General features: G+C 39.6%; 3 protein-coding genes and 1 long non-coding RNA gene across 6 annotated transcripts in view; 1 reads left to right on the forward strand and 3 right to left on the reverse strand.

Moving 5' to 3' along the window:
• Positions 1 to 7,976, reverse strand: part of upf3a (UPF3A regulator of nonsense mediated mRNA decay) — a 19,572-nt gene extending 11,596 nt beyond the window's left edge. For both annotated transcript variants that reach the window (XM_061970742.1, XM_061970740.1), the window contains exons 1-2: positions 7,790 to 7,976; positions 612 to 718 (exon numbers count right to left, since the gene is read on the reverse strand). In XM_061970742.1, coding sequence (XP_061826726.1) covers positions 612 to 718; positions 7,790 to 7,921 — 239 coding nt within the window. In that variant the 5' untranslated portion in view covers positions 7,922 to 7,976. The remainder of the gene's footprint in view (positions 1 to 611; positions 719 to 7,789) is intronic.
• A 5,017-nt stretch (positions 7,977 to 12,993) lies between these two features.
• On the reverse strand, positions 12,994 to 46,943 carry cdc16 (cell division cycle 16 homolog (S. cerevisiae)). Of its 2 annotated transcripts, none has more exons than XM_061970756.1 (18): positions 46,750 to 46,943; positions 46,549 to 46,603; positions 41,700 to 41,797; positions 41,541 to 41,579; positions 40,382 to 40,519; positions 34,467 to 34,626; positions 34,277 to 34,371; positions 28,889 to 29,022; positions 28,740 to 28,819; positions 28,605 to 28,654; positions 28,459 to 28,532; positions 28,262 to 28,387; positions 24,616 to 24,768; positions 24,471 to 24,534; positions 24,337 to 24,398; positions 22,850 to 22,985; positions 22,659 to 22,749; positions 12,994 to 13,619 (listed from the first exon to the last, which is right to left on the reverse strand). In XM_061970756.1, the coding sequence occupies exons 1-18, from the start codon at positions 46,795 to 46,797 to the stop codon at positions 13,366 to 13,368; spliced, it is 1,857 nt and encodes a 618-aa protein (XP_061826740.1). In that variant the 5' UTR covers positions 46,798 to 46,943; the 3' UTR covers positions 12,994 to 13,365. The 2 variants fall into 2 exon arrangements, with proteins under 2 accessions (XP_061826740.1, XP_061826741.1); XM_061970757.2 differs by having other exon boundaries at positions 13,409 to 13,619; positions 22,663 to 22,749.
• Positions 46,944 to 61,681: 14,738 nt separating this feature from the next.
• On the reverse strand, positions 61,682 to 68,139 carry LOC133613130 (uncharacterized). The gene is made up of 3 exons (XR_009816414.1): positions 68,053 to 68,139; positions 61,843 to 61,928; positions 61,682 to 61,770 (listed from the first exon to the last, which is right to left on the reverse strand). It is a non-coding gene; the product is annotated as an uncharacterized lncRNA (long non-coding RNA).
• Positions 68,140 to 122,233: 54,094 nt separating this feature from the next.
• The window catches only part of fgf14 (fibroblast growth factor 14), a 366,219-nt gene continuing 344,273 nt past the window's right edge, over positions 122,234 to 144,179 (forward strand). The window contains exon 1 of the mRNA XM_061970760.2: positions 122,234 to 122,769. Coding sequence (XP_061826744.2) covers positions 122,679 to 122,769 — 91 coding nt within the window. The 5' untranslated portion in view covers positions 122,234 to 122,678. The remainder of the gene's footprint in view (positions 122,770 to 144,179) is intronic.

Below are 144,179 nucleotides of genomic sequence, written 5' to 3' on the forward strand. Positions count from 1 at the left end.
CAGTTAAATAAAAGAGGAGTGAGCATCCCAGTCAACAAAGTAAAGACTTTATAAACAAGTTGTGACAACGTTCACGACACATCGCCTGCTGCAAAACATCAAATAGATTTCTCCTTCGCTGTTTACTTTTAGTGTGGGGACAAGTGTCTCCAATATTGTCCACACCTGTCTCCATCTAAACACAGCAGTACGGTCTTAACCGCACGGAGGGAAAATTACGTTAAACCAAGCGCTTGGCTCCTTTTACTCCGAGGGGAAATCTCCGGAGCAAAGTCCGTGTAGTTAGTCCACCATGATTATCAAGCCAAACGACGCTATTGTGCATGCGCCTGACTTCCTGTTGCCTAAAATGCATTAATAAATGAAGTTTTTTTCTGTAATTAAAAAATTAGACTGTATTACTAACCGTCTGGAATTTTATCGCAAATTATCATTATACCGTTTATTGTTACATCCCTCGTCCATTAACAAGTAAAAAGTCAAGGGCAGTCACAGATGTTGGTCAATTATTTAGGGCGTTACGGCAAATGATGAGGGCGGTCGCCGTGGTTAAATTCGAACACTGGAGTAAAAAAAAGGGGTTGTTATTGTACAAAGGATGAGAAAAATACCTCTGATCGGCCGGGAAGAACTCAAAGTAGTCGTAGGACGGCAGCGGGCTGAGTTGTTCTTCCAGCTGCTCCTTAGACAGGTGAGGGGGGAGTCTTCGAATGACCACCTGCAATCAGGCAGTTACAGAAGATACATGACCCCCCACTAGGGTTGTTCGGTATACCGGTACTAATAAAGTACCGCGATACTAATTGATTGAAATCGGTACTATACTGCCTTTGAAAAATACCGGTACCGTTCTTTCTTGTGAATGCAGCTGTGTTGCGGTGACTACAGAGCCCTTCAGTAGAAGCATTTAAGTCCCATCTTAAAACTCATTTGTATACTCTAGCCTTTAAATAGACCCCCCTTCTTAGACCAGTTGATCTGCCGTCTCTTTTCTGCTCTGCCCCCCTCTCCTGCGTGGAGAGGTTATCAGATGACGCGCTAGCTGTTTAAAGTCGGGACCCAGGGTGGACCACTCATCTGTGCATCAGTTGGGGAGGTTTCTGCGCTGCTGACTTGTCTCCACTCAAGATGATCCCCTGCTGGCCCCACTATGGACTGGACTCTCACTATTATGTTAGATCCACTATGGACTGGACTCTCACTATTATGTTGGATCCACTATGGACTGGACTCTCACTATTATGTTGGATCCACTATGGACTGGACTCTCACTATTATGTTGGATCCACTATGGACCGGACTCTCACTATTATGTTAGATTCACTATGGACTGGACTCTCACACTATTATGTTAGATCCACTATGGACTGGACTCTCACACTATTATGTTAGATCCACTATGGACTGGACTCTCACTATTATGTTAGATCCACTATGGACTGGACTCTCACAATATTATGTTAGATCCACTATGGACTGGACTCTCACTATTATGTTAGATCCACTATGGACTGGACTCTCACAATGTTATGTTAGATCCACTATGGACTGGACTCTCACTATTATGTTAGATCCACTATGGACTGGACTCTCACACTATTATGTTAGATCCACTATGGACTGGACTCTCACACTATTATGTTAGATCCACTATGGACTGGACTCTCACTATTATGTTAGATCCACTATGGACTGGACTCTCACACTCTTATGTTAGATCCACTGTGGACTGGACTCTCACTATTATGTTAGATCCACTGTGGACTGGACTCTCACACTATTATGTTAGATCCACTACGGACTGGACTCTCATTATTATGTTAGATCCACTATAGACTGGACTCTCACTATTATGTTAGATCCACTATGGATTGGATTCTCACTATTATGTTAGATCCACTATGGACTGGACTCTCACACTATTATGTTAGATCCACTAAGGACTGGACTCTCACACTATTATGTTAGATCCACTATGGTCTGGACTCTTACTATTATGTTAGATCCACTATGGACTGGACTTTCACTATTATGTTAGATCCACTATGGTCTGGACTCTCACACTATTATGTTAGATCCACTATGGACTGGACTCTCAGACTATTATGTTAGCTCCACTATGGACTTGACTCTCCCTATTATGTTAGATCCACTATGAACTGGACTCTCACACTATTATGTTAGATCCACTATGGACTGGACTCTCACTATTATGTTGGATCCACTATGGACTGGACTCTCACACTAGGGTTGTTCGGTATACCGGTACTAATAAAGTACCGCGATACTAATTGATTGAAATCGGTACTATACTGCCTTTGAAAAGTACCGGTACCGTTCTTTCTTGTGAATGCAGCTGTGTTGCGGTGACTACAGAGCCCTTCAGTAGAAGCATTTAAGTCCCATCTTAAAACTCATTTGTATACTCTAGCCTTTAAATAGACCCCCCTTCTTAGACCAGTTGATCTGCCGTCTCTTTTCTGCTCTGCCCCCCTCTCGCGCTAGCTGTTTAAAGTCGGGACCCAGGGTGGACCACTCATCTGTGCATCAGTTGGGGAGGTTTCTGCGCTGCTGACTTGTCTCCACTCAAGATGATCCCCTGCTGGCCCCACTATGGACTGGACTCTCACTATTATGTTAGATCCACTATGGACCGGACTCTCACTATTATGTTAGATTCGCTATGGACTGGACTCTCACTATTATGTTAGATCCACTATGGACCGGACTCTCACTATTATGTTAGATTCGCTATGGACTGGACTCTCACTATTATGTTAGATCCACTATGGACTGTACTCTCAAACTATTATGCTAGATCCACTATGGACCGGACTCTCACTATTATGTTAGATTCACTATGGACTGGACTCTCACTATTATGTTAGATCCACTATGGACTGGACTCTCACTATTATGTTAGATCCACTATGGACTGGACTCTCATTATTATGTTAGATCCACTATGGACTGGACTCTCACACTATTATGTTAGCTCCACTATGGACTGGACTCTCACACTATTATGTTAGATCCACTATGGACTGGACTCTCAGACTATTATGTTAGCTCCACTATGGACTGGACTCTCACACTATTATGTTAGATCCACTATGGACTGGACTCTCACACTATTATGTTAGATCCACTATGGACTGGACTCTCACACTATTATGTTAGATCCACTATGGACTGGACTCTCACACTATTATGTTAGATCCACTATGGACTGGACTCTCACACTATTATGTTAGATCCACTATGGACTGGACTCTCACACTGTTATGTTAGATCCCTTATGAACTGGACTCTCACACTATTATGTTAGATCCACTATGGACTGGACTCTCACACTAATATGTTAGACCCACTATGGACTGGACTCTCACACTAATATGTTAGATCCACTATGGACTGGACTCTCACACTAATATGTTAGATCCACTATGGACTGGACTCTCACACTATTATATTAGATCCACTATGGACTGGACTCTCACAATATTATGTTAGATCCACTATGGACTGGACTCTCACACTATTATGTTAGATCCACTATGGACTGGACTCTCACACTATTATGTTAGATCCACTATGGACTGGACTCTCACACTATTATGTTAGATCCACTATGGACTGGACTCTCACACTATTATGTTAGATCCACTATGGACTGGACTCTCACAATATTATGTTAGATCCACTATGGACTGGACTCTCACACTATTATGTTAGATCCACTATGGACTGGACTCTCACAATATTATGTTAGATCCACTATGGACTGGACTCTCACACTATAATATAAAAGTAGATTCCATGAAATGCTCAGTCATTCACAAACACAGATGGGGCGAGAGTCACCACTTTGTCAACAAATGCGTGAGCAAATTGTTGAACAGTTTAAGAAAAACCTTTCTCAACCAGCTATTGCAAGGAATTTAGGGATTTCACCATCTACGCTCCGTAATATCATCAAAGGGTTCAGAGAATCTGGAGAAATCACTGCACGTAAGCAGCTAAGCCCGTGACCTTCGATCCCTCAGGCTGTACTGCATCAACAAGCGACATCAGTGTGTAAAGGATATCACCACATGGGCTCAGGAACAAATCAGAAACCTACTGTCAGTAACTACAGTTAGTCGCTACATCTGTAAGTGCAAGTTAAAACTCTCCTATGCAAGGCGAAAACCGTTTATCAACAACACCCAGAAACGCCGTCGGCTTGGCTAGGCCTGAGCTCATCTAAGATGGACTGATACAAAGTGGAAAAGTCTTCTGTGGTCTGACGAGTCCACATTTCAAATTGTTTTTTGAAACTGTGGACGTCGTGTCCTCCGGACCAAAGAGGAAAAGAACCATCCGGATTGTTATAGGCGCAAAGTGTAAAAGCCAGCATGTGTGATGGTATGGGGGTGTATTAGTGCCCAAGACATGGGTAACTTACACATCTGTGAAGGCTCCATTAATGCTGAAAGGTACATACAGGTTTTGGAGCAACATCCAAGCAACGTTACCATGGACGCCCCTGCTTATTTCAGCAAGACAATGCCAAGCCACGTGTTACATCAACGTGGCTTCATAGTAAAAGAGTGCGGGTACTAGACCGGCCTGCCTGTAGTCCAGACCTGTCTCTCATTGAAAATGTGTGGCGCATTATGAAGCCTAAAATAGCACAACGGAGACCCCCGCATACCTGCCAACTTTTGAAATCAGAAAAACCTAGTAGCCAGGGTCCAGGGGCCGCAGGCCCCGGTAGGTCCAGGACAAAGTCCTGGTGGGGGGTTCAGGTTTCGCCCCCCTGACGCAAAATGATTATTAGCATTCAGACAGGTTAAAATGTTGCTAAAACCATCACTTTTCTATCAGTCACAGTGACTTTTCAAAACAAAAATATGACAGCAAAAATCATATGGGTTGATTGACATGTTTATTCTGTAAGCTAACTTCAATAGTTTGAAATTATTTTGACAGTTAATGCCAGTTATCCTGTCAACCTTTCACAAGACTTCAATTTGTTAATTGAAAGTATAAACAGTATAAACACTTTTTACAGTAAACAAATGGTAAAACAGTACTAAACAATTCCATTGGTGTCATTATTAACTTTCTGTCCAAGCTTGTATAATCTACTGCCTTGTTCAATTGTAAAAAATATTCTGTGCCTAAAATTCACATTTCTATCACAATTATCATACTGTAAACATGGTAAGCTAACTTCATTAAAATTAATAGTCCTGTCAATAGCATGGAATTACAATTCTAATGTAGTTTTTTTGTAAGCCTTTCAAAAGAATTCAAAATATGAAAAATGAATGAAAATTAATTGAAGCCATCAGACACTTGAAAAGTGGCACATCACATCTCTAATGTAATCATTTGAACTTTTCAACAGAAATAGCACTGCAAAAATATTAAGGACATACTTCTGTATTTTGGTAGTTATGCTGTCAACATTTAACAAGATTTCTTCAACTTGGACTTGAAAGCATAAATAGTATAAACACTTTGAACAGTATAACAGTACTAAACAATTCCAATAGATAACATTGGTGTCATTACCTTTTTGTTTGCTCAATTATTGCCTCCGTAAATAAAACTTCGGCATTTATCACATCCAAAGAATCTGGGCGACGAAAAACGTTGAAAGTTTTCCACTTGTATCGCTAGCAACGGCATTAGACTTGTGTTTTTTTGTCCCAACGTGGTCTTTTACATCGCTAATTCCTCCGTGTCCGATCGAAAAATCTTGTCTGCACAAGGTGCAATTCGCGTAGTTTTCACCCTTTTTGGAACGGATAATTATTCCCGGATAGGCTTTTGAATATTCTTCACGGAATGACTGCAGTTTTCTTTTCGGTTTAAGACTCGTATGCGATTTTTCTCCGGCTGATTCCATGATCGTTCGCTCGTTTGGAAACAATGGCAACTGGTGCCTCGTGCTTGGCAGCGGTGCTATAAATAGCCTCGCGCATGGCATTCGGAATGGCTCGATAGGAAGTTACGGGAAGCAGTGTCGATTGTCATTGTTGTTACGCGATTTCGTGAATAAAACTTAAAAAAACTTAAAAAAAATTTAATTAATGAAAAACCGTATTTTTTATCACTGCAACCGTAACCCGGAATAGGTTGATGAAAACCGTACTAATTACGGGGAAACCGGAGTAGTTGGCAGGTATGCCCCCGGACTGTTGAACAACTTAAGCTGTACATCAAGCAAGAATGGGAAAGAATTCCACCTGAGAAGCTTCAAAAATGTGTCTCCTCAGTTCCCAAACGTTTACTGAGTGTTGTTAAAAGGAAAGGCCATGTAACACAGTGGTGAACATGCCCTTTCCCAACTACTTTGGCACGTGTTGCAGCCATGAAATACTAAGTTAATTATTATTTCCCAAAAAAATAAAGTTTATGAGTTTGAACATCAAATATGTTGTCTTTGTCGTGCATTCAATTGAATATGGGTTGAAAAGGATTTGCAAATCATTGTATTCCGTTTATATTTAACGTATTTTCCGCACTATAAGGCGCACCTAAAAACCACAAATTTTCTCAAACGCTGACAGTGCGCCTTATAACCCGGTGCGCTTTATATATGGATAAATATTAAGATTCATTTTCATAAAGTTTCGGTCTCGCAACTTCGGTAAACAGCCGCCATCTTTTTTCCCGGTAGAACAGGAAGCGCTTCTTCTTCTACGCAAGCAACCGCCAAGGTAAGCACCCGCCCCCATAGAACAGGAAGCGCTTCTTCTTCTACTGTAAGCAACCACCCGCCCGCGTAGAAGAAGAAAAAGCGCGCGGATATTACCGTACCGGTACGTTTCATTTCCTTTGTGTGTTTACATCTGTAAAGACCACAAAATGGCTCCTACTAAGCGACAGGGATCCGGTTCATGAAAAGACGCAATCTCTCCATCCGCACACGGATTACTATTTCACAGCAACTGATATTCCTGTGAACCGCACTGTGGATACAACGGGAGCACGTACGGTGAATATTCGCACCACAGGGAATGAGAAGTCATCCTTCACTGTGGTTCTAGCTTGCCATGCTAATGGCCAGAAACTTCCACCCATGGTGGTATTCAAAAGGAAGACCTTGCCAAAAGAGAACTTTCCATCATAAAAGCTAACTCGAAGGGATGGATGAAGAAAAGATGAGCGAGTGGTTAAGGTAAGTTTAAGTTTACGCGAAGAGGCCGGGTGGCTTTTTTCACGCAGCTCTGTCCATGTTGATATACGTATGTTTGTGATTGCACATTTGCGTACATTTTGGGAGTGAACAGAGTTGTTAGAACGCTGGTTTTTAATATATTATTAAAGTTTGACTGACCTATCTGACTGTTTTTTTTGACATTCCTTTAGCGCAGTTAGATGCGGCTTACAACACGGGGCGGCTTATAGGTGGACAAAGTTTTGAAATATGCCGTTCATTGAAGGCGCGGCTTTTAACCCAGGGCGCCTTATGGTGCGGAAAATACGGTACATCTAACACAATTTCCCAACTCATATGGAAACGGGGTTAGTATTTGTATTGGAATGCAAGGATGTACCTAATGAAGTGTCCGCGAAAGATAACTGTTAAACGCGTTCGTGTACTTTCTCAACTAAAGTCATTTAGGTGCCAATATCGGCCAAAAAGAAAGATGAAATAAGGTAAAATTCAGGTGAAAATAGACGTTTCTGGAAGCGAGTCTCTGTCCGTGGTGCTGAATGCTTCCCGCCGTCCGCCATGTTTGTTTCCCCCCGCAACATAAACAATAACAAGAGAAGGAAGCTTCCGTCGTACCTTGGTAAAAACCTCCTTCTTTTCTTCTTTCTGCTTGGGAATGTTGTCCAGCTCCCCCGAATTGTCCCTGAACTTGATCTCAACGACGCCCTTGTCCTTGCTCGCCGTCATTTGCTCTTTTTCAGACCTCATCTCGATCCATTTCTCGACTTGTTTTCTCCCCCCCCCCCCCTGCGTCTGCCTTTGTGCTGTGTTCTCGCGAGATGAAGCAAATCTCGTTCGTTTTATGAAGGCGTGTTAAATAGTTGCTTTGTGACGGGAAAACGTATTAAAAAAAAACAAGTTGAAACATGCATCACTTACTTTTTTATTATCAAAGACAGCAAAATAGAAAATATATTATTAATACAACTATTAGTCACAAAAATGGCTTACTTAAAATTATACCCAAATTCTCACATTGGTTGAATGATGTCAAGTTATTAATAAAAAGTAGAAAAGCCTTCAAATTATGTTTATTGGAGGGATTTAAATATGTTTGAATAAGTGAAGTTTTTATGTATTTGTATCCATTTTATTTTAATCTCATTTGTATTTACTTTAACATGTTTTGTTTATATGCGTATTTTATTTTATTTGTTTTATATTTCTATGTAAATTGTTCAACCTGGGGTAAAATTTTGAATAATATTGTATTGAAATTGGCTTAATGTGTTCAATTAAAAAAAAAAAAATTACATTTTTTTTTAATAATTTGTAATTATTGGTGAACCAAACCCTGTTCTTATGGGTTTTGCAGCTAACAGGTTACTTACAAAAACGTTTTTATTGAACATTAGAAAACCTACTTTATTTAAAAAGTATATTTTTGGATGTTATTCGTATTTGTACAAATGCACATTTAAGATTAAAATGAATATTTAAAATCAAATATGCTATTTTAGAATATTTGTGCATACTATTGAAATTTGTTTGCACTCCTACACATACAGTGGGGCAAAAAAGTATTTAGTCAGCAACCGATTGTGCAAGTTCTCCCACTTAAAATGATGACAGAGGTCTGTAAATTTCATCATAGGTACACTTCAACTGTGAGAGACAGAATGTGAAAAAAAAATCCAGGAATTCACATTGTAGGATTTTTAAAGAATTTATTTGTAAATTATGGTGGAAAATAAGTATTTGGTCACTTCAAACAAGGAAGATCTCTGGCTCTCACAGACCTGTAACTTCTTCTTTAAGAAGCTCTTCTGTCCTCCACTCGTTACCTGTATTAATGGCACCTGTTTGAACTTGTTATCTGTATAAAAGACACCTGTCCACAGCCTCAAACAGTCAGACTCCAAACTCCACTATGGCCAAGACCAAAGAGCTGTCGAAGGACACCAGGAAAAGAATTGTAGACCTGCACCAGACTGTGAAGAGTGAATCTACAATAGGCAAGCAGCTTGGTGTGAAAAAATCAACTGTGGGAGCAATTATCAGAAAATGAAAGACATACAAAACCACTGATAATCTCCCGCGATCTGGGGCTCCACGCAAGATCTCATCCCGTGGGTTCAAAATGATCATGAGAACGGTGAGCAAAAATCCCAGAACCACACGGGGGGACCTGGTGAATGACCTGCAGAGAGCTGGGACCAAAGTAACAAAGGTTACCATCAGTAACACACTACGCCGACAGGGAATCAAATCCTGCAGTGCCAGACGTGTCCCCCTGCTTAAGGCAGTGCATGTCCAGGGCCGTCTGAAGTTTGCCAGAGAGCACATGGATGATACAGCAAAGATTGGGAGAATGTCATGTGGTCAGATGAAACCAAAATAGAACTTTTTGGTATAAACTCAACTCGTCGTGTTTGGAGGAAGAAGAATACTGAGTTGCATCCCAAGAACACCATACCTACTGTGAAGCATGGGGGTGGAAACATCATGCTTTGGGGCTGTTTTTCTGCGAAGGGGACAGGCCGACTGATCCGTGTTAAGGAAAGAATGAATGGGGCCATGTATCGTGAGATTTTGAGCCAAAACCTCCTTCCATCAGTGAGAGCTTTGAAGATGAAACGTGGCTGGGTCTTCCAGCATGACAATGATCCCAAACACACCGCCCGGGCAACAAAGGAGTGGCTCCTTAAGAAGCATTTGAAAGTCCTGGAGTGGCCTAGCCAGTCTCCAGACCTCAACCCCATAAAAAATCTGTGGAGGGAGTTGAAAATCCGTGTTGCTCGGCGACAGCCCCAAAACATCACTGCTCTCGAGAAGATCTGCATGGAGGAATGGGCCAAAATACCAGCTACTGTGTGCGCAAACCTGGTAAAGACCTATAGTAATCGTTTGACCTCTGTTATTGCCAACAAAGGTTATATTACAAAGTATTGAGTTGAATTTTTGTTATTGACCAAATACTTATTTTCCACCATAATTTACAAATAAATTCTTTAAAAATCCTACAATGTGAATTCCTGGATTTTTTTTTCCACATTCTGTCTCTCACAGTTGAAGTGTACCTATGATGAAAATTACAGACCTCTGTCATCATTTTAAGTGGGAGAACTTGCACAATTGGTGGCTGACTAAATACTTTTTTGCCCCACTGTATATATATATATATTTTTTTTCTTCTTCCTTACAAATAATCAAAAACATCACCAATCTTCAGGTGTACAGATGCCATGTTGCCTGTGAAGATGGTGACACCTGGTCTGCTATCATTTATAGCAGAGGTCCCCAAACTACGGCCCGCCAGCGTCCAAAATCCAGCCCGTGATAAGTCCCACGTTAGAAATTTTTGTTTTGTTTTTTATTATTATTTTTTAATAATGTCCTTTCTAATCCATTTTCTACCGCTTGTTACTCTCGGTGTCTCCTAGCCGCTCAGGCAAATCATATAGTCTAAAAATGCATTTTCCCATCGATAACGTGACATCATCGAAAGAATATACTTTTTATATATATAAAAAAAATCAAAATTATATATATATATATATATATATATATATATATATATATATATAAAAACACCAGTGACGCACAGTCACTAGAGGCAGGGCCTCACCTGCCATCATGGAAAGAAAACAAATATAAAAAGAAAAAAAAAAATTAAATTGTTATATGTATCCAGTGATTATATTATAGAGTTATTTTCCATTTAACTTCACCAGTTTTAGATTATTTCTATTCAAAATCGCTGAATTTTCACATTTGCCGTTCAAGTACAGAGAAGAGACGGTGCGGTGAACAGCAGCCAGTTGAGGCACGTCACTCAGTGCCTCAACATGGATTCCGGACTCGGCTAACTGCTGGCCTGCTGTGCAGTGAGACTGTATTGCTATATGAACTATATTATACATTTCCATAGTTTAGTTAGCTGAGGTATATAATGTACAGTGTATTTTGTCAACAACTGTATGTGTGTAACGTATTTCTTGTGCTGAGCGATCATAAAACGGCTGCAAAAGACGCACTGGCTGAGGCTCGCGTAACCCCGCCTCCTGGTGCCGGTTAAGGCACCTCCGCCGCAGACTGCACCTCCCGACGAGAGCGCCACATCAACCAAAGCCCACACCCAAACCCTCCACGTGCAAGACCGAATCCACCCAAAAAAAGTCACCTAACAAGAAGCCAAAAAGTGCAAAAACAACAATGCTTGCACCGGAGGAGCCGTGAACGACTGCAGGGACACAACATTAGGTACACCTGCAGACTGCAGCACGGATTTCATATTTCATTCATTCACAACTCCTCCAACACGAACACCACTGTTCCCGCACTTATAAGTAAAGGTAAGACCATAATAACGTTTTTTTTTATTAAATGTGCTTTTTTGTGTGCTCCAGTTTGTATGTGTAAAGTTAAAGCAGGGGCGTCACTAGCTTTTAAGGACAGGGGGGGCTTTGCCCCCAGGAGATGCACAGGATGCGAGCGAATGTTACGCCAGAGTACAAAACTTCACAAACGGCTAACAAAGACTTAGAAATTATTCATTGTTATTTTTTTTAAATGCACGGGACGAAATTAAATGCCCCCCGGGACGATGGCTTTTAACCATATATTTTCTTTTTCTTTTTATGTATTTATTCATTTTACATTAAATGTCTTGGTTTTTCCTCCCTCTGAAAATCCTATTAAATGTTTAACAAGCCATCCTACAATAATAAAACAGCTATTAATGTAACAATACAATAAAACAAATATATTTAATGATGTTTTTTCATTATTTTAACAATAGACTTATGTATATTACTTTATATAGATTCTACAAGAAACACAAAACTTAAAAAATAAATGATTTACAATTGCACACACAATGTTTTGTGCAGCTTCACTCATTGTAAAGGAAGATAATGTGCTTCGTACACCTGCAGGACCGCAAGCAAGGTCGCAGAGAAAATGCGGGCTGGAATTTGAGTGATGTGGGCATTTTCTATATGAACAAGTGGAATGGATTGGATACCGACGCACTAAAGGGGCTCTCTACCTTACCCTACGAAGTGAGGGGAAACTGAGTGAATAATAACAGGTTATATGATTATTTATTTAAACTCATATTTGGGCCACTTTATAATGAATATGTCGGCATTTATTTGTAAAAAAACCCCAAAAAACACCAAATTATTTAGGGGGGCTTAAGAATATTTTGTTAGGCCTATTTTAGGGGGGGCTTGAGTCCCCCTAAAATAGGCCTAACAACGCCAATAAGTTAAAGTACCAATGATTGTCACACACACACTAGGTGTGGTGAAATTTGTCCTCTGCATTTGACCCATCCCCTTGTTCACCCCCTGGGATGTGAGGGGAGCAGTGGGCAGCAGCAGCGCCGCGCCCGGGAATAATTTTTGGTGATTTAACCCCCAATTCCAACCCTTGATGCTGAGTGCCAAGCAGGGAAGAATGCTGGTATGAGCTTTTAAACATAATCCGTTAACTGCTGCCAATCAAATGGTGAATAAGATACTCTTTAGGGTTCATATGTTTGTAAATCTGACTGTGATGAAGTCAGTGCCTCACCAGCCATCAACCTCACCACACGTCACTGATATATACATACATACATACAGTCTGTTTTAACCCAATGCGGCCCCCGGAGTCAAAACGTTTGGGGACCCCTCATTTTTTATAGCAATACCTATCAGTATTCTTATTTTGTACTGGACTACCTACCGTACTACTACTTACTCAATACACTGGAATAAACATATTTAAATATTGTGATTGCTATGCAATTAAAAAAAATCATCCAGTTATGACACATACACAAATCTATGTGCTAAAATCCTTAAAGGTATGCATGATTTATTGAAATGGGAGTTGCTTGCAGCTTGTTTTCACCGACACTTCTCTTCTACTTTTTTGGCTCTTGATGCCACAATCCACAGGTCTTGTCAAAGAGGAGGAGCATTAAAAAGTGACTTTAAGATGCGAGGTTAGCTTGTGTCCTTCCAGAGTCCAAGGCACACGCTGACTTGCCTTCAAGCTTCTTGGCTTTTGCATTGCTGTATCTTCAAAGTGGTAAGCACACGATCCACTCACGGCACAACACAAGAAAACCAGTCTTGTCCTCCGGCATGCGTCGCCGTGGCAACGTGTTGCTATGACAGTTCTGCCTCCGGGTCGAGTGTGCGGGTAAAAAAAAACGACAATCATGTGCTGGTGTCCGACAAGGTGTCCAACATCACGTCGCTTTCGTACATGTCGCACTCCAGCGTCAACGAGAGCCGCAGGGGCATGTCCAGCACCATCTTGTCCTGGGTGGACAGCGGCGTCTCCACGGACATGGCGCTGGAGTCTTCCAGCCTCGGCGATGCCAGCGGGTCGCTGGGCTTCGTGGTGTTGAGCACCTTGATCAGGGCCGGCGTGTCCATGCTGCCTCGGACCTTGTCCTCGATGTCGGAGCCTGCTTGGTGAAAGACAGTAGATAGATATGTCTTTATTGTCATCAAGATTAGACAAACAAACAGTGTACAGGGTTACAGAACAGGAACGCTGATGGGTCGCCACAAGGCGCCCCGTAAAAGATGGGGAAAAAGGTAAAACGCTGGGGAAGGATGAGTAAAAAAAATACAATCTAGACTGGGCTCATAAGGGGGCCCAGTCTTGAGTGGGAAAAAACCTCCATAACAACATACAGGTAAAAGCCAGTAAATTAGAATATTTTGAAAAACTTGATTTATTTCAGTAATTGCATTCAAAAGGTGTAACTTGTACATTATATTTATTCATTGCACACAGACTGATGCATTCAAATGTTTATTTCATTTAATTTTGATGATTTGAAGTGGCAACAAATGAAAATCCAAAATTCCGTGTGTCACAAAATTAGAATATTGTGTAAGGCTAATACAAAAAAGGAATTTTTAGAAATGTTGGCCAACTGAAAAGTATGAAAATGAAAAATATGAGCATGTACAATACTCAATACTTGGTTGGAGCTCCTTTTGCCTCAATTACTGCGTTAATGCGGCGTGGCATGGAGTCGATGAGTTTCTGGCACTGCTCAGGTGTTATGAGAGCCCAGGTTGCTCTGATAGTGGCCTTCAACTCTTCTGCGTTTTTGGGTCTGGCATTCTGCATCTTCCTTTTCACAATACCCCACAGATTTTCTATGGGGCTAAGGTCAGGGGAGTTGGCGGGCCAATTTAGAACAGAAATACCATGGTCCGTAAACCAGGCACGGGTAGATTTTGCGCTGTGTGCAGGCGCCAAGTCCTGTTGGAACTTGAAATCTCCATCTCCATAGAGCAGGTCAGCAGCAGGAAGCATGAAGTGCTCTAAAACTTGCTGGTAGACGGCTGCGTTGACCCTGGATCTCAGGAAACAGAGTGGACCGACACCAGCAGATGACATGGCACCCCAAACCATCACCCAACCATGCACATTTTGCATTTCCTTTGGAAATCGAGGTCCCAGAGTCTGGAGGAAGACAGGAGAGGCACAGGATCCACGTTGCCTGAAGTCTAGTGTAAAGTTTCCACCATCAGTGATGGTTTGGGGTGCCATGTCATCTGCTGGTGTCGGTCCACTCTGTTTCCTGAGATCCAGGGTCAACGCAGCCGTCTACCAGCAAGTTTTAGAGCACTTCATGCTTCCTGCTGCTGACCTGCTCTATGGAGATGGAGATTTCAAGTTCCAACAGGACTTGGCGCCTGCACACAGCGCAAAATCTACCCGTGCCTGGTTTACGGACCATGCTATTTCTGTTCTAAATTGGCCCGCCAACTCCCCTGACCTTAGCCCCATAGAAAATCTGTGGGGTATTGTGAAAAGGAAGATGCAGAATGCCAGACCCAAAAACGCAGAAGAGTTGAAGGCCACTATCAGAGCAACCTGGGCTCTCATAACACCTGAGCAGTGCCAGAAACTCATCGACTCCATGCCACGCCGCATTAACGCAGTAATTGAGGCAAAAGGAGCTCCAACCAAGTATTGAGTATTGTACATGCTCATATTTTTCATTTTCATACTTTTCAGTTGGCCAACATTTCTAAAAATCCCTTTTTTGTATTAGCCTTAAGTAATATTCTAATTTTGTGACACACGGAATTTTGGATTTTCATTTGTTGCCACTTCAAATCATCAAAATTAAATGAAATGAACATTTGAATGCATCAGTCTGTGTGCAATGAATAAATATAATGTACAAGTTACACCTTTTGAATGCAATTACTGAAATAAATCAAGTTTTTCAAAATATTCTAATTTACTGGCTTTTACCTGTACATCTCGAGATATCTAGCAACAGAGGGAAGGGAGTGCGGGGTCATGATGGTAGGCCGCAGCTCTCAGCAGTAGATAATGGTACAATAACTAATGGGCAATGGTAATATTTACATTGTGCAGTGAAAGATCACAATTTAAACGCATCATATGGAAAAAGAATAATTAGACACGGAAATGTTGCTGTTAAAGTTAAGGAGTTTTGTGTTTTAAAACTGAGTGCACCACAAGGCTTGTAGTGAGAGTGTGAGTGTGTGTCTCGGCAGGGCAGCTACAAAAGAGGACAGTCCAGCTAGTTTATGTTTTGGCTTTGATTTTAAATAGAAAGTTGATCCATCACCCCGAGTTACTTTTTTTTGTTTTGTTTGTTTGGCACCGACTGAAACCCAGCGATTAACGCAAAATCCAAAAGGTGCCATGTTACGGTACCTGGGTTGCGTTTGACGCCACGCTTTCCGCACTTTGGCAACACTCCAGCAGCACTGAGAGCGGACTACGCCACGCAACCTCGAGGTAACATTGTAACTTTCAATGCCAATAAAAAGAAATGTACTCAAAAAACGACCCAACCTAAGTAAAGTAAGGCTCCACTTCTCCTAAAATGTGCTAGCTTGATGCTAATATACATTGGCTTTGCTATTGACATTGCTACTGATTGGCATTAGCGATTTTACATGGCGATTACAACGCCTTCAGATTTGTTCATAAAAAAACTAAGATGCACGTTACAATCAAACAGCTGGTGCGTAATAAGTACAATACTTACTGTATTAACTACGGATGTCCGATAATGGCCTTTTTGCCGATATTACGATATCGTCCAACTCTTAATTACCGATTCCGATATCAACCGATACCGATATATACAGTGGTGGAATGAACACATTATTATGCCTAATTTTGTTGGATGCATTAAACAATGTAACAAGGTTTTCCAAAATAAATCAACACAAGTTATGGAAAAAAAATGCCAACATGGCACTGCCATATTTATTATTGAAGTCACAAAGTGCATTATTTTTTTTAACGTGCCTCAAAACAGCAGCTTAGAATTTGGGACATGCTCTCCCTGAGAGAGCATGAGGAGGTTGAGGTGGGCAGGGTTGGGGGGTGGGGGGTGGTGTATATTGTAGCGTCTCAGAAGAGTTAGTGCTGCAAGGGGTTCTGGGTATTTGTTCTGTTGTGTTTATGTTGTGTTACGGTGCGGATGTTCTCCCGAAATGTGTTTGTCATTCTTGTTTGGTGTGGGTTCACAGTGTGGCGCATATTTGTAACAGTGTTAAACTTGTTTATACGGCCACCCTCAGTGTGACCTGTATGGCTGTTGACCAAGTATGCATCTCCTTGAGAGAGCATGAGGAGGTTGAGGTGGGCGGGGGTTTACAAAAAGAGACAACAAGAATTATATCAAACTGATTTTTGATTTTGATTGGACGTGTCATTTTCAAAATGCTTAAACGAAAATGAAAAGTATGTTGGAGTTGGGGTGTTGGTGGAGGGAACAGTGATAAAGTCATCTAAAATAATTTGTGTTAAAAAGGGGGCAGATAAATATAAGAATAGTATTCTTCCATCTGCTCCTGGAGGGGGGGGGGGTATATATTGTAGTGTCCCGGAAGAGTTAGTACTGCAAGGGGTTCTGGGTATTTGTTCTGTTGTGTTTATGTTGTGTTACGGTGCGGAGGTTCTCCCAAAATGTGTTTGTCATTCTTGTTTGGTGTGGGTTCACAGTGTGGCGCATATTTGTAACAGTGTTAAAGTTGTTTATACGGCCACCCTCCGTGTGACCTGTATGGCTGTTGACCAAGTATGCCTGGCATTCACTTGTGTGTGTGAAAAGCCGTAGATATTATGTGACTGGGCCGGCATGCAAATGCAGTGCCTTGAAGGCACTTGAATATTGTTGTCTGGGTGGAAATCAGGAGAAATTTGGGAGAATGGTTGCCCCGGGAAATTTTCGGGAAGGGCACTGAAATTCGGGAGTCTCCTCGGAAAATCGGGAGGGCTGGCAAGTATGTACTTCTCCCTACGTCCGTGTACCACTCCGTACAGCGGCGTTTTAAAAAGTCATAAATTTTACTTTTTGAAACCGATACCGATAATTTCCGATATTACATTTTAAAGCATTTATCGGCCGATAATATCGGCAGTCCGATATTATCGGACATCTCTAGTATTAAGACTTCTTTGTTGCAACAACAACAAAAAAAACACACCATAAACAATACACTACTGCCATCTAAAGTTTTGGACTTGCAACTGTAATTTCAACTTAATGTCATACTTGCAAATGATAATATGATGACAAAACAAATAACAACTGGAGAGCAGTTATAAATATCAGCTCATTTTTCAATATTGCACTAAAAAATGAAATTGTATTATCAAAACCAATTCATATATATTGATAAACACAAAAGTACCAAAAATTTACAGTACCGTTAAGTATTGGTATCGATTCCCAGGTACCGTATCAGTTTAAATGTAAACTATCCATCCATCCATCCATTTTCTACCGCTTATTCCCTTTGGGGTCGCTGGAACCTATCTCAGCTACAATCGGGCGGAAGGCGGGGTACACCCTGGACAAGTCGCCACCTCATCGCAGGGCCAACACAGATAGACAGACAACATTCACACTCACATCCACACACTAGGGCCCATTTAGTGTTGCCAATCAACTTATCCCCAGGTGCATGTCTTTGGAGGTGGGAGGAAGCCGGAGTACCCGGAGGGAACCCACGCAGTCACGGGGAGGACATGCAAACTCCACACAGAAAGATCCCGAGCCCGGGATTGAACCCAAGACCACTCAGGACCTTCGTATTGTGAGGCAGACGCACTAACACCTCTTCCACATAGAGGATCTTTGACTAGTGTTTTTGTCACATAGAGGATCTTTGACTAGTGTTTTTGTCATATAGAGTATCTTTGACTAGTGTTTTTGTCACATAGAGGATCTTTGACTAGTGTCTTTGTCATATAGAGCATCTTTGACTAGTGTCTTTGTCTTATAGAGGATCTTTGACTAGTGTTTTTGTCATATAGAGGATCTTTGACTAGTGTTTTTGTCACATAGAGGATATTTGACTAGTGTTTTTGTCACATAGAGGATCTTTGACTAGTGTTTTTGTCACATAGAGGATCTTTGACTAGTGTTTCTGTCATATAGAGGATCTTTGACTAGTGTCTTTGTCACATAGAGGATCTTTGACTCGTGTTTTTGTCACATAGAGGATCTTTGACTCGTGTTTTTGTCACATAGAGGATCTTTGACTAGTGTTTTTGTCACATAGAGGATCTTTGACTAGTGTCTTTGTCTTATAGAGGATCTTTGACTAGTGTCTTTGTCATATAGAGGATCTTTGACTAGTGTTTTTGTCACATAGAGGATATTTGACTAGTGTTTTTGTCACATAGAGGTTCTTTGACTAGTGTTTCTGTCATATAGAGGATCTTTGACTAGTGTTTTTGTCATATAGAGGATCTTTGACTAATGTTTTTGTCATATAGAAGATCTTTGACTCGTGTTTTTGTCACATAGAGGATATTTGACTAGTGTTTTTGTCACATAGAGGATCTTTGACTCGTTTTTGTCACATAGAGGATATTTGACTAATGTTTTTGTCACATAGAGGATCTTTGACTCGTGTTTTTGTCACATAGAGGATCTTTGACTAGTGTCTTTGTCATATAGAGGATCTTTGACTAGTGTCTTTGTCTTATAGAGGATCTTTGACTAGTGTTTTTGTCTTATAGAGGATCTTTGACTAGTGTTTTTGTCATATAGAGGATCTTTGACTAGTGTTTTTGTCACATAGAGGATCTTTGACTAGTGTTTTTGTCACATAGAGGATATTTGACTAGTGTTTTTGTCACATAGAGGTTCTTTGACTAGTGTTTCTGTCATATAGAGGATCTTTGACTAGTGTTTTTGTCATATAGAGGATCTTTGACTAATGTTTTTGTCATATAGAAGATCTTTGACTAGTGTTTTTGTCACATAGAGGATCTTTGACTAGTGTTTTTGTCACATAAAGGATCTTTGACTCGTGTTTTTGTCACATAGAGGATCTTTGACTCGTGTTTTTGTCACATAGAGGACCTTTGACTAATGTTTTTGTGACATAGAGTATCTTTGACTAGTGTTTTTGTCACATAGAGGATCTTTGACTAGTGTTTTTGTCACATAGAGGATCTTTGACTAGTGTCTTTGTCATATAGAGGATCTTTGACTAGTGTCTTTGTCTTATAGAGGATCTTTGACTAGTGTTTTTGTCATATAGAGGATCTTTGACTAGTGTTTTTGTCACATAGAGGATCTTTGACTCGTGTTTTTGTCACATAGAGGACCTTTGACTAATGTTTTTGTCACAGAGTATCTTTGACTAGTGTTTTTGTCACATAGAGGATCTTTGACTAGTGTTTTTGTCACATAGAGGATCTTTGACTAGTGTCTTTGTCATATAGAGGATCTTTGACTAGTGTTTTTGTCATATAGAGGATCTTTGACTAGTGTTTTTGTCACATAGATATTTGACTAGTGTTTTTGTCACATAGAGGATCTTTGACTAGTGTTTCTGTCATATAGAGGATCTTTGACTAGTGTTTTTGTCATATAGAGGTTCTTTGACTAGTGTTTCTGTCATATAGAGGATCTTTGACTAGTGTTTTTGTCATATAGAGGATCTTTGACCCGTGTTTTTGTCACATAGAGGACCTTTGACTAATGTTTTTGTCACATAGAGGATCTTTGACTAGTGTTTTTGTCACATAGAGGATCTTTGACTAGTGTTTTTGTCACATAGAGGATATTTGACTAGTGTTTTTGTCACATAGAGGTTCTTTGACTAGTGTTTCTGTCATATAGAGGATCTTTGACTCGTGTTTTTGTCACATAGAGGATCTTTGACTCGTGTTTTTGTCACATAGAGGACCTTTGACTAATGTTTTTGTCACAGAGGATCTTTGACTAGTGTTTTTGTCACATAGAGGATCTTTGACTAGTGTTTTTGTCACATAGAGGATCTTTGACTAGTGTCTTTGTCATATAGAGGATCTTTGACTAGTGTTTCTGTCATATGGAGGATCTTTGACTAGTGTTTTTGTCACATAGAGGATCTTTGACTAGTGTCTTTGTCATATAGAAGATCTTTGACTAGTGTTTTTGTCACACAGAGGATCTTTGACTAGTGTTTTTGTCACATAGAGGACCTTTGACTAATGTTTTTGTCACATAGAGGATCTTTGACTAGTGTCTTTGTCTTATAGAGGATCTTTGACTAGTGTTTTTGTCACATAGAGGATCTTTGACTAGTGTCTTTGTCATATAGAGGATCTTTGACTAGTGTCTTTGTCTTATAGAGGATCTTTGACTAGTGTTTTTGTCATATAGAGGATCTTTGACTAGTGTTTTTGTCACATAGAGGATATTTGACTAGTGTTTTTGTCACATAGAGGATATTTGACTAGTGTTTTTGTCACATAGAGGTTCTTTGACTAGTGTTTCTGTCATATAGAGGATCTTTGACTAGTGTTTTTGTCATATAGAGGATCTTTGACTAATGTTTTTGTCATATAGAAGATCTTTGACTAGTGTTTTTGTCACATAGAGGATCTTTGACTAGTGTTTTTGTCACATAAAGGATCTTTGACTCGTGTTTTTGTCACATAGAGGATCTTTGACTCGTGTTTTTGTCACATAGAGGACCTTTGACTAATGTTTTTGTCACATAGAGGATCTTTGACTAGTGTTTTTGTCACATAGAGGATCTTTGACTAGTGTTTTTGTCACATAGAGGATCTTTGATAGTGTCTTTGTCATATAGAGGATCTTTGACTAGTGTCTTTGTCTTATAGAGGATCTTTGACTAGTGTTTTTGTCATATAGAAGATCTTTGACTAGTGTTTTTGTCACATAGAGGATCTTTGACTAGTGTTTTTGTCACAGAGGATCTTTGACTAGTGTTTTTGTCACATAGAGGATCTTTGACTCGTGTTTTTGTCACATAGAGGACCTTTGACTCGTGTTTTTGTCACATAGAGGATCTTTGACTACGGTAATGTTTTTGTCACATAGAGGATCTTTGACTAGTGTTTTTGTCACATAGAGGATCTTTGACTAGTGTTTTTGTCACAGAGGATCTTTGACTAGTGTCTTTGTCATATAGAGGATCTTTGACTAGTGTCTTTGTCTTATAGAGGATCTTTGACTAGTGTTTTTGTCACATAGAGGATCTTTGACTAGTGTCTTTGTCATATAGAGGATCTTTGACTAGTGTTTTTGTCACATAGAGGATCTTTGACTAGTGTTTCTGTCATATAGAGGATCTTTGACTAGTGTCTTTGTCACATAGAGGATCTTTGACTCGTGTTTTTGTCACATAGAGGACCTTTGACTAATGTTTTTGTCACATAGAGGATCTTTGACTAATGTTTTTGTCACATAGAGGATCTTTGACTAGTGTTTTTGTCACATAGAGGATCTTTGACTAGTGTTTTTGTCACAGAGGATCTTTGACTAGTGTCTTTGTCATATAGAGGATCTTTGACTAGTGTCTTTGTCTTATAGAGGATCTTTGACTAGTGTTTTTGTCATATAGAGGATCTTTGACTAATGTTTTTGTCATATAGAAGATCTTTGACTAGTGTTTTTGTCACATAGAGGATCTTTGACTAGTGTTTCTGTCATATAGAGGATCTTTGACTAGTGTTTTTGTCATATAGAGGATCTTTGACTAATGTTTTTGTCATATAGAAGATCTTTGACTAGTGTTTTTGTCACATAGAGGATCTTTGACTAGTGTTTTTGTCATATAGAGGATCTTTGACTAGTGTCTTTGTCTTATAGAGGATCTTTGACTAGTGTTTTTGTCATATAGAGGATCTTTGACTAGTGTTTTTGTCACATAGAGGATATTTGACTAGTGTTTTTGTCACATAGAGGATCTTTGACTAGTGTTTCTGTCATATAGAGGATATTTGACTAGTGTCTTTGTCATATAGAGGATTTTTGACTAGTGTCTTTGTCATATAGAGGATCTTTTACTACATCCATTTTCTACCGCTTGTCCCTTTTGGGGTCGCGGGGGGTGCTGGAGCCTATCTCAGCTGCATTCGGGCGGAAGGCGGGCTTTATAGATCGGGCAGCGTCCCATCCTTTAAGGTTCCACTGTAAAAGGTCAATAGAAAAAAAAAAAAAAAGAATAGTGCATCGCACCTACGTAGGCGTCCGTTTCGCCAATGTACATGTTGATGCAGTGGCCGAGCATGGTGACGGAAAATGCGTCGTCTCGTTTCAGTCCAAGCGCCTGCGTAAACAAAATGTAAAATAATTAAAAAAGAAGATATTAGTCTATTTCAATCAAGCCCAAGCAGCGTCGTGCTCTGTAGAACGATTCGTATTGCTACCGTGTGGAAGTAGTCGATGGCGCTCTCAAAGTCGCCCATGAGGCTGTGCACGTAGCCTATAGCGGCGTAGGTGGAGGCGTGCTGGGGGATCAGCACCAGGGCTTGACGGTGGTACTCCAGAGCCTGGTCGTACTTTCTACAGAAATGCATACATACATATTTGAGTTAAAAAAACATTGTAGATTCCTAATGAAGCCTTAGCTTGACGCTCCTCTACTTTCTCCTGCTCCGCTTGCTGCAGCAACAACAAACAAACTCCAGACCCTCCTCTTCGTTTTGTATGGTTTACTTGTGAACTTCCATCCATCCATCCATCTTCTTCCGCTTATCCGAGGTCGGGTCGCGGGGGCAGCAGCTTAAGCAGGGAAGCCCAGACTTCCCTCTCCCCAGCCACTTCGTCCAGCTCCTCCCGGGGGATCCCGAGGCGTTCCCAGGCCAGCCGGGAGACATAGTCTTCCCAGCGTGTCCTAGGTCTTCCCCGGGGCCTCCTACCGGTCGGACGTGCCCGAAACACATTCCTAGGGAGGCGTTCGGGTGGCATCCTGACCAGATGCCCGAACCACCTCATCTGGCTCCTCTCCATGTGGAGGAGCAGCGGCTTTACTTTGAGCTCCCCCCGAATGACAGAGCTTCTCACCCTATCTCTAAGGGAGAGCCCTGCCACTCGGCGGAGGAAACTCATTTCGGCCGCTTGTACCCGTGATCTTGTCCTTTCGGTCATGACCCAAAGCTCATGACCATAGGTGAGGATGGGAATGTAGATCGACCGGTAAATCGAGAGCTTTGCCTTCCGGCTCAGCTCCTTCTACACCACAACGGATCGATACAGCGTCCGCATTACTGAAGACGCCGCACCGATCCGCCTGTCGATCTCACGATCCACCCTTCCCCCACTCGTGAACAAGACTCCGAGGTACTTGAACTCCTCCACTTGGGGCAAGATCTCCTCCCCAACCCGGAGATGGCACTCTACCCTTTTCCGGGAGAGAACCATGGACTCGGACTTGGAGGTGCTGATTCCCATCCCAGTCGCTTCACACTCGGCTGCGAACCGATCCAGTGAGAGCTTGTGAACTTAATCATTCAAAAACGTCAAACAATAACGATGTGGGAACAAATGAATGGAAAAACAAAGCGAGTTTGTTACCGTAAGAAAGAGTAAGAAAAAGTAAGAGTAAGGTCAAAAAACTGTGTGGCTCGATTCCCCATACCTGACTGCCATTACCCACAATACATTGTGTCCAAAACCCCTTTACCACACAGATCCTTCCGCCATATATGCAATTAAACAGTTGCGTCATCAAATTATTTAGACAAATGTAATAACTACAAATAAAGTGTACCTTATAATTATTCTAAGCATGCAAATAAAGTAAATAGTCCCATTTTGGCTGAATTAACGTAAAGCACCTTCCATAAAATATAAGTTAACTTAAACAGCATTTAGGCTGCTACAAACATTATAGGATAGGCCTAAGGTTACTTACTTGAGCTTGCGACACACATGACCCAGGTTGTTTAGCAAAGGCTCCCACTTGTCTACAGTCACCTTAAATCAATAGTAAGAACACACTTTTAATTACTTACTCACAATATCAAAACTTGTTTTGCCAGCACTGACCTCATTCCCGATGGCTTTTATCTTCTCCATGGCATCAAGGAAATATCGCTCAGCCATCTTCCAGCTACGACAGAGTGGAAAAGGTTTTGACACTACTACACATCTCCACAAGAGGGAGCCATCCCAGCGAATGCGTTACACTCACTCTCCATTCTGAAAGGCGACCACCGCCACCTCGTGTATGACAAACGGGTCCTCTGGAGCGATACTCAGCGCCTGGCTGAAGAAGCGCTCGGCCAGTTTGGAGTTGTTGGTCAGGCCGTACTCTAGGCCGATGTACAGCATGGGTAAGTGACATCTGCATGACAAGACATAATTGGTGACCACTACTTTTGGGGAAAAAGTTGCGCATTCTTGGTTAGGAAACTAAACCAGTCACACAGTTTGAACATTGTAAGTGGAAAGGTCTCTTCAGCCAATCAGAAACCCAAGAAAAGGCACAACAACACAGGACTGATGAAAACAAAATGATGAATTTCATCATGTCCTTGCTGGAGGGTGTGGGCATTAATTGTGTACAAACGATGTATTCACACATCACATTTTCAAACATTTGAATATTATTTTTTAAACTGTGTTTTGATAATTATATTCATCATCTTTTCTGGATATTACAGAGAGGCCCGGTGTGGCAAAGACATAAAACAAGCGCACTTTCTTACATATGTCACCTACTGTCACGTCATACGCCCTCGCTGAGCAGAGAGGTAGCAGCATGGGTAACATTAGCTGTGATGCTAGCGGTCCGGTGCGAGTAGTAATACGAGAGAAAGAAGGTGCGAATCTGGTAACAAATGAAGGAAGAATTAATTCCCAAGAAAAACAGCAGGGGGTCCATCGTCTGGCGCTGGTTTGGCTTCAAGCGGGAAGATGTCGAACGGACAACCAGAATATGTCAAGTATGCGGCAAAAGCGTTGCTACAAAAAGTAGCACCTACTGCTAACTTGTAGCATCATTTGAAAAGTCACCCTCGAGAGAATGAAGAGTGCTTGAAACTCCGCATGTCAACTAGGGATGTCCCGATCCGATATTTGGATCGGATCAGCCGCCGATATTTGCCAAAAAATGCGTATCGGCAAGGCATGGGAAAATGCCGATCCAGATCCAGTTTAAAAAAAAAAACTCCGGTCAGTGTTTTCCAACGCACCGATTTAAATAATACATTCCACTTTTCTGCTGCTCCCTAATTTCCGTTCCGTATTTTCCAGCACACCTTCAACACATCCACAGGTCTGTGGATTCTCACGCAGTTGCTTTTAGCTGCTGGCATTACACGACAGGCTCTTCTCACTCTTTCCTGTGTCTCCCTCTCACAGACAGCAAGCGCAACTTCTTACACATGCCACATACTGTCACGTCATACGTCACATACATATACGTCCTCTCCCAGCAGAGAGGTAGCAGCATGGCTAACGTTAGCTGTGATGCTAGCGCAGCCGTGTGACCAACGCTCCCTCTAAGGTGCGCGCCTGTGGAATTGCGCACTGTTTAAGCGTCCTCTGCGCATAGCAATTATATGCCACGCACAAAATCTAATAAAAAAATAAGCGCATAACAATTTTCGACACACGGACACGACAGAGAAAACAGTTTTCGTCATCATTGTTCAAATATTGTGACGTCTGTCGAGACGCTTATCTCCATTCGGTGCCACACGCCCACACCATCAAAATGCCGAGGCAAACATTTCCACATCAACACCATATGAAAAAATTAGTGATTTTTTAGTTGTGATTTCCTTTTCTGCATGAAGGTTTAAAAGTAGCATATATTAATGCAGTATGAAGAAGAATGTTTTAATGTAGACATGCAAGCGTTGAGAGAAAATTTTGAAAATCAAGACTACATTTCCTGCAAATGGGTGCATTTCTACCCTATATTTTAACTTTAGATTTATTCTCAAATCAAACTCTTTTGGCTGTCTTTTTGACACTTACATCCGGCGCCCCCCTCCACACCCTGGATTATAAATAATGTAAATAATTCAATGTGATTATCTTGTGTGATGACTGTATTATGATGATAGTATATATCTGTATTGTGGGCGGCATGGCGTAGTGGGTAGAGCAACCGTGCCAGAAAACCTGAGGGTTGCAGGTTCGCTCCCCGCCTCTTACCATCCAAAAATCGCTGCCGTTGTGTCCTTGGGCGGGACACTTCACCCTTTGCCCCCGGTGCCACTCACACCGGTGAATTGAATGATAGGTGGTGGTCGGAGGGGCCGTTGGCGCAAATTGCAGCCACGCTTCCGTCAGCCTACCCCAGGGCAGCTGTGGCTATGAAAGTAGCTTACCACCACCAGGTGTGAATGATTGATGGGTTCTACATGTAAAGCGACTTTGGGTACTTAGAAAAGCGCTATATAAATCCCAGTTATTATTAGTATTATTATTATCATGAATCAATTTGTGGACCCCGACTTAAACAAGTTGAAAAACTTATTGGGGTGTTACCATTTAGTGGTCAATTGTACGGAATATGTACTTCACTGTGCAACCTACTAATAAAAGTCTCAATCAATCAATCAAAACACATAGAATCATCATACTGCTGTGATTATATGCATCAAGTGTTCATTCAAGGCTAAGGCAAAATATCGAGATATATATTGTGTATCGCAATATGGCCTTAAAATATCGCAATATTAAAAAAAGGCCATATCGCCCAGCCCTAGTTTCAATGATGCCATTTCTGTTTGTCATGTATAATTTTGTCTATTTTGTGTTTATCCTTGAATAAACAGGTCAGTTTCTTGTTACCAACCATTGTGTATTATTCAAACTCACCTAATTCAGCTGGCTAGTTGTTATCAAGAGAACTAAAACCCTTTTCAACATGATTCTGACAACAAAGTAGGCTAAATAACTTTAAACTTTAATACATGCTCGGATAGGCCAATATCGGTATCGGATCGGAAGTGCAAAAACAATATCGGTATCGGATCGGAAGTGCAAAAACCTGGATCGGGACATCCCTAATGTCAACATCTCCGTTCGGTGCCACACCAACAAAATGCCGAAGCAACCATTTCCACATCAACACCATATGAAAAAAATAGTCAACAGAAGAAGATAACGTCCGCAGGAACCTACCACATAGTGAAGGACATACACTATTGGATTTCCTATTATGCAACTCATTTTTATTTGACACTTATTGAAATATCTTGTGACATCATGCACAAAAGTGCATTTTATTTGTTTTTAACTATTGTAGTTGCGTTCTGTACAAAAAGTGCACTTTTATTTAGTGTTGTTTTGATATGTCCTCTTAGTGACATCATACACAAAAGTGCACCAATAGCTTGTTTTAAAATGTGTCTGACAATCTTGCACTTTCTGTTTTGGAAATGACATGAATGTTTGTGCCACTGCTTAATAACTGTTTAATAAATACACTTTTAGTTGTGATTTCCCTCTCTGCATGAAAGTTTAAAAGTAGGATATATCAATGCAGTATGAAGAAGAATGTTTTAATGTAGACACATAGAATCATCATACTGCTGTGATTATATGCATCAAGTGTTCATTCAAGGCTAAGGCAAAATATCCACATATATATTGTGTATCGTGACATGGCTTAAAAATATCGAGATATTAATAAAATGCCATATCGCCCAGCCCTAACGTGACATTACCTTAACAATATGAACGACACAAAAAAAAAATCCTAATTATTGTGAATGTAGTCCAAATTAAAGACAACTAGAGGCTTTTTGAGGTGCTATTAATTGGGCTGCAGCGTCTATAAAAGCAGAAGCCCCTATCTGAGGAAGCTGAATGAAGCTCACCCTTTCATTAGCTGGGCGGCTGTGAAGTAAGCGGCCATGGCCTGGTCGTGCTCGCTCTCCATGGCGAAGGAGTGACCGTAGGCGATCCACGCGGGGCCGTACGTCCTCTCCAGAGTGGTGGCTTTGCTGAGGCACACGGCATCACATTTCTCAATGCCTTCCATGTGCACTTTATTGTGCGTCGGCTAAATAAATACCTGAGGTAGCGACGGGCGTTTTCATTTTTATGGCCAACCATCAGATAGTAGCAGCCCACGGCGAACCAAGACACCTGGAAGTATCTTACTTCTTAGTTCATCTTTCAAATAAACAGAAAGGTGGGCTGTGTGGAGGCGACACTTACTGGGTTGTTGGGATACAAGTCTACAAGTTTGTGCGAGAGGTAAAACAACTCTGCAGGACGAAAACACACACAAAAACGCTTTTTAGTGACATTTCACTGTGTGGTAATGCGGGCCAAGTGTCACGAATACGTTACCGTTTGCTTTTCCGAGTTCTACTAGCGTTCCTATGTGCACTGGTAAACAATTAGCATGGAAGGGGTCTTTAACCATCACCCTAAGAAGACAAAAGCAACGTGAGCTCACACACATACACTCACTATATTGATACGCGACAATGACTTACATTGACGTAAGCTTGTAGCACATCTTAAAGTCACAGTTGTAATAATGCCTCTCCGCCAGAGACACCACCATGTCCAGGTTGTCCTGGAGACCGTTGACAGTGGCCGGCACAACTCGGTCACTGGGCTTGTTGTACTGTGGCGAGCATAAACACAAAATTATTATTATTATTAGGTACACCTGCACTGAGAAATTCAGTTGTTCCAGTCAGTTTAGTCAGGTAGTCTTTGATTAAAAGTAGCATGTTTAATAATGGGGATGGGGATGAATACCGTTCACATCCAGAGGTGGGTAGTAACGCGCTACATTTACTCCGTTACATCTACTTGAGTAACTTTTGGGATAAATTGTACTTCTAAGAGTAGTTTTAATGCAACATACTTTTACTTTTACTTGAGTATATTTATAGAGAAGAAACGCTACTTTTACTCCGCTACTTTTATCTACATTCAGCTCGCTACTCGCTACTAATTTTTATCGATCTGTTAATGCACGCTTTGTTTGTTTTGGTCTGTCAGACAGACCTTCATAGTGCCTGCGTTTCACCAATCACATGCAGTCACTGGTGACGTTCACTCCGTTCCACCAATCAGATGCAGTCACTGGTGACGTTAGACCAATCAAACAGAGGGTCACATGACCTGACTTAAACAAGTTGAAAAACGTATTCGGGTGTTACCATTTAGTGGTCAATTGTACGGAATATGTACTGTACTGTGCAATCTACTAATAAAAGTTCCAATCAATCAATCAAAAGTGTGAAGGAAAAAAGACCCTTTTTTATTTCAACCGTACATCCCGTCAAAAGCCTAAAGACTGACTGCACAGTTCCTGTCTTCACAATAAAAGTGCCGCTCCATCGCGCCTGCGCTTTCAAAATAAGAGTCTCCGAAAGCCAGCGCAAACAAGCTAGCAAGCTACGGAGTTTGCCGCCAATGTATTTCTTGTAAAGTGTATAAAAACGAATATGGAAGCTGGACAAATTAGATGCCAAAAACCAACCACTTTCATGTGGTATTAGACAGAAAGGAGGAACTTTTTTTCTCCTCCATTTAAAAACGTGTACGTTATCAGCACTACTGTTTGATTACAATCAATGCAAGTCATCAGAATCAGGTAATACACCAACTTATATTCTTGTCTTCATGAAAGAAAGGAATCTATATGTGTTAAACATGCATGTATATTCATTAAAACACCTTTAACATGTAAACAAAAACGGCAAAATAAATAAATATAAATTATATACTGTATATATCAATGTATGTACAGGTAAAAGCCAGTAAATTAGAATATTTTGAAAAACTTGATTTATTTCAGTAATTGCATTCAAAAGGTGTAACTTGTACATTATATTTATTCATTGCACACAGACTGATGCATTCAAATGTTTATTTCATTTAATTTTGATGATTTGAAGTGGCAACAAATGAAAATCCAAAATTCCGTGTGTCACAAAATTAGAATATTACTTAAGGCTAATACAAAAAAGGGATTTTTAGAAATGTTGGCCAACTGAAAAGTATGAAAATGAAAAATATGAGCATGTACAATACTCAATACTTGGTTGGAGCTCCTTTTGCCTCAATTACTGCGTCAATGCGGCGTGGCATGGAGTCGATGAGTTTCTGACACTGCTCAGGTGTTATGAGAGCCCAGGTTGCTCTGATAGTGGCCTTCAATTCTTCTGCGTTTTTGGGTCTGGCATTCTGCATCTTCCTTTTCACAATACCCCACAGATTTTCTATGGGGCTAAGGTCAGGGGAGTTGGCGGGCCAATTTAGAACAGAAATACCATGGTCCGTAAACCAGGCACGGGTAGATTTTGCGCTGTGTGCAGGCGCCAAGTCCTGTTGGAACTTGAAATCTCCATCTCCATAGAGCAGGTCAGCAGCAGGAAGCATGAAGTGCTCTAAAACTTGCTGGTAGACGGCTGCGTTGACCCTGGATCTCAGGAAACAGAGTGGACCGACACCAGCAGATGACATGGCACCCCAAACCATCACCCAACCATGCAAATTTTGCATTTCCTTTGGAAATCGAGGTCCCAGAGTCTGGAGGAAGACAGGAGAGGCACAGGATCCACGTTGCCTGAAGTCTAGTGTAAAGTTTCCACCATCAGTGATGGTTTGGGGTGCCATGTCATCTGCTGGTGTCGGTCCACTCTGTTTCCTGAGATCCAGGGTCAACGCAGCCGTCTACCAGCAAGTTTTAGAGCACTTCATGCTTCCTGCTGCTGACCTGCTCTATGGAGATGGAGATTTCAAGTTCCAACAGGACTTGGCGCCTGCACACAGCGCAAAATCTACCCGTGCCTGGTTTACGGACCATGGTATTTCTGTTCTAAATTGGCCCGCCAACTCCCCTGACCTTAGCCCCATAGAAAATCTGTGGGGTATTGTGAAAAGGAAGATGCAGAATGCCAGACCCAAAAACGCAGAAGAGTTGAAGGCCACTATCAGAGCAACCTGGGCTCTCATAACACCTGAGCAGTGCCAGAAACTCATCGACTCCATTCCACGCCGCATTAACGCAGTAATTGAGGCAAAAGGAGCTCCAACCAAGTATTGAGTATTGTACATGCTCATATTTTTCATTTTCATACTTTTCAGTTGGCCAACATTTCTAAAAATCCCTTTTTTGTATTAGCCTTAAGTAATATTCTAATTTTGTGACACACGGAATTTTGGTTCTTCATTTGTTGCCACTTCAAATCATCAAAATTAAATGAAATAAACATTTGAATGCATCAGTCTGTGTGCAATGAATAAATATAATGTACAAGTTACACCTTTTGAATGCAATTACTGAAATAAATCAAGTTTTTCAAAATATTCTAATTTACTGGCTTTTACCTGTATATATATATGTGTATATATATATATATATATATATATATATGTGTGTGTGTGTGTATATATATATATATGTGTGTGTGTGTGTATATATGTATATATATATATATATATATATATGTGCGTGTGTGTGTGTATGTATATATATATATATATATATATATATATATATATATATATATATATATATATATATATATGATATGTGTGTGTATGTTACTCATCAGTTACTCAGTACTTGAGTAGTTTTTTCACAACATACTTTTTACTTTTACTCAAGTAAATATTTGGGTGGCGACTCCTTACTTTTACTTGAGTAATAAATCTCTAAAGTAACAGTACTCTTACTTGAGTACAATTTCTGGCTACTCTACCCACCTCTGTTCACATCTGAAGTGATACGTTACCAAATCCCGGGACCTGGGAATCAGGACCGGTAGTCAACGGTACGTGTGTGTGTGTTAACAAATGTTAATTGTTTTATAATACCATTTTATTCTAATGTAACATTTAAATATGAGCTGATTTTGTTAACTGTGCTGTTCAGTTGTTTTACCTTGTTTTGGTATTACCGTATTTTCCGGACTTTAGAGCGCACTAGTATGTGAGCTGCATTAACTAAATTTTAGAAGAAAAAAATATTTGTCCAAATATCAGCCGCACTGTACTAGAAGCCGAAGATAGATACGTTGTGAAATGAGGTGTTTACACAGAAAGAATGTGTAAATGTTTATTTACAGTGGGTACGGATAATATTTAGACCCCTTTACCTTTTTCACCCTTTGTTTCATTGCAGCCATTTGCGAAAATCAAAAAAGTTAATTTAATTTCTCATTAAAGGGGAACATTATCACCAGACCTATGTAAGCGTCAATATATACCTTGATGTTGCAAAAAAAAAAAGACCATATATTTTTTCAACCGATTTCCGAACTCTGAATGGGTGAATTTTGGCGAATTAAACGCCTTTCTATTATTCGCTCTCGGAAGCAATCCGTCATTTTCTCACTTTCGTCGGTGTGTTGTTGGAGGGTGTAACAACACGAACAGAGACGGATTCAAGTTGCACCAGTGGCCCAAAGATGCAAAAGTGGCAAGAAATTGGACGAAATTTGTTCAAAATACGAGGGTGTGGGGAAAGCCGACGAAATGGTCAGTCGTTTGTTCCGCACACTTTACCGACGAAAGCTATGCTACGACAGAGATGGCAAGAATGTGTGGATATCCTGCGACACTCAAAGCAGATGCATTTCCAACGATAAAGACCCTAGCTTCCCTGGCCTGCTGACATCAACTCCAAAACTGAACAGATCAGCTTTCAGGAAAAGAGAGCGGATGAGGGTATGTCTACAGAATATAGGGAATAAGCGGTAAAAAAATGGATGGATGAATTATACATAAACTGTGTTTACCAATAATTTAGCTTAAAAACATTTATTTTTTTCAATCATTCGAGTACATTCGGGTAGTCTTGTGTTATGCAGTATTTTGTGTCTATTTAGGTATGGTTAACCTGAGTGCTGAAATCGTGGAAAAATATATGTTCTTAGCGCGCCTGAAATGGGCTGTCTGCACTCTCAAAGTGCATGTTGTTGCCAAATGTATTTCATATGCTGTAAACCTAGTTCATAGTTGTTAGTTTCCTTTAATGCCAAACAAACACATACCAATCGTTGGTTAGAAGGCGATCGCCGAATTCGTCCTCGCTTTCTCCCGTGTCGCCGGCTGTCGTGCCGTTTTCGTCGGTTTCGCTTGCATACGGTTCAAACCGATATGGCTCAATAGCTTCAGTTTCTTCTTCAATTTCGTTTTCGCTACCTGCCTCCACACTACAACCATCCGTTTCAATACATGCGTAATCTGTTGAATCGCTTAAGCCGCTGAAATCCGAGTCTGAATCCGAGCTAATGTCGCTATAATTTGCTGTTCTATGCGCCATGTTTGTTTGTATTGGCATCACTGTGTGACGTCACAGGAAAATGGACGGGTGTCTATAACGATGGTTAAAATCAGGCACTTTGAAGCTTTTTTTAGGGATATTGCGTGATGGGTAAAATTCAGAAAAAAACTTCGAAAAATAAAATAAGCCACTGGGAACTGATTTTTAATGGTTTTAACCCTTCTGAAATTGTGATAATGTTCCCCTTTAATGTCCACTCAGCACCCCATATTGACAGAAAAAAAACCCTCCGACCACCATCCATCATTCATTCATCATTCATTCACCAGTGTGAGCGGCACCGGGGGCAAGGGTGAAGTGTCCTGCCCAAGGACACAACAGCAGCGATTTGGATGTCAAGAGGCGGGGAGCGAACCTGCAACCCTCAGGTTTCTGGCACGACCGCTCTACCCACTACCATGCCGCATCATTATTATTATAATTTTTTTGGTTGCCTTATTTAGCTACACTAATGCCAACTAAGTTATTATGACTTCTATAAGACTTACCGAGTGGTCTAAATGTACTTTTTTTTGTTTTTATATCAGCCATGTGAGTGCTTAAAAGTCAACTTTTAAATGGAAAACTCTTTTACCTTCTTTAACTTGTTTTCAAACAGGAAATGAAGAAGCTCCACCTCTTCCTCCGTGCACTGTTGCTTTAGAGGCAGCGAGTCCAGGAAGTCTTTCTCTATTGGAAACAGGATTATATGACAATTATGCACGAGTGACAGGTTTGCAAACGGGGCTAGGCAACAAAAAGTAGGCCTGGAACCCGTCCCTCACCTTCCTGGGCCGTGAGCATGTGGTGCGACGTCAAGAGGTCGAAGGCTTCGAAGCAGTACACGTCCAGTTTCAAGGCCTCTTTGTAGCTGGAGGTGGCCAGCGGCCTGTTGTCCATAGCGTCGTAGATTTTGCCGCGCAGGAGGCAGATGGAGCTGCTGATCTGAAATAGAAAAATGCGTCACTAGAACATTTTTAATGACTGAATATTTTCTCAAGGGACAATGCTATACAAAATAAACTTGAATATACTTTTGTGCAGCTTGTTTAGCAGTATAGATTTACTATCCACTGAAAAGGAGTCAGTTGGGTATTATAGCTGAAAACTGTATCACAGTACAAGTGTTTTGTATTGGTCGATATCAATAATTAATATTTTTTATGACCTATCGAAAACAAAGACCAGGAGGAAAATACATAAAATGTAAACATTTGTATTTCAAACATAACCTTCCTCAAAATATAACCCTCTCAGCTATCAAGGCAGAAAGGAAATGTCAACACAACCATAACAATCAATGTTACAAAATTGTAAAATCCCATTGAACACTTATAGGGGAACTGCACTTCATTTTTTGGAATTTTTCCTATTGTTCACATTGATTAAGAGAGACAATAAGACAACAGTTTTTTCTTCTTCTCTTTTTAACATACAAAAATCATCTCGTGCTAGGTGGCTAGTAATGCAGCTAATAGGAGCAATCAATTCAACCTCTAAATCACTTAAAAAATGCATTCAAAAACTGTCAACAATACTTCATTTACGTTCCGTAACCTGTATAATAACGATTGTAAGAGCGAACATTGAGGATTTTTTTTTGTAGCGTACTAACACATCTGCGTGCTTCGGTATTAGCCGTAAAAGCTAACTACGGAAAGAGATAAGCTAGCTTCTACAACAAAACAAAACGCGTTTGAGTTTGTAATGCACAACACTGTGATACGACACCGATTTGTACTGACTGAAAAAACATGAACAATCATATTACAGTATCTGTAAAGTGTTAGCCCACATTTCATCTTTTGTTTGTACACAGCTAATCTAGCTAGACAGTGTATACACGGTAGTTGTACTAACACGCATGGTGTGTATCATGATCAATATTAAAGTGACTCACTCGATGGACGGTTGTTTGTCTGGTCCAGCTGGCCGGGGACGTTTAATGTTGATTTTGGGTAAGCAATCCATTTATGTTCAAATAGCTTGACTCCAAGTTCTATATTTATAGCATCAAAATCGCTTTCCTCCCCCTCTCCCAGCTTCCGTCAGCTCCAACATCTCACTCTTCCTTCGTGCTAGCTTCTACAAGCAGCAGTATATTTAGCTTTAAAAGTATAAGGTTGTGAATCCTCATTTGTCCAAAAATATTTGTCTTCGTTGTCTATAACCAAGTCTGCCATGATTAGACAAACATGTGTGTTCCGGAAGTAGGAACACACATGCCAAAATCATTCAAAGTCAGCAAACACTTGAAAAAAATCTCAACAAAAGTACTTTGTACAAAAAGCAGCAACAATTGAAAATATTGCAAAACAATAGAAATATATGTTAATACTAATGAATAAAAACAGACTTGTTTTAAATGTAATTATGTACCGTATTTTCCGCACTATAAGGCGCACCTAAAAACCACAAATTTTCTCAAAAGCTGACAGTGCGCCTTATAATCCGGTGCGCCTTATATATGGGTTAATATTAATATTAATTTTCATAAAGTTTCGGTCTCGCAACTACGGTAAACAGCCGCCATCTTTTTTCCCCGTAGAAGAAGCGCGCGGTGCATGCTGGGATATGTGACGTTTCATTTCCATTTGTGTGTTTATGTAAAGACCCCAAAATGGCTCCTATTGAGTGTGTTGTCTGTCTAATTATAAATAATGCAGACGAGGCGTGTTAACTGAGTTCTCAACGTTTACTCACAGCGTGCTCATAACCACATTCTAACTCCCAGCATACAACGCTTCTCAGGGCTACCGCGCATGCTCGTCACTATCGTTGCATGCTGGGTAGTGTAGTTGTTATATTTGCTAGCTCATAACATCACATTAAGAGACACGCTTACGCGCTTAATTCAATACTCGCCGTCATTCCGGGTGGATTGACAAAAGACCTCCAGCCGCTACATATTGGTGTCAACAGGGCATTCGAAGCTAGACTGCTAACTGCGTGGGAACAGTGGATGACAGAAGGCGAACACACCTTCACTAAGACAGGGAGACAGCGCCAGACGACGCCAACATCTGCCAGTGGATCGTAAATGCCTGGGCAGATATTTCGGTCACAACTGTGGTCCGAGCTTTCCGGAAGGCAGGATTCACAGAACTGCTGGACAACAGCGACACTGACTCCGATTACTTCGACGAGACGGAGCCGGCCATTTTGGATCCCACATTCGCCCAACTTTTCAATTCGGACACGAAGGAGAAGAATTCGAGGGATTTATGAATGAAGAATAACTTCAGAAAGTGAGCGTTATGTTTATTTTGTGTGTTGTGACATTAACGTTCGAGCAACATTATGTTGCTATTGCTCTGCACTATTTTGAATTTTACTATGTTTGTGATTGCACATTTGCGTACATTTTGGGAATGAACAGAGTTGTTAGAACGCTGGTTTTTAATATATTATTAAAGTTTGACTGACCTATCTGACTGTTTTTTTGACATTCCTTTAGCGCAGTTAGATGCGGCTTACAACACGGGGCGGCTTATAGGTGGACAAAGTTTTGAAATATGCCGTTCATTGAAGGCGCGGCTTATAACCCAGGGCGCCTTATGGTGCAGAAAATATGGTATACATTTTTTGAGCCTTTAAAAAAAAATAAAATCACATTACTCGATGACGCCGTTGTGACCACACCCATACCGCCACAGGTATCTTGGCAGTTTACCCTGATATTGATATTGTTTTTTTCCCCAAACCGAAAGTGAAACACAAGATAATTGTGGTTTGCCTACATCGGGGGTGCTCACACTTTTTCTGCAGGCGAGCTACTTTTCAATTGATCAAGTCGTGGGATCTACCTCATTCATATATATCATTTATATTTACTTATTTATGAAATATATGTTTTTGTTGACAAGTTAAAGGTGTTTAATGATAATGCAAGCATGTTTAACACATATAGTTAATAAATTAAAGGTGTTTAATGATAATACAAGAATCAGGGGTGCTCACACTTTTTCAGCATGCAAGCTACTTATAAAATGATCAAGTCAAAATGATGTACCTACTACAAAAATGCAAAACATATATTTATTTCTAAATATATTGAGGATTGTTTATATCTACAATGTATGTTGATTACAAAATGTACAGTTAATTGTGTTGTGTTGTGCAATATTGGCATGAGCCAATATTGCACAACACAACACAATTAACTATGTACATTTTTTGTCATTACCCAAGTTTTACTCTGATGACGGAATGATGCTTCGGTGGCGACTTTCGCTTTTGAAGTTTGTTGTGTGAAAAATGACTGCTGTCCGGACAACTGGGTTTTCAGTTCCTTCACCTTTCTCTTTCTCAGCTCGCTTTTCAGCGGGAAGTCGGTGTCGTATTTTCCATGAATAGTCCGAAAATGCCGCTCAACATTTCCCTTCTTTGGTATTGCGATGGCAGATTGGCAGATGAGGCAAACGCACTTCGAAAATGTCATCGTGAAAAAAAAAGTCCTCCTCCCATTCCGTATGAAAGTGATACGTTTTTGTCTTCTTACTTGGTCCAGCTCCCCCACTCATTTTTATACCCTTAGGAGAAAAAACCGAGGGCTGAAAATTGGCGGTAACTCGCTGACAAGCTTGTTAGCTTTGCTGCACTGAGCGCCGTTGTTTGCGCATGCGCAGTGACCTAAGTGTCAGAAAAACGAAGATGTCACCTGACTGGCTGCCCTGTTTAGCAATCAAAAGACAGGATGGATGATAGGCTGGCGTGATTTTTTTTTTAATGTAATGCAATTTTTTTTTTTTTTTAATGTAATGCGATTTACCAATACTACCTTTGCGATCGACTGGTAGATCGCGATCGACGTATTGAGCACCCCTGGCCTACATGGTGGTGTGGTATCACAGCAACTACAACTGGGAAGCTGTGGTTCATATAGGATAAACACATACCTGCCAACTTTTGAAATCAGAAAAACCTAGTAGCCAGGGTCCAGGGGCCGCAGGCCCCGGTAGGTCCAGGACAAAGTCCTGGTGGGGGGTTCAGGGGCCGACGCAAAATGATTGATTGCATTCAGACAGGTTAAAATGTTGCTAAAACCATCACTTTTCTATCAGTCACAGTGACTTTTCAAAACAAAAATATTACAGCAAAAATCATATGGGTTGATTGACATGTTTATTCTGTAAGCTAACTTCAATAGTTTGAAATTATTTTGACAGTTAATGCCAGTTATCCTGTCAACCTTTCACAAGACTTCAATTTGTTAATTGAAAGTATAAACAGTATAAACACTTTTTACAGTAAACAAATGGTAAAACAGTACTAAACAATTCCATTTAAAAAAAAATTGGTGTCATTATTAACTTTCTGTCCAAGCTTGTATAATCTACTGCCTTGTTCAATTGTAAACAATATTCTGTGCCTAAAATTCACATTTCTATCACAATTATCATACTGTAAACATGGTAAGCTAACTTCATTAAAATTAATAGTCCTGTCAATAGCATGGAATTACAATTCAAATGTAGTTTTTTTGTAAGCCTTTCAAAAGAATTCAAAATATGAAAAATTAATGAAAATGAATTTAAGCCATCAGACACTTGAAAAGTGGCACATCACATCTCTAATGTAATCATTTTAACTTTTCAACAGAAATAGCACTGCAAAAATATTAAGGACATACTTCTGTATTTTGGTAGTTATGCTGTCAACATTTAACAAGATTTCTTCAACTTGGACTTGAAAGCATAAATAGTATAAACACTTTTAACAGTATAACAGTACTAAACAATTCCAATAGATAACATTGGTGTCATTACCTTTTTGTGGCTAAAATCCAAATTTAGCAACAGCATTAGACTTGTGTTTTTTTGTCCCAACATGGTCTTTTACATCGCTAATTCCTCCGTGTCCGATCGAAAAATCTTGTCTGCACAAGGTGCAATTCGCGTAGTTTTCACCCTTTTTGGAACGGATAATTATTCCCGGATAGGCTTTTGAATATTCTTCACGGAATGACTGCAGTTTTCTTTTCGGTTTAAGACTCGTTTGCGATTTTTCTCCGGCTGATTCCATGATTGTTCGCTCGTTTGGAAACAATGGGCAACAGGTGCCTCGTGCTTGGCAGCGGTGCTATAAATAGCCTCGCGCATGGCATTCGGAATGGCTCGATAGGAAGTTACGGGAAGCAGTGTCGATTGTGATTGTTGTTACGCGATTTCGTGAATAAAACTTTAAAAAAAATAAAAAATGTAATGAATGAAAAACCGTATTTTTGATCACTGCAACCGTAACCCGGAATAGGTTGATGAAAACCGTACTAATTACGGGAAAACCGGAGTAGTTGGCAGGTATGTAAACATGAATTCCAACATGGACTAGGGCATTGTGAAGTAGAGCACCATGCCCTCCGTTTGGAAACCGGACCACGTGGTTGTCTTCCAACATAATAACTAGCCCAAACAAACCTCCTTGCTGTACACTGACTATTCTAAAGTATGAAAAAGTTTCATTTTGATCGGGTTGTGCCTTAAAAAAATAATGGATTTCACGACAAGCAGCAACCAAAAGAAGGCCAAGTCATTCCCAACTGGATAACTGCCTTGAAAGTTGGCCCATCAGTGCCCTTATGCCGCCAGCTTCACAAGCTAGCAAGGTCATATTTGTCAACAAGAAAAAAATGTAGGCTTGCATATTTGAATGTGAGCATGTAATTAACCTTTCTGTCGTTTCAGTACTGAGATTCACTTACAGAGGCGGGCGACATGTCCCAGTCCTTGTTCGACTTTGGCGTCTCCACCTCCTCTTTCACACTCCTGTCCAGCATCTTCTTACAACCGGACTCCACTGAGAGAATATCCAAAGCCTGCTGAAACTCTTTGGCGGCATACTAGTAAAACCAAAGAGTCCACCAATGAGTTCATTACAACGGTATTTGTACAACTGCAAAGGTGTTTTAAATAGTAGGGGTGTAACGGTACGTGTATTTGTATTGAAACATTTCGGTATGGGGGTTCCGGTTCGGTTCGGAGGTGTACCGAACGAGTTTCCACACGGACATATTAAGTAGCGTAACGCACATTGTGTAAACAATGCACACCGAGGCACAACACACGGCATGCAAGCAGCTAACGGACTAGGATAGACTGACCATACGTCCTCTTTTCACCGGACATGTCCTCTTTTGCTGAGCTGTCAGGGCGGAGTTTCTTAAATGCCTCAAATGTCCGACAATTTGAGTTAGGGTTGCGTGTATTTTCAAATCTACGTTCAGGGTTAAGAAGGGGTTAAAAACAAAACAAATTGTGTGCGCAGCAGCATTGGTGAGGGAGGGGCAGAGACAGAGAGAGAGCGAGAGTTATGATAAACGCGCATGCGTCGCCAGGCTCTGCTTTTTATCCATAGATTTATCACATTTAATTTTTTATTATCTATAGCAGGGGTGTCAAAAGTGTGCACCGGAGGCCATTTGCGGCCCGCAGCTAATGCTTTGAAGGCCCACGGCACATTCTAAAAATACTATTAAAATAAACAAAAACATAACAAAAGTGAAATAAAAAAGCTTAAAGGTTAAATGTAATTTAGAAAAAGTTGCAATGTTGACTAATAAAACAAAGCTGTTTTTTTTCTTTCAAATTGTCATTGCTCAAAACATAATATTGAATCAAAATCAATGTGATTATGAATTATTGACCTATCCAAGGTTCCCATTACTTCACATCAGATATTACACTAAGAAAAATATTTTTGGTGGAAGATTTCGCAAATTTGGTAAATAAATAACCCAAAAATTTATATTTTGTTGTTTTCTTACTGTACCGAAAATGAACCGAACCGTGACCTCTAAACCGAGGTACGTACTGAACCGAAATTTTTGTGTACCGTTACACCCCTATTAAATAGTAACTTACATGGCACCGTGCAGCAAGATACTGACAAGCACCGTACAGCTGCATTGGAGATGATATCAGTCACAATAGTGGAGTTCATTTGAAAAATAGCACATTTGTCAGCTCCACAAATACATCAGTCAAAATATTTAGGTGTGCCTAAATAACTTCCGGAAATACCTTATCAAGCTTTCTGGAGCGGAGTGCGTGCGAGGCTCTGTGATATTGTGATGTCAGGAAAAGGCACTGAGCAAGCCAGTAGATGTCCTGGGGGTCCTCTGGAAGACATAAACAGAGAAAACAAACATCTTTTAATTGGGTCCAAAAAATAAACAATCACTTGAGCAGATAAGGCAAGCAGATATGTGTATGTGTGGGTTGCAGTTTATTGTTTTGTCATTTTGGATTAAAGTTGTAATGTAAAGTATTTAATTTCACACATGAATACCTTAAGAGAAAGCGATTGCAGCTATTTGGGATACAACACATCTCAGACAGCAAGAGAACTTTCCAATGTCGAGGTCAGCTGTGATTCGACTTAACGAAAAACTTTTGTCCATTTGTCGAAGGAGAGACAACGACAATGCGGGCTTCCGTGGATGTGATAAAAAAGGTCGCGTGTACTTTGTATTACCTGGTCGTCGAGGGAAAACTACAGAAAACGGTGAATGCTTTTGGATTGGCAAAGCAGACTGTATTAGTTAATGTCCGCCATGTATGTTGCGGACTCAACGTCTAGGTCCAGAGTATATAAAGTCGCCAACAACGAATGGACAAAGAAGGTGAAGGCAAAAGAGTGAGGAGTGTTCTGACCAGATATTTAGATCCCAAGATTGATTGTTGTATAATGTTGTTTGTCACATTGTGTACTTTTACGTGCTTATTAAAGATTTGATTAATTTATGATGGCTCAGGTGGGATTCACTACAATAGGGCCCCACAGCACACTGGATTCCAGTTAATTGAAATACCACAACACTGGATATTGTTCAGATAAGTTACATTTAAGAACTTGCACACAAAGCGACACTGGTTGTGACTATGACGTGCACATTTTCTGCGTACTAGGTCGCGTTGCGCCGGTGGACGGAGGGGGTCTTAAACAGTGGCATTGTTGTGCGTGGTTAGGTGGGATTTACCCTGCATGACCTTATCCGGCTTAGTGTAAACGGGGCCTTATAGTCCGAACAATTCGGGTATTTCATTTTTGCCAACTTGTACTTTTCTGTGAAGTAATTTGAATTGCCTTGTGTACAAATTGTGCTCTATAATAAAACTTGCCTTGCTTGATGTTCCTAAATGCAACTCGTTTACAAATAAACCGTACAATAATAACAATACTAAAAATATTTATGAATTGTTAATCATAAATAGACAACTAATAAGTTTAAACATTCAGATAAAGACAAGTAAAGATTGTAAATGTATAAATACTGTATTTCCTTTGACTGAGACGCACTATTCACGAGTCATTTCTGGATACAGATTGAACAATAATGACAATACATGAGTTAGAAGTCCATCATAACGCCGGCGAATACTTAACCATGAGAAAGAAATGCTTAATGTTGAATTCTCTTCTCCTTGCCTTGAGTTTAAGATTTGTCTCTTAACAAGTGCCATTTTGGAGTTTTTATACACATGGTACGGAAGTGGAGGAAGCAGGAATGCTGAGTTATTGTGAATGAGTCGAATAAAGTTGGACTTACCAGACTGTTTTTGTTTCGCTTAATGAGCCTAATAATCCAGAGCACCTTATGTATGAAAATGGCCCCGTTCATCAATATATGCCATAAGTATGCCATACTTGCCAACTACGGCCACCCTCAGTGTGACCTGTATGGCTGTTGACCAAGTATGTCTTGCAGTCACATATGTGTGTCTGCAGAAGTCGCACTTATTATGTGACTGGGCCGGCACGCTGTTTGTATGGTGAAAAAGCGGACGCGACGACAGGTTGTAGAGGACGCTAAAGGCAGTGCCTTCACGCCCTTAATAATGTTGTCCGGGAGATTTTCGGGAGGGGCAGTGAAATTCGGGAGTCTCTCGGAAAAATCGGGAGTGTTGGCAAGTATGCTCGCGGGCCGCACTAACATTAAACTTTCATAATAAGGTGGGGGCCGCAAAATAACGTCTCGCGGGCCACAATTGGGCCGCGTGTCTGAGACCCCTGGTTTATAGGTTCAGGTGCAATAAGTGTTCAATCAACGTAAACTAGGGCTGCAACGAACGATTAATTTGATAATGGATTAATCTGTTGATTCTTACTTCGATTAATAATCGGATAAAAGAGACAAACTACATTTCTATCCTTTCCAGTATTTTATTGAAAAAATGCAGCATACTGGCACCATGTTCTTTCAACTTGCCAAATAAAACAAGAACAATTTTACAAAAATGCACACTTTTGACACCCCTGCTATAGATAATAAAAAATTAAATGTGATAAATCTATGGATAAAAAGTAGAGCCTGGCGACGCATGCGCGTTTATCATAACTCTCTCTCTCTCTCTGTCTCTGCCCCTCCCTCACCAATGCTGCTGCGCACACAATTTGTTTTGTTTTTAACCCCTTCTTAACCCTGAACGTACATTGAAAATACATGCAACCCTAACTCAAAATGCCGGACATTTGAGGCATTTATGAAACTCCGCCCTGACAGCTCCGCAAAAGAGGACATGTCCGGTGAAAAGAGGACGTATGGTCAGTCTATCGTAGCCCGTTAGCTGCTAGCATGCCGTGTGTTGTGCCTCGGTGTGCATTGTTTACACAACGTGTGTTACGCTACTTAATATGTCCATGGATAAAAAGCAGAGCCTGGCGATGCATGCACGTTTATCATAACTCTCTCGCTCTCTCTGTCCCTCCCTCACCAATGCTGCTGCGCGCACAATTTGTTTTGTTTTTAGCCCCTTCTTAACCCTGAACGTACATTGAAAATACACGCAACCCAAACTCAAAATGCCGGACATTTAAGGCATTTATGAAACTCCGCCCTGACAGCTCCGCAAAAGAGGACATGTCCGGTGAAAAGAGGACGTATGGTCAGTCTATCCTAGCCCGTTAGCTGCTAGCATGCTAGCAGCGATCGGGCTAAGTCCTGATAGACTGACTATACGTCCTCTTTTCACCGGACATGTCCTCTTTTGCGGAGCTGTCAGGGCGGAGTTTCATAAATGCCTCAAATGTCCGGCATTTTGAGTATTGTTTACACAACGTGCAGTACGCTACTTAATATGTCCGTGTGGAAACTCGTTCGGTACACCTCCACACCAAAACGAAACCCCCGTACCGAAACGGCTCTATACAAATACCGTATTTTCCGCACTATTAGCCGCACCTAAAAACCACAAATTTACTCAAAAGCTGACAGTGCGCCTTATAACCCGGTGCGCTTTATATATGGATTAATATTAAGATTCATTTTCATAAAGTTTCGGTCTCGCAACTACGGTAAACAGCCGCCATCTTTTTTCCCCGTAGAAGAGGAAGCGCTTCTTCTTCTACGCAAGCAACCGCCAAGGTAAGCACCCACCCCCATAGAACAGGAAGCGCTTCTTCTTCTACTGTAAGCAACCACCCGCCCCGGTAGAAGAAGAAGAAGCGCGCGGATATTACGTTTCATTTCCTTTGTGTGTTTACATCTGTAAAGACCACAAAATGGCTCCTACTAAGCGACAGGTTTCCGGTTCATGAAAAGATGCAATCTCTCCATCCGCACACGGACTACTATTTCACAGCAACTGCCTAAAGACTTTCAAGAAAAGCTGGCTACTTTCCGTGCATATTGTAAAAACAAGATAGCTGAAAAAAAGATCCGGCCAGAGAACATTATCGACATGGACGAGGTTCCACTGACTTTTGATATTCCTGTGAACCGCACTGTGGATACAACGGGAGCACGTACGGTGAATATTCGCACCACAGGGAATGAGAAGTCATCCTTCACTGTGGTTCTAGCTTGCCATGCTAATGGCCAGAAACTTCCACCCATGGTGGTATTCAAAAGGAAGACCTTGCCAAAAGAGACCTTTCCAGCCGGCGTCATCATAAAAGCTAACTCGAAGGGATGGATGGATGAAGAAAAGATGAGCGAGTGGTTAAGGTAAGTTTACGCGAAGAGGCCGGGTGGCTTTTTTCACGCAGCTCCGTCCATGTTGATATACGACTCCGTGCGCGGCCACATCACGCTGGTTTTTAATATATTATTAAAGTTTGACTGACCTATCTGACTGTTTTTTTGTCATTCCTTTAGCGCAGTTAGATGCGGCTTATAACACGGGGCGGCTTATAGGTGGACAAAGTTTTGAAATATGCCGTTCATTGAAGGCGCGGCTTATAACCCAGGGCGCCTTATGGTGCGGAAAATACGGTAGATTGCACAGTACAGTATATATTCCGTAGAATTGACCACTAAATGGTAACACCCCAATAAGTTTTTCAACTTGTTTAAGTCAGGTCATGTGACCGCCTGGCTCTGTTTGATTGGTCCAACGTCACCAGTGACTGCATCTGATTGGTGGAACGGAGTGAACGTCACCAGTGACCGTATTTGTTGAAACGCAGGCACTATGAAGGTCTGTCTGACAGACCAAAACAAACAAAGCGTGCATTAACAGATCGATAAAAATTAGTAGCGAGTAGCGAGCTGAATGTAGATAAAAGTAGCGGAGTAAAAGTAGCGTTTCTTCTCTATAAATATACTCAAGTAAAAGTAAAAGTATGTTGCATTAAAACTACTCTTAGAAGTACAATTTATCCCAAAAGTTACTCAAGTAGATGTAACGGAGTAAATGTAGCGCGTTACTACCCACCTCTGCTCATCAGTTACTCAGTACTTGAGTAGTTCTTTCACAACATACTTTTTACTTTTACTCATGTAAATATTTGGGTGACTACTCCTTACTTTTACTTGAGTAATAAATCTCTAAAGTAACAGTACTCTTACTTGAGTACAATTTCTGGCAACTCTACCAATAATGACAATACATGAGTTAGAAGTCCATCATAACGCCGGCGCATACTTACCATGAGAAAGAGACGCTACCTTGTCGGCCCAAAACAGCGCACTTTGATACTGTTGCTGCAATGACACACATATAAAAGAGTCACGCCAACATTATTGTGCTTATTTCAATAAAAAGCGTTAGCTGCACTTCGTAGCAACCGTTTGAACGCAAGCTAGCGCTAAGCTAGCATCGAAGAAAAGTCCAAAAGAAGACAAAATACCTGGTCGATGTACTGCCGCACTCGCTTGCGAAGTCTCTCCAGATTCATGTTGAAGTGTTATTTAGTCGGAAAACATTACACACATGTCCTTGTTGACATGAGAAGATAGGCAACAACATAGAGGCGCTAAATGTGTGACTCGCCTGCGTCCCTGTTTGAAATCTAATCTTCGGCTTCCTCCTGGCAGCTGGCGCCCCCGGTGCACCGGTAGGAAACTGTGTTAAAAAATAAAGGTTCCGTCTATTATTCTTAATTTCTATTTCACTGTGCTATTTTTTTTTTAAAACAATTTAAACAGTCAATATTGTATTCCTAATTATTATTTTGGATGCATTCTCATTTCAATGGCTTTATTTTTATTTTTTTTATTTTTTTATTTTTTTATTGACATCCAGCATCAGACATTCCTATGCATTACATCATATTCACATCAATCATATATCTATTGTCTGCCCTAAATGTCAGGATATTTTTGTTTATATCCCACCCATACCACTCACCCCCCCCCCCAAAAAAAGAAAGAAACAACAAAAAAACGAAGTAATATCTACAAATACATCAATTAAATAAACAAAGAGAGAGGGGGGGAAGAAGAAATAAAAAAAATAAAAATACAATAAAATATAAATAAGAGAAATAAATAATAATACATAAAATATAAACAGATGCCCACATATATAAATATACATATATACCCACACATACATATATATATACTTCTTTTTCTGTCTCATTTTGTCCACCAAACTTTTAACGTTGTGCATCACAAAGGTGAGTTTTGTTGATGTTATTGACTTGTGTGGAGTGCTAATCAGACATATTTGGTCACTGCATGACTGCAAGCTAATCGATGCTAACCAGAGGTGGGTAGTAACGCGCTACATTTACCCCGTTACATCTACTTGAGTAACTTTTGGGATAAATTGTACTTCTAAGAGTAGTTTTAATGCAACATACTTTTACTTTTACTTGAGTATATTTATAGAGAAGAAACGCTACTTTTACTCCGCTACTTTTATCTACATTCAGCTTGCTACTCGCTACTAATTTTTATCGATCTGTTAATGCACGCTTTGTTTGTTTTGGTCTGTCAGACAGACCTTCATAGTGCCTGCGTTTCAACAAATACAGTCACTGGTGACGTTCACTCCGTTCCACCAATCAGATGCAGTCACTGGTGACGTTGGACCAATCAAACAGAGCCAGGCGGTCACATGACCTGACTTAAACAAGTTGAAAAACTTATTGGGGTGTTACCATTTAGTGGTCAATTGTACGGAATATGTACTGTACTGTGCAATCTACTAATACAAGTTCCAATCAATCAATCAAAAGTGTGAAGGAAAAAAGACCATTTTTTATTTCAACCGCGTACACCCCGTCAAAAGCCTAAAGACTGACTGCACAGTTCCTGTCTTCACAATAAAAGTGCCGCTCCATCGCGCCTGCGCTTTCAAAATAAGAGTCTCCGAAAGCCTGCGCAAACAAGCTAGCAAGCTACGGAGTTTGCCGCCAATATATTTCTTGTAAAGTGTATAAAAACGAATATGGAAGCTGGACATATAAGATGCCAAAAACCAACCACTTTCATGTGGTATTAGACAGAAAGGAGGAACTTTTTTTCTCCTCCATTTGAAAACGTGGACGTTTGTCATCACTACTGTCTGATTACAATCAATGCAAGTCATCAGAATCAGGTAATACACCAACTTATATTCTTGTCTTCATGAAAGAAAGGAATCTATATGTGTTAAACATGCATGTATATTCATTAAAACACTATTAACATGTAAACAAAAACGGCAAAAAAAATAAATTATATACTGTATATATCAATGTACGGTATGTATGTATATATATATATATATATATATATATATATATATATATATATATATATATATGTGTGTGTGTATATATATATATATAAAGTTAAAAAAGTTAAAGTACCAATGATTGTCACACACACACTAGGTGTGGCGAAATTATTCTCTGCATTTGACCCATCACCCTTGATCACCCCCTGGGAGGTGAGGGGAGCAGTGGGCAGCAGCGGTGGCTGCGCCCGGGAATCATTTTTGGTGATTTAACCCCCAATTCCAACCCTTGATGCTGAGTGCCAAGCAGGGAGGTAATGGGTCCCATTTTTATAGTCTTTGGTATGACTCGGCCGGGATTTGAACTCCCAACCTACCGATCTCAGGACGGACACTCTAACCACTAGGCCACTGAGTAGGTGTATGTAGGTAGGTAGTATATATATATATATATATATATATATATATATATATATATATATATATATATATATATATATATATATATATATATATATATATATATATATATATATATATATATATATATATATATATATATATGATATGTGTGTGTATGTTACTCATCAGTTACTCAGTACTTGAGTAGTTTTTTTACAACATACTTTTTACTTTTACTCAAGTAAATATTTGGGTGACTACTCCTTACTTTTACTTGAGTAATAAATCTCTAAAGTAACAGTACTCTTACTTGAGTACAATATCTGGCTACTCTACCCACCTCTGATGCTATCATGCTATTTAGGCTAGCTATATGTACATATTGCATCATAATGCCTCGTTTGTAGGTATATTTGAGCTCATTTAGTTTCCTTTAAGTCCTCTTAATTCAATTTATATCTCATGACACACTATCTCTATGTAATATGGCTTTTAATTTTTTTGCGGCTCAAGACAGATTTGTTTTTGTATTTTTGGTCCAATATGGCTCTTTCAACATTTTGGGTTGCCGACTCCTGCCCTAGGGCAACAACGTTAATATATGTTTAATGAAACATGATTATATGCGCAAGTGTATACTTATATGTGTACAGTACATGTACATGTATGTTTGTACAGTGAATGTATATGTACAGTATGTGTATATGTATGTTTGTACAGTGAATTCATATGTACAGTATGTGTATAGGTATGTTTGTACAGTGAATATTCAACTTTAACACTATTAGATTAAATTAAATAACTCAAATATTGTGCAAAAAACAAAAGGATAATCATATTCCCACGCACAGTCTTGAAGAAAACAGGTGTTTTTAACATTTTCTTTTAATAGTTGATAGTCGTGAAAACAGCAATCAATTAAAGCTGCATCCAGCGCTGAACGGGCCCTTGCACATTTGGGAAACTTTTGGCTGTCAAAGTGTACCAACGTGTCGGATTATATCCTCAGCCATCGACTTTCCAGGTGAGAGGCATGATTTATGATCTACAATAAACTTACAGGGAGCAGGGAAGCGAGGAAACAGCAGACCACTCGATGATGTAAACATAGTGACACACGGAAGTGATCACGGCGCCACTATAAATAGTTTGTCTGCGTTAGCCTTTATAATAACAATATCACTATTACTGGGTTAATATTCAAGTCACCAAATGTAAATGGAGTATTGTTGGCAGTTTTTGAATGGTTATTTATTGGGATCACTGCGCCATCCGTCTCCTCCTTTGTCATCTTTTATTGTGGTTTTCATCCTTATTTCTTTTTCCTTTGTTTTTGTTTCATCGTCGACAATGTAATGGTGTTGGGCTTTGGCTTCATCCGTTGTTGTATCATTGTTGTCTCTTCTTTTGCTGGCATTTTCCTTATTGACACACAGAATATTACACAAACATATTAGAATACATTTAATATTTCACAAAATTAAAGTCAAATAATTCAATGTTAATTTTCTTTAAGGACACATTTTTAAAATGTATTTTATGACTGTGTTTGTTTAAATATAAACCAAAAATATCTTGGCTTTCTCCATATTGACACACAAAATATAATACATAAAAATTATAATATACTTGATATTTCACACAAATAAAATCGAATAATTTTATAAAAGTTTTCTTTAAAGACACATATTTTAAATGTTTTTTTTAAATATTTCACACAAATACATTCGAATAATTTAATAAAAATTTTCTTCATAGACACATATTTTAAATGTTTTTGTAATGAGTTAATTTAATTAAATATAAATAAAAAAACCTGAAATAATAATATTTGATTTTTATTATCATACAAAAAATATATAATATGTATGATATAAATAAAATAAAAACACTTTTAATGGTATTTCACACAAAGAAAATCAAATAATTTAATATATATATATATATATATATATATATATATATATATATATATATCTTTTTTTCTGAATTTCTTTAATTACGTTAAATATAAACCAAACAAAAACGTGCATTATTTATATGGCCTTCTCCTTATTGACACACATAATATCATACAAAAAATATAATATGTGTGATATTTTACACAAATTAAAAAACAAAACATTTAATGTTATTTTATAAGGACACATATTTTAAATGCATTTTCTGAGTGTATATGTTCAAATATAAACCAAAATAACTTGGATAATTAAATATAATGGAATATTTAATACATAAAAAATATAACATATTTGATATTTCACATAATAAATATCAAATAATTTTATATTTTTTTCTTTGAGGACACATATTTTAAAAATTATTATTTTATTTATTTTATTTTATTAAATATAAACAAAGAACTGGGATTATCTACTTGGCCTTTCTATTAACACACAGATAATCATACAAAAAATATAATATGTGTGATGTTTCACACAAATAATAAAATAATTAATAGTATTTTTCTTTAAAGACACATTTGAAGTGTATTTTCTGAGTGAACATGTTTAAATAAAAAACTAAAACATGTGGATTATTAAAGTGGCCTTCTCCTTATTGATACACAGAATATAATACAAACAAATTACAATATATTTGATATTTCCCACAAGTGAAATCAAATAATGGTATTTTTATTTAAAGACACATTTTAAGTGTATTTTCTGAGTGTATATGTTTAAATAAAAAACAAAAAACTTGGATTATTAAAGTGGCCTTCTCCTTATTGACACACAGAATATAATACATAAAAAATATAATATATTTGATATTTCACACAAGTGAAATAAAATAATTTCATATTATTTTTCTTTAATAACACATATTTTAAATGTGTTTTGGAGTGTATTCAATTAAATATAAACCAAAAAATCTTAAATAACGTGGTCGTCTCCTTATTGACACACAGAATATCATACAAAAATGATAATATGTGTAACATTGCATAATGCATTGTTATTTGTATCTTAAGACACATATTTTAGATGTTGTGAGTGTGAGTGAAGATAAACCAGAAGAATGTGGATTATTAAATTGGCTTTCCCTCAAATAGCAAAAACAGTAAAAAACCTTTTGCAGACCTCCTCTTCCTCGTGGGTAGCGTGCGATGGCGTCCATCACCCTCAGCGTTTTGAGCCAGTCTTGGTGCCAGTTTCTGACGTCGTACTGAGACCTGCACCGGTTCAGACGCAGCAGGATCTCCTGGTTCTCTTTGGTGATTCGCACCAACTCCCGCTGCCGTTTCTCCAAACCGAGACTACAGATTAAATCATATGTTTAACTGCCTTCTAAAGCAATCATAATTAGTCTTTTAGACGCACCTTTTCTTTTCGTAATAATTCCTGTTGTCGACCCTCCCGTTGGTCTTCATAATGTGGGATATTTTGTCAAGGAGGAGACGGTTTTCGCTCTCAATCTTCATCGTCCAATGGTCTTCACACTTGATTGCATTGTATGTCCACAAGAGGGCTCAAAAGTCAACTTGTCGATAAAATATCATATCTTGCAACATAACATTGTAAAACAAACCCAAAAACGGTAAACCATGCATCCTCCGTTTCACTCTATGTCAGTGGTTCTTAACCTGGGTTCGATGGAACCCTAGGGGTTCGGTGAGTCGGGCTCAGGGGTTCGGCGGAGGTCGAGACACACCCGACTCATCGTGTAAATGTAAACTTCTCCCTATCAGCTGTCGGAGGCAGATATTTACATATATCCGAATTTAAGTTGTACTTCTTTCATTTATTAGTAATATTTGAAAACAGCTCGTATTTTCCATTTATTCTCTTGATGCTCTGTCAGCAAGTATACTATGTGCGATAACCTTGGGTTCTTTGGAATGTGTTTAGACTAGCATTTTGTTTTGGCTACAGAGATGGGACGAGAGAGAGTGTGGTGGGATCGGGAAGACAGACCATTTTGGGTGTGCGCGATAGAAGGTTCTAGGGTTAGACTGGTCTCAATCAAAATGTATATTGGAAAAGCTTTGAGAATATACAACAAAATACCTATTCTGTCTCTGGTGGTTTTTCAACTCAGCTTTAAGTGTCGGAAAGAACTTGGGAGCGAATTGTGACTTGAATTCCCTGGGAGGAGAAACTGGTCCAAAACGCAACGGCGGAGGTCGAGACACACCCGACTCATCGTGTAAATGAAAACTTCTCCCTATCAGCGTACTACGGATACGGCAACAGCAGACTGATTTGCAGGTGTGTAATTTGTTGTGAGTTTATGCACTGTGTTAGTTTTGTTCTTTGAACAAGGTGATGTTCATGCACGCTTCATTTTGTGCACCAGTAATAAAACATGGTAACATGTTCACCATTAATTAGTTGCTTATTAACATGCAAATTAGTAACATATTGGCTCTTAACTAGTCATTATTAAAGGGGAACATTATCAGCAGACCTATGTAAGCGTCAATATATACCTTGATGTTGCAGAAAAAAGACCATATTTTTTTTTAACCGATTTCCGAACTCTAAATGGGTGAATTTTGGCGAATTAAACGCCTTTTCTAATATTCGCTCTCGAAGCAATCCGCCATTTTCTCAAACACCGAGTCAAATCAGCTCTTGTTATTTTCCGTTTTTTCGACTGTTTTCCGTACCTTGGAGACATCATGCCTCGTCGGTGTGTTGTCGGAGGGTGTAACAACACCAACAGGGACGGATTCAAGTTGCACCAGTGGCCCAAAGATGCGAAAGTGGCAAGAAATTGGACGTTTGTTCCGCACACTTTCCCGACGAAAGCTATGCTACGACAGAGATGGCAAGAATGTGTGGATATCCTGCGACACTCAAAGCAGATGCATTTCCAACGATAAAGTCAAAGAAATCTGCCGCCAGACCCCCATTGAATCTGCCGGAGTGTGTGAGCTATTCAGGGACAAAGGACCTCGGTAGCACGGCAAGCAATGGCGGCAGTTTGTTCCCGCAGACGAGCGAGCTAAACCCCCTGGATGTCTTGGCTCACACCGTCCCTTATGCCACCGAAGATGATCAAGAGAAGAATATCGACCCTAGCTTCCCTGGCCTGCTGACATCAACTCCAAAACTGGACAGATCAGCTTTCAGGAAAAGAGAGCGGTTGAGGGTATGTCTACAGAATATATTAATTGATGAAAACTTTATTCATTACTCGCGGTTTTACGTAAATGATTATACATAAACTGTGTTTACCAATAATTTAGCTTAAAAACATTTATTTTTTTCAATCATTCGAGTACATTCGGGTAGTCTTGTGTAATGCAGTATTTTGTGTCTATTTAGGTATGGTTAACCTAAAAAAAAAAAATGTTCTTAGCGCGCCTGAAATGGGCTGTCTGCACTCTCAAAGTGCATGTTGTTGCCAAATGTATTTCATATGCTGTAAACCTAGTTCATAGTTGTTAGTAACTATCTTATCAGACAGTGTTAAGCCGCTGAAATCCGAGTCTGAATCCGAGCTACTGTCGCTATAGCTTGCTGTTTGTTTGTATTGGCATCACTGTGTGACGTCACAGGAAAATGGACGGGTGTATATACCGGTAACGATGGTTAAAATCAGGCACTTTGAAGCTTTTTTTAGGGATATTGCGTGATGGGTAAAATTTTGAAAAAAACTTCGAAAAATAAAATAAGCCACTGGGAACTGATTTTTAATGGTTTTAACCCTTCTGAATATGTGATAATGTTCCCCTTTAAGTACTTATTAATGCCTTATTCGGTATGGCCTTATTATAACCCTAACCCTCTAAACCTGGCCCTAACCCTCTAACCTTGACCCCAACCAAATAACTCTAAATTAAGTCTTTGTTACTTAGAATATGTTCCCCATACTAAAGTGTTACCAAAAACATATAACTTTGTCTTGAATTTGAAAAAAAACCCCAACATTTTATTTTTCACTAAAGAAGGGTTCGGTGAATGCGCATATGAAACTGGTGGGGTTCGGTACCTCCAACAAGGTTAAAAACCACTGCTCTATGTATACATTTACAATAAGTACTAATTAAAATACAATCATATTTCTTAGTTACATCCCATGTTTGCCTGGCCAAGTGGCACCCACCTGTTCCCAATTAGCCTGCACACCTGTGGGATGTTCCAAATAAGTGTTTGATGAACATTCCTCAACTTTATCAGTATTTATTGCCACCTTTCCCAACTTCTTTGTCACGTGTTGCTGCCATCAAATTCTAAAGTTAATGTTTATTTGCAAAAAAAAAAAATGTTTATCAGTTTGAACATCAAATATGTTGTCTTTGTAGCATATTCAACTGAATATGGGTTGAAAAGGATTCACAAATCATTGTATTCCGTTTATATTTACATCTAACACAATTTCCCAACTCATATGGAAACGGGGTTTGTATATCCAGTTCTTTAACTTTGACAAAATGACTGGGTGTTGTAGCATAGAATCAAACACCTTTCAAAAGACAGCTAATACTGTATGTTGTGATCTACTTACACACAATTCTCCATGTTTGTTCGTATAGTTGGCAGTAATGGAGTTACCTTTAGTGGTTTTGGGTGATCATATGTCTTTGGCGCCGTATTGTCCACGGTTGGTTTCATGGTCTTCAACTATATGAGACATAAGTACATACACACAGGACATAAAGACATACACATGACTTGTGTCGGAGGCAGATATTTACATATATCCGTATTTAAGTGTTACTTCTTTAATTTCATAATCATATTACAAAACAACTAGTGTTTTTCTTCCAATTGTGGTCTTTTGGTTGTCTGCAAATACTGTGTGCTAACCTTGGGTATGGAATGTAAGAAAGAGAGATACTCCTTCTTATCTATTCTTCTGTCAAGACAAGACAACGAGGGTGGGAGGGAGAGAGACTTTATAGAAGAGAAGGTTCCCATTTTTTAGATCAGACCATCTTAGCTGCCCGATTGAATGTTCTATGCTGGACTGGTCTCATTTATATTTACAAAGCTTTGCAAATATATTACAAAATACCTATTCTGTCTCTGGTGGTTCTTTTACTCAGCTTTAAGTGTCGTAAAGAGCTTGGGAGCGACGACCAGAAACTTGAATTCCCTGGGAGGAACAACTGGTCATAACGCAACAAAAGACAAGACAACGAGGGTGGGAGGGAGAGAGACTTTATAGAAGAGAAGGTTTCCATTTTTTAGATCAGACCATCTTAGCTGCGCGATTGAGTGTTCTATGCTGGACTGGTCTCATTTATATTTACAAAGCTTTGCAAATATATTACAAAATACCTATTCTGTCTCTGGTGGTTCTTTTACTCAGCTTTAAGTGTCGTAAAGAGCTTGGGAGCGACGACCAGAAACTTGAATTCCCTGGGAGGAACAACTGGTGATAACGCAACAAAAGACAAGACAACGAGGGTGGGAGGGAGAGAGACTTTTTAGAAGAGAAGGTTTCCATTTTTTAGATCAGACCATCTTAGCTGCGCGATTGAATGTTCTATGCTGGACTGGTCTCATTTATATTTACAAAGCTTTGCAAATATAATACAAAAATACCTATTCTGTCTCTGGTGGTTCTTTTACTCAGCTTTAAGTGTCGTAAAGAGCTTGGGAGCGACGACCAGAAACTTGAATTCCCTGGGAGGAACAACTGGTCATAACGCAACAAAAGACAAGACAACGAGGGTGGGAGAGAGAGAGACTTTATAGAAGAGAAGGTTTCCATTTTTTAGATCAGACCATCTTAGCTGCGCGATTGAATGTTTTATGCTGGACTGGTCTCATTTATATTTACAAAGCTTTGCAAATATATTACAAAATACCTATTCTGTCTTTGGTTGGTTCTTTTACTCAGCTTTAAGTGTCGTAAAGAGCTTGGGAGCGACGACCAGAAACTTGAATTCCCTGGGAGGAACAACTGGTCATAACGCAACAAAAGACAAGACAACGAGGGTGGGAGGGAGAGAGACTTTATAGAAGAGAAGGTTTCCATTTTTTAGATCAGACCATCTTAGCTGCGCGATTGAATGTTCTATGCTGGACTGGTCTCATTTATATTTACAAAGCTTTGCAAATATATTACAAAATACCTATTCTGTCTCTGGTGGTTCTTTTACTCAGCTTTAAGTGTCGTAAAGAGCTTGGGAGCGACGACCAGAAACTTGAATTCCCTGGGAGGAACAACTGGTCATAACGCAACAAAAGACAAGACAACGAGGGTGGGAGGGAGAGAGACTTTTTAGAAGAGAAGGTTTCCATTCTTTAGATCAGACCATCTTAGCTGCGCGATTGAATGTTCTATGCTGGACTGGTCTCATTTATATTTACAAAGCTTTGCAAATATATTACAAAATACCTATTCTGTCTCTGGTGGTTCTTTTACTCAGCTTTAAGTGTCGTAAAGAGCTTGGGAGCGACGACCAGAAACTTGAATTCCCTGGGAGGAACAACTGGTCATAACGCAACAAAAGACAAGACAACGAGGGTGGGAGGGAGAGAGACTTTTTAGAAGAGAAGGTTTCCATTCTTTAGATCAGACCATCTTAGCTGCGCGATTGAATGTTCTATGCTGGACTGGTCTCATTTATATTTACAAAGCTTTGCAAATATATTACAAAATACCTATTCTGTCTCTGGTGGTTCTTTTACTCAGCTTTAAGTGTCGTAAAGAGCTTGGGAGCGACGACCAGAAACTTGAATTCCCTGGGAGGAACAACTGGTCATAACGCAACAAAAGACAAGACAACGAGGGTGGGAGGGAGAGAGACTTTTTAGAAGAGAAGGTTTCCATCATTTTAGATCAGACCATCTTAGCTGTGCGATTGAATGTTCTATGCTGGACTGGTCTCATTTATATTTAGAAAGCTTTGCAAATATATTACAAAATACCTATTCTGTCTCTGGTGGTTCTTTTACTCAGCTTTAAGTGTCGTAAAGAGCTTGGGAGCGACGACCAGAAACTTGAATTCCCTGGGAGGAACAACTGGTCATAACGCAACAAAAGACAAGACAACGAGGGTGGGAGGGAGAGAGACTTTATAGAAGAGAAGGTTTCCATTTTTTAGATCAGACCATTTAGCTGCGCGATTGAGTGTTCTATGCTGGACTGGTCTCATTTATATTTACAAAGCTTTGCAAATATATTACAAAATACCTATTCTGTCTCTGGTGGTTCTTTTACTCAGCTTTAAGTGTCGTAAAGAGCTTGGGAGCGACGACCAGAAACTTGAATTCCCTGGGAGGAACAACTGGTGATAACGCAACAAAAGACAAGACAACGAGGGTGGGAGGGAGAGAGACTTTTTAGAAGAGAAGGTTTCCATTTTTTAGATCAGACCATCTTAGCTGCGCGATTGAATGTTCTATGCTGGACTGGTCTCATTTATATTTACAAAGCTTTGCAAATATAATACAAAAATACCTATTCTGTCTCTGGTGGTTCTTTTACTCAGCTTTAAGTGTCGTAAAGAGCTTGGGAGCGACGACCAGAAACTTGAATTCCCTGGGAGGAACAACTGGTCATAACGCAACAAAAGACAAGACAACGAGGGTGGGAGAGAGAGAGACTTTATAGAAGAGAAGGTTTCCATTTTTTAGATCAGACCATCTTAGCTGCGCGATTGAATGTTTTATGCTGGACTGGTCTCATTTATATTTACAAAGCTTTGCAAATATATTACAAAATACCTATTCTGTCTTTGGTTGGTTCTTTTACTCAGCTTTAAGTGTCGTAAAGAGCTTGGGAGCGACGACCAGAAACTTGAATTCCCTGGGAGGAACAACTGGTCATAACGCAACAAAAGACAAGACAACGAGGGTGGGAGGGAGAGAGACTTTATAGAAGAGAAGGTTTCCATTTTTTAGATCAGACCATCTTAGCTGCGCGATTGAATGTTCTATGCTGGACTGGTCTCATTTATATTTACAAAGCTTTGCAAATATATTACAAAATACCTATTCTGTCTCTGGTGGTTCTTTTACTCAGCTTTAAGTGTCGTAAAGAGCTTGGGAGCGACGACCAGAAACTTGAATTCCCTGGGAGGAACAACTGGTCATAACGCAACAAAAGACAAGACAACGAGGGTGGGAGGGAGAGAGACTTTTTAGAAGAGAAGGTTTCCATTCTTTAGATCAGACCATCTTAGCTGCGCGATTGAATGTTCTATGCTGGACTGGTCTCATTTATATTTACAAAGCTTTGCAAATATATTACAAAATACCTATTCTGTCTCTGGTGGTTCTTTTACTCAGCTTTAAGTGTCGTAAAGAGCTTGGGAGCGACGACCAGAAACTTGAATTCCCTGGGAGGAACAACTGGTCATAACGCAACAAAAGACAAGACAACGAGGGTGGGAGGGAGAGAGACTTTTTAGAAGAGAAGGTTTCCATTCTTTAGATCAGACCATCTTAGCTGCGCGATTGAATGTTCTATGCTGGACTGGTCTCATTTATATTTACAAAGCTTTGCAAATATATTACAAAATACCTATTCTGTCTCTGGTGGTTCTTTTACTCAGCTTTAAGTGTCGTAAAGAGCTTGGGAGCGACGACCAGAAACTTGAATTCCCTGGGAGGAACAACTGGTCATAACGCAACAAAAGACAAGACAACGAGGGTGGGAGGGAGAGAGACTTTTTAGAAGAGAAGGTTTCCATCATTTTAGATCAGACCATCTTAGCTGTGCGATTGAATGTTCTATGCTGGACTGGTCTCATTTATATTTAGAAAGCTTTGCAAATATATTACAAAATACCTATTCTGTCTCTGGTGGTTCTTTTACTCAGCTTTAAGTGTCGTAAAGAGCTTGGGAGCGACGACCAGAAACTTGAATTCCCTGGGAGGAACAACTGGTCATAACGCAACAAAAGACAAGACAACGAGGGTGGGAGGGAGAGAGACTTTATAGAAGAGAAGGTTTCCATTTTTTAGATCAGACCATTTAGCTGCGCGATTGAGTGTTCTATGCTGGACTGGTCTCATTTATATTTACAAAGCTTTGCAAATATATTACAAAATACCTATTCTGTCTCTGGTGGTTCTTTTACTCAGTTTTAAGTGTCGTAAAGAGCTTGGGAGCGACGACCAGAAACTTGAATTCCCTGGGAGGAACAACTGGTCATAACGCAACAAAAGACAAGACAACGAGGGTGGGAGGGAGAGAGACTTTTTAGAAGAGAAGGTTTCCATTTTTTAGATCAGACCATCTTAGCTGCGCGATTGAATGTTCTATGCTGGACTGGTCTCATTTATATTTACAAAGCTTTGCAAATATATTACAAAATACCTATTCTGTCTCTAGTGGTTCTTTTACTCAGCTTTAAGTGTCGTAAAGAGCTTGGGAGCGACGACCAGAAACTTGAATTCCCTGGGAGGAACAACTGGTCATAACGCAACAAAAGACAAGACAACGAGGGTGGGAGGGAGAGAGACTTTATAGAAGAGAAGGTTTCCATTTTTTTAGATCAGACCATCTTAGCTGCGCGATTGCATGTTCTATGCTGGACTGGTCTCATTTATATTTACAAAGCTTTGCAAATATATTACAAAATACCTATTCTGTCTCTGGTGGTTCTTTTACTCAGCTTTAAGTGTCGTAAAGAGCTTGGGAGCGACGACCAGAAACTTGAATTCCCTGGGAGGAACAACTGGTCATAACGCAACAAAAGACAAGACAACGAGGGTGGGAGGGAGAGAGACTTTATAGAAGAGAAGGTTTCCATTTTTTAGATCAGACCATCTTAGCTGCGCGATTGAATGTTCTATGCTGGACTGGTCTCATTTATATTTACAAAGCTTTGCAAATATATTACAAAATACCTATTCTGTCTCTGGTGGTTCTTTTACTCAGCTTTAAGTGTCGTAAAGAGCTTGGGAGCGACGACCAGAAACTTGAATTCCCTGGGAGGAACAACTGGTCATAACGCAACAAAAAACAAGACAACGAGGGTGGGAGGGAGAGAGACTTTTTAGAAGAGAAGGTTTCCATTTTTTAGATCAGACCATCTTAGCTGCGCGATTGAATGTTCTATGCTGGACTGGTCTCATTTATATTTACAAAGCTTTGCAAATATATTACAAAATACCTATTCTGTCTCTGGTGGTTCTTTTACTCAGCTTTAAGTGTCGTAAAGAGCTTGGGAGCGACGACCAGAAACTTGAATTCCCTGGGAGGAACAACTGGTCATAACGCAACAAAAGACAAGACAACGAGGGTGGGAGGGAGAGAGACTTTATAGAAGAGAAGGTTTCCATTTTTTAGATCAGACCATCTTAGCTGCACGATTGAGTGTTCTATGCTGGACTGGTCTCATTTATATTTACAAAGCTTTGCAAATATATTACAAAATACCTATTCTGTCTCTGGTGGTTCTTTTACTCAGCTTTAAGTGTCGTAAAGAGCTTGGGAGCGACGACCAGAAACTTGAATTCCCTGGGAGGAACAACTGGTCATAACGCAACAAAAGACAAGACAACGAGGGTGGGAGGGAGAGAGACTTTATAGAAGAGAAGGTTTCCATTTTTTAGATCAGACCATCTTAGCTGCGCGATTGAATGTTCTATGCTGGACTGGTCTCATTTATATTTACAAATCTTTGCAAATATATTACAAAATACCTATTCTGTCTCCGGTGGCTCTTTTACTCAGCTTTAAGTGTCGTAAAGAGCTTGGGAGCGACGACCAGAAACTTGAATTCCCTGGGAGGAACAACTGGTCATAACGCAACAATTGACAATGTCATTTTTATTCAGCTAAACCTACCTTTGTCCTGTGTAAATCATAACAAATCTGGTCCCATTTCTGCTGAAGGTACTTGTTCCCACTGGGCAGCACAGGTTGGTACGCCAGATGTGACGACATACTGAAAAAGGGACAGCACTGTTAAATGTAATTGCATGAAATAAGAACGACAGGGACAGATATAAGCATTTACCTCGTTAAAGTTGGCTGCGAGTTACACCTGCAGCAGAATGTGTTCATGGCCTCTCCCCTCAGGAAGGAATTTGTTTTCTGACACTCCTGGTTGCCATGGCAGCAGCAACAGCAGCAGAGAGCACATGTGAAGGGGTTGTGTTTGGACACACAAATATAATGAGGCTTCTAAGCGACTTTAGTTAGCAAAATAGGAGAACATATAGCATGAAAACATATAAAACGCATATCAATATAATTTGATGTACAACAATATTAACTATAGTTTTCTATTTTCTATACGGTTGTTGACTTTTTTTTTTTTACTGAAAATGAAGATTTAAAGTGTTCATTCCACCTTTTAGAATTTACAATGTCTATAATTATTGTCTGGATATAAAACATTGCACACTGTTATAAAATATTTCTTAACATTTTGTTTAAATGAGTTTGGACTTTTTTAATGCTTTTATTCTGCCTTATATACACACACAGGCCCGGCCCTAACCAATCTGGCGCCCTAGGCAAGATTTTAGGTGGCGCCCCCCCACATCGGCAGTGAAGTGTATATACTCACAAGAAACCGAATAGCTTTGTCTTTGACCTGTCTTTTTTTTTTTTTTACTTACAACTATACCTAATATATAAAGGGGTGGAAAAGTGACTATTACCTGCAGGGCAAACATTAGCTAACCAGAAGGCAATAACAGTGTAAACAAAAAACACCTGCTTAAAAGATCTAATACAAATGTCCCTGAGGAATGTAAGGTGGGAGTACTGTAATTACCTAACGTTACATTATTATTTTCCATAACAATTTAGCCCCCTCCACAATATTAACCCGACGTTAAAACAGAACTAGCTATTTATTGATTAGCAATTGCCGAATCATGTAACATTAGCTTAATGCTAAAAAGCCAGGTTACTATCACATTCTGTAACAGACAAATAATTTCATGTAGGCATACCTGCTACCTCTGTATTTTCTCGTTTCTCCTCCTCTTTTCTCATTTTTCTTCTCTGGGCACCTGACAGTTTTGGCCGTTTTGACATTTTGTGTTGATTGTTTGATGTGGTGACGTCCAAAAAGAGTCATGATACGGGAAGGGAGGGGGCGCACCGTGCGGGGGGAGGGGGGGGGCCCGGGGGGGGGGCTGCGTAATGTTGTTACAAATAATATTTCTATTAAATAGGCTTTACTTTGCATTTTAATTAACGTGGGATTATTTTTTGTATTTAGAAATAATAGTATCAACTTTTTTTTTTTTTTTCCTCCAACATTTGTGGAACTGGCGTGGCGCCCCCTGATGGACGGCGCCCTTAGCATTTGCCTATACGGCCTATGCCACGGGCCGGCCCTGTACACACACATACATTCCTTTTGGATTTTTACATTCTTGCATATGTAACTACATAAAAATAGGGTAAAGGAGCATGTGCGATCAAAATAAATTGTGCGATTAATCTGCGTGTATAAATGATTATTGAGATCATTTTTTGTGATTAATCACATGAGTTACCTTGTTATTTTGGAAAGCCCTAAAAATATATAGAAAATAAATATAGAAAATACTATGATTTTTTTTTTCCCACAAAGAAGGGATCCTTATTGTGAAGTAATACATGAAAATCAACCTGCATCATAAATGTATAATTATTGATCATCTATATGCATATAAATACTATACAGATATAAAATATCATACAATATTTCTTTCAAGTTTTTAAAAAAACGGGGTTTGACTTTCTTAAAGCTTTCAACCTCCATCCATCCATCCATTTTCTCATATTTTAATATGAACAATATAATATTAGTTTAACTCATTACAAACATTGGAGGTTGAATTCATGTGAACACCTACAATAGGCTCCCTTCAAAGTTAAAAAAAATATTCTAAAATATTTGATATCCATAGTTAGTCAGACACAGTTTCAAGATAAAGAAAGACTAGAATAGAGACTTTAAGGTGGAACAAAACGTTTAGTCAAAGTTAATAACATGTCACTATAAAATAATATAATTAATGTGTTGTATCCATAAAATATCTATATGCATTTTCAGTTATTAATTATAATATATTTAGGTAGTTGCAGGTTGAATGAATGTATTACTTTAGCTTTCAACCTTGTATACCTAAAGTAATACATTCATTCAACCTGCAACTACCTAAATATATTATTATTAATAACTGAAAATGTATATAGATATTTTATGGATACAACAAATTAATTATATTATTTTATAGTGACATGTTATTAACTTTGACTAAACGTTTTGTTCCACCTTAAAGTCTCTATTCTAGTCTTTCTTTATCTTGAAACTGTGTCTGACTAACTATGGATATCAAATATTTTAGAATTTTTTTTTTTAACTTTGAAGGGAGCCTATTGTAGGTGTTCACATGAATTCAACCTCCAATGTTTGTAATTAGTTAAACTAATATTATATTGTTCATATTGAAATATGAGAAAATGGATGTTTGTTTGCATCGTGTTTCCAAGGTAACCAGAGCTGTGATTGCGTTGTCACGCTGGCAACTGGAAAATTCTGGGAAGGCTTAAAGTTTTGTCTTCAGTAAATAAACAATAAATATAAATATACGTATACATATACAACACTTATTTTAATATGAACAATATAATATTAGTTTAACTCATTACAAACATTGGAGGTTGAATCTATGTGAACACCTACAATAGGCTCCCTTCAAAATTAAAAAAAAAATATTCTAAAATATTTGATATCCATAGTTAGTCAGACACAGTTTCAAGATAACGAAAGACTAGAATAGAGACTTTAAGGTGGAACAAAACGTTTAGTCAAAGTTAATAACATGTCACTATAAAATAATATAATTAATGTGTTGTATCCATAAAATATCTACATGCATTTTCAGTTATTAATTATAATATATTTAGGTAGTTGCAGGTTGAATGAATGTATTACTTTAGCTTTCAACCTTGTATACCTAAAGTAATACATTCATTCAACCTGCAACTACCTAAATATATTATAATTAATAACTGAAAATGCATATAGATATTTTATGGATACAACAAATTAATTATATTATTTTATAGTGACATGTTATTAACTTTGACTAAACATTTTGTTCCACCTTAAAGTCTCTATTCTAGTCTTTCTTTATCTTGAAACTGTGTCTGACTAACTATGGATATCAAATATTTTAGATTTTTTTTTTTTTAACTTTGAAGGGAGCCTATTGTAGGTGTTCACATAGATTCAACCTCCAATGTTTGTAATGAGTTAAACTAATATTATATTGTTCATATTAAAATATGAGAAAATGGATGTTTGTTTGCATCGTGTTTCCAAGGTAACCAGAGCTGTGATTGCGTTGTCACGCTGGCAACTGGAAAATTCTGGGAAGGCTTAAAGTTTTGTCTTCAGTAAATAAACAATAAATATAAATATACATATACATATATAACACTTATTTTAATATGAACAATATAATATTAGTTTAACTCATTACAAACACTGGAGGTTGAATTCATGTGAACACCTACAATAGGCTCCCTTCAAAGTTAAAAAAAAATATTCTAAAATATTTGACATCCATAGTTAGTCAGACACAGTTTCAAGATAAAGAAAGACTAGAATAGAGACTTTAAGGTGGAACAAAACGTTTAGTCAAAGTTAATAACATGTCACTATAAAATAATATAATTAATGTGTTGTATCCATAAAATATCTATATGCATTTTCAGTTATTAATTATAATATATTTAGGTAGATACAACAAATTAATTATATTATTTTATAGTGACATGTTATTAACTTTGACTAAACATTTTGTTCCACCTTAAAGTCTCTATTCTAGTCTTTCTTTATCTTGAAACTGTGTCTGACTAACTATGGATATCAAATATTTTAGAATATTTTTTTTTTAACTTTGAAGTGAGCCTATTGTAGGTGTTCACATAGATTCAACCTCCAATGTTTGTAATGAGTTAAACTAATATTATATTGTTCATATTAAAATATGAGAAAATGGATGTTTGTTTGCATCGTGTTTCCAAGGTAACCAGAGCTGTGATTGCGTTGTCACGCTGGCAACTGGAAAATTCTGGGAAGGCTTAAAGTTTTGTCTTCAATAAATAAACAATAAATATAAATATACATATACATATATAACACTTATTTTAATATGAACAATATAATATTAGTTTAACTCATTACAAACATTGGAGGTTGAATTCATGTGAACACCTACAATAGGCTCCCTTCAAAGTTAAAAAAAAATATTCTAAAATATTTGATATCCATAGTTAGTCAGACACAGTTTCAAGATAAAGAAAGACTAGAATAGAGACTTTAAGGTGGAACAAAACGTTTAGTCAAAGTTAATAACATGTCACTATAAAATAATATAATTAATGTGTTGTATCCATAAAATATCTATATGCATTTTCAGTTATTAATTATAATATATTTAGGTAGTTGCAGGTTGAATGCATGTATTACTTTAGCTTTCAACCTTGTATACCTAAAGTAATACATTCATTCAATCTGCAACTACCTAAATATATTATAATTAATAACTGAAAATGCATAGAGATATTTTATGAATACAACAAATTAATTATATTATTTTATAGTGACATGTTATTAATTTTGACTAAACGTTTTGTTCCACCTTAAAGTCTCTATTCTAGTCTTTCTTTATCTTGAAACTGTGTCTGACTAACTATGGATATCAAATATTTTAGAATATTTTTTTTTAACTTTGAAGGGAGCCTATTGTAGGTGTTCACATAGATTCAACCTCCAATGTTTGTAATGAGTTAAACTAATATTATATTGTTCATATTAAAATATGAGAAAATGGATGTTTGTTTGCATCGTGTTTCCAAGGTAACCAGAGCTGTGATTGCGTTGTCACGCTGGCAACTGGAAAATTCTGGGAAGGCTTAAAGTTTTGTCTTCAGTAAATAAACAATAAATATAAATATACATATACATATATCACACTTATTTTAATATGAACAATATAATATTAGTTTAACTAATTACAAACATTGGAGGTTGAATTCATGTGAACACCTACAATAGGCTCCCTTCAAAGTTAAAAAAAAAAATCTAAAATATTTGATATCCATAGTTAGTCAGACACAGTTTCAAGATAAAGAAAGACTAGAATAGAGACTTTAAGGTGGAACAAAACGTTTAGTCAAAGTTAATAACATGTCACTATAAAATAATATAATTAATGTGTTGTATCCATAAAATATCTATATGCATTTTCAGTTATTAATTATAATATATTTAGGTAGTTGCAGGTTGAATGAATGTATTACTTTAGCTTTCAACCTTGTATACCTAAAGTAATACATTTATTCAACCTGAAACTACCTAAATATATTATTATTAATAATTGAAAATGCATATAGATATTTTATGGATACAACACATTAATTATATTATTTTATAGTGACATGTTATTAACTTTGACTAAACGTTTTGTTCCACCTTAAAATGTTATATCTGTCCCTGTCGTTAATAACATGTCACTATAAAATAATATAATTAATGTGTTGTATCCATAAAATATCTATATGCATTTTCAGTTATTAATTATAATATATTTAGGTAGTTGCAGGTTGAATGCATGTATTACTTTAGCTTTCAACCTTGTATACCTAAAGTAATACATTCATTCAACCTGCAACTACCTAAATATATTATAATTAATAACTGAAAATGCATATAGATATTTTATGGATACAACACATTGATTATATTATTTTATAGTGACATGTTATTAACTTTGACTAAACGTTTTGTTCCACCTTAAAGTCTCTATTCTAGTCTTTTTTTTTTTTTATCTTGAAACTGTGTCTGACTAACTGTGGATATCAAATATTTTAGAATATTTTTTTTTAACTTTGAAGGGAGCCTATTGTAGGTGTTCACATAGATTCAACCTCCAATGTTTGTAATGAGTTAAACTAATATTATATTGTTCATATTAAAATAAGTGTTATATATGTATATTTATATTTATTGTTTATTTACTGAAGACAAAACTTGAAGCCTTCCCAGAATTTTCCAGTTGCCAGCGTGACAACGCAATCACAGCTCTGGTTACCTTGGAAACACGATGCAAACAAACACTATTTGCTGAACTAACACCACACACACACACACACACACACACACACACACACACACACACACAGACACACAGAAATATAGAAACACACTCACCCACACAATAGACACATTACATAATATATTCACGCCAGAGGTAGAACTTTAAATCATCTTGTTGAATGACTCTCATTGATATTATTTGTGAATGAATGTAAAATGCATGACAACACTGCCTGCTACTGGTCATATACTGGTATGACAGCTATGACACAATATTTCACCAGAGGGGAAAATAGAATATTGTTTACAAAATTTGTGTCTTATTACAAATATCAAGTTTATTCTCATCTCATGGAAAGGAAGACTTTCTTCCCAGCAACATGGCTATCATACACTGCAAAAAGTCAGTGTTCAAAAACAAGAAAAAAATATAGAAAAATGAGGGGTATTTTATTTGAACTAAGCAAAATTATCTGCCAATAGAACAAGAAAATTTGGCCTGTCAAGACTTTCCAAAAAAAGTAAAATTAGCTAACTTCAATGAACCCAAAAATACCTTAAAATTAGTATATTCTCACTAATAACAAGTGCACTTTTCTTGGTAGAAAAAAAAGAGACCTTTTTGCTCAACATGTTGAAAAATATTCTTAAATGCTAGTGCCATTATCTTGACATAATGATAAGCGCTCGGCATTACATTTCTTGAAACCAGCAAACTTATACTAAAAACTAATTTATTGTTCTTAATGGAAAGGCAACAAGGCAAGCGCTTGTTACTCTCGGGGTCTCCTAGCCGCTCAGGCAAATCATATTGTCGAAAAATGCATTTTTCCATGGATAACATGACATCATCGTGCCAAGTGCGTGCTCTTTCAGTCAATTAGTGCCATACTTACCAACCTTGAGACCTCCGATTTCGGGAGGTGGGGGGTGGGGGGTGGGGGGCATGGTCGGGGGCGTGGTTAAGATATATATATATAAGAAATACTTGACTTTCAGTGAATTCTAGCTATATATATATATATATATATATATATATATATATATATATATATATATATATATATATATATATATATATATATATATATATATTTTTTTTTTTTTTAATTACACACACACACATATATATATATATATACACATATATATACACACATATATATATATATAAATAAATAAATTAAATAAATACTTGAATTTCAGTGTTCATTTTAGTTAAGGGTTGAATTGTCCATCCTTGTTCTATTCTCTGTCACTATTTCAGAACACACACATTATACAAATATACATTATAAAATCAATAAGAAAACGGGAGCTCTAATTTGGGAGTCTGAATTAGGATCAGAAGTTCCTATATAAACATTGCGCACTCACGTCGCCTTTTTGTATTGATTACTGCAGCTGTGCACTGGATTCATTCACAAATACAAACTACAACTCACAAACACTTTAGAGTTAGGCTCCACCATCAGAATGTGTACTTAAACTTATAAAGATCACATGGATATTATTCAGTGAGTTGATTCACCAAAACTAGCCTGTTATACAGGAGGAAAAAGCACACAGGACGTTTCAATTGTTTACAGACTGGTCGCGCTCATCAGAATGACAAGACACTTCCGGTCTGCAGGTGATAGCATTCAATTGGGAAGAAACGCCCTACTGCCCCCTACTGACCAATGTGAATACTGATAAATGTGTAATGACAGCTCCAAAAACGAATTCAAACCACAAAATAAAATAAATAAATCAACACAAAAATGTGACACATTATGGGTGGGTCACATATGCATGTACAGTAGATGGCAGTATTGTCCTGTTTAAAAGTGTCACAACATTGCGGTTTACGGCAGACAAACTGCTTTACGTAGACGAAAACTTGACTGCTGTTGTTGTTTGTTGTTACCGCGCTTGGAGGACGTTACTGAAACTGCCTAACAATAAACCCACATAAGAAACCAAGAACTCGCCTTCCATCATTAGCTGTTTATATTGTGGGAAAGCGTACGCGTGAACAGGCTGTCAACACGTCACTCAGGCCACGCCCCTTCCAGCTCCGCCTGCATTTCGGGAGATTTTCGGGAGAAAATTTGTCCCGGGAGGTTTTCGGGATAGGCGCTAAATTTCGGGAGTCTCCCGGAAAATCCGGGAGGGTTGGCAAGTATGATTAGTGCGCATATATACAGCCCGGCCCCCGGCCAAAATTGTAATTTTGAAGAATTCACCTGAATGTGCATGAACTATTTCTGTTCAAAATTGTTAGAAATGTCACATGTTTAAATATTAACTGTCAGTTTACTGTACTGTGCCAACTGTACTACTATATGAGTACCTATTTTCTATTGTTTCATTGAAAATAAAACAGCAAAGTCCATTTGGCTGTCATCTGTTTTAATTATGAGACACAATTGTGTCAAAGTCATGATTTTTTTTTTCATGCTTGAAATAAGAAATTATTTATTTAAAAAAGTAGTTTTATACTTGTGAGTGTTGATGACACAGCTTTGCAACACTTGATATTCTAGTTTCAAGCATGTTTTACTCAATATAGGTCATCAAATCTCAGCAACAAGCTGTAATATCTTACTGAGATCATTTAGGACACTTAAAACAAGTAAAACACTCTAACATAAAATCTGCTTAGTGAGAAGAATGATCTTATCAGACAGAAAATAAGCAAATATCAGCCTTATTTGAGATATTCAATCTTACTTAGATTTCAGTTTTTGCAGTGTATTGTTGGCGGGCTCCTCACCATTCAAGTGTTCCGCTCCCCAAACGTCAGCAGTCGGTGCTAAAATTGAGACGTGGATGCTCATATTTTCCTCCTCGTCCGTCCCCAGAGGGCGAAGCTGTGAACGAGATCAGCAGCTAGAGGATACGTTTCCCCCGAGGTCACCACAAAGGAGTTTTTTTTTGTGTGTGTCTGTGTGATGGAAAGTGACTAAGGTAACATGTCCCCTGAGGTCATCCTATTTGCAGGTGCATCACACTGCTTGCTCGCCAGATTCTCGCAATCCACACCTCGCCTCTCTGGCTGACTTTAGTTTGTCGCGGTAAACTTGCAGAATCGAAGCAAAATGGGCCGCGTTCCTGCAAACTGGCAGTGTGGGCTCTGGTAAAAATGAGGCAGCATGTTATTATTTTTTTTCATGCAGAATGGTAAATGGTAAATGGGTTATACTTGTACAGCGCTTTTCTACCTTCAAGGTACTCAAAGCGCTTTGACACTATTTCCACATTCACACACTGATGGCGGGAGCTGCCATGCAAGGCGCTAACCACGACCCATCAGGAGCAAGGGGTGAAGTGTCTTGCTCAAGGACACAACGGACGTGACTACGAATGTAGAACAATTGTTGTAGTCAAAGGTCTCCGAACCCATGTGGCGAATATCAATTCACAGTGCTGAAATGTGTCATGATCCATGGTCCGGATCATCCATCCATCCAGCCATCTTCTTCCGCTTATCCGATGGTCGGGTCGCGGGGGAAGCAGCTTAAGCAGGGAAGCCCAGACTTCCCTCTCCCCAGCCACTTCGTCCAGCTCCTCCCGGGGGATCCCGAGGCGTTCCCAGGCCAGCCGGGAGACATAGTCTTCCCAACGTGTCCTGGGTCTTCCCCGTGGCCTCCTACCGGTCGGACGTGCCCGAAACACCTCCCGAGGGAGGCGTTTGGGTGGCATCCTGACCAGATACCCGAACCACCTCATCTGGTTCCTCTCGATGTGGAGGAGCAGCGGCTTTACTTTGAGCTCCCCCCGGATGACAGAGCTTCTCACCCTATCTCTAAGGGAGAGCCCCGCGGCGGAGGAAACTCATTTCGGCCGCTTGTACCCGTGATCTTGTCCTTTCGGTCATGACCCAAAGCTCATGACCATAGGTGAGGATGGGAACGTAGATTGACCAGTAAATCAAGAGCTTTGCCTTCCGGCTCAGCTCCTTCTTCACCACAACGGATCGATACAGCGTCCGCATTACTGAAGACGCCGCACCGATCCGCCTGTCGATCTCACGATCCACTCTTCCCTCACTCGTGAACAAGACTCCGAGGTACTTGAACTCCTCCACTTGGGGCAGGTTCTCCTCCCCAACCCGGAGATGGCACTCCACCCTTTTCCGGGCGAGAACCATGGACTCAGATTTGGAGGTGCTGATCCCCATCCCAGTCGCTTCACACTCGGCTGCGAACCGATCCAGTGAGAGCTGAAGATCTTGGCCAGATGAAGCCATCAGGACCACATCATCTGCAAAAAGCAGAGACCTAATCCTGCAGCCACCAAACCAGATACCCTCAACGCCTTGACTGCGCCTAGAAATTCTGTCCATAAAGGTTATGAACAGAATGGGTGACAAAGGGCAGCCCTGGCGGAGTCCAACCCTCACTGGAAACGGGTCCGACTTACTGCCGGCAATGCGGACCAAGCTCTGACACTGATTATACAGGGAGCGAACCGCCACAATAAGACAGTCCGTTACCCCATACTCTCTGAGCACTCCCCACAGGACTTCCCGGGGTACACGGTCGAATGCCTTCTCCAAGTCCACAAAGCACATGTAGACTGGTTGAGCAAACTCCCATGCACCCTCAAGGACCCTGCCGAGAGTATAGAGCTGGTCCACAGTTCCACGACCAGGACGAAAACCACACTGTTCCTCCTGAATCCGAGGTTCGACTATCCGGCGTAGCCTCCTCTCCAGTACACCTGAATAGACCTTACCGGGAAGGCTGAGGAGTGTGATCCCACGATAGTTGGAACACACCCTCCGGTTCCCCTTCTTAAAGAGAGGAACCACCACCCCGGTCTGCCAATCCAGAGGTACCGCCCCCAATGTCCACGCGATGTTGCAGAGGTCCGGATCATGTTTTTGTTATGTTCTGTTAGTTTAACTCCAAAAGTTCCTGTTTTTTGTGCACTCTTGTTTGTTTTGGTTGCCATGGTGGCATATGATTTTCACCTGCCGCTGGTGGAATGTCCGAATCTTAAACAGCAGCAAAAGTGAATTTAGTACAACATTTTTTTTTACTCATAATCAAATGGTACAAGGTTGGATTGAATTACCATGCAAACAGACAACGTCTCCGGAGACGTTGGATGAATCGAGAATCATGCGAATCATCCATAGACTTGGTCTATTTGGCCATTTATGTGTTTCCCTTGTGTGTCAAGGTCCAGTTGTTTTGGACCTGTTTGTTCTGCAACATCCTTGAATCACTTAGCCATAACAAACAATCAAAACATTTTGTACAATGGTCAGGCCGACAATACGTTCAACTCTAACCCACATATGCTCTCCCAATGGTACAGAATAGAAAAAAGAGAAACGAGCAGACATTCCACTACTGTCGTGTCCTCCTTAATGCTTTTCGACCTCGCTCTCTTTCCGGACTTTGACAGACACAAAATATGGTATAAAGGTCAGAAATTCCACCACAACGCTCACCTGGCTCTAATCAAGAGACTATTTAACCCGCCTTTGCCAGTCAGTCGGCCTGGCGTCATTCTGTCATAACGGGGTTTTTGCAGCTTACTGCGAGGTTTGTTCTCCCGGGATGCAAACGGACTATTCCGGACAAGGCTTGCCGGTACGAACATATTTATTAATCTATCTACAAAAACAGGCAAAAACTCTCTAACTGTGGCATGAAATAGATAAGACTTACGTAGAGTGTTGCGTGACAATAGCATGAAGCAAACAACTAGTATAAACTATAGCATAGCAAGAAACAAACAACTAACATAACTATGGCATGGAACAACTATGACACTGTGGCATGAAACAACTAACATGAACTATGGCATAGAACAACATGAAACTGTGGCATGACACAACTAACATGAACTATGGCATGGAACAACATGAAACTGTGGCATGAAACAACTAACATGAACTATGGCATGAAACAACTAACATGAACTATGGCATGGAACAACATGAAACTGTGGCATGAAACAACTAACATGAACTATGGCATAGAACAACTATGAAACTGTGGCATGAAACAACTAACATGAACTATGGCATGGAACAACTATGAAACTGTGGCATGAAACAACTAACATGAACTATGGCATGAAACAACTAACATGAACTATGGCATGGAACAACATGAAACTGTGGCATGAAACAACTAACATGAACTATGGCATGGAACAACTATGAAACTGTGGCATGACACAACTAACATGAACTATGGCATCGAACAACATGAAACTGTGGCATGAAACAACTAACATGAACTATGGCATAGAACAACTATGAAACTGTGGCATGAAACAACTAACATGAACTATGGCATAGAACAACATGAAACTGTGGCATGAAACAACTAACATGAACTATGGCATGGAACAACTATGAAACTGTGGCATGACACAACTAACATGAACTATGGCATGGAACAACATGAAACTGTGGCATGAAACAACTAACATGAACTATGGCATAGAACAACATGAAACTGTGGCATGAAACAACTAACATGAACTATGGCATGGAACAACATGAAACTGTGGCATGAAACAACTAACATGAACTATGGCATAGAACAACATGAAACTGTGGCATGACACAACTAACATGAACTATGGCATGGAACAACATGAACCTGTGGCATGAAACAACTAACATGAACTATGGCATAGAACAACATGAAACTGTGGCATGAAACAACTAACATGAACTATGGCATAGAACAACATGGAACTGTGGCATGAAACAACTAACATGAACTATGGCATGGAACAACATGAAACTGTGGCATGAAACAACTAACATGAACTATGGCATAGAACAACATGAAACTGTGGCATGAAACAACTAACATGAACTATGGCATGGAACAACTATGAAACTGTGGCATGAAACAACTAACATGAACTATGGCATAGAACAACATGAAACTGTGGCATGACACAACTAACATGAACTATGGCATGGAACAACTATGAAACTGTGGCATGACACAACTAACATGAACTATGGCATGGAACAACTATGAAACTGTGGCATGACACAACTAACATGAACTATGGCATAGAACAACATGAAACTGTGGCATGAAACAACTAACATGAACTATGGCATGGAACAACATGAAACTGTGGCATGAAACCAATAACTAGCATAACTATAGAATCAGACCTGAAACGAGCAATGACGAATAGTCTCTTGATTAGAGCCAGGTGAGCGTCCGAACACCAGCGGCAGGTGAAAAATCATATGCCACCATGGCAAACAAAACAAACAAGAGTGCACAAAAAACAGGAACTATGGAGTTAAACTAACAGAATTGATTGATCGATTGAGACTTTTATTAGTAGATTGCACAGTACAGTACACATTCCGTACAATTGACCACTAAATGGTAACACCCCAATAAGTTTTTCCACTTGTTTAAGTCGGGGTCCACTTAAATCGGTTCATGGTACAAATATATACTATCATCACACAAGTTAATCATCATTAAATATCTGCCTCTGTCGGAGGCAGATATTTACATATATCCGAATTTAAGTGTTACTTCGTTTTATTTCATAATCATATTACAAAACAGCTAGTGTTTTTCTTCCAATTGTGGTCTTTTGGTTGTCTGCGAAACTGTGTGCTTAACCTTGAGTGAGGAATGTTAGAGAGAGAGATAATAAGCATGTGTTTTGGCTAGAGAGACATGACTGCCAGGGGTGGGAGGAAGAGAGACTTAAGAGGAGAGGGGGTTTGGTCGGAGGGGGGCAGACCATCTTGGCGGCCCGATTGAATGTTCTATGCTGGACTTGTCTCAATGTATATATGCAAAGCTTTGCAAATATATTACAAAATACCTATTCTGTCTCTGGTGGTTTTTCAACTCAGCTTTAAGTGTCGTAAAGAGCTTGGGAGCGACTTGTGACTTGAATTCCCTGGGAGGAACAACTGGTCCAAAACGCAACAGTATATACCGTATTTTCCGCACTATTAGCCGCACCTAAAAACCACAAATTTACTCAAAAGCTGACAGTGCGGCTTATAACCCGGTGCGCTTTATATATGGATTAATATTAAGATTCATTTTCATAAAGTTTCGGTCTCGCAACTACGGTAAACAGCCGCCATCTTTTTTCCCCGTAGAAGAGGAAGTGCTTCTTCTTCTACGCAAGCAACCGCCAAGGTAAGCACCCGCCCCCATAGAACAGGAAGCGCTTCTTCTTCTACTGTAAGCAACCACCCGCCCGCGTAGAAGAAGAAGAAGCGCGCGGATATTACATTTCATTTCCTTTGTGTGTTTACATCTGTAAAGACCACAAAATGGCGACAGGTTTCCGGTTCATGAAAAGACGCAATCTCTCCATCCGCACACGGACTACTATTTCACAGCAACTGCCTAAAGACTTTCAAGAAAAGCTGGCTACTTTCCGTGCATATTGTAAAAACAAGATAGCTGAAAAAAAGATCCGGCCAGAGAACATTATCAACATGGACGAGGTTCCACTGACTTTTGATATTCCTGTGAACCGCACTGTGGATACAACGGGAGCACGTACGGTGAATATTCGCACCACAGGGAATGAGAAGTCATCCTTCACTGTGGTTCTAGCTTGCCATGCTAATGGCCAGAAACTTCCACCCATGGTGATATTCAAAAGGAAGACCTTGCCAAAAGAGACCTTTTCATCATAAAAGCTAACTCGAAGGGATGGATGAATGAAGAAAAGATGAGCGAGTGGTTAAGGTAAGTTTACGCGAAGAGGCCGGGTGGCTTTTTTCACGCTGCTCCGTCCATGTTGATATACGACTCCATGCGCGCCCACATCACGCTGGTTTTTAATATATTATTAAAGTTTGACTGACCTATCTGACTGTTTTTTTGACATTCCTTTAGCGCAGTTAGATGCGGCTTACAACACGGGGCGGCTTATAGGTGGACAAAGTTTTGAAATATGCCGTTCATTGAAGGCGCGGATTATTACCCAGGGCGCCTTATGGTGCGGAAAATACGGTACATTGAATTATTTACATTATTTACAATCCGGGGAGGTGGGATGTGGAAGGGGGAGGGTGTTAGCTTAGGGTTGAAGAACATAACGAAAACATCCGGACCACGGATCATGACAAAATGTGATCTTTTTGGACATAAAAAGCATGTTTTTCAGTTCGTACGTCAACATATCGACACCATAGTTACAGATCTGGAAAGGCCTCATTAAGACGTTTAATTGGACGCGTGACTCAATGTGCTTTGTTGCAATTTTTATTTTGCACCCTCTTTAAACTTCAATACTAATAGCATTACAATGTATTTCAAAAGTATTGTACCATGGCTTTTATTTCTGATGGAAAGCTAATATTCCTTACCTTGGCGTCCACACGTCCTGCAAGGTGAACAGGAGTCAGTGTGGAATCAGCACAAGTGGAAGATCGTTCCTCCTCGGCCATCCATGCCATCGATCCGCCCGCCGCGATGTAAAGTATCATTACACTCTGGAGGATATTGTCTGACAAGGCTGTCAGGGATCATTAGAATACTTGTTGTTGATTGCCAAGGCAGGAAGTGGGCCCCCGGTGTGCAGTAGCGGCCATCTTCTCTCGACGAGCTGAGATGCAGAGGAGATTGATGGACGTGCTCGTTTTTCTTCTGGGTCTCTAAGGCTTTAGTGCACATGTTTGCTGCCTGCCTAATGAAAACGTTCACTGTCATTACGTGAGACTTCATGTAGCATGCGAGTCGTACTTCTTCCAACTAAGCCAGAACAGCAAATAAAGGGTTGGAGGTGTGTTGACAGAAGTCACCATTCTTTCATTTGTTGCACTCTTCCTGTTAAACTGGGTTGGGCAAGACTTGCGTTCTTTGAAGTCACCGGCCTGTCATGTGTTGCATTATTCCCGTTGGTTACTTAGGTTGGGTAAGAGGTGTGTTGACAGGAGTCACCATTCTTTCATTTGTTGCACACTTCCTGTTAAACTGGGTTGGGCAAGACTTGCGTTCTTTGAAGTCACCGGCCTGTCATGTGTTGCATTATTCCCGTTGGTTACTTAGGTTGGGTAAGAGGTGTGTTGACAGAACTCACCTTCTTGTAACCAGTTTCTTTATTCCCGTTGGTTACTTAGGATGGGTAAGAGGTGTGTTGACAGGAGTCACCATTCTTTCATTTGTTGCACACTTCTTGTTAAACTGGGTTGGGCAAGACTTGGGTTCTTTGAAGTCACCGGGTTGTCATGTGTTGCATTATTCCCGTTGGTTACTTAGGTTGGGTAAGATGTGTGTTGACAGAACTCACCTTCCTGTAACCAGTTTCTTTATTCCCGTTGGTTACTTAGGTTGGGTAAGAGGTGCGTTGACAGAATTCTCCTTCCTGTAACCAGTTGCATTATTCCCATTAAATTAGCTTGGGTAAGAGATGCGTTGACAGAAGTCACCATCCTGTCATTTGTTGCATTATTCCCGTTGGTTATTTAGGTTGGGTAAGAGATGTGTTGACAAAAGTCACCTTCCTGTAACCAGTTGCATTATTCCTGTTAAATTAGGTTGGGTAAGAGATGCGTTGACACATCTTACCAGCTTGTCATTTGTGGCATTATTCCCGTTGGTTACTTAGGTTGGGTAAGAGATGCGTTGACAGAACTCACCTTCCTGTAACCAGTTGCATTATTCCCGTTCAATTAGTTTGGGTAAGAGATGCGTTGACAGAGCTCACCATCCTGTCATTTGTGGCATTATTCCCGTTGGTTACTTAGGTTGGGTAAGAAGTGCGTTGACAGAAGTCTCCTTCCTGTAACCAGTTGCATTATTCCCGTTAAATTAGTTTAGGTAAGAGATGCGTGGACAGATACCACCATCCTGTCATTTGTTGCATTATTCCCGTTTGTTACTTAGGTTGGGAAAGAGGTGTGTTGACAGAAGTCACCTTCCTGTAAGCAGTTGGATTATTCCCGTTGGTTACTTAGGTTGAGTAAGAGGTGTGTTGACAGAACTCACCTTCCTGTAACCAGTTGCATTATTCCTGTTAAATTAGGTTGGGTAAGAGATGCGTTGACAGATCTCACCATCCTGTCATGTGTTGCATTATTCCCGTTGGTTACTTAGGCTGGGTAAGAGGTGTGTTGACAGAAATCACCTTCCTGTAACCAGTTGCATTATGCGAGTTAAATTAGGTTGGTAAGAGATGCGTTGACAGATCTCACCATCCTGTCATTTGTGGCATTATTCCCGTTGGTTACTTAGGTTGGGTAAGAGATGCGTTGACAGAACTCACCTTCCTGTAACCAGTTGCATTATTCCCGTTCAATTAGTTTGGGTAAGAGATGCGTTGACAGAGCTCACCATCCTGTCATTTGTGGCATTATTCCCGTTGGTTACTTAGGCTGGGTAAGAGGTGTGTTGACAGAAATCACCTTCCTGTAACCAGAGGCATTATTCCCGTTAAATTATGTTGGTAAGAGATGCGTTGACAGATCTCACCATCCTGTCATTTGTGGCATTAATTCCCGTTGGTTACTTAGGTTGTGTAAGAAGTGTGTTGATAGAAGTCACCATCCTTTCACTCTTCCTGTTAAACTGGGTTGGGCAAGAGTTGCGTTCATAGAAGTCACCATTCTGTCATGTGTTGCATTATTCCCGTTGGTCACTTAGGTTGGGTAAGAGGTGTGTTGACAGAACTCACCTTCCTGTAACCAGTTGCATTATTCCCGTTAAATTAGCTTGGGTAAGAGATGCGTTGACAGATTTCACCAGCCTGTCATTTGTTGTATTATTCCCTTTGGTTACTTAGGTTGGGTAAGAGGTGTGTTGACAGAAGTCACCTTCCTGTAACCAGAGGCATTATTCCCGTTAAATTATGTTGGTAAGAGATGCGTTGACAGATCTCACCATCCTGTCATTTGTTGCATTATTCCCGTTGGTTACTTAGGTTGGGTAAGAGGTGTGTTGACAGAAGTCACCTTCCTGTAAGCAGTTGGATTATTCCCGTTGGTTACTTAGGTTGAGTAAGAGGTGTGTTGACAGAACTCACCTTCCTGTAACCAGTTGCATTATTCCTGTTAAATTAGGTTGGGTAAGAGATGCGTCGACAGATCTCACCATCCTGTCATTTGTGGCATTATTCCCGTTGGTTACTTAGGTTGGGTAAGAGGTGTGTTGACAGAAGTCACCTTCCTGTAACCAGAGGCATTATTCCCGTTAAATTATGTTGGTAAGAGATGCGTTAACAGATCTCACCATCCTGTCATTTTTTGCATTATTCCCGTTGGTTACTTAGGTTGGGTAAGAGGTGTGTTGACAGAAGTCACCTTCCTGTAAGCAGTTGGATTATTCCCGTTGGTTACTTAGGTTGGGTAAGAGATGCGTTGACAGAAGCCACCTTCCTGTAACCAGTTGCATTATTCCCGTTAAATTAGGTTGGGTAAGAGATGCGTTGACAGATCTCACCATCCTGTCATTTGTGGCATTATTCCCGTTGGTTACTTAGGGTGGGTAAGAGATGCGTTGACAGATTTCACCAGCCTGTCATTTGTTGCATTATTCCCCTTGGTTACTTAGGTTGGGTAAGAGGTGTGTTGACAGAAGTCACCTTCCTGTAAGCAGTTGGATTATTCCCGTTGGTTACTTAGGTTGAGTAAGAGGTGTGTTGACAGAACTCACCTTACTGTAACCAGTTGCATTATTCCTGTTAAATTAGGTTGGGTAAGAGATGCGTTGACAGATATCACCATCCTGTCATTTGTGGCATTATTCCCGTTGGTTACTTAGGGTGGGTAAGAGATGCGTTGACAGATTTCACCAGCCTGTCATTTGTTGCATTATTCCCCTTGGTTACTTAGGTTGGGTAAGAGGTGTGTTGACAGAAGTCACCTTCCTGTAAGCAGTTGGATTATTCCCGTTGGTTACTTAGGTTGAGTAAGAGGTGTGTTGACAGAACTCACCTTCCTGTAACCAGTTGCATTAATCCTGTTAAATTAGGTTGGGTAAGAGATGCGTTGACAGATCTCACCATCCTGTCATTTGTGGCATTACTCCCGTTGGCTACTTAGGCTGGGTAAGAGGTGTGTTGACAGAAATCACCTTCCTGTAACCAGTTGCATTATTTGCATTAAATTAGGTTGGGTAACAGATGCGTTGACAAATCTCACCATCCTGTCATTTGTGGCATTAATTCCCTTTGGTTACTTAGGTTGTGTAAGAGGTGTGTTGATAGAAGTCACCATCCTTTCACTCTTCCTGTTAAACTGGGTTGGGCAAGAGTTGCGTTCATAGAAGTCACCAGCCTGTCATGTGTTGCATTATTCCCGTTGGTCACTTAGGTTGGGTAAGAGGTGTGTTGACAGAAGTCACCTTCCTGTAACCAGTTGCATTATTCCCGTTAAATTAGGTTGGGTAAGAGATGCGTTGACAGATCTCACCATCCTGTCATTTGTTGCATTATTCCCGTTGGTTACTTAGGTTGGGTAAGAGATGCGTTGACAGAAGTCACCTTCCTGTAACCAGTTGCATTATTCCCGTTAAATTAGGTTGGGTAAGAGAGTCATTGACATATCTCAACATCCTGTCATTTGTTGCATTATTCCCGTTGGTTACTTAGGTTGGGTAAGAGATGCGTTGACAGAAGTCACCTTCCTGTAGCCAGTTGCATAATTCCCGTTAAATTAGGTTGGGTAAGCGATGCGTTGACAGATCTCACCATCCTGTCATTTGTGGCTTTATTTCCCGTTGGTTACTTAGGTTGTGTAAGAAGTGTGTTGATAGAAGTCACCATCCTTTCACTCTTCCTGTTAAACTGGGTTGGGCAAGAGTTGCGTTCATAGAAGTCACCAGCCTGTCATGTGTTGCATTATTCCCGTTGGTCACTTAGGTTGGGTAAGAGGTGTGTTGACAGAAGTCACCTTTCTGTAACCAGTTGCATTACTCCCGTTAAATTAGGTTGGGTAAGAGATGCATTGCCAGATCTCACTATCCTGTCATTTGTTGCATTATTCCCGTTGGTTACTTAGGTTGGGTAAGATGTGTGTTGACAGAACTCACCTTCCTGTAACCAGTTTCTTTATTCCCGTTGGTTACTTAGGTTGGGTAAGAGGTGTGTTGACAGAAGTCTCCTTCCTGTAAACAGTTGCATTATTCCCATTAAATTAGCTTGGGTAAGAGATGTGTTGACAGAAGTCACCATCCTGTCATTTGTTGCATTATTCCCGTTGGTTACTTAGGTTGGGTAAGAGATGTGTTGACAAAAGTCACCTTCCTGTAACCAGAGGCATTATTCCCGTTAAATTAGGTTGGTAAGAGATGCGTTGACAGATCTCACCATCCTGTCATTTGTGGCATTAATTCCCATTGGTTACTTAGGTTGTGTAAGAGGTGTGTTGACAGAAGTCACCTTCCTGTAACCAGTTATATTATTCCCGTTAAATTAGGTTGGGTAAGAGATGCATTGACAGATCTCACCATCCTGTCATTTGTTGCATTATTCCCGTTGGTTACTTAGGTTGGGTAAGAGATGCGTTGACAGAAGTCACCTTCCTGTAACCAGTTGCATTATTCCCGTTAAATTACGTTGGGTAAGAGATGCATTGACAGATCTCACCATCCTGTCATTTGTGGCATTAATTCCCGTTAGTTACTCTGGTTGGGCAAGAGGTGTGTTGACAGAACTCAGGATCCAGCACCCCCTGCGACCCCGAAAGGGACACATGGTTGAAAATGGATGGGTGGCATTATAGCCGTTGAGTTAGGAGCAGCTACTCTAAAGGTGTGTTGACAGAAGTCACCATCCTGTCAGTTTGCATGTGTCGCATTATAGCCGTTGAGTTAGGAGCAGCTACTGTAAAAGTGTGTTGACAGAAGTCACCATCCTGTCATTTTGCATGTGTCGCATTATAGCCGTTGAGTTAGGAGCAGCTACTGTAAAGGTGTGTTGACAGAAGTCACCATCCTGTCATTTTGCATGTGTCGCATTAAAGCCGTTGAGTTAGGAGCAGCTACCGTAGAGGTGTGTTAACAGAAGTCACCATCCTGTCATTTTGTATGCCCTGCATCATTGCCGTTAAGTTGGACTGCGTTAAAAGGTACGTCGACAGAAGTCACCATCCTGTCATTTTGCATGTGTGGCATTATAGTCGTTGAGTTAGGAGCAGCTACTGTAGAGATGTCGTAACAGAAGTCACCATCCAGTCATTTTTGCATGCCCCGCTCCATTGCCGTTAAGTTGGACTGCGTTAAAAGGTACGTCGACAGAAGTCACCATCCTGTCATTTTGCATGTGTGGCATTAAAGCCGTTGAGTTATGAGCAGCTACTCTAGAGGTGTTAACAGAAGTCACCATCCAGTCATTTTTGCATGCCCTGCTCCATTGCCGTTAAGTTGGACTGCGTTAAAATGTACGTCGACAGAAGTCACCATCCTGTCATTTTGCATGTGTGGCATTATAGTCGTTGAGTTAGGAGCAGCTACTGTAGAGATGTCGTAACAGAAGTCACCATCCAGTCATTTTTGCATGCCCCGCTCCATTGCCGTTAAGTTGGACTGCGTTAAAAGGTACGTCGACAGAAGTCACCATCCTGTCATTTTGCATGTGTGGCATTATAGCCGTTGAGTTAGGAGCAGCTACTGTAGAGGTGTGTTGACAGAAGTCACCATCCAGTCATGTTTGCATGCCCTGCTCCATTGCCGTTAAGTTGGACTGCGTTAAAAGGTACGTCGACAGAAGTCACCATCCTGTCATTTTGCATGTGTCGCATTATAGCCGTTGAGTTAGGAGCAGCTACTGTAATGGTGTGTTGACAGAAGTCACCATCCTGTCATTTTGCATGTGTGGCATTAAAGCCGTTGAGTTATGAGCAGCTACTCTAGAGGTGTTAACAGAAGTCACCATCCAGTCATTTTTGCATGCCCTGCTCCATTGCCGTTAAGTTGGACTGCGTTAAAAGGTACGTCGACAGAAGTCACCATCCTGTCATTTTGCATGTGTGGCATTATAGTCGTTGAGTTATGAGCAGCTACTGTAGAGATGTCTTAACAGAAGTCACCATCCAGTCATTTTTGCATGCCCCGCTCCATTGCCGTTAAGTTGGACTGCGTTAAAAGGTACGTCGACAGAAGTCACCATCCTGTCATTTTGCATGTGTGGCATTATAGTCGTTGAGTTAGGAGCAGCTACTGTAGAGATGTCTTAACAGAAGTCACCATCCAGTCATTTTTGCATGCCCTGCTCCATTGCCGTTAAGTTGGACTGTGTTAAAAGGTACGTCGACAGAAGTCACCATCCTGTCATTTTGCATGTGTGGCATTAAAGCCGTTGAGTTATGAGCAGCTACTCTAGAGGTGTTAACAGAAGTCACCATCCTGTCATTTTGCATGTGTCGCATTATAGTCGTTGAGTTAGGAGCAGCTACTGTAGAGGTGTTAACAGAAGTCACCATCCAGTCATTTTTGCATGCCCTGCATCATTGCTGTTAAGTTGGACTGCGTTAAAGGTACGTCGACAGAAGTCACCATCCTGTCATTTTGCATGTGTGGCATTATAGTCCTTTAGTTAGGAGCAGCTACTGTAGAGATGTCTTAACAGAAGTCACCATCCAGTCATTTTTGCATGCCCTGCTCCATTGCCGTTAAGTTGGACTGCGTTAAAAGGTACGTCGACAGAAGTCACCATCCTGTCATTTTGCATGTGTGGCATTATAGTCGTTGAGTTAGGAGCAGCTACTGTAGAGATGTCTTAACAGAAGTCACCATCCAGTCATTTTTGCATGCCCTGCTCCATTGCCGTTAAGTTGGACTGCGTTAAAAGGTACGTCGACAGAAGTCACCATCCTGTCATTTTGCATGTGTGGCATTATAGTCGTTGAGTTAGGAGCAGCTACTGTAGAGATGTCGTAACAGAAGTCACCATCCAGTCATTTTTGCATGCCCTGCATCATTGCCGTTAAGTTGGACTTCGTTAAAGGTATGTCGACAGAAGTCACCATCCTGTCATTTTGCATGTGTCGCATTATAGCCGTTGAGTTAGGAGCAGCTACTGTAGAGGTGTGTTGACAGAAGTCACCATCCAGTCATTTTTGCATGCCCTGCTCCATTGCCGTTAAGTTGGACTGCGTTAAAAGGTACGTCGACAGAAGTCACCATCCTGTCATTTTGCATGTGTGGCATTACAGCCGTTGAGTTAGGAGCAGCTACTGTAGAAGTGTGTTGACAGAAGTCACCATCCAGTCATTTTTGCATTCCCTGCTCCATTGCCGTTAAGTTGGACTGCGTTAAAAGGTACGTCGACAGAAGTCACCATCCTGTCATTTTGTATGTGTGGCATTATAGCCGTTGAGTTAGGAGCAGCTACTGTAGAAGTGTGTTGACAGAAGTCACCATCCAGTCATTTTTGCATGCCCTGCTCCATTGCCGTTAAGTTGGACTGCGTTAAAATGTACGTCGACAGAAGTCACCATCCTGTCATTTTGCATGTGTGGCATTATAGTCGTTGAGTTAGGAGCAGCTACTGTAGAGATGTCTTAACAGAAGTCACCATCCAGTCATTTTTGCATGCCCTGCTCCATTGCCGTTAAGTTGGACTGCATTAAAAGGTACGTCGACAGAAGTCACCATCCTGTCATTTTGCATGTGTCGCATTATAGTCGTTGAGTTAGGAGCAGCTACTGTAGAGATGTCTTAACAGAAGTCACCATCCAGTCATTTTTGCATGCCCTGCTCCATTGCCGTTAAGTTGGACTGCGTTAAAAGGTACGTCGACAGAAGTCACCATCCTGTCATTTTGCATGTGTGGCATTATAGCCGTTGAGTTAGGAGCAGCTACTGTAGAGATGTCTTAACAGAAGTCACCATCCAGTCATTTTTGCATGCCCCGCTCCATTGCCGTTAAGTTGGACTGCGTTAAAAGGTACGTCGACAGAAGTCACCATCCTGTCATTTTGCATGTGTGGCATTATAGCCGTTGAGTTAGGAGCAGCTACTGTAGAGATGTCTTAACAGAAGTCACCATCCAGTCATTTTTGCATGCCCCGCTCCATTGCCGTTAAGTTGGACTGCGTTAAAAGGTACGTCGACAGAAGTCACCATCCTGTCATTTTGCATGTGTGGCATTATAGCCGTTGAGTTATGAGCAGCTACTCTAGAGGTGTTAACAGAAGTCACCATCCAGTCATTTTTGCATGCCCAGCTCCATTGCCGTTAAGTTGGACTGCGTTAAAAGGTACGTCGACAGAAGTCACCATCCTGTCATTTTGCATGTGTGGCATTATAGTCGTTGAGTTAGGAGCAGCTACTGTAGAGATGTCTTAACAGAAGTCACCATCCAGTCATTTCTGCATGCCCTGCTCCATTGCCGTTAAGTTGGACTGCGTTAAAAGGTACGTCGACAGAAGTCACCATCCTGTCATTTTGCATGTGTGGCATTATAGTCGTTGAGTTAGGAGCAGCTACTGTAGAGATGTCCTAACAGAAGTCACCATCCAGTTATTTTTGCATGCCCTGCTCCATTGCCGTTAAGTTGGACTGCGTTAAAATGTACGTCGACAGAAGTCACCATCCTGTCATTTTGCATGTGTGGCATTATAGTCGTTGAGTTAGGAGCAGCTACTGTAGAGATGTCTTAACAGAAGTCACCATCCAGTCATTTTTGCATGCCCTGCTCCATTGCCGTTAAGTTGGACTGCGTTAAAAGGTACGTCGACAGAAGTCACCATCCTGTCATTTTGCATGTGTGGCATTATAGTCGTTGAGTTAGGAGCAGCTACTGTAGAGATGTCTTAACAGAAGTCACCATCCAGTCATTTTTGCATGCCCTGCTCCATTGCCGTTAAGTTGGACTGCGTTAAAAGGTACGTCGACAGAAGTCACCATCCTGTCATTTTGCATGTGTGGCATTATAGTCGTTGAGTTAGGAGCAGCTACTGTAGAGATGTCGTAACAGAAGTCACCATCCAGTCATTTCTGCATGCCCTGCTCCATTGCCGTTAAGTTGGACTGCGTTAAAAGGTACGTCGACAGAAGTCACCATCCTGTCATTTTGCATGTGTGGCATTATAGTCGTTGAGTTAGGAGCAGCTACTGTAGAGATGTCTTAACAGAAGTCACCATCCAGTCATTTTTGCATGCCCTGCTCCATTGCCGTTAAGTTGGACTGCGTTAAAAGGCACGTCGACAGAAGTCACCATCCTGTCATTTTGCATGTGTGGCATTATAGTCGTTGAGTTAGGAGCAGCTACTGTAGAGATGTCTTAACAGAAGTCACCATCCAGTCATTTCTGCATGCCCTGCATCATTGCCGTTAAGTTGGACTGCGTTAAAAGGTACGTCGACAGAAGTCACCATCCTGTCATTTTGTATGTGTCGCATTATAGCCGTTGAGTTATGAGCAGCTACTCTAGAGGTGTTAACAGAAGTCACCATCCAGTCATTTTTGCATGCCCTGCTCCATTGCCGTTAAGTTGGACTGCGTTAAAAGGTACGTCGACAGAAGTCACCATCCTGTCATTCTATGTGTGTTGCATTATTACCGTTAAGTTAGGTTGAGTGTTGTTAAGTCGGGTTAGGGGTTGCGGCGACAGAAGTCACCATCCTGTCATTTTGCATGTGTCGCATTATAGCCGTTGAGTTAGGAGCAGCTACTGTAAAGGTGTGTTGACAGAAGTCACCATCCTGTCATTTTGCATATGTCGCATTATAGCCATTGAGTTAGGAGCAGCTACTGTAGAGGTGCTAACAGAAGTCACCATCCAGTCATTTTTGCATGCCCTGCATCATTGCTGTTAAGTTGGACTGCGTTAAAGGTACGTCGACAGAAGTCACCATCCTGTCATTCTAGGTGTGTTCCATTATTACCGTTAAGTTCGGTTGAGTGCTGTTAAGTCGTGTTAGGGGTTGCGCCGACAGAAGTCAATATCCTGTCATTTTGCATGTGTCGCATTATAGCCGTTGAGTTAGGAGCAGCTACTGTAAAGGTGTGTTGACAGAAGTCACCATCCTGTCATTTTGCATATGTCGCATTATAGCCATTGAGTTAGGAGCAGCTACTGTAGAGGTGCTAACAGAAGTCACCATCCAGTCATTTTTGCATGCCCTGCATCATTGCCGTTAAGTTGCACTGTGTTAAAGCTATATCGACAGAAGTCACCATCCTCTCATTCTAGGTGTGTTCCATTATTACCGTTAAGTTAGGTTGAGTGCTGTTAAGTCGTGTTAGGGGTTGCGCCGACAGGAGTCAAAATCCTGTCATTTTGCATGTGTCGCATTATAGCCGTTGAGTTAGGAGGTGTGTTGACAGAAGTCACCATCCTGTCATTTTGCATGTGTGGCATTAAAGCCGTTGAGTTATGAGCAGCTACTCTAGAGGTGTTAACAGAAGTCACCATCCAGTCATTTTTGCATGCCCTGCTCCATTGCCGTTAAGTTGGACTGCGTTAAAGGTACGTCGACAGAAGTCACCATCCTGTCATTCTAGGTGTGTTGCATTATTACTGTTAAGTTAGGTTGAGTGCTGTTAAGTCGTGTTAGGGGTTGCGCCGACAGAAGTCAAAATCCTGTCATTTTGCATGTGTCGCATTATAGCCGTTGAGTTAGGAGCAGCTACTGTAGAGGTGTGTTGACAGAAGTCACCATCCTGTCATTTTGCATGTGTCGCATTATAGCCGTTGAGTTAGGAGCAGCTACTGTAGAGGTGTCTTAACAGAAGTCACCATCCTGTCATTTTGCATGTGTCCCATTATAGCCGTTGAGTTAGGAGCAGCTACTGTAGAGGTGTGTTGACAGAAGTCACCATCCTGTCATTTTGCATGTGTCGCATTATAGCCGTTGAGTTAGGAGCAGCTACTGTAAAGGTGTGTTGACAGAAGTCACCATCCTGTCATTTTGCATGTGTGGCATTATAGTCGATGAGTTAGGAGCAGCTACTGTAGAGATGTCTTAACAGAAGTCACCATCCAGTCATTTTTGCATGCCCTGCTCCATTGCCGTTAAGTTGGACTGCGTTAAAATGTACGTCGACAGAAGTCACCATCCTGTCATTTTGCATGTGTCGCATTATAGCCGTTGAGTTAGGAGCAGCTACTGTAAAGGTGTGTTGACAGAAGTCACCATCCTGTCATTTTGCATATGTCGCATTATAGCCATTGAGTTAGGAGCAGCTACTGTAGAGGTGCTAACAGAAGTCACCATCCAGTCATTTTTGCATGCCCTGCATCATTGCCGTTAAGTTGCACTGTGTTAAAGGTATATCGACAGAAGTCACCATCCTCTCATTCTAGGTGTGTTCCATTATTACCGTTAAGTTAGGTTGAGTGCTGTTAAGTCGTGTTAGGGGTTGCGCCGACAGGAGTCAAAATCCTGTCATTTTGCATGTGTCGCATTATAGCCGTTGAGTTAGGAGGTGTGTTGACAGAAGTCACCATCCTGTCATTTTGCATGTGTGGCATTAAAGCCGTTGAGTTATGAGCAGCTACTCTAGAGGTGTTAACAGAAGTCACCATCCAGTCATTTTTGCATGCCCTGCTCCATTGCCGTTAAGTTGGACTGCGTTAAAAGGTACGTCGACAGAAGTCACCATCCTGTCATTTTGCATGTGTGGCATTATAGTCGTTGAGTTAGGAGCAGCTACTGTAGAGATGTCTTAACAGAAGTCACCATCCAGTCATTTTTGCATGCCCTGCTCCATTGCCGTTAAGTTGGACTGCGTTAAAAGGTACGTCGACAGAAGTCACCATCCTGTCATTTTGCATGTGTGGCATTATAGTCGTTGAGTTAGGAGCAGCTACTGTAGAGGTGTGTTAACAGAAGTCACCATCCAGTCATTTTTGCATGCCCTGCTCCATTGCCGTTAAGTTGGACTGCGTTAAAAGGTACGTCGACAGAAGTCACCATCCTGTCATTTTGCATGTGTGGCATTATAGTCCTTTAGTTAGGAGCAGCTACTGTAGAGATGTCTTAACAGAAGTCACCATCCAGTCATTTTTGCATGCCCTGCTCCATTGCCGTTAAGTTGGACTGCGTTAAAAGGTACGTCGACAGAAGTCACCATCCTGTCATTTTGCATGTGTGGCATTATAGTCGTTGAGTTAGGAGCAGCTACTGTAGAGATGTCTTAACAGAAGTCACCATCCAGTCATTTTTGCATGCCCTGCTCCATTGCCGTTAAGTTGGACTGCGTTAAAAGGTACGTCGACAGAAGTCACCATCCTGTCATTTTGCATGTGTGGCATTATAGTCGTTGAGTTAGGAGCAGCTACTGTAGAGATGTCGTAACAGAAGTCACCATCCAGTCATTTTTGCATGCCCTGCTCCATTGCCGTTAAGTTGGACTGCGTTAAAAGGTACGTCGACAGAAGTCACCATCCTGTCATTCTATGTGTGTTGCATTATTCCCGTTAAGTTAGGTTGAGTGCTGTTAAGTCGTGTTAGGGGTTGCGCAGACAGAAGTCACCATCCTGTCATTTTGCATGTGTCGCATTATAGCCGTTGAGTTAGGAGCAGCTACTGTAAAGGTGTGTTAACAGAAGTCACCATCCTGTCATTTTGCATGTGTGGCATTATAGTCGTTGAGTTAGGAGCAGCTACTGTAGAGATGTCGTAACAGAAGTCACCATCCAGTCATTTCTGCATGCCCTGCTCCATTGCCGTTAAGTTGGACTGCGTTAAAAGGTACGTCGACAGAAGTCACCATCCTGTCATTTTACATGTGTGGCATTATAGTCGTTGAGTTAAGAGCAGCTACTGTAGAGATGTCTTAACAGAAGTCACCATCCAGTCATTTTTGCATGCCCTGCTCCATTGCCGTTAAGTTGGACTGCGTTAAAATGTACGTCGACAGAAGTCACCATCCTGTCATTTTGCATGTGTGGCATTATAGTCGTTGAGTTAGGAGCAGCTACTGTAGAGATGTCGTAACAGAAGTCACCATCCAGTCATTTTTGCATGCCCTGCTCCATTGCCGTTAAGTTGGACTGCGTTAAAAGGTACGTCGACAGAAGTCACCATCCTGTCATTTTGCATGTGTCGCATTATAGCCGTTGAGTTAGGAGCAGCTACTGTAGAGGTGTGTTAACAGAAGTCACCATCCAGTCATGTTTGCATGCCCTGCTCCATTGCCGTTAAGTTGGACTGCGTTAAAAGGTACGTCGACAGAAGTCACCATCCTGTCATTTTGCATGTGTGGCATTATAGTCGTTGAGTTAGGAGCAGCTACTGTAGAGATGTCTTAACAGAAGTCACCATCCAGTCATTTCTGCATGCCCTGCTCCATTGCCGTTAAGTTGGACTGCGTTAAAAGGTACATCGACAGAAGTCACCATCCTGTCATTTTGCATGTGTGGCATTATAGTCGTTGAGTTAGGAGCAGCTACTGTAGAGATGTCCTAACAGAAGTCACCATCCAGTTATTTTTGCATGCCCTGCTCCATTGCCGTTAAGTTGGACTGCGTTAAAATGTACGTCGACAGAAGTCACCATCCTGTCATTTTGCATGTGTGGCATTATAGTCGTTGAGTTAGGAGCAGCTACTGTAGAGATGTCGTAACAGAAGTCACCATCCAGTCATTTTTGCATGCCCCGCTCCATTGCCGTTAAGTTGGACTGCGTTAAAAGGTACGTCGACAGAAGTCACCATCCTGTCATTTTGCATGTGTCGCATTAAAGCCGTTGAGTTATGAGCAGCTACTCTAGAGGTGTTAACAGAAGTCACCATCCAGTCATTTTTGCATGCCCTGCTCCATTGCCGTTAAGTTGGACTGCGTTAAAAGGTACGTCGACAGAAGTCACCATCCTGTCATTTTGCATGTGTGGCATTATAGTCGTTGAGTTAGGAGCAGCTACTGTAGAGATGTCTTAACAGAAGTCACCATCCAGTCATTTTTGCATGCCCTGCTCCATTGCCGTTAAGTTGGACTGCGTTAAAAGGTACGTCGACAGAAGTCACCATCCTGTCATTTTGCATGTGTGGCATTATAGTCGTTGAGTTAGGAGCAGCTACTGTAGAGATGTCGTAACAGAAGTCACCATCCAGTCATTTCTGCATGCCCTGCTCCATTGCCGTTAAGTTGGACTGCGTTAAAAGGTACGTCGACAGAAGTCACCATCCTGTCATTTTGCATGTGTGGCATTATAGTCGTTGAGTTAGGAGCAGCTACTGTAGAGATGTCTTAACAGAAGTCACCATCCAGTCATTTTTGCATGCCCTGCTCCATTGCCGTTAAGTTGGACTGCGTTAAAAGGTACGTCGACAGAAGTCACCATCCTGTCATTTTGCATGTGTGGCATTATAGCCGTTGAGTTAGGAGCAGCTACTGTAGAGGTGTCTTAACAGAAGTCACCATCCAGTCATTTTTGCATGCCCTGCTCCATTGCCGTTAAGTTGGACTGCGTTAAAAGGTACGTCGACAGAAGTCACCATCCTGTCATTTTGCATGTGTGGCATTATAGTCGTTGAGTTAGGAGCAGCTACTGTAGAGATGTCTTAACAGAAGTCACCATCCAGTCATTTTTGCATGCCCTGCTCCATTGCCGTTAAGTTGGACTGCGTTAAAAGGTACGTCGACAGAAGTCACCATCCTGTCATTTTGCATGTGTGGCATTATAGTCGTTGAGTTAGGAGCAGCTACTGTAGAGGTGTGTTAACAGAAGTCACCATCCTGTCATTTTGCATGTGTGGCATTATAGTCGTTGAGTTAGGAGCAGCTACTGTAGAGGTGTGTTAACAGAAGTCACCATCCTGTCATTTTGTATGTGTCGCATTATAGCCGTTGAGTTAGGAGCAGCTACTGTAAAAGTGTGTTGACAGAAGTCACCATCCTGTCATTTTGCATGTGTCGCATTATAGCCGTTGAGTTAGGAGCAGCTACTGTAGAGGTGTGTTGACAGAAGTCACCATCCAGTCATTTTTGCATGCCCTGCATCATTGCCGTTAAGTTGCACTGTGTTAAAGCTATATCGACAGAAGTCACCATCCTCTCATTCTAGGTGTGTTCCATTATTACCGTTAAGTTAGGTTGAGTGCTGTTAAGTCGTGTTAGGGGTTGAGCCGACAGAAGTCAAAATCCTGTCATTTTGCATGTGTCGCATTATAGCCGTTGAGTTAGGAGGTGTGTTGACAGAAGTCACCATCCTGTCATTTTGCATGTGTCGCATTATAGCCGTTGAGTTAGGAGCAGCTACTCTAGAGGTGTTAACAGAAGTCACCATCCAGTCATTTCTGCATGCCCTGCATCATTGCCGTTAAGTTGGACTGCGTTAAAAGGTACGTCGACAGAAGTCACCATCCTGTCATTTTGCATGTGTGGCATTATAGTCGTTGAGTTAGGAGCAGCTACTGTAGAGATGTCTTAACAGAAGTCACCATCCAGTCATTTTTGCATGCCCTGCTCCATTGCCGTTAAGTTGGACTGCGTTAAAAGGCACGTCGACAGAAGTCACCATCCTGTCATTTTGCATGTGTGGCATTATAGTCGTTGAGTTAGGAGCAGCTACTGTAAAGATGTCCTAACAGAAGTCACCATCCAGTCATTTTTGCATGCCCTGCTCCATTGCCGTTAAGTTGGACTGCGTTAAAAGGTACGTCGACAGAAGTCACCATCCTGTCATTTTGCATGTGTGGCATTATAGTCGTTGAGTTAGGAGCAGCTACTGTAGAGATGTCCTAACAGAAGTCACCATCCTGTCATTTTTGCATGCCCTGCTCCATTGCCGTTAAGTTGGACTGCGTTAAAAGGTACGTCGACAGAAGTCACCATCCTGTCATTTTGCATGTGTGGCATTATAGTCGTTGAGTTAGGAGCAGCTACTGTAGAGATGTCTTAACAGAAGTCACCATCCAGTCATTTTTGCATGCCCTGCTCCATTGCCGTTAAGTTGGACTGCGTTAAAAGGCACGTCGACAGAAGTCACCATCCTGTCATTTTGCATGTGTGGCATTATAGTCGTTGAGTTAGGAGCAGCTACTGTAAAGATGTCCTAACAGAAGTCACCATCCAGTCATTTTTGCATGCCCTGCTCCATTGCCGTTAAGTTGGACTGCGTTAAAAGGTACGTCGACAGAAGTCACCATCCTGTCATTTTGCATGTGTGGCATTATAGTCGTTGAGTTAGGAGCAGCTACTGTAGAGATGTCCTAACAGAAGTCACCATCCTGTCATTTTTGCATGCCCTGCTCCATTGCCGTTAAGTTGGACTGCGTTAAAAGGTACGTCGACAGAAGTCACCATCCTGTCATTTTGCATGTGTGGCATTATAGTCGTTGAGTTAGGAGCAGCTACTGTAGAGATGTCGTAACAGAAGTCACCATCCAGTCATTTTTGCATGCCCCGCTCCATTGCCGTTAAGTTGGACTGCGTTAAAAGGTACGTCGACAGAAGTCACCATCCTGTCATTTTGCATGTGTGGCATTATAGTCGTTGAGTTAGGAGCAGCTACTGTAGAGATGTCGTAACAGAAGTCACCATCCAGTCATTTTTGCATGCCCTGCTCCATTGCCGTTAAGTTGGACTGCGTTAAAAGGTACGTCGACAGAAGTCACCATCCTGTCATTTTGCATGTGTCACATTATAGCCGTTGAGTTAGGAGCAGCTACTGTAGAGGTGTGTTGACAGAAGTCACCATCCTGTCATTTTGTATGCCCTGCATCATTGCTGTTAAGTTGGACTGTGTTAAAGGTACGTCGACAGAAGTCACCATCCTGTCATTTTGCATGTGTGGCATTATAGTCGTTGAGTTAGGAGCAGCTACTGTAGAGATGTCTTAACAGAAGTCACCATCCAGTCATTTTTGCATGCCCTGCTCCATTGCCGTTAAGTTGGACTGCGTTAAAAGGTACGTCGACAGAAGTCACCATCCTGTCATTTTGCATGTGTGGCATTATAGTCCTTTAGTTAGGAGCAGCTACTGTAGAGATGTCTTAACAGAAGTCACCATCCAGTCATTTTTGCATGCCCTGCTCCATTGCCGTTAAGTTGGACTGCGTTAAAAGGTACGTCGACAGAAGTCACCATCCTGTCATTTTGCATGTGTGGCATTATAGTCGTTGAGTTAGGAGCAGCTACTGTAGAGGTGTGTTGACAGAAGTCACCATCCAGTCATTTTTGCATGCCCTGCATCATTGCCGTTAAGTTGGACTGCGTTAAAATGTACGTCGACAGAAGTCACCATCCTGTCATTTTGCATGTGTGGCATTATAGTCGTTGAGTTAGGAGCAGCTACTGTAGAGATGTCCTAACAGAAGTCACCATCCAGTCATTTTTGCATGCCCTGCATCATTGCTGTTAAGTTGGACTGCGTTAAAGGTACGTCGACAGAAGTCACCATCCTGTCATTTTGCATGTGTGGCATTATAGTCCTTTAGTTAGGAGCAGCTACTGTAGAGATGTCTTAACAGAAGTCACCATCCAGTCATTTTTGCATGCCCTGCTCCATTGCCGTTAAGTTGGACTGCGTTAAAAGGTACATCGACAGAAGTCACCATCCTGTCATTTTGCATGTGTGGCATTAAAGCCGTTGAGTTATGAGCAGCTACTCTAGAGGTGTTAACAGAAGTCACCATCCAGTCATTTTTGCATGCCCTGCTCCATTGCCGTTAAGTTGGACTGCGTTAAAAGGTACGTCGACAGAAGTCACCATCCTGTCATTTTGCATGTGTCGCATTAAAGCCGTTGAGTTATGAGCAGCTACTCTAGAGGTGTTAACAGAAGTCACCATCCAGTCATTTTTGCATGCCCTGCTCCATTGCCGTTAAGTTGGACTGCGTTAAAAGGTACGTCGACAGAAGTCACCATCCTGTCATTTTGCATGTGTCGCATTAAAGCCGTTGAGTTATGAGCAGCTACTCTAGAGGTGTTAACAGAAGTCACCATCCAGTCATTTTTGCATGCCCTGCTCCATTGCCGTTAAGTTGGACTGCGTTAAAAGGTACGTCGACAGAAGTCACCATCCTGTCATTTTGCATGTGTGGCATTATAGTCGTTGAGTTAGGAGCAGCTACTGTAGAGATGTCTTAACAGAAGTCACCATCCAGTCATTTTTGCATGCCCTGCTCCATTGCCGTTAAGTTGGACTGCGTTAAAAGGTACGTCGACAGAAGTCACCATCCTGTCATTTTGCATGTGTCGCATTATAGTCGTTGAGTTAGGAGCAGCTACTGTAGAGGTGTTAACAGAAGTCACCATCCAGTCATTTTTGCATGCCCTGCTCCATTGCCGTTAAGTTGGACTGCGTTAAAAGGTACGTCGACAGAAGTCACCATCCTGTCATTTTGCATGTGTCGCATTATAGTCGTTGAGTTAGGAGCAGCTACTGTAGAGGTGTTAACAGAAGTCACCATCCAGTCATTTTTGCATGCCCTGCATCATTGCTGTTAAGTTGGACTGCGTTAAAGGTACGTCGACAGAAGTCACCATCCTGTCATTTTGCATGTGTGGCATTATAGTCCTTTAGTTAGGAGCAGCTACTGTAGAGATGTCTTAACAGAAGTCACCATCCAGTCATTTTTGCATGCCCTGCATCATTGCCGTTAAGTTGGACTGCGTTAAAAGGTACGTCGACAGAAGTCACCATCCTGTCATTTTGCATGTGTGGCATTATAGTCGTTGAGTTAGGAGCAGCTACTGTAGAGATGTCTTAACAGAAGTCACCATCCAGTCATTTTTGCATGCCCTGCTCCATTGCCGTTAAGTTGGACTGCGTTAAAAGGTACGTCGACAGAAGTCACCATCCTGTCATTTTGCATGTGTGGCATTATAGTCGTTGAGTTAGGAGCAGCTACTCTAGAGGTGTTAACAGAAGTCACCATCCAGTCATTTTTGCATGCCCTGCTCCATTGCCGTTAAGTCGGACTGCGTTAAAAGGTACGTCGACAGAAGTCACCATCCTGTCATTTTGCATGTGTGGCATTATAGTCGTTGAGTTAGGAGCAGCTACTGTAGAGATGTCTTAACAGAAGTCACCATCCAGTCATTTTTGCATGCCCTGCTCCATTGCCGTTAAGTTGGACTGCGTTAAAAGGTACGTCGACAGAAGTCACCATCCTGTCATTTTGCATGTGTGGCATTATAGTCGTTGAGTTAGGAGCAGCTACTGTAGAGATGTCGTAACAGAAGTCACCATCCAGTCATTTTTGCATGCCCTGCTCCATTGCCGTTAAGTTGGACTGCGTTAAAAGGTACGTCGACAGAAGTCACCATCCTGTCATTCCAGGTGTGTTGCATTATTACCGTTAAGTTAGGTTGAGTGCTGTTAAGTTGTGTTAGGGGTTGCGCTGACAGAAGTCAACATCCTTTCATTTTGCATGTGTCGCATTATAGCCGTTGAGTTAGGAGCAGCTACTGTAAAGGTGTGTTGACAGAAGTCACCATCCTGTCATTTTGTATGTGTCGCATTATAGCCGTTGAGTTAGGAGCAGCTACTGTAAAGGTGTGTTGACAGAAGTCACCATCCTGTCATTTTGCATGTGTCGCATTAAAGCCGTTGAGTTAGGAGCAGCTACTCTAGAGGTGTTAACAGAAGTCACCATCCAGTAATTTTTGCATGCCCTGCATCATTGCCGTTAAGTTGCACTGTGTTAAAGCTATATCGACAGAAGTCACCATCCTGTCATTCTAGATGTGTTGCATTACTACCGTTAAGTTAGGTTGAGTGCTGTTAAGTCGGGTTAGGGGTTGCGTCGACAGAAGTCACCATCCTGTCATTTTGCATGTGTCGCATTATAGCCGTTGAGTTAGGAGCAGCTACTGTAGAGGTGTGTTAACTGAAGTCACCATCCTGTCATTTTGCAGGTGTGGCATTATAGCCGTTGAGTTAGGAGAAGCTACTGTAGAGGTGTGTTGACAGAAGTCACCATCCTGTCATTTTGCATGTGTCGCATTAAAGCCGTTGAGTTAGGAGCAGCTACTGTAGAGATGTCTTAACAGAAGTCACCATCCTGTCATTTTTGCATGCCCTGCATCATTGCCGTTAAGTTGCACTGTGTTAAAGCTATATCAACAGAAGTCACCATCCTGTCATTCTAGGTGTGTTCCATTATTACCGTTAAGTTAGGTTGAGTGCTGTTAAGTCGTGTTAGGGGTTGCGCCGACAGAAGTCAAAATCCTGTCATTTTGCATGTGTCGCATTATAGCCGTTGAGTTAGGAGGTGTGTTGACAGAAGTCACCATCCTGTCATTTTGCTTGTGTCGCATTATAGCCGTTGAGTTAGGAGCAGCTACTCTAGAGGTGTTAACAGAAGTCACCATCCAGTCATTTCTGCATGCCCTGCATCATTGCCGTTAAGTTGGACTGCGTTAAAAGGTACGTCGACAGAAGTCACCATCCTGTCATTTTGCATGTGTGGCATTATAGTCGTTGAGTTAGGAGCAGCTACTGTAGAGATGTCTTAACAGAAGTCACCATCCAGTCATTTTTGCATGCCCTGCTCCATTGCCGTTAAGTTGGACTGCGTTAAAATGTACGTCGACAGAAGTCACCATCCTGTCATTTTGCATGTGTGGCATTATAGCCGTTGAGTTAGGAGCAGCTACTCTAGAGGTGTTAACAGAAGTCACCATCCAGTCATTTCTGCATGCCCTGCATCATTGCCGTTAAGTTGGACTGCGTTAAAAGGTACGTCGACAGAAGTCACCATCCTGTCATTTTGCATGTGTGGCATTATAGTCGTTGAGTTAGGAGCAGCTACTGTAGAGATGTCCTAACAGAAGTCACCATCCAGTTATTTTTGCATGCCCTGCTCCATTGCCGTTAAGTTGGACTGCGTTAAAATGTACGTCGACAGAAGTCACCATCCTGTCATTTTGCATGTGTGGCATTATAGTCGTTGAGTTAGGAGCAGCTACTGTAGAGGTGTTAACAGAAGTCACCATACAGTCATTTTTGCATGCCCTGCATCATTGCTGTTAAGTTGGACTGCGTTAAAGGTACGTCGACAGAAGTCACCATCCTGTCATTTTGCATGTGTGGCATTATAGTCGTTGAGTTAGGAGCAGCTACTGTAGAGGTGTGTTGACAGAAGTCACCATCCAGTCATTTTTGCATGCCCTGCATCATTGCCGTTAAGTTGGACTGCGTTAAAAGGTACGTCGACAGAAGTCACCATCCTGTCATTTTGCATGTGTGGCATTATAGTCGTTGAGTTATGAGCAGCTACTCTAGAGGTGTTAACAGAAGTCACCATCCAGTCATTTTTGCATGCCCTGCTCCATTGCCGTTAAGTTGGACTGCGTTAAAAGGTACGTCGACAGAAGTCACCATCCTGTCATTTTGCATGTGTGGCATTATAGTCGTTGAGTTAGAAGCAGCTACTGTAGAGATGTCTTAACAGAAGTCACCATCCAGTCATTTTTGCATGCCCTGCTCCATTGCCGTTAAGTTGGACTGCGTTAAAAGGTACGTCGACAGAAGTCACCATCCTGTCATTTTGCATGTGTGGCATTATAGTCGTTGAGTTAGGAGCAGCTACTGTAGAGATGTCGTAACAGAAGTCACCATCCAGTCATTTCTGCATGCCCTGCTCCATTGCCGTTAAGTTGGACTGCGTTAAAAGGTACGTCGACAGAAGTCACCATCCTGTCATTTTGCATGTGTGGCATTAAAGCCGTTGAGTTATGAGCAGCTACTCTAGAGGTGTTAACAGAAGTCACCATCCAGTCATTTTTGCATGCCCTGCTCCATTGCCGTTAAGTTGGACTGCGTTAAAAGGTACGTCGACAGAAGTCACCATCCTGTCATTTTGCATGTGTGGCATTATAGTCGTTGAGTTAGAAGCAGCTACTGTAGAGATGTCTTAACAGAAGTCACCATCCAGTCATTTTTGCATGCCCTGCTCCATTGCCGTTAAGTTGGACTGCGTTAAAAGGTACGTCGACAGAAGTCACCATCCTGTCATTTTGCATGTGTGGCATTATAGTCGTTGAGTTAGGAGCAGCTACTGTAGAGATGTCGTAACAGAAGTCACCATCCAGTCATTTCTGCATGCCCTGCTCCATTGCCGTTAAGTTGGACTGCGTTAAAAGGTACGTCGACAGAAGTCACCATCCTGTCATTTTGCATGTGTGGCATTATAGTCGTTGAGTTAGGAGCAGCTACTGTAGAGATGTCCTAACAGAAGTCACCATCCAGTCATTTTTGCATGCCCTGCTCCATTGCCGTTAAGTTGGACTGCGTTAAAAGGTACGTCGACAGAAGTCACCATCCTGTCATTTTGCATGTGTGGCATTATAGCCGTTGAGTTAGGAGCAGCTACTGTAGAGATGTCTTAACAGAAGTCACCATCCAGTCATTTTTGCATGCCCTGCTCCATTGCCGTTAAGTTGGACTGCGTTAAAAGGTACGTCGACAGAAGTCACCATCCTGTCATTTTGCATGTGTGGCATTATAGTCGTTGAGTTAGGAGCAGCTACTGTAGAGATGTCGTAACAGAAGTCACCATCCAGTCATTTCTGCATGCCCTGCTCCATTGCCGTTAAGTTGGACTGCGTTAAAAGGTACGTCGACAGAAGTCACCATCCTGTCATTTTGCATGTGTCGCATTATAGCCGTTGAGTTAGGAGCATCTACTGTAAAGGTGTGTTGACAGAAGTCACCATCCTGTCATTTTGCATGTGTGGCATTATAGTCCTTTAGTTAGGAGCAGCTACTGTAGAGATGTCTTAACAGAAGTCACCATCCAGTCATTTTTGCATGCCCTGCTCCATTGCCGTTAAGTTGGACTGCGTTAAAAGGTACGTCGACAGAAGTCACCATCCTGTCATTCTAGGTGTGTTGCATTATTCCCGTTAAGTTAGGTTGAGTGCTGTTAAGTCGTGTTAGGGGTTGCGCCGACAGAAGTCAACATCCTGTCATTTTGCATGTGTCGCATTATAGCCGTTGAGTTAGGAGCAGCTACTGTAAAGGTGTGTTGACAGAAGTCACCATCCTGTCATTTTGTTTGTGTCACATTATAGCCGTTGAGTTAGGAGCAGCTACTGTAGAGGTGTGTTGACAGAAGTCACCATCCTGTCATTTTGCATGTGTCGCATTATAGCCGTTGAGTTAGGAGCAGCTACTGTAGAGGTGTGTTGACAGAAGTCACCATCCTGTCATTTTGCATGTGTCGCATTATAGCCGTTGAGTTAGGAGCAGCTACTGTAGAGGTGTGTTGACAGAAGTCACCATCCTGTCATTTTGCATGTGTCGCATTATAGCCGTTGAGTTAGGAGCAGCTACTGTAGAGGTGTGTTGACAGAAGTCACCATCCTGTCATTTTGCATGTGTCGCATTATAGCCGTTGAGTTAGGAGCAGCTACTGTAGAGATGTGTTGACAGAAGTCACCATCCTGTCATTTTGCATGTGTCGCATTATAGCCGTTGAGTTAGGAGCAGCTACTGTAGAGGTGTGTTGACAGAAGTCACCATCCTGTCATTTTGCATGTGTCGCATTATAGCCATTGAGTTAGGAGCAGCTACGGTAAAGGTGTGTTGACAGAAGTCACCATCCTGTCATTTTGCATGTGTCGCAGTCAGTGTTGGGACTAACGCGTTACAAAGTAACGCGTTAGTTTCGGCGGTAACTAGTAATCTAACGCGTTATTTTTTATATTAAGTAACTCAGTTACCGTTACTACATGATGCGTTACTGCGTTATTTTACGTTATTTTTTATGTAGTATCGGCTAGAAACTGAGGATCTGATCGTGTTTTATGGCAGCGAAGCAGAGACGTGCTTCTGATTCTTCCTCTGCGCTCTCTGTGTGTGTGTGCGGGTGTGGGGAGGGGAGGGGGGTGCGCAATAATAACCGTTGGCCAACAAAAAAGTAACCACAGAACACTATACGACTATACGGTATAGTGTTCTGTGGTTACTTTTTGGTTGGCCAAGCGGACGTGACGGCAGGCTGTCCTCACTCAGGTCCGCACAGACCGGGAGGGGGCGTGCCTTAAGTCCGGCTGGAAATCGGGAGAAATTTGAGAGAATGGTTGTCCCGGGGAGAGGCAAGTACCGTATTTTCCGCACTATTAGCCGCACCTAAAAACCACAAATTTACTCAAAAGCTGACAGTGCGGCTTATAACCCGGTGCGCTTTATATATGGATTAATATTAAGATTCATTTTCATAAAGTTTAGGTCTCGCAACTACGGTAAACAGCCGCCATCTTTTTTCCCCGTAGAAGAGGAAGCGCTTCTTCTTCTACGGTAAGCAACCGCCAAGGTAAGCACCCGCCCCCATAGAAGAGGAAGCGCTTCTTCTTCTACTGTAAGCAACCACCCGCCCGCGTAGAAGAAGAAGCGCGCGGATATTACGTTTCATTTCCTTTGTGTGTTTACATCTGTAAAGACCACAAAATGGCTCCTATTAAGAGACACGCGTACAACGCAGAATTCAAACTCAAGGCAATAAGTCACGCAGTAGAACACGGAAATAGAGCAGCAGCGAGAGAATTGAAGCAACAAGATGACCTGCGCCACTAAGACAGGGAGACAGCGCCGGACGACATACGCCAACATCTGCCAGTGGATCGTAAATGCCTGGGCGGATATTTCGGTCTCAACTGTGGTCCGAACTTTCCGGAAGGCAGGATTCACGGAACTGCTGGACAACAATAGCAACATTGACTCTGATGACTTCGACGAGACGGAGCCGGCCATTTTGGATCCCGTATTCGCCCAACTTTTTAATTCGGACACCGAAGGAGAAGAATTCGAGGGATTTATGAATGAAGAATAACTTCAGAAAGTGAGCGTTATGTTTATTTTGTGTGTTGTGACATTGCTATTGCTCTGCACTATTTTGAATTTTACTATGTTTGTGATTGCACATTACCGTACATTTTGGGAGTGAACAGAGTTGTTAGAACGCTGGTTTTTAATATATTATTAAAGTTTGACTGACCTATCTGACTGTTTTCTTGACATTCCTTTAGCGCAGTTAGATGCGGCTTACAACACGGGGCGGCTAATAGGTGGACAGAGTTTTGAAATATGCCGTTCATTGAAGGCGCGGCTTATAACCCAGGGCGGCTTATGGTGCGGAAAATACGGTATGAGATATTCTCCCTTCTTTTCTTTTGTCGAGCACATTTTAGTTAAATGTAAGTTGTGTCTTGGATCAAAGATCCCGTCTACTGCCCAAAACAACAATTCAAATCTGCCTGGTTAGGCTCTGTGTATGTCACGTGTGCCTTCCTTAGGTGAAGCCAGCTTTACAGCTATGTTGTTGATTGATTGATTGATTGATTGATTGAAACTTTTATTAGTAGATTGCACAGTACAGTGTGGGGGGGGGGTTAGGTGTGGTTGGTATCAACACTTCTGTCATCAACAATCAGCATCAACAATTGCATCATCAGAGAAATGGACATTGAAACAGTGTAGGACTGACTTGGTAAGATATGTACAGCAAGTAGTGGACACAGAGAGAGAGATCAGAAAGTATAAGAAAAAATGTCTACATTTGATTATTTACAATCCGAAGAGGTATTATGTGGAAGGGAGGGTGTTAGTTTAAGGTTGTAGTTGCCTGGAGGTGTTCTTTTAGTGCGGTTTTGAAGGAGGATAGAGATGCCCTTTACTTTACACCTGTTGGGAGTGGATTCCATATTGAAGTGGCATAGAAAGACAATGAGTTAAGACCTTTATTAGTTTGGAATCTGGGTTTAACGTGGTTAGTGTTAGTGTTAGTGTTAGTGTTATTATGCTGTTTGTTACTTATGTATGTTATGTTGCAGCTATTTAAAATAGTTTTCTCAATTTGTTCTGGCCTGAAATAAATTGGCCCTTTGAAACATATCTTTGTCTTTGTGTGTTGTATGTAGAGCACATTGCTTAGCAGAGTTCAGTGATGCAAATGCATGTCAAGTTGATCAACACATTGTATTATTCTCCAGTGCAATAACAGTACTGAAATGAAGGCTAAAAGGGCATTAATGGGAGCTTTAAAACAAAAAGTAGAAGAAGTAACTAAATAGTTACTTTTCACAGTAACGCATTACTTTTTGGTGTAAGTAACTGAGTTAGTAACTGAGTTACTTTTGAAATAAAGTAACTAGTAACTGTAACTAGTTACTGGTTTTCAGTAACTAACCCAACACTGGTCGCAGTATAGTTGTTGAGTTAGGAGCAGCTACTGTAGAGGTGTGTTAACAGAAGTCACCATCCAGTCATTTCTGCATGCCCTGCATCATCGCCGTTAAGTTGGACTGCGTTAAAAGGTACGTCGACAGAAGTCACCATCCTGTCATTTTGCATGTTAAGCCCCCAGAGCGAGTCTTAATGGACGCTGTCCTTCGCTGCTTAATACATGTGAAAAATCTCACTCATTTGTCATAAATAATTAACATCCGCCACATTTTCTTTGCGCCACTTTGACTCTCCTGGAATGAGTGACACGAGCGGACATTTATGATGTTTTGATCAAAATACTGAATTTGCATATGTTTTTATCTCGCCTTGGCTCATTTGTTGCCCTCATAAGTTTCTCCGGCGTTACGTAACCTCCCGTCTTAACCGGCTTCATTATTTATAGCCTTTTATAGCCGCCAGTATTAAATAAAGTTCCCGCGTTGGGGAGGAAGCGCAGCATGTGCCAAACTGTCATCAAAACAGCCACTTTTGGGGGTCGGGGAGCGTGGATGAAGGCGACTTCCCAGTCAAAAGAATTTACTCCCGCGGAGCTCGGAGGCATAAATGGCCTGCCTTGATGGAGGGTGCGTGGTTCGCTATTCCGCCATTAGATGCAAAACGTGTTGACTTGAAAAACCTCTTTTGATAAATGAGCTTGTTCAGGTTTTGTTGGAGTTGGCTTTGTTTCCATGGTTTTTGATTCTGGTCAAAATGATTATGGATGCTTTCCTTGTCCGGGAAAAGAAGAGAGTGTCCCTCAAGATGGTGGTAATGTCTGTTTCCATTGGTAAAAAGGTCAAGGTTGCCTTTGTAATGACTCCATTACACTGATTTGATAGATGACCACTGGGAGTGGCGCAGAGAGCTTTGAACTCTTTTTTTTTTTTTTTTTTTTGGGCTTTCCAAATCAAAGGCTGCTCTTTTTCTATTTGCACTTACTATTAATCTACAAAACCCAAATCCAGTGAAGTTGGCACGTTGTGTAAATGGTAAATGAAAACAGAATACAACCTATTTTCAACCTATACTCAATTGAATAGATGCGAAGACAAGATATTTAACGTTCGAAGTGGAATATGTTAATATTATTTGCAAATATTAGGAATTTAATGCCTGCAACATGTTTCAAAAAAGCTGACACAAGTAATAATAATAATAATAATATATTTTATTTATAAAAAGCACTTTACATTGAGTAAACAACCTCAAAGTGAAACAAATAAAATTAAAAAGATAATAAAAAATAAAAAAAAATAAAAACTAGAATAGCCAAAAAGCTAAAACTAGTATGCATACATCTAAAAAAAGGCTTTTTAAAAAAAAGAAAAAAAAGAAGGGTTTTTAAGCCTTTAAAAAAAACAAAAAAACATCCACAGTCTGTGGTGCCCTCAGGTGGTCAGGGAGAGCGTTCCACAGACTGGGAGCGGCGGAGCAGAAAGCCCGGTCTCCCATTGTTTGTGGCAAAGTGGCAAAAAAGACTGAGAAAGTTGACATCCAGTGGGCACATTTAAAACAGCAATTTGTTTCATTAAAAGAATTGCAGCTCATTTTTATATTTATCAAATCTATCTTGCGGGCCGCGGACAGAATGACAGATTTATCTGCAAACGAATTGCTCGCCACGTCCTGCTCCATCATTGATAAGAATATAATGGCACATTTCCCCCATTGTTTACAAAGACCACTGTAGTGTGCTAGTAGAAATATTGTTTTATCTATATCTATGTATATATATATATATATATATATATATATATATATATATATATATAGTAATTATCCATTTATGTATTTATATATTATTATTTAATTTTTAATGTGTTTTTTTATTATTATTATTATTATTATTATTATTATTATTATATATATATATTTTTTAAATCCAAGCACTGGGTTCGAATCCTGGCTATAAGGGTAATTTTGCACAAAAAAAAAGAAGTAACGATTAATGTATCAGAGTAAATGTAGCAGAGTAAATGTAATAGAGTAAATGGAACAGAGTAAATCTAGCAGAGTAAATGTAACAGAGTAAATGTAACGGAGTAAATGTAGCAGAGTAAATGTAACAGAGTGAATGTATCGGAGTAAATGTAGCAGAGTAAATGTAGCAGAGTAAATGTAATAGAGTAAATGGAACAGAGTAAATCTAGCAGAGTAAATGTAACAGAGTAAATGTAACAGAGTAAATGTAACGGAGTAAATGTAGCAGAGTAAATGTAACAGAGTGAATGTATCGGAGTAAATGTAGCAGAGTAAATGTAGCAGAGTAAATGTAACAGAATGAATATAGCAGAGTAAATGTAACAGAGTATATGTAACAGAGTAAATGTATCAGAGTAAATGTAACAGAGTAAATGTAACAGAGTAAATGTACCAGAGTAAATGTAACAAAGTAAATGTAACAGAGTAAATGTATCAGAGTAAATGTAGCAGAGTAAATGTAACGGAGTAAATGTAACAGAGTGAATGTAACAGAGTAAATGTAGCAGAGTAAATGTAACAGAGTGAATGTATCGGAGTAAATGTAGCAGAGTAAATGTAACAGAGTGAATATAGCAGAGTATATGTAACAGAGTAAATGTATCAGAGTAAATGTAACAGAGTAAATGTAACAGAGTAAATGTACCAGAGTAAATGTAACAAAGTAAATGTAACAGAGTAAATGTATCAGAGTAAATGTAGCAGAGTAAATGTAACAGAGTGAATGTATCAGAGTGAATGTATCAGAGTGAATGTAACAGAGTAAATGTAACGGAATAAATGTAACAGAGTAAATGTAACAGAGTGAATGTATCAGAGTGAATGTAACAGAGTAAATGTAACGGAATAAATGTAACAGAGTGAATGTATTAGAGTAAATGTAACAGAGTAAATGTAACAGAGTAAATGTAACGGAACAAATGTAACAGAGTGAATGTATCAGAGTGAATGTATCAGAGTAAATGTAACAGAGTAAATGTAACAGAGTGAATGTAACAGAGTGAATGTATCGGAGTAAATGTAACAGAGTAAATGTAGCACAGTAAATGTAACAGAGTGAATGTATTAGAGTAAATGTATCAGAGTAAATGTAACAGAGTAAATGTAACAGAGTAAATGTAACAGAGTGAATGTATCGGAGTAAATGTAGCAGAGTGAATGTATCGGAGTAAATGTAGCAGAGTAAATGTAACGGAGTAAATGTAACAGAGTAAATGTAGCAGAGTAAATGTAACGGAGTAAATGTAACAGAGTAAATGTAACAGAGTGAATGTAACAGAGTAAATGTATCGGAGTAAATGTAATAGAGCAAATGTAGCAGAATAAATGGAACAGAATAAATGGAACAGAGTAAATGTAACAGAGTAAATGTACCAGAGTAAATGTAACAAAGTAAATGTAACAGAGTAAATGTATCAGAGTAAATGTAGCAGAGTAAATGTAACAGAGTGAATGTATCAGAGTGAATGTATCAGAGTGAATGTAACAGAGTAAATGTAACGGAATAAATGTAACAGAGTAAATGTAACAGAGTGAATGTATCAGAGTGAATGTAACAGAGTAAATGTAACGGAATAAATGTAACAGAGTGAATGTATTAGAGTAAATGTAACAGAGTAAATGTAACAGAGTAAATGTAACGGAACAAATGTAACAGAGTGAATGTATCAGAGTGAATGTATCAGAGTAAATGTAACAGAGTAAATGTAACAGAGTGAATGTAACAGAGTGAATGTATCGGAGTAAATGTAACAGAGTAAATGTAGCACAGTAAATGTAACAGAGTGAATGTATTAGAGTAAATGTATCAGAGTAAATGTAACAGAGTAAATGTAACAGAGTAAATGTAACAGAGTGAATGTATCGGAGTAAATGTAGCAGAGTGAATGTATCGGAGTAAATGTAGCAGAGTAAATGTAACGGAGTAAATGTAACAGAGTAAATGTAGCAGAGTAAATGTAACGGAGTAAATGTAACAGAGTAAATGTAACAGAGTGAATGTAACAGAGTAAATGTATCGGAGTAAATGTAATAGAGCAAATGTAGCAGAATAAATGGAACAGAATAAATGGAACAGAGTAAATGTAACAGAGTAAATGTAACAGAGTGAATGTATCAGAGTAAATGTAACAGAGTAAATGTAACAGAGTGAATGTATCAGAGTAAATGTAACAGAGTAAATGTAACAGAGTAAATGTAACGGAACAAATGTAACAGAGTGAATGTATCAGAGTGAATGTATCAGAGTAAATGTAACAGAGTAAATGTAGCACAGTAAATGTAACAGAGTGAATGTATTAGAGTAAATGTATCAGAGTAAATGTAACAGAGTGAATGTATCGGAGTAAATGTAGCAGAGTGAATGTATCGGAGTAAATGTAGCAGAGTAAATGTAACGGAGTAAATGTAACAGAGTAAATGTAACAGAGTGAATGTAACAGAGTAAATGTATCGGAGTAAATGTAATAGAGCAAATGTAGCAGAATAAATGGAACAGAGTAAATGTAACAGAGTAAATATAACAGAGTGAATGTATCAGAGTAAATGTAACAGAGTAAATGTAACAGAGTAAATGTAACGGAACAAATGTAACAGAGTGAATGTATCAGAGTGAATGTATCAGAGTAAATGTAACAGAGTAAATGTAACAGAGTGAATGTATCGGAGTAAATGTAACAGAGTAAATGTAGCACAGTAAATGTAACAGAGTGAATGTATTAGAGTAAATGTATCAGAGTAAATGTAACAGAGTAAATCTAGCAGAGTAAATGTAACAGAGTAAATGTAGCAGAGTGAATGTATCGGAGTAAATGTAACAGAGTGAATGTATCGGAGTAAATGTAACAGAGTAAATGTAACACAGTAAATGTAACAGAGTAAATGTAGCAGAGTAAATGTATCAGAGTAAATGTAACAGAGTAAATGTAACAGAGTGAATGTATCGGAGTAAATGTAGCAGAGTGAATGTATCGGAGTAAATGTAGCAGAGTAAATGTAACGGAGTTAATGTAACAGAGTAATTGTAACAGAGTGAATGTAACAGAGTAAATGTATCGGAGTAAATGTAATAGAGCAAATGTAGCAGAATAAATGGAACAGAATAAATGGAACAGAGTAAATGTAACAGAGTGAATGTAACAGAGTGAATGTATCAGAGTAAATGTATCAGAGTAAATATAACGGAGTAAATGTAACAGAGTAAATGTAGCAGAGTAAATGTAACAGAGTAAATGTATCAGAATAAATGTAACAGAGTAAATGTAACAGAGTAAATGTAACGTTGTCAATGTATCAGAGTAAATGTAACAGAGTAAATGTTAACGGAGTAAATGTAACAGAGTAAATGTAACAGAGTAAATGTAACGGAGTAAATGTAACGGAGTAAATGTAACAGAGTAAATGTACCAGAGTAAATGTAACAAAGTAAATGTAACAGAGTAAATGTATCAGAGTAAATGTAGCAGAGTAAATGTAACGGAGTAAATGTAGCAGAGTAAATGTAACAGAGTGAATATAGCAGCGTAAATGTATCAGAGTAAATGTAACAGAGTAAATGTAACAGAGTAAATGGAACAGAGTAAATGTATCAGAGTAAATGTAACAGAGTAAATGTAACAGAGTAAATGTATCAGAGTAAATGTAACAAAGTAAATGTATCAGAGTATATGTAACAGAGTAAATGTAACAGAGTGAATGTATCAGAGTAAATGTATCAGAGTAAATGTAACAGAGTAAATGTATCAGAGTAAATGTAACAGAGTAAATGTATCAGAGTAAATGTAACAGAGTGAATGTATCAGAGTAAATGTATCAGAATAAATGTAACAGAGTGAATGTATCAGAGTAAATGTAACAGAGTAAATGTAACGGAATAAATGTTACAGAGTGAATGTATCAGAGTGAATGTATCAGAGTAAATGTAACAGAGTAAATGTAACAGAGTGAATGTATCAGAGTAAATCTAACAGAGTAAATGTAACAGAGTGAATGTAACAGAGTAAATGTAACGGAGTAAATGTAACAGAGTAAATGTAACAGAGTGAATGTATCAGAGTGAATGTATCAGCGTAAATGTAACAGAGTAAATGTAACGAAGTAAATGTAACAGAGTAAATGTAACGGAGTAAATGTAACAGAGTAAATGTAACAAAGTAAATGTATCAGAGTATATGTAACAGAGTAAATGTAACAGAGTGAATGTATCAGAGTAAATGTAACAGAGTAAATGTAACAGAGTGAATGTAACAGAGTAAATGTAACAAAGTAAATGTATCAGAGTAAATGTATCAGAGTAAATGTATCAGAGTAAATGTATCAGAGTAAATGTAACAGAGTAAATGTAACAGAGTGAATGTATCGGAGTAAATGTAGCAGAGTAAATGTAACGGAGTAAATGTAACAGAGTAAATGTAACAGAGTGAATGTAACAGAATAAATGTAACAGAGTAAATGTAACAGAGTGAATGTAACAGAGTAAATGTAACAAAGTAAATGTATCAGAGTAAATGTAACGGAGTAAATGTAACAGAGTAAATGTAACAAAGTAAATGTATCAGAGTATATGTAACAGAGTAAATGTAACAGAGTGAATGTATCAGAGTAAATGTAACAGAGTAAATGTAACAGAGTAAATGTAACAGAGTAAATGTATCGGAGTAAATGTAATAGAGCAAATGTAGCAGAATAAATGGAACAGAGTAAATGTAACAGAGTAAATGTAACAGAGTGAATGTATCAGAGTAAATGTAACAGAGTAAATGTAACAGAGTAAATGTAACGGAACAAATGTAACAGAGTGAATGTATCAGAGTGAATGTATCAGAGTAAATGTAACAGAGTAAATGTAACAGAGTGAATGTATCGGAGTAAATGTAACAGAGTAAATGTAGCACAGTAAATGTAACAGAGTGAATGTATTAGAGTAAATGTATCAGAGTAAATGTAACAGAGTAAATCTAGCAGAGTAAATGTAACAGAGTAAATGTAGCAGAGTGAATGTATCGGAGTAAATGTAACAGAGTGAATGTATCGGAGTAAATGTAACAGAGTAAATGTAGCACAGTAAATGTAACAGAGTAAATGTAGCAGAGTAAATGTATCAGAGTAAATGTAACAGAGTAAATGTAACAGAGTAAATGTAACAGAGTGAATGTATCGGAGTAAATGTAGCAGAGTGAATGTATCGGAGTAAATGTAGCAGAGTAAATGTAACGGAGTTAATGTAACAGAGTAAATGTAACAGAGTGAATGTAACAGAGTAAATGTATCGGAGTAAATGTAATAGAGCAAATGTAGCAGAATAAATGGAACAGAATACCGGTAAATGGAACAGAGTAAATGTAACAGAGTGAATGTAACAGAGTGAATGTATCAGAGTAAATGTATCAGAGTAAATATAACGGAGTAAATGTAACAGAGTAAATGTAGCAGAGTAAATGTAACAGAGTAAATGTATCAGAATAAATGTAACAGAGTAAATGTAACAGAGTAAATGTAACGTTGTCAATGTATCAGAGTAAATGTAACAAAGTGAATGTATCAGAGTAAATGTAACAGAGTAAATGTATCAGAGTGAATGTATCAGAGTAAATGTATCAGAGTAAATGTAACAGAGTAAATGTAACAGAGTAAATGTATCAGAGTGAATGTATCAGAGTAAATGTATCAGAGTAAATGTAACAGAGTAAATGTAACAGAGTAAATGTAACAGAGTAAATGTATCAGAGTAAATGTATCAGAGTAAATGTAACAGAGTAAATGTAACAGAGTAAATGTAACAGAGTAAATGTATCAGAGTAAATGTATCAGAGTAAATGTAACAGAGTAAATGTAACAGAGTAAATGTAACAGAGTAAATGTAACAGAGTAAATGTATCAGAGTAAATGTAACGTTGTCAATGTCGCACATTACTACCAACTTTTACTGCAACAATAACAGGAAGCGCTTTAATAAAAGACGATTGATTGGTAAGACAACACGGGTTGACACAGGGAAGTAAAATATGAACACACCTTCTTCAGCTGTGATGGAAAACCGTGAAGTCCTTTGAGGAAACGTGGCGGCGCGGCGCTAACAGCAGCGACACTGGCTAGCACCTTTGTCCTCCGAGGCCTATGAAGGAAACAACAACACCAGCAATCTCACTCTACACGTGTGTGGACCAGACGTGGTGCTGGTCCACATCATGAAAGGTCCCGTCACGGCGTGAAGATGACGAATGGAAACGTGCACTCCAGTACTTACTTAGCACACGCACACACACACACCTCGCCTCGCCACTTCCATCACTCGCCCCAGATGGCATCATAAATATTTCCTCTCAGGCTGACATGACGGAGCACAAACAAGCCGGTTTTTCGTCGCCCGTCATTCATGTGGAGTCTGTCCTGGCTGCTCAGTACAACATGGTGTCATTGACAAGAAGTAGACTGATTTGTTAGTGTTACATATCCTCTCCTGAGAACCTATTTGTTCACAAGTTTTACATAATTCTCAGTAGAAGCATTTAAGTCCCATCTTAAAACTCATTTGTATACTCTAGCCTTTAAATAGCCCCCCTGTTAGACCAGTTGATCTGCCGTTTCTTTTCTTTTCTCCTCTGCTCCCCTTTTCCTTGGGGGGGGGGGGGGGCACAGGTCCGGTGGCCATGGATGAAGTGCTGGCTGTCCAGAGTCGGGACCCGGGGTGGACCGCCCGCCTGTGCATCGGCTGGGAACATCTCTGCGCTGCTGACCCGTCTCCGCTCGGGATGGTGTCCTGCTGGCCCCACTATGGACTGGACTCTTACTATTATGTTGGATCCACTATGGACTGGACTCTCACAATATTATGTCAGACCCACTCGACATCCATTGCATTCGGTCTCCCCTAGAGGGGGGGGGGGTTACCCACATATGCGGTCCTCTCCAAGGTTTCTCATAGTCATTCACATCGACGTCCCACTGGGGTGAGTTTTTCCTTGCCCTTATGTGGGCTTTGTACCGAGGATGTTGTTGTGGCTTGTGCAGCCCTTTGAGACACTTGTGATTTAGGGCTATATAAATAAAGATTGATTGATTGATTGATAATTAGGAAACAAATAGCAAAACACAAATGTCCCCCGCAGAGGACGATGGTTTTGATTTTTGACAAAAAAATGTTGCCCAAAATTTGCTCAGATTTTTGTGTGTCGGTTATTATAGGGCCAAACATTGTGCCTAACAAACTAGTCCGTTTAATAATCACACTCATTTTTGGATGAGTATGACTGCAAAACAATCCTCCACGGGGCCATAGAAAGTTGTAAGTGCCATCGCTTTGATAAAGAAGGTGAGAAATACTTCAATGAGGAACGCGGAGAAAAGTACAAAGGTGGTGCCCTCGTGCACTTCTCCCTTCCTCTACTTCCTCCCTCTCCGCTCATCTCCGTCTTCCCTAAAAGTAGAAGTGATGGTGAATGTTTATTTCATCCAGTTTCTACACCCCTTATTTTCATTAGGATCACAGGTCATTTGCATTGTTTTCTGCATGTCATTATTCTCCAGAAAACCTGTTGTCGTCTTTTGCTCTTAATCGGTTCGGGACAAGACCGTAATTAATGAATTATACATTAAAATTTCAATGAAAAAACTCTTTACGACTTTCTAATATGAGAGACCTCTAAACATGAAGTCACACCTTTAGTCTCCTTTACACTTTTTTCGAGTCATACCAAAGACTATAAAAATGGGAGCCATTACCTCCCTGCTTGGCACTCAGCATCAAGGATTGGAATTGGGGGTTAAATCACCAAAAATGATTCCCGGGCGCGGCCACTGTTGCTGCTCACTGCTCCCCTCACCCCCCAGGGGGTGATCAAGGGTGATGGGTCAAATGCAGAGAATAATTTCGCCACACCTAGTGTGTGTGTGACAATCATTGGTACTTTAACTTTAACTTTAATCCAACATAACGCTCTCTGAGGCTGAGCCAATCAGTGGCCACGATACTGAACAGTCTGCTCTGATTGGGCCAATACTACTGTAGCATTCATATTCTTAGTTTGTCTAGTCGTTTTTATGCTTGAAAGACTGCTCGATTTAAGATCAACATTTTTGGGGGGAATTCTAGTGGCGAACAATGTTCGGAAAAACGGCGTTATATAAAAGCGCTACTAGTGTTTTTTCTAGTAACGAGGAATCCGACCACTTTGACGTACGTTACAACGCCGTTACCGATACGTCTGGTGTTATGTGGCGCGCTACTTTTGATGCGGACAAGACCGCTTTAGAATCCCAGCAGGTTCACTTCAGGAAGTAACACGGACACGCTACTACTACTATGGGGGAATAATGAACATCCATTAAAGTGACAATCATCAACAATAATAATCCTAGGAGAAGACGCAACCAATCGCTTTATTAACTATCAGTGATGACATTCCACAGTCGCCTTCCAGTCCGCAGACCACCAACACTTGAGCTAAAACAGTCAACGCCACACACTCCCGCACTCTCCTCTCATGAAACATCTCTCAACTGCATCCATCAAAATTATTAAAAAAAGTTACACATTAATTACTTTCCCTAGTAATTAATTACACCTGATACATAACACTTACATTAGTACTTCAATTACTTTTTTGGGGTAAGTAACAAGTGACTGTAATCGATTACTTTTACTTTTTCTTTTTCTTTTTCTTTTAATTTTAATTTTAATTTTATTTTATTTATTTATTATTTATTAAACATTTTCTTGTGGTTTTACCACTTTACACTTAAACCTCCAGTACAGGGACTTTCCAACTGTGGTGCGTGTACCACTAGTGGTAGGCGGGCTCCATCAAGTGGTACACCAAATAATCACTTGATTAAATATTCAAACACAGTGTTGCTGTTCAAACTGTGTGTAATGTTACAGTGGCCAAAATATTACATATATTTGTTATATAACCCCCCCTGCCTTGTTTTTAATGAATATTTAGGCCTACTACGCTACTGCAGTTTTAATGTTGGTCGTTATGGTGGTACTTGGAGAGCCAAGTGTTTTCTGAGGTTGTACTTGGTGAAAATAATTTTGAGAACCACAGGTCTTGTATATCAGTATGTGGAATCAAACAAAGTAGTAATATGGTATTCACAAGTATTTTTTAAGTATTTACAAAGTACAAGGAAGAATGATCCTTGTACACATTTTGCTAATCGCAATTTATGAGAACTACAGTATTTATTGTTCAATGGCTTAAATGGTGTGTGAATTGACAGCAGGTACTGAAGAAACATGTTAGTAATTGCTATAAAGTGGAAAATGAGTAGGAACAAATATGCTCTGCTTCTTCCTACTCCTTTTCAGACATGTTTTAATGAGAAAATGGAAATATGCGAATGATGTGTATCATATTGTAACTGTTTGCATGTGCAAAATAAACAACACCAGAAGTCAATTTCCTGGTGGCGAAGCCGCAATATTTGAGACGCGATGTGGCGAGGGACAGATTAGATCAGGGATTCTCAAACTGTGGTACGGAGGCTCCATCTCGTGGCGCGCCAAAAAAAATCACTTGGTTTTATTTTCCGATGTTGAAACACAGTGATACTGTTCAAATTGTGTGCAATGTTACACTGGCCAAAAATATTAAATATACTTGTTAAATAAAACCTCTGCCTTGTTTTTAATAAATACTTAGGCCTACTACGCTACTGTATTTAAACATTGGTCATTACGGTGGTAATTGGAGAGCCAAGTGTTTTCTGAGGTGGCACAAAAAAGTTTTACAACCACTGGAATAGAATACAATATGGAAAAACTAGAATAGATTGTGGTCATGTGGTGAAAAGAGAATGTAATGCCGAGGGACGTAAAAAACGAAGTAACGATTAATGTATCTGAGTAAATGTATTGGGGTAAATATATCGGAGTAAATGAATCGCAGTAAATGTAACAGGGTAAATGTAACACAGTAAATGTAACAGAGTAAATATAACGGAGTAAATGTAACAGAGTAAATGTAACAGAGTAAATGTAACGCAGTAAAGGTAACAGGGTAAAGGTTACAGAGTAAATGTAACAGAGTAAATGTAACGCAGTAAAGGTAACAGGGTAAAGGTTACAGAGTAAATGTAACAGAGTAAATGTAACAGAGTAAATGTAACAATAATTTGAGGCAGTAAATGTATTGGAGTATATGTATTGGAGTGAATGTAACAGAGTAAATGTAACAGAGTAAATGTAACAGATGTAACACAATATATGTGAGGCAGTAAATGTATTGGAGTAAATGTAACAGTAAATGTAACAGAGTAAATGTAACAGATGTAACACAATAAATGTGAGGCAGTAAATGTATTGGAGTAAATGTATCAGAGTAAATGTAACAGAGTAAATGTAACAGAGTAAATGTCGCAGAGTAAATGCAACAGAGTAAATGTAACGCAGTAAAGGTAACAGAGTAAAGGTAACAGAGTAAAGGTAACAGAGTAAATGTAGCAGAGTAAATGCATCACAGTAAATGTAACGCAGTAAATGTAACAGAGTAAATGTAACAGAGTAAATGTAACAGAGTAAATGCATAACAGTAAATAAAACAGAGTAAATGTAATGCAGCAAATGTAACAGAGTAAATGTAACAGAGTAAATGTAACAGAGTAAATGTAACAATAATGTGAGGCAGTAAATGTATTGGAGTAAATGAAACAGAGTAAATGAAACAGAGTAAATGTAACAGAATAAAATGTAACACAATAAATGTGAGGCAGTAAATGTATCGGAGTAAATGTAGCACGTTACTACCCACTTTCACCGCAATAACTATAGGAAGCCTAAAACCACGGCCACCATCTTGAGTGAAATGGAATGGAACAGAATAGGGATTCTCAAACTGTGGTAGGCAGGCTCTATCTAGTGGTACGCCAAATAATCACTTATCTGTATTTTCCCATATTCAAACACAGTGTTGCTGTTCAAACTGTGTGTAGTGTTACAGTGGCTAGAAAAATTAAATATTAAATAAATGTTGAATAATGCCTTGTTTTTAATGAATACTGAGGCCTGCTATGCAACTGAATGTCAGTGTTTGTCGTTATGGTGTTACTTGGAGAGCCAAGTGTTTTCTGAGGTGGTACTTGGTGACAAAAGTTTGAGAACCACCGGACTCGAATAATAGATAGAAAACTAGATTGTGATTCTGTGGTGCAAAGAGAATGTATGCCGAGGGACAACTGCACTTTGGACACGCCTCTATTTAATTCTGTTTGTGAAAGTGAAAGTATAGCATTTCCCATAGTTGTAGTGGGTATCAGGATTATCTCAGGGAGAGCATGTCTCAAATTCCAAGCTGCTGTTTTGAGGCATTTAAAAAAAAGAATGCACTTTGTGACTTCAATAATAAATATGGCAGTGCCATGTTGGCATTTGTTTTCCATAACTTGAGTTGATTTATTTTGGAAAACCTTGTTACATTGTTTAATGCATCCAGCGGGGCATCACTTAGGCATAATAATGTCTTAATTCCCCAACTGTATATATCGGTATCGCTTGATATCGGAATCGGTAATTAAGAGTTGGACAATATTGGAATATCGGATATCGGCAAAAAAGCCATTATTGGACATCTCTACTGCAGATGACAGTCGAAACATGTCAGGTAAAGATTCCATCTAATGTACCAAAAATATGTTGTGATTACAAGAGAATTTGAGAAAGTATATGAATAAGAAGACATAATGAACCTTTTTGAGCAATCATGTAGAACGTCCGGCGCAAATGAAGGCCCGGGGGCCACATGCGGCCCGTTAAGCTTTTCAATCCGGACATTCCCAAATAATATTTTTAGATGTTTAAGATGTAAAGTGTAGCTGCCATTATGATGTGCACTCATCTTTTCTAATGACCGTAAGTCTTCAACTATACTAACTAAGTCTTTCAATGCTTGGAATCTGCGCTTATGGATGATATACTAGTTACTATGGTAATCTAATTAGTTACTATGGTCATCTAAATAGTTACTATGGTCATCTAAGTCACAGCAGCTCAGACGAGGCACCAAGCAGTGTGGGCGGGGAGCGTTTCCACTGACGTGGAAGGAGATTTTCACAACAAAGTTCTAAAGCTTAGTTTTCAGATATATCAGATTGTAGGTGGGTTTATTTTGTACCCTCACTGTTTGTTGCATTTTTGTTAAGTTTCACTTGATTGTAAAATATGTCGATTGAAAGGGGGCGTGACGTTCATATTTTGTCAATATTCAGTGTTTTATCCTTCATAGAAAAATGCAATAATTCCATTACGTTTTTTAAAGGAGAACATTATCAGCAGACCTATGTAAGCGTCAATATATACCTTGATGTTGCAGAAAAAAGACCATATTTTTTTTTAACCGATTTCCGAACTCTAAATGGGTGAATTTTGGCGAATTAAACGCCTTTCTATTATTCGCTCTCGGAGCGGGAAGCAATCCGCCATTTTCTCAAACACCGAGTCAAATCAGCTCTGTTATTTTCCGTTTTTTCGACTGTTTTCCGTACCTTGGAGACATCATGCCTCGTCGGTGTGTTGTCGGAGGGTGTAACAACACCAACAGGGACGGACGGATTCAAGTTGCACCAGTGGCCCAAAGATGCGAAAGTGGCAAGAAATTGGACGTTTGTTCCGCACACTTTACCGACGAAAGCTATGCTACGACAGAGATGGCAAGAATGTGTGGATATCCTGCGACACTCAAAGCAGATGCATTTCCAACCATAAAGTCAAAGAAATCTGCCGCCAGACCCCCATTGAATCTGCCGGAGTGTGTCAGCAATTCAGGGACAAAGGACCTCGCTAGCACGGCAAGCAATGGCGGCAGTTTGTTCCCGCAGACGAGCGAGCTAAACCCCCTGGATGTCTTGGCTCACACCGTCCCGAAGATAATCAAGAGAAGAATATCGACCCTAGCTTCCCTGGCCTGCTGACATGAGGGTATGTCTACAGAATATATTAATTGATGAAAATTGGGCTGTCTGCACTCTCAAAGTGCATGTTGTTGCCAAATGTATTTCATATGCTGTAAACCTAGTTCATAGTTGTTAGTTTCCTTTAATGCCAAACAAACACATACCAATCGTTGGTTAGAAGGCGATCGCCGAATTCGTCCTCGCTTTCTCCCGTGTCGCTGGCTGTCGTGTCGTTTTCGTCGGTTTCGCTTGCATACGGTTCAAACCGATATGGCTCAATAGCTTCAGTTTCTTCTTCAATTTGGTTTTCGCTACCTGCCTCAACACTACAACCATCCGTTTCAATACATGCGTAATCTGTTGAATCGCTTAAGCCGCTGAAATCCGAGTCTGAATCCGAGCTAATGTCGCTATAGCTTGCTGTTCTTTCCGCCATGTTTGTTTGTGTTGGCTTCACTATGTGACGTCACAGGAAAATGGACGGGTGTATATAACGATGGTTAAAATCAGGCACTTTGAAGCTTTTTTTAGGGATATTGCGTGATGGGTAAAATTTTGAAAAAAACTTTATAAGCCACTGGGAACTGATTTTTAATGGTTTTAACTCTTCTGAAATTGTGATAATGTTCCCCTTTAAGGCAGTCTTGTCACACCGCGGTGAGGGAAGTCTTGTCTTGGTTTTTTCTGTCTTGTGATCTACATGTTTTATTTTGAAAAGCAACTCCTCTTGTTTCAGATCACGGGTCCTTCCTCTTGTGTCACCAGTCGGACGTCATTCCTGACCCTTGATTGTTTCCACCTGTTTCCCATTACCCTCATGTTCTTTATAAGCCCAAGCCTCCCCTTGTTCTGTGCCAGATTGTCTCAAGCTTTCGTGCCTGTCTTGCGTTCCATGTTCATGTTCATGTCTACGTCCTTGCTCCCAGACTATCCCACGCTGTAATTTTGAATTGACTTTTTTCCTCCCTCAGAGCGACTTTTGTTATCCTACCTTTTTCTACCGCAGTGGCGAGTTATTATTTTTCCTTAAAGATTTTTTCCTCAAAGTTTGTTGAGTGATTTTTTTTGTTTACATTGATTAGAGTAGTTAAGTTTTATAGTCTTTATTTTCTTCCTCCTGTTTGGAGCGTTTTTTTTGTTAAAGTTTTTGATAACAGATACGGTGCTAATTATATCGTCCTTATTTTTGTATTCCTCCTTTTTTTTTGGAGTGATTTTCGGTTTTTCCCTTTTGGAACATCAGAATCAGAATCAGAATCAGAATCAGCTTGATTGTCATTACGCAAGGTAACGAGATTGAGGCCATTCCATACAGTGCGATGTGTGCATGCTAGAAAAACAATGTGCAAATATATAAAAATATAAAAAAATGTAGAAGTGCAATGAATATGGTGTGAAATGAATATATACATGAAAAAAAACAAAAAAAAAACAAAAAAAACAAAAAACAGGGTGGTTGGTGGAATGGGCTATTGCACCGAAGAGAAGGCAGTTATGAGGGACAATGGGGCAGTCCGTTCAGGATGGTTATGGCCCTGGGGAAGAAGCTGTTCTTTAGCCTGTTTGTTTTGGTTTTAATTAACATTTTGTCGATAGTATTTTTGTCTTTCATAGTAACTGAATTTACTCGGCTCTGGAGGCTTAACGAGTATTTCAAAATCCATCCATCCATCCATCCATCTTCTTCCGCTTATCCGAGGTCGGGTCGCGGGGGCAGCAGCCTAAGCAGGGAAGCCCAGACTTCCCTCTCCCCAGCCACTTCGTCCAGCTCCTCCCGGGGGATCCCGAGGCGTTCCCAGGCCAGCCGGGAGACATAGTCTTCCCAACGTGTCCTGGGTCTTCCTCGTGGCCTCCTACCGGTCGGACATGCCCTAAACACCTCCTTAGGGAGGCGCTCGGGTGGCATCCTGACTAGATGCCCGAACCACCTCATCTGGCTCCTCTCGATGCGGAGGAGCAGCGGCTTTACTTTGAGCTCCCCCCGGATGACAGAGCTTCTCACCCTATCTCTAAGGGAGAGCCCCGCCACCCGGCGGAGGAAACTCATTTCGGCCGCTTGTACCCGTGATCTTGTCCTTTCGGTCATAACCCAAAGCTCATGACCATAGGTGAGGATGGGAACGTAGATCGACCGGTAAATTGAGAGCTTTGCCTTCCGGCTCAGCTCCTTCTTCACCACAACGGATCGATACAGCGTCCGCATTACTGAAGACGCCGCACCGATCCGCCTGTCGATCTCACGATCCACTCTTCCCTCACTCGTGAACAAGACTCCGAGGTACTTGAACTCCTCCACTTGGGGCAAGATCTCCTCCCCAACCCGGAGATGGCACTCCACCCTTTTCCGGGCGAGAACCATGGACTCGGACTTGGAGGTGCTGATTCTCATCCCAGTCGCTTCACACTCAGCTGCGAACCGATCCAGTGAGAGCTGAAGATCCTGGCCAGATGAAGCCATCAGGACCAAATCATCTGCAAAAAGCAGAGACCTAATCCTGCAGCCACCAAACCGGATCCCCTCAACGCCTTGACTGCGCCTAGAAATTCTGTCCATAAAAGTTATGAACAGAATCGGTGACAAAGGGCAGCCTTGGCGGAGTCCAACCCTCACCGGAAACGTGTCCGACTTACTGCCGGCAATGCGAACTCACTATTTCAAAATAAAAGCTTTATTTGGAATCACCTCTCTGCATCTGAGTCCCTTCCTCCGCCCAAGCCTGACAAGTCTGTCATAACGTTTTTTAGCATTCAAATCAGACTTTATTGTGAGGTTTTGTATTAGTGTTCCTAAAAATAGATATGCCGGCACCCAGACACTTTTTTCCCTCTAAATGTGGCCCCCGAGTCAAAAATAATTGAAATTTTTGACTTTTAATCTTAACGGGCTGCATGTGGCCCACGGGCCGTATTTTGCCCAGGTCTGCAAGTATATCCAGTGCATGCTCACTATGTATGAACATGTGATGCGCAGCAGCAGCAGCATCACTCCGACATGACGGGGCACAAACCACGTGTTTACGTAATGGACCCCTCCTCCTACTCCACCTCCTCTTCACCATCCTCCTCCTCTTTTTTTTCTCTCCCCCCAACACCGGCTGATACGGGGGTCCCTTTTTTTTTTTTTTTTTGTAACATTTTTTTTTTTTTTTTTTACATTACCCGGACAATTCAGTAATTCTTAGGGTGCGCGCGCGCGCGTGCGCGGAGATGCGAGTGCACGCACGCAGCGGGGAGGCGATGCGAGCCAGCAAGTGCATCTCCGGCTCAGACGCATCGGTGCGGGACTGCTTGAGACACGCAAACTGCGGTGTCTGATTCGGACTTGGGGTGGGTGGAGGGGGGGAAGGGTGGGGTGCACATAGGATATATGCATCCTCCCCCTGGCTGCTGATCTTCTTCTCGTCTTCCTTTTACAACAACCAAAAAAAAAAAACCCCCAACAACAACAAACACAACACACACTCTCAAAGGCTCGGGAAGCTCGTATTGTTTTAGTTGTGCGCGCGGGAGCGAGCTTGCGCGCGCGCGCGCGTGTGTGTGTGTGCATGTGTGTGCGCGTGCTTCCTGGCGTCTCCTCCCCGGTGCGACACATGCAATTAAAAGAGTACATTTTCTATGATCGAGAAGAAGAAGAAGAAGAGGAGGAAGAAGAAGAAGAAGAAGAAGAAGGATATTTCCTGTTTCCTATATGATACACCCGGCAGCCTCATCCTGGAGGACTGGTCCAGCTGTGCCGCTGTTATCCTCACTACTACTAATATTCCTCTTATTGTGGTTATGCAACGGCAAGGATCTCGTCGCTACTTGGCTGCCTGAGCCGCCGGATTTCGCCCGGATCAATCAATGTGGTTTCTTTGGAACATTTTCAGCAAAGGAACGCATATGCTGCAGTGTCTTTGTGGCAAGAGTCTCAAGAAAAACAAGAATCCAAGTGGTAAGGCACTGTTTTGACGCTATTTGTGCAGCTATGTCATCACACACACACACACACACACATACTAGGGGAGGAACTTATTCTGTGCACCTTTTGGGAGGAAGAGGATGAGGTGGTGGTGGGGGTGCAGGAAAGGGGGGGGGGGGGGGGTATTCACCAGTACCAACTTTTAATAAGTGGAGTTATTACAGGTGATGCTGCAGCACTCTCCATGAAGTACCCCCCCTTCACCAAGTCAGCTGCATTGGCCCAAAAAAAAAAAAAAAAAAAAAAAAGAAGCAATGCAGGGTTTTTTTTTTGTGTAAGGGTAGAAGTGCTAATGCTAATGACAACAGGCTGCATGTTGTTGGCGATGTAGTGTGTGTGTGTGTCGTGTAGTGCGACTTGTTACTTCATGCCCTGGCGAATGGAAGATGATGAGCTCAGCATCAGCAGCACTACACACACACACACACACACACACTCTCTCACACACACGCCGCAACTGCACCACATCTGACACTGCAGGAGAATCTGTGAAACACACACAGGGACAAGGTATAATATAAGGCAGAGTGATCACACACACACGCACACACACACACACACACACACACACACACACACACACACACACACACACACACACACACGCACACACATTCCTGTATTTGTTACCTTCTTGAGACCTCCGAATAATGCCTACCTCTTTAGGACCACCCTTTCCAGATATATAAAGATGTGTATTTACAAAATGAATAATATATACATACAATGCCAATATAAAATTTCACAAGAAAAAAAGGTCACAATTTCACAAGAAAAACTTGGAATTTTGGCAGTGTTATAATAAAAGTCGTCATTTTACTCAACGCAAGTCAAAATTTTACAAGAAAAGCTTAACATTTGGGCAATTTTATGAAAAGAGTCGTAATTTTACTTGATAAAAGTCACAATTTAGAAGAAAACTTGAACATTTTGCCAATATTATAATAATAATCGGAATTTCACTTGGCAAAATTATGACAAAAGTCATCATTTTACTGTAGACGCTTACTGTTAATGGGTTTTTTCGGGGATGAATAGGGAAGGGAATATATTGCTGCCTTTGCACCAGTCAATGTTTACTTTTGTACGCATATTAAATCAACAAAAAAATCTTGACTTTGGAGCAATGTTCACAGACTCTAGTATTTGGCTCTCTAATAGATGCAATAGTTTTCCGTATTGGGACCATGATTTAGGTCCTAACTTGTTCACCGGTCCTCTTATGCAAGGTATTTTTCCTTGTTGATGTCTCAAGAAGGGTAGAAATACAAGAACACATACACACACACACACAAACACACACACACACGCACACACATTCCTGTATTTGTTACCTTCTTGAGACCTCCGAATAATGCCTACCTCTTTAGGACCACCCTTTCCAGATATATAAAGATGTGTATTTACAACATGAATAATATATACATACAATGCCGATATAAAATTTCACAAGAAAAAAAAAGTCACAATTTCACAAGAAAAACTTGGAATTTTGGCAGTGTTATAATAAAAGTCGTCATTTTACTCAACGCAAGTCAAAATTTTACAAGAGAAGCTTAACATTTTGGCAATTTTATGAAAAGAGTCGGAATTTTACTCGATAAAAGTCACAATTTAGAAGAAAACTTTAACATTTTGCCAATATTAGAAATACAAGAACACACACACACACACACGCACAAACACACGCACACACACTAACACACACGCACACACATTCCTGTATTTGTTACCTTCTTGAGACCTCCGAATAATGCCTACCTCTTTAGGACCACCCTTTCCAGATATATAAAGATGTGTATTTACAACATGAATAATATATACATACAATGCCACTATAAAATTTCACAAGAAAAAAGGTCACAATTTCACAAGAAAAACTTGGAATTTTGGCAGTGTTATAATAAAATAAATAATAATAAAAACGGAACATTTGTGCAATATTATGGTAAAAGTTGGAATTGTACTCAATAGCAGTCGCAATTTGACAAGAAAAGCTTAAAATTTTGGCAATTTTAAGAAATTTTACTCGACAAAAGTCCCAATTTATAAGGAAACTTTGCAAATTTGGCAACATTATAATATTTGGAATTTCACTTGGCAAAATTATGACAAAAGTCATCATTTTACTGTAGACGCTTACTGTTAATGGGTTTTTTCGGGGATGAATAGGGATGGGAATATATTGCTGCCTTTGCACCTGTCAATGTTTACTTTTGTATGGACATTAAATCAACAAAAAAATCTTGACTTTGGAGCAATGTTCACGGACTCTAGTATTTGGCTCTCTATTAGATGCAATAGTTTTCCGTATCGGGACCATGATTTCGGTCCTAACTTGTTCACACCTCCTCATATGGAAGGTATTTTTCCTTGTTGGTGTCTCAAGAAGGGTAGACATACAAGAACAAACACACACACAAACACATGCACACACACACACGCACACACATTCCTGTATTTGTTACCTTCTTGAGACCTCCGAATAATGCCTACCTCTTTAGGACCACCCTTTCCAGATATATAAAGATGTGTATTTACAACATGAATAATATATACATACAATGCCAATATAAAATTTCACAAGAAAAAAGGTCACAATTTCACAAGAAAAACTTGGAATTTTGGCAGTGTTATAATAAAAGTCGTCATTTTACTCAACGCAAGTCAAAATTTTACAAGAGAAGCTTAACATTTTGGCAATTTTATGAAAAGAGTTGTAATTTTATTCGATTAAAGTCACAATTTAGAAGAAAACTTTAACATTTTGCCAATATTATAATAATAATCGGAATTTCACTTGGCAAAATTATGACAAAAGTCATCATTTTGCTGTAGACGCTTACTGTTAATGGGTTTTTTCGGGGATGAATAGGGAAGGGAATATATTGCTGCCTTTGCACCTGTCAATGTTTACTTTTGTATGCACATTAAATCAACCAAAAATCTTGACTTTGGAGCAATGTTCACGGACTCTAGTATTTGGCTCTCTATTAGATGCAATAGTTTTCCGTATTGGGACCAAAATTGTTCACACCTCCTCATATGGAAGGTATTTTTCCTTGTCGATGTCTCAAGAACGGTAGACATACAAGAACACACACACACACACGCACACACACACACACACACACACACACGCACACAAACACACGCACACACACACACACGCACACACATTCCTGTATTTGTTACCTTCTTGAGACCTCCGAATAATGCCTACCTCTTTAGGACCACCCTTTCCAGATATATAAAGATGTGTATTTACAACATGAATAATATATACATACAATGCCAATATAACATTTCACAAGAAAAAAGGTCACAATTTCACAAGAAAAACTTGGAATTTTGGCAGTATTATAGTAAAAGTCGTCATTTTACTCAACGCAAGTCAAAATTTTACAAGAGAAGCTTAACATTTTGGCAATTTTATGAAAAGAGTCGGAATTTTACTCGATAAAAGTCACAATTTAGAAGAAAACTTTAACATTTTGCCAATATTAGAAATACAAGAAAACACACACACACACACACACAAACACACACACACACTCACACACACGCACACACACACACACACATTCCTGTATTTGTTACCATCTTGAGACCTCCGAATAATGCCTCCCTCTTTAGGACCACCCTTTCCAGATATATAAAGATGTGTATTTACAACATTAATAATATATACATACAATGCCAATATAAAATTTCACAAGAAAAAAGGTCACAATTTCACAAGAAAAACTTGGAATTTTGGCAGTATTATAATAAAAGTCGTCATTTTACTCAACGCAGGTCAAAATTTTACAAGAAGAGCTTAACATTTTGGCAATTTTAGGAAAAGAGTCGTAATTTTACTCGATTAAAGTCACAATTTAGAAGAAAACTTTAACATTTTGCCAATATTAGAAATACAAGAACACACACACACACACACACACACACACACACACACACACACACACACACACACACACACACACACACACACACACACACACACACACACACACACACACACACACACACACACACACACACACACACACACACACACACATTCCTGTATTTGTTACCTTTTTGAGACCTCCGAATAATGCCTACCTCTTTAGGACCACCCTTTCCAGATATATAAAGATGTGTATTTACAACATGAATAATATATACATACAATGCCACTATAAAATTTCACAAGAAAAAAGGTCACAATTTCACAAGAAAAACTTGGAATTTTGGCAGTATTATAATAAAAGTGTCATGTCTGTATTATCATGTTTTGTTTTAAGTCATGTTTTGTTTAGTTTCTGTCTTTTCACTCCCTTGTCTGGTCACCATAGCAACCATTAGTTTTCACCTGCCACGTCACGCACCTGTTTCACGTTTTGAGTCACGCACCCGCTTTCACTAATCATGTCCATAGTATTTAAGTTCATTCATTTTCTGTTGTTCGTCCTGACGACCTCACACCACATTTATGCTCTGTCCATTCCTCTAAGATCCTGCTTCATGTCCCTTGTCAAAGTAAGTTTTGGTTCCATGTTTATAGTCTTTTTGTTTTTCATAGTTTGTTCTCCGCCACTGTGCGCGCTTTGGTTTGATCCTTTGTTGTAGTTCTAGTGTTTCAATAAAAAAATGTACCTTCATTCCCGTCTCGCCCGTGCCAACTTTCCGTTGCATCCCGGAAAAGCAAACTCCCAAGATCAAGTCGTGACAAAAAGTCGTCATTTTACTCAACGCAAGTAAAAATTTTACAAGAAGAGCTTAACATTTTGGCAATTTTATGAAAAGAGTTGTAATTTTATTCGATTAAAGTCCGAATTTAGAAGAAAACTTTAACATTTTGCCAATATTATAATAATAATCGGAATTTCACTTGGCAAAATTATGACAAAAGTCATCATTTTACTGTAGACGCTAACTGTTAATGGGTTTTTTCGGGGATGAATAGGGAAGGGAATATATTGCTGCCTTTGCACCTGTCAATGTTTACTTTTGTATGCACATTAAATCAACCAAAAATCTTGACTTTGGAGCAATGTTCACGGACTCTAGTATTTGGCTCTCTATTAGATGCAATAGTTTTTCGTATTGGGACCATGATTTCGGTCCTAACTTGTTCACACCTCCTCATATGGAAGGTATTTTTCCTTGTTGATGTCTCAAGAAGGGTAGAAATACAAGAACACACACACACGCACACACATTCCTGTATTTGTTACCTTCTTGAGACCTTCGAATAATGCCTACCTCTTTAGGACCACCCTTTCCAGATATATAAAGATGTGTATTTACAACATGAATAATATATACATACAATGCCAATATAAAATTTCACAAGAAAAAAGGTCACAATTTCACAAGAAAAACTTGGAATTTTGGCAGTATTATAATAAAAGTCGTCATTTTACTCAACGCAAGTCAAAATTTTACAAGAAAAGCTTAACATTTGGGCAATTTTATGAAAAGAGTCGTAATTTTACTCGATTAAAGTCACAATTTAGAAGAAAACTTTAACATTTTGCCAATATTAGAAATACAAGAAAACACACACACACACACACACACACAACACACACACACACACACACACACACACACACACACACACACACACACACACACACACACACACACACACACACACACACATTCCTGTATTTGTTACCTTTTTGAGACCTCCGAATAATGCCTACCTCTTTAGGACCATCCTTTCTAGATATATAAAGATGTGTATTTACAACATGAATAATATATACATACAATGCCACTATAAAATTTCACAAGAAAAAAGGTCACAATTTCACAAGAAAAACTTGGAATTTTGGCAGTGTTATAATAAAATTAATAATAATAAAAACGGAACATTTGTGCAATATTATGGTAAAAGTTAGAATTTTACTCAATAACAGTCGCAATTTGACAAGAAAAGCTTAAAATTTTGGCAATTTTAAGAAATTTTACTCGACAAAAGTCCCAATTTATAAGGAAACTTTGCAAATTTGGCAACATTATAATAATATTTGGAATTTCACTTGGCAAAATTATGACAAAAGTCATCATTTTACTGTAGACGCTTACTGTTAATGGGTTTTTTCGGGGATGAATAGGGAAGGGAATATATTGCTGCCTTTGCACCTGTCAATGTTTACTTTTGTATGGACATTAAATCAACCAAAAATCTTGACTTTGGAGCAATGTTCACGGACTCTAGTATTTGGCTCTCTATTAGATGCAATAGTTTTCCGTATTGGGACCATGATTTAGGTCCTAACTTGTTCACCGGTCCTCTTATGCAAGGTATTTTTCCTTGTTGATGTCTCAAGAAGGGTAGAAATACAAGAACACACACACACACACACACACACACAAACACACACACGCACACACATTCCTGTATTTGTTACCTTCTTGAGACCTCCGAATAATGCCTACCTCTTTAGGACCACCCTTTCCAGATATATAAAGATGTGTATTTACAACATGAATAATATATACATACAATGCCAATATAAAATTTCACAAGAAAAAAGGTCACAATTTCACAAGAAAAACTTGGAATTTTGGCAGTATTTTAATGAAATAAATAATAATTAAAACGGAACATTTGTGCAATATTATGGTAAAAGTTGGAATTTTACTCAATAACAGTCGCAATTTGACAAGAAAAGCTTAAAATTTTGGCAATTTTAAGAAATTTTACTCGACAAAAGTCCCAATTTATAAGGAAACTTTGCAAATTTGGCAACATTATAATAATATTTGGAATTTCACTTGGCAAAATTATGACAAAAGTCATCATTTTACTGTAGACGCTAACTGTCAATGGGTTTTTTCGGGGATGAATAGGGAAGGGAATATATTGCTGCCTTTGCACCTGTCAATGTTTACTTTTGTATGCACATAAAATCAACCAAAAATCTTGACTTTGGAGCAATGTTCACGGACTCTAGTCTTTGGCTCTCTATTAGATGCAATAGTTTTCCGTATTGGGACCATGATTTAGGTCCTAACTTGTTCACACCTCCTCATATGGAAGGTATTTTTCCCTTGTTGATGTCTCAAGAAGGGTAGAAATACAAGAACACACACACACACACACACACAAACACACACACACACACGCACACACATTCCTGTATTTGTTACCTTCTTGAGACCTCCGAATAATGCCTACCTCTCTAGGACCACCCTTTCCAGATATATAAAGATGTGTATTTACAACATGAATAATATATACATACAATGCCAATATAAAATTTCACAAGAAAAAAGGTCACAATTTCACAAGAAAAACTTGGAATTTTGGCAGTATTATAATAAAAGTCGTCATTTTACTCAACGCAAGTCAAAATTTTACAAGAAAAGCTTAACATTTGGGCAATTTTAGGAAAATAGTCGTAATTTTATTCGATTAAAGTCACAATTTAGAAGAAAACTTTAACATTTTGCCAATATTATAATAATAATCGGAATTTCACTTGGCAAAATTATGACAAAAGTCATCATTTTACTGTAGACGCTAACTCTTAATGGGTTTTTTCGGGGATGAATAGGGAAGGGAATATATTGCTGCCTTTGCACCTGTCAATGTTTACTTTTGTATGCACATTAAATCAACCAAAAATCTTGACTTTGGAGCAATGTTCACGGACTCTAGTATTTAGCTCTCTATTAGATGCAATAGTTTTCCGTATTGGGACCATGATTTAGGTCCTAACTTGTTCACACCTCCTCATATGGAAGGTATTTTTCCTTGTTGATGTCTCAAGAAGGGTAGAAATACAAGAACACACACACACACAAACACACAAACACACACACACACACACACACATTCCTGTATTTGTTACCTTCTTGAGACCTCCGAATAATGCCTACCTCTTTAGGACCACCCTTTCCAGATATATAAAGATGTGTATTTACAACATGAATAATATATACATACAATGCCAATATAAAATTTCACAAGAAAAAAGGTCACAATTTCACAAGAAAAACTTGGAATTTTGGCAGCATTATAATAAAAGTCGTCATTTTACTCAACGCAAGTCAAAATTTTACAAGAAAAGCTTAACATTTTGGCAATTTTATGAAAAGAGTTGTAATTTTATTCGATTAAAGTCACAATTTAGAAGAAAACTTTAACATTTTGCCAATATTATAATAATAATCGGAATTTCACTTGGCAAAATTATGACAAAAGTCATAATTTTACTGTAGACGCTAACTGTTAATGGGTTTTTTCGGGGATGAATAGGGAAGGGAATACATTGCTGCCTTTGCACCTGTCAATGTTTACTTTTGTATGCACATTAAATCAACAAAAAATCTTGACTTTGGAGCAATGTTCACGGACTCTAGTATTTGGCTCCCTATTAGATGCAATAGTTTTCCGTATTGGGACCATGATTTCGGTCCTAACTTGTTTACACCTCCTCATATGGAAGGTATGTTTCCTTGTTGATGTCTCAAGAAGGGTAGAAATACAAGAACACACACACACACACAAACACACGCACACAGACACACGCACACACATTCCTGTATTTGTTACCTTCTTGAGACCTCCGAATAATGCCTACCTCTTTAGGACCACCCTTTCCAGATATATAAAGATGTGTATTTACAACATGAATAATATATACATACAATGCCAATATAAAATTTCACAAGAAAAAAGGTCACAATTTCACAAGAAAAACTTGGAATTTTGGCAGCGTTATAATAAAAGTCGTCATTTTACTCAACGCAAGTCAACATTTTACAAGAGAAGCTTAACATTTTGGCAATTTTAGGAAAAGAGTCGTAATTTTATTCGATTAAAGTCACAATTTAGAAGAAAACTTTAACATTTTGCCAATATTATAATAATAATCGGAATTTCACTTGGCAAAATTATGACAAAAGTCATCATTTTACTGTAGACGCTAACTGTTAATGGGTTTTTTCAGGGATGAATAGGGAAGGGAATATATTGCTGCCTTTGCACTTGTCAATGTTTACTTTTGTATGCACATTAAATCAACAAAAAATCTTGACTTTGGAGCAATGTTCACGGACTCTAGTATTTGCCTCTCTATTAGATGCAATAGTTTTCCGTATTGGGACCATGATTTCGGTCCTAACTTGTTCACACCTCCTCATATGGAAGGTATTTTTCCTTGTTGATGTCTCAAGAAGGGTAGACATACAAGAACACACACACACACACACACACACACACGCACACACCCATGCACACACATTCCTGTATTTGTTACCTTCTTGAGACCTCCGAATAATGCCTACCTCTTTAGGACCACCCTTTCCAGCTATATAAAGATGTGTATTTACAACATGAATAATATATACATACAATGCCAATATAAAATTTCACAAGAAAAAAGGTCACAATTTCACAAGAAAAACTTGGAATTTTTGGCAGTGTTATAATAAAATAAATAATAATAAAAACGGAACATTTGTGCAATATTATGGTAAAAGTTGGAATTTTACTCAATAACAGTCGCAATTTGACAAGAAAAGCTTAAAATTTTGGCAATTTTAAGAAATTTTACTCGACAAAAGTCCCAATTTATAAGGAAACTTTGCAAATTTGGCAACATTATAATAATATTTGGAATTTCACTTGGCAAAATTATGACAAAAGTCATCATTTTACTGTAGACGCTTACTGTTAATGGGTTTTTTCGGGGATGAATAGGGAAGGGAATATATTGCTGCCTTTGCACCTGTCAATGTTTACTTTTGTATGGACATTAAATCAACCAAAAATCTTGACTTTGGAGCAATGTTCACGGACTCTAGTATTTGGCTCTCTATCAGATGCAATAGTTTTCCGTATTGGGACCATGATTTCGGTCCTAACTTGTTCACACCTCCTCATATGGAAGGTAATTTTCCTTGTTGATGTCTGAAGAAGAGTAGAAATACAAGAACACACACACACACACACACACACACACACACACACACACACACACACACACACACACACACACACACACACACACGCACACACATTCCTGTATTTGTTACCTTCTTGAGACCTCCGAATAATGCCTACCTCTTTAGGACCACCCTTTCCAGATATATAAAGATGTGTATTTACAACATGAATAATATATACATACAATGCCAATATAAAATTTCACAAGAAAAAAGGTCACAATTTCACAAGAAAAACTTGGAATTTTAATAATAATAATAAAATAAATAATAATAAAAACGGAACATTTGTGCAATATTATGGTAAAAGTTGGAATTTTACTCAATAGCAGTCGCAATTTGACAAGAAAAGCTTAACATTTGGGCAATTTTATGAAAAGAGTTGTAATTTTATTCGATTAAAGTCACAATTTAGAAGAAAACTTTAACATTTTGCCAATATTATAATAATAATCGGAATTTCACTTGGCAAAATTATGACAAAAGTCATCATTTTACTGTAGACGCTAACTGTTAATGGGTTTTTTTCGGGGATGAATAGGGAAGGGAATATATTGCTGCCTTTGCACCTGTCAATGTTTACTTTTGTACGCACATTAAATCAACAAAAAATCTTGACTTTGGAGCAATGTTCACGGACTCTAGTATTTGGCTCTCTATTAGATGCAATAGTTTTCCGTATTGGGACCATGATTTAGGTCCTAAACTTGTTCACACCTTCTCATATGGAAGGTATTTTTCCTTGTTGATGTCTCAAGAAGGGTAGAAATACAAGAACACACACACACACACACACACACACACACACACACACACACACACACACACACACACACACACACACACACACACGCACACACATTCCTGTATTTGTTACCTTCTTGAGACCTCCGAATAATGCCTACCTCTTTAGGACCACCCTTTCCAGATGTATAAAGATGTGTATTTACAACATGAATAATACATACATACAATGCCAATATAAAATTTCACAAGAAAAAAGGTCAGAATTTCACAAGAAAAACTTGGAATTTTGGCAGTATTATAATAAAATAAATAATAATAAAAACGGAACATTTGTGCAATATTATGGTAAAAATTTGAATTTTACTCAATAACAGTCGCAATTTGACAAGAAAAGCTTAAAATTTTGGCAATTTTATGAAAAGAGTCGGCATTTTACTCGACAAAAGTCCCAATTTATAAGGAAACTTTACAAATTTGGCAACATTATAATAATATTTGGAATTTCACTTGGCAAAATTATGACAAAAGTCATCATTTTACTGTCGACGCTAACTGTTAATGGGTTTTTTCGGGGATGAATAGGGAAGGGAATATATTGCTGCCTTTGCACCTGTCAATGTTTACTTTTGTATGCACATTAAATCAACAAAAAATCTTGACTTTGGAGCAATGTTCACGGACTCTAGTATTTGGCTCTCTATTAGATGCAATAGTTTTCCGTATTGGGACCATGATTTAGGTCCTAACTTGTTCACCGGTCCTCTTATGCAAGGTATTTTTCCTTGTTGATGTCTCAAGAAGGGTAGAAATACAAGAACACATACACACACACACACACACACACACACACACACACACACACACACACACACACACACACACACACACACACACACACACACACGCACACACGCACACACATTCCTGTATTTGTTACCTTCTTGAGACCTCCGAATAATGCCTCCCTCTTTAGGACCACCCTTTCCAGATATGTAAAGATGTGTATTTACAACATGAATAATATATACATACAATGCCACTATAAAATTTCACAAGAAAAAAGGTCAAAATTTCACAAGAAAAACTTGGAATTTTGGCAGTATTATAACAAAAGTCGTCATTTTACTCAACGCAAGTCAAAATTTTACAAGAAAAGCTTAACATTTGGGCAATTTTATGAAAAGAGTCGTAATTTTATTCGATTAAAGTCACAATTTAGAAGAAAACTTTAACATTTTGCCAATATTATAATAATAATCGGGATTTCACTTGGCAAAATGATGACAAAAGTCATCATTTTACTGTAGACGCTTACTGTTAATGGGTTTTTTCGGGGATGAATAGGGAAGGGAATATATTGCTGCCTTTGCACCTGTCAATGTTTACTTTTGTATGCACATTAAATCAACAAAAAATCTTGACTTTGGAGCAATGTTCACGGACTCTAGTATTTGGCTCTCTATTAGATGCAATAGTTTTCCGTATTGGGACCATGATTTCGGTCCTAACTTGTTCACACCTCCTCATATGGAAGGTATTTTTCCTTGTTGATGTCTCAAGAAGGGTAGAAATACAAGAACACACACACACACACACAGACAAACACACTCACACACACACGCACACAAATACCTGTATTTGTTTCCTTCTTGAGACCTCCAAATAATGCCTACCTCTTTAGGACCACCCTTTCCAGATATATAAAGATGTGTATTTACAACATGAATAATATATACATACAATGCCAATATAAAATTTCACAAGAAAAAAAGGTCACAATTTCACAAGAAAAACTTGGAATTTTGGCAGTGTTATAATAAAATAAATAATAATAAAAACGGAACATTTGTGCAATATTATGGTAAAAGTTGGAATTTCACTCAATAACAGTCGCAATTTGACAAGAAAAGCTTAAAATTTTGGCAATTTTATGAAAAGAGTCGTAATTTTACTCGACAAAAGTCCCAATTTATAAGGAAACTTTACAAATTTGGCAACATTATAATAATAATCGGAATTTCACTTGGCAAAATTATGACAAAAGTCATCATTTTACTGTAGACGCTAACTGTTAATGGGTTTTTTCAGGGATGAATAGGGAAGGGAATATATTGCTGCCTTTGCACCTGTCAATGTTTACTTTTGTATGCACATTAAATCAACCAAAAATCTTGACATTGGAGCAATGTTCACGGACTCTAGTATTTGCCTCTCTATTAGATGCAATAGTTTTCCGTATTGGGACCATGATTTCGGTCCTAACTTGTTCACACCTCCTCATATGGAAGGTATTTTTCCTTGTTGATGTCTCAAGAAGGGTAGAAATACAAGAACACACACACACACACACACACACACACACACACACACACACACACACACACACACACACACACACACACACACACACACACACACACACACATTCCTGTATTTGTTACCTTCTTGAGACCTCCGAATAATGCCTACCTCTTTAGGACCACCCTTTCCAGATATATAAAGATGTGTATTTACAACATGAATAATATATACATACAATGCCAATATAAAATTTCACAAGAAAAAAGGTCACAATTTCACAAGAAAAACTTGGAATTTTTGGCAGTGTTATAATAAAATAAATAATAATAAAAACGGAACATTTGTGCAATATTATGGTAAAAGTTGGAATTTTACTCAATAGCAGTCGTAATTTGACAAGAAAAGCTTAAAATTTTGGCAATTTTATGAAAAGAGTCGGCATTTTACTCGACAAAAGTCCCAATTTATAAGGAAACTTTACAAATTTGGCAACATTATAATAATATTTGGAATTTCACTTGGCAAAATTATGACAAAAGTCATCATTTTACTGTCGACGCTAACTGTTAATGGGTTTTTTCGGGGATGAATAGGGAAGGGAATATATTGCTGCCTTTGCACCTGTCAATGTTTACTTTTGTATGCACATTAAATCAACCAAAAATCTTGACATTGGAGCAATGTTCACGGACTCTAGTATTTGCCTCTCTATTAGATGCAATAGTTTTCCGTATTGGGACCATGATTTCGGTCCTAACTTGTTCACACCTCCTCATATGGAAGGTATTTTTCCTTGTTGATGTCTCAAGAAGGGTAGAAATACAAGAACACACACACACACACACACACACACACACACACACACACACACACACACACACACACACACACACACACACACACACACACACACACACACATTCCTGTATTTGTTACCTTCTTGAGACCTCCGAATAATGCCTACCTCTTTAGGACCACCCTTTCCAGATATATAAAGATGTGTATTTACAACATGAATAATATATACATACAATGCCAATATAAAATTTCACAAGAAAAAAGGTCACAATTTCACAAGAAAAACTTGGAATTTTTGGCAGTGTTATAATAAAATAAATAATAATAAAAACGGAACATTTGTGCAATATTATGGTAAAAGTTGGAATTTTACTCAATAGCAGTCGTAATTTGACAAGAAAAGCTTAAAATTTTGGCAATTTTATGAAAAGAGTCGGCATTTTACTCGACAAAAGTCCCAATTTATAAGGAAACTTTACAAATTTGGCAACATTATAATAATATTTGGAATTTCACTTGGCAAAATTATGACAAAAGTCATCATTTTACTGTCGACGCTAACTGTTAATGGGTTTTTTCGGGGATGAATAGGGAAGGGAATATATTGCTGCCTTTGCACCTGTCAATGTTTACTTTTGTATGCACATTAAATCAACAAAAAATCTTGACTTTGGAGCAATGTTCACGGACTCTAGTATTTGGCTCTCTATTAGATGCAATAGTTTTCCGTATTGGGACCATGATTTAGGTCCTAACTTGTTCACACCTTCTCATATGGAAGGTATTTTTCCTTGTTGATGTCTCAAGAAGGGTAGAAATACAAGAACACACACACACACACACACAAACACACACACACACACACGCACACACATTCCTGTATTTGTTACCTTCTTGAGACCTCCGAATAATGCCTACCTCTTTAGGACCACCCTTTCCAGATATATAAAGATGTGTATTTACAACATGAATAATATATACATACAATGCCACTATACAATTTCACAAGAAAAAAGGTCACAATTTCACAAGAAAAACTTGGAATTTTGGCAGTGTTATAATAAAATAAATAATAATAAAAACGGAACATTTGTGCAATATTATGGTAAAAGTTGGAATTTTACTCAATAACAGTCGCAATTTGACAAGAAAAGCTTAAAATTTTGGCAATTTTATGAAAAGAGTCGGAATTTTACTCGACAAAAGTCACAATTTATAAGGAGACTTTACAAATTTGGCAACATTATAATAATAATCGGAATTTCACTTGGCAAAATTATGACAAAAGTCATCATTTTACTGTAGACGCTTACTGTTAATTGTTTCTTTCGGGGATGAATAGGGAAGGGAATATATTGCTGCCTTTGCACCTGTCAATGTTTACTTTTGTATGCACATTAAATCAACCAAAAATCCTGACTTTGGAGCAATGTTCACGGACTCTCCAGACGTTTGAGCATGTTTTTATTATATAGGGATTAGGCTACTTGTTAGCGACATTAGCATGATTCCAAGTAGCATTAAGTCTCTCCAAAATACCAAAACACAACTTATTTTGTCCCAAAATGCCACCACTAGCATTGTTTTGTATGCACTTTAGCTAATGTTTCAATCTCTATCTCACCTTTAAAGTATAGCAAGACGTTTGAGCATGTTTTTATTATATAGGGATTAGGCTACTTGTTAGCGACATTAGCATGATTCCAAGTAGCATTAAGTCTCTCCAAAATACCAAAACACAACTTATTTTGTCCCAAAATGCCACCACTAGCATTGTTTTGTATGCACTTTAGCTATTGTTTCAATCTCTAGCTCACCTTTAAAGTATAGCAAGACGTTTGAGCATGTTTACATTATATAGGGATTAGGCTACTTGTTAGCGACATTAGCATGATTCCAAGTAGCAGTAAGTCTCTCCAAAATACCAAAACACAACTTATTTTGTCCCAAAATGCCACCACTCGCATTGTTTTGTATGCACTTCAGCTAATCTTTCAATCTTTAGCTCACCTTTAAAGTATAGCAAGACGTTTGAGCATGTTTACATTATATAGGGTATAGGCTACTTGTTAGCGACATTAGCATGATTCCAAGTAGCATTAAGTCTCTCCAAAATACCAAACCACAACTTATTTTGTCCCAAAATGCCACCACTAGCATGGTTTTGTATGCACATTAGCTAATGTTTCTTAAAGTATAGCAAGGCGTTTGAGCATGTTTTTATTATATAGGGATTAGGCTACTTGTTAGCGACATTAGCATGATTCCAAATAGCAGTCAGTCTCTCCAAAATTCCAAAACACAACTTATTTTGTCCCAAAATGCCACCGCTAGCATTGTTTTGTATGCACTTTAGCTAATGTTTCAATGTTTTGCTCACCTTTAAAGTATAGCAAGACGTTTGAGCATGTTTTTATTATATAGGGATTAGGCTACTTGTTAGCGACATTAGCATGATTCCAAGTAGCAGTAAGTCTCTCCAAAATACCAAAACACAACTTATTTTGTCCCAAAATGCCACCACTAGCATTGTTTTGTATGCACTTTAGCTATTGTTTCAATCTCTAGCTCACCTTTAATGTATAGCAAGACGTTTGAGCATGTTTTTATTATATAGGGTATAGGCTACTTGTTAGCGACATTAGCATGATTCCAAGTAGCAGTAAGTATCTCCAAAATACCAAAACACAACTTATTTTGTCCCAAAATGCCACCACTCGCATTGTTTTGTATGCACTTTAGCTAATCTTTCAATCTTTAGCTCACCTTTAAAGTATAGCAAGACGTTTGAGCATGTTTTTATTATATAGGGATTAGGCTACTTGTTAGCGACATTAGCATGATTCCAAGTAGCATTAAGTCTCTCCAAAATACCAAAACACAACTTATTTTGTCCCAAAATGCCACCACTCGCATTGTTTTGTATGCACTTTAGCTAATCTTTCAATCTTTAGCTCACCTTTAAAGTATAGCAAGACGTTTGAGTATGTTTACATTATAAAGGGATTAGGCTACTTGTTAGCAACATTAGCATGATTCCAAGTAGCAGTAAGTCTCTCCAAAATGCCAAAACACAACTTATTTTGTCCCAAAATGCCACCACTCGCATTGTTTTGTATGCACTTTAGCTAATCTTTCAATCTTTAGCTCACCTTTAAAGTATAGCAAGACGTTTGAGTATGTTTACATTATAAAGGGATTAGGCTACTTGTTAGCGACATTAGCATGATTCCAAGTAGCAGTAAGTCTCTCCAAAATACCAAAACACAACTTATTTTGTCCCAAAATGCCACCACTAGCATTGTTTTGTATGCACTTTAGCTATTGTTTCAATCTCTAGCTCACCTTTAAAGTATAGCAAAACGTTTGAGCATGTTTTTATTATATAGGGATTAGGCTACTTGTTAGCGACATTAGCATGATTCCAAGTAGCATTAAGTCTCTCCAAAATACCAAAACACAACTTATTTTGTCCCAAAATGCCAGTACTGGCATTGTTTTGTATGCACTTTAGCTAATGTTTCAATGTTTTGCTCACCTTTAAAGTATAGCAAGACGTTTGAGCATGTTTACATTATATAGGGTATAGGCTACTTGTTAGCGACATTAGCATGATTCCAAGTAGCATTAAGTCTCTCCAAAATACCAAAACAACTTATTTTGTCCCAAAATGCCATCACTAGCATTGTTTTGTATGCACTTTAGCTATTGTTTCAATCTTTAGCTCACCTTTAAAGTATAGCAAGACGTTTGAGCATGTTTACATTATATAGGGATTAGGCTACTTGTTAGCAACATTAGCATGATTCCAAGTATCATTAAGTCTCTCCAAAATAACAAAACACAACTTATTGGATCTACACCTGACATCTACTGTAATGATACCAAGTACAGGAGCGTATCTAGTCGATACTACTTTGATTACGTTGACATTTTTTGGCATCACAAAATCTTCTTTCGTTTTTTAAATGTATATTATGTTTATAAAGTCAGTAAATATGTCCCTGGACACATGAATATGACCAATGTATGATCCTGTAACGACTTGGTATCGGATTGATACCCAAATGTGTGGTATCATCCAAAACTAATGTAAAGTATCAAAGAAGAGAAGAACAAGTGATTATTACATTTTAACAGAAGTGTAGATAGAACATGTTAAAAGAGAAAGTAAGCAGACAAGTAGATTAATAATCCATTTTTTACAGCTTGTCCTTCATAATGTGTACAAAATAATAGGTGTATAAATGACACAATATGTTACTGCATACGACTAATTAGGAGTCTTTGTTTGTTTACTTACTACTAAAAGACAAGTTGTCTTGTATGTTCACTATTTTATTTAAGGACAAACTTGCAATAATAAACATATGTTTAATGTACCCTAAGATTTTTTGTTAAAATAAAGCCAATAATGCAATTTTTTGTGGTCCCCTTTATTTAGAAAAGTATCGAAAAGTATCGAAAAGTATCAAAAATGATTTTGGTACCGGTACCAAAATATTGGTATCGGGACAACACTAGTTTAAAGATGTGTAGCGAAGCCTGTTTTTATAATGAAAAATTAAAAACCGAGCAGAAAGTGCTTCTTTACAAAGCGATGATATTTTTCTCATGGTTGATGGACTGTTAGAAGACCATGAAAAAGTAAATTTTGCACAATAAGAGAACTTGAATCTTCTTAATCGATGCAAAAATACGCCGCATATTTCTGCCGTTTTCTGCCACTTGCGGACGACATCAGCGCCTCCTTCGAGCAATCTGTCATGACTTGGTTCTGGGTGTCTGCTTTTCCGGGATGCAACGGAAAGTTGGCACGGGCGAGACGGGAATGAAGGTACATGATTTATTTATATTTATCAAAAAAAAAAGAGGAATAAACAAAAAGCGCGCACAGAGGTGGAGAATAAACTATGAAACCAAAAGACTACAGCAAAAAAGTACAAACAAAAAACACGCACAATGGCGGAGAACAAACTATGAAACCAAAAAGACTATAAACATGGAACAAAAACTTACTTGGCTTGGACAGAAATAGTTGCTTGAGGGATTGACATGGAAAGAAGTATCAGGCATGCAGGGCCGGCCCGTGGCATAGGCCGTATAGGCAAATGCTAAGGGCGCCGTCCATCAGGGGGCGCCACGCCAGTGCCACAAATGTTGGAGAAAAAAAAAATAAAAATTGGTATTATTATTTCTAAATACAAAAAATAATCCCACGTTAATTAAAATGCAAAGTAAACCCTATTTAATAGAAAAATTATTTGTTACAACATTACCCCCCCCCCCCCCCCCCCCGCACGGTGCGCCCCCTCCCTTCCCGTATCATGACTCTTTTTGGACGTCACCACATCAAAAAATCAACACAAGATGTCAAAACGGCCAAAACTGTCAGGTGCCCAGGGAAGAAAAAAGAGAAAAGAAGAGGAGTAGAAACGAGAAAAGACAGAGTTAGCAGGTAGGTAACGTTAGCCTACATGAAATTATTTGTCTGTTACAGAATGTGATAGTAACCTGGCTTTTTAGCATTAAGCTAATGTTACATGATTCGGCAATTGCTAATCAATAAATAGCTAGTTCTGTTTTAACGTCGGGTTAATATTGTGGAGGGGGCTAAATTGTTATGGAAAATAATAATGTAACGTTAGGTAATTACAGTACTCCCACCTTACATTCCTCAGGGACATTTGTATTAGATCTTTTAAGCAGGTGTTTTTTGTTTACATTATTGCCTTCTGGTTAGCTAATGTTTTCCCTGCAGGTAATAGTCACTTTTCCACCCCTTTATATATTAGGTATAGTTGTAAGTAAAAAAAAAAGGTCAAAGACAAAGCTATTCGGGTTCTTGTGAGTATATACACTTCACTGCCGATGTGGGGGGGGGCACCTAAAATCTTGCCTAGGGCGCCAGATTGATTAGGGCCGGGCCTGCAGGCATGGACAGAGCATAAATGTGGTGAGGTCGTCAGAAAGACAAACTGAAAAACACTGAACTTAAATACTACAGACATGATTAACGAAAACAGGTGCGTGACTCAAGACGTGAAACAGGTGCGTGACGTGACAGGTGAAAACTAATGGGTTGCTATGGTGACAATCAAGAGTGCACAATGAGTCCAAACGTGGAACAGGTGAAACTAATGGGGTAATCATGCAAACAAGACAAGGGAGTGAAAAGCCAGAAACTAAACAAAACATGACTTAAAACAAAACATGATTACACAGACATGACACAATCGCAGCAACCTGTCATTCACGAGCCCTCGTTTTTGGCTTTCATTGCCGCTGACCGGTTAATTTGCTGCCGCTTGGCTATTAATTCAATTAAATCATCATGGAGGGATGGCGCTCCGGTGAGTTTGGAGTGACGAGGCAGACGTCGCCTGGAAACTTTGCAAATGTCACTTATGGCCGCAGTGATCTAATGGGGTCAGTAACGTGGCCAACGTTGGAGAAGGTTATGTCATCAAATGTTCTCAGCAATAAAGGTTGGAGATCAGGATGGACATCACGTGATCGCATTTGCTGCGGTAGAAGGTGGCCTCAGGTTGCCGTGACGATTACAGCGTTTACAGTAGTTTAAGTACCATTTCATTTGGTATACAACCACACTGCAAAAAGTGAAATCTAAGTAAGATGAAATATCCAAATAAGGCTGATATTTGCTTATTTTCTGTCTGATAAGATAATTCTTCTCACGAAGCAGATTTTATGTTAGAGTGTTTTACTTGTTTTAAGTGTCCTAAATGATCTCAGTAAGATATTACAGCTTGTTGCTGAGATTTGATGACCTATATTGAGTAAAACATGCTTGAAACTAGAATATCAAGTGTTGCAAAGCTGTGTCATCAACACTCACAAGTATAAAACTACTTTTTTTAAAGTAATCATTTCTTATTTCAAGCATGAAAAAAAAAAAATCATGACTTTGACACAATTGTGTCTCATAATTAAAACAGGCTACAAAGTAAACAAAAACAGAATGCTGGACGACAGCAAAGACTTACTGTGGAGCAAAGACAAAGTACATCCGAACATGACATGACAATCAACAAAGTCCCCACAAAGAAGGATAAAAACAACTGAAATATTCTTGATTGCTAAAACAAAGTAGATGCGGGAAATATCGCTCAAAGGAAGACGTGAAACTGCTCCAGGAAAATATCAAAAAAAGAGAAAAAGTCACCAAAATAGGAGCCCAAGACATGAAGTAAAACACTACACACAGGAAAACAGCAAAAAAGTCCAAATAAGTCAGGGTGTGATGTGACAGGTGGTGACAGTGCACCTACGTTGAGACAAGAGCTATAGTGATGCATGCTTGGTTATGATTGGTTTTTGTTTCATGTCTCTACGACATTCCTAACGGAAGTTACAAGCAGGTTTGTCTGTGTTTTTTTTCCCAGGGGGCGCTAGAGCGCAATTTTGAGTTTTGGGGTTTGGTTTTTTTATTCTATGGTGAGATTTGAAGCATGTTAAGGGGGTCAAATTACAGCTCAAAGAGGCGGCGGAATAATAATAATAAAACCTTACAAATACAATAGGGTCCTTGGTCCCAAAGGGACTTTTTTTGCTGTTTTCCTGTG

This window comes from Nerophis lumbriciformis, linkage group LG13 (genome assembly GCF_033978685.3).
Source record: "Nerophis lumbriciformis linkage group LG13, RoL_Nlum_v2.1, whole genome shotgun sequence".
In the NCBI taxonomy this organism is placed as follows: Eukaryota; Metazoa; Chordata; class Actinopteri; order Syngnathiformes; family Syngnathidae; genus Nerophis; species Nerophis lumbriciformis.

Bases quoted from the DNA above. Each gene is read 5' to 3' on its own strand.
- cdc16 (XM_061970756.1), bottom strand. From the start codon at position 46,797: ATGAATCTGGAGAGACTTCGCAAGCGAGTGCGGCAGTACATCGACCAG. The intron at 40,520-41,540 runs GTAAGTTACTAT...TGGTTTTACTAG, and splicing joins ATCTTGCTGCACGGTGCCAT to TATGCCGCCAAAGAGTTTCA. The intron at 28,388-28,458 runs GTATTTATTTAG...CGTGTGCCTCAG, and splicing joins AACGCCCGTCGCTACCTCAG to CAAAGCCACCACTCTGGAGA.